We start from the raw sequence: 144,179 nt of genomic DNA, 5'->3' as shown, positions 1-144,179 counted from the left end.
TACTCCATTTCCCTTTCCTAAGTGTTTCCCCGAGTGCCTTACTTGGTACCTATCCTCTGTGGTTCTCTAGACTGTACCTTGGTTACCATTGACTTAATAGCTAATATCCACATGTAAGTGAGTGCATACCTTATTTGTATTTCTAGGCCTGGGATATCTCATTCAGGATACTCTTTTTCTAGTTCCATCCATTTGCAAATTTTATAATGTCATTTTTAAAATGGCTGGGTAATACTCCATTGTATAAATGTATGGCATTTTCTTCATCTATTGTTCCATTGGGGGACATCTAGGTTGTTCCAAATTTCTGGCTATAACTAATAGAGCATCAATAACTATGGTTGAGCAAATATCATTGTGGTTGGATGGAGTATTCCTTGGGTATATGCCCAAGAGTGGTATAGCTGGATCTTGAGGTAGAGTCATTCTCATCTTCCTGAGGAAGCACCACACTGATTTCTACAGTGGCTACACAAGTTTTCATTCCCGTCAGCAATGGAAGAGTATTCCACTTTTTCCACATCTTCACAAGAATGAGATGTCATTTTGTTGTTGATCTCAGCTGTTCTGACAGGCTTGTCAGAAATCTTAAAGTAGCCTTGATTTGCATTTCCCTGTTGGCTAAGGATGTTGAACATTTTTTAAGCGCTTCTCATCCGCTTGAGTTTCCTCTACTGAGAATTCTGTTTAGATTTGTATCTCAAGTTTTAACTGTTTTTTTTTATTTCTTCACATCTAGTTTGTAGAACTTTTAAAATATATTTTGGATGTTATTTCTCTATTGAATGTGAAGTTGGTAAAAATATTTTCTGTTTACTAGGCTGCCTTTTTGTCCAAATGACAGTCTCCTTTTCCAAGCTTCTCAGTTTCATGAGGTCCCACTAATTGTTGGTCTTAGTAGTGCCTATGCTAATGGTATTTTATTCAGAAAGTCTTCTCTTGTGCCAATGAGTTCAAGGCTATTCCTCAGTTTCTCTTCTATCAGCTTCAGTGTATCTGGTTCTATTTTGTGGTCTTGATCTGTTGAAAGTATTTCTCACCTGTTGTAGTTCCCCAGTGGAATTTTTAGGGTTACTTCTGTATATTTTCATATCATCTTCATATAAAGATACTTTGCTTCTTCCTTTCCAATTTGTATCCTTTTGATCTCTTCCAGTTGTCTGTCTTATTACTCTTGTCTAAGACGTCAAGTATTATATTGAAATAGGTATGGGAAGAGTGGCCAACCTCGTCTTGTTCTTGACATTATTGGAATTGCTTTGAGTTTCCCCTCAGTTTAAGTTGATGTTGGCTATGGGTTTGCTGTAAACTGTCTTTATTATATTGAACTATGACCCTGTATTCCTCATATCTCTAGGACTTTTATCGTGAAGGGGTGTTGGATTTTGTCAAAGGCCTTTTCTACATCTAGTGAGATGATCACATAGTTTGTGTCTTTTAGTTTGTTAATATTGTGGATTATGTTATTGATTTATGTATGTTGAACCATCCCTGCATCTCTCAGATAAAGTCTATTTGACCATGGTAGATGATATTTTTGATATGTTCTTGGATTTGGTTGGTAAGTATTTTATTACTTTTGCATCCATGTTCATAATTGAAATTGGTTTATAATTCATTCTCTTTGTTGAGTTTTTAATGTGCTTTGAGTACAAGGAAAACCATGGCCTCATGAAATGAATTGGGCAAGGTTTCTTCTGTTTCTATTCTGTGGAATACCTTGAGGACTATTGGCATTATCTCTTCTTTTAATGTCTGGTAGGATTATGTGGTAAAACAATATGGCTCTAGACTTTTTGTTTGGGAGACTTTTAATGACTGCCTCTATTTTGCTGGGTGTTTTAGATCTATCTAAACTCCTATCTGATCTGGATTTAACTTTGGTTTGTGGTATGTATCAAGAAAATTATCCATTTCTTTTAGATTTTCTAATTTGGTGGAGCACATGTTTTAAAGTATTTCTTATGATTTTTGTGGATTTCCTCAGTAAGTCTTGTTATATATTTTCATTTCTTATTTTGTTAATTTGGATATTCTCTCTGACTTTTAGTTAGTCTACCTAAGGGTTTGTCAATCTTATTAATATTCTCCAAGAACCAACTCACTGTTTCATTGATTCTTTGTACTTTTTTTGTTTCTATTTTATTGATTTTAGCCCTGAGTTTGGTTATTTACTGCCATTTATTCCTTTTAGGTGTGATTACGTTTTTTATTCTAGAGCTTTCAGGTATACTGTTAAGTGGCTAGTATGAAAAGTGTATATTTTTTTAAAATGTAGGTACTTAGTGCTATAAACTTGCCTCTCAGAACAGACTTCATTGTGTCCCATAAGTTTGTATATGTTGTGTATTCACTTTAATTTACTTCTAGAAAGTCTTTCATTTCTTTAATTCATTTTTTTCATTCCTTTTATTGGATATTTTCTTTATTTGCATTTCAAATTTTATCCCTTTTCCCAGTTTCTCCTCTGGAAACCCCCTATCGGATCCCCACTCCTCTTGGTTCTATGAGGGCACGTGCGAACACGCGCGTGAAAACACACACACACACATACACACACACACACACACACACACACTTGCTCCCACCTTCTCACTCTGGCATTCCCCTACACTGGGGCATCAAACCTTCACAGGACTAAGGGCCTCTCCTCCCATTAATGTCCTACAAGGCCATCCTCTGCTAAATATACAGCTGGAGCCATGGGTCACTCCATGTGTACTCTTTGGTTGGTGGTTTAGTTCCTAGAAGCTCTGGGGGGATCTGGTTGGTTAATATTGTTGTTCTTCCTATGGGGTTGCAAACTCCTTCAGCTCCTTCAGACCTTTCTCTAACTCCTCCACTGGGGACCCTGTTCTCAGTCCAATGGTTGGCTGTGAGCATCCACCTCTATATTTGTCAGGCTCTGACAGAGCCTCTCAGAAGACAGCAATATCAGGCTCCTGTCAGCATGTACTTCTTGGCATCAGCAATATTGTCTGGGTTGGTAGCTGTATAGGGGAAGGCTCCCCAGGTGGAGCAGTCCGGCTTTTCCTTCAGTCTCTGCTCCACACTTTGTCTCAGTATGTATTTCCTCCTGTGAGTATTATGTTCCCCTTCTAAGAAGGACTATCAAATGGCTAAGAAGAACCTAAAGAAATGTTCAACATCCTTAGTCATCAGGGAAATGCAAATCAAAACAACCCTGAGATACCACCTCATAAAAGTCAGAATGGCTAAGATCAAAAACTCAGGTGACAGCAGATGCTGGTGAGGATGTGGAGAAAGAGGACCACTCCTCCATTGTTGGTGGAATTGAAAACTGGTATAACCACTCTGGAAATCAGTCTGGAGGCTCCTCAGAAAATCAAACATAGCACTACCTGAGGACCCAGCTATACTACTCCTGGTTATATATACCCAAAAGAACATATAACAACATATAACATATATGTCCAACATATAACAAGGACACATGCTCCACTATGTTCATAGGAGCCAGAACCTGGAAAGAAACCAGATGTCCTTCAACATAGGAGTGGATACAGAAAATGTGGTACATATACACAATGGAGTACTACTCAGCTATTAAAATCAATGACTTCATGAAATTCATAGGCAAATGGATGGGACTAGAAAATACCATCCTGAGTGAGGCAACCAATCACAGAAACACACACATGGTATGCACTCACTGATAAGTGGATATTAGCCCCAAAACTCAGAATATCCAAGATACAATCCACAGATCACATGAAGCTTTCATTTCTTTCTCCATTTCTGCTTTCACCCATTTTCTTTTATGTAGTAGAGAGTTGCTTAGTTTCCATGAGTTCGTAAGCTTCCTTTAGTTTCTCTTGTTTTTGATATCCAGCTTTAGTCTGTGGTGGTCTGATAGAACTCAAGGAGCTATTTCAATTTCCTTGTATCTGTTGAGTCTTGCTTGGTGTTTAAGCATGTAGTCAGTTTTAGAGAAAATTCCATGACTTGTAGTGTTTGGGTGAAATGTTCTATAAATATTATGTCCATTTTGCTGAATATGTCAGTTAGCTTCATCTTTTTTCTGTTTACTTTTTGTCTGGATGATCTGTCCATTGGTGCGAGTGAGATATTGAAGTCTCAATTAGTGAATGAGGGTCAATATGTGATTTAAGCTGTAGTAGTGTTTATTTTGTAAACTTTTGTGCCCTTGTGTTTGAGGCATGGGTATTAAGAATTGTAATGTCCTCTTGGTGGATTTTTTTCCGTTGATGAGTATTCAGTGTCCTTCTCTTTCTCTTCAGATTAGTTTTCATTTGAATTTTATTTTGAGAGAGAGTAAAATGGCTATGCCAGCTTGTTTCTTAGGTTCTTTGCTTGGAATATCTTTTTCTAACCCTTTACTGTGAAGGGATGTCTATCCTTGGATGTTAATGTGTGTTTCTTGCGTGCAGCAGAAGGATGGATCCTATTTTCACATTCATCCTATTAGTGTCTTTTTATTGTGGAATTGAAACCTTTGATGATGAGAGATATCAATGACCAATATTTGTTGATGATTCCTGTTATCGTGTTGTTTTGTCTCTCTCCTTCCCCCTCCCCCCTCTCTCTGTATTTTCCTTTTTTTGTTTTACTTTCCTGGTCTGTAATTATTTGTTCCATGTAATTAACCTATTTAGGCTGGAGTTTTCCTTCTAGCACCATCTATAGGGCTAGATTTGTAGATAGATATTCCTTAAAATTGTTTCTTTTATCATGGGATGTCTTATTTTCTCAATCTATGGTGACTGAAAATTTTACTGATATAGTAGTCTGGGCTGGCATTTATTCTCTCTTAGAGTCTCTATTGAGAAATTAGGTATAACTTCTTATTTATGTCGTTATATGTTGCTTGGGTTTTTTCCTTGTAGCTTTTAATATTCCTTCTTTGTACATTTATTATTTTGATTATTATGTGCTGAAAGAACTTTCTTTTTTGGCCCAGTTTGTTTGATGTAATCTTCTTATATTATATATTCTGTATGCTTCTTGTATCTTAGTAGTCATATCCTTCTTTAGGTTAGGAATTTTTTCTATGATTTTGTTGAAAATATTTTCCTGTGCATTTGACCTATGTTTCTTCTTCTTCCTCCTCCATTCCTGTTATTTTTAGGTTTGGTCTTTTCATAGTGTCCCAGATTTTCTGGATGTTTTGTGCTAGGAGTCTTTTAAGTTTATTTTTCTTTGACTGATGTATTTATTTCTTCAGTTGTGTCTTCAATGCCTGAAATTCTCTCTTCTGTCTCTTATATTTTATTGGTAAAGTTGCCTTTGTGGTTTCTCTTCAAGTTCCTAATGTTTTTATTTCCAGATTTCCCTCAGTTTGGGTTTCTTAATTGATTCTATTTCCACTTTCAGGTCTTGAACTATTTTATTAATTTCTTCCCACTCTTTGTATTTTCATAGATTTCTTTAAAGGATTTATTCATCTCCCTCCATCCCTCCAACTCCAATCCCCCAGTGTCATCCCCAGCTCTTTAGCAGACCTTAGCTGTGGCCTCTCCTCGCTCTCTGAATCCATTCCCAGAATCTAACTAAGCAGATTTTGGTGGAACACCCTGCTTTCCTCCCTCTTACAAAGCCACTTTCCAATACTCCATCATATTAATAAAGGCTGTCTTAAGGTCTCGTTCTTGTGATTCAGTTCTGTTGGAATATTCAGAGGCTGCTGTGCTAGATTCTAATGAAGACATATTGTTCTGGCTATTGGTTATGTTTTTACACTGATTTCCAGACATCTGGGGTTGGGAAGATTGTAATTCTTTTTGCTGGTATTTGGTCTTTGGTGGGTGGGTGTTTTGTTCCTTGGTTTCTGTTTTTTCTGTGGTTCTTAAGAGAGTATGGTGGCTGTGTATTGCCTGGTAGGAGAACCTACTAAGGTCCTGATAAGTGTGGGGATGAGCTGTTGTAGGTAGAATGTGTTTCTAGGTATTAAAACCTGATATTTTAGGAATGGAGGTGTGCTGAGTGTGGTGGAGTGGTTTCATAAGAGGGAGGAAAACAGCGTGTTCTACCAGGATCTGCTTAGTTAGTTCCTGAGAACTGGTTAGAGAGTGAGGAGAGGCCACAGCCAAGTTCTGCTAGAGAGCTGGGGATAATACTGGGAGATTGGACTTGGAGGAGGGAGATGTGAAGATCTGCAGAGCCTATTTGCTTCCCTGGTCAGAGTTGCCTGTGGGTTTCCAGGGAGTGCCTGCTTGAGTTGGAATGTGGGATAAAACAATGAGTAGGTAGTAGAAGGAAGTTTGGAGAAGATCTGTGTAGGTGACTTGAGATGAGTTTGGGGAAAGGGAGACTGCAGCAGCTGTTCTGTTGCAGAGCTGAGCATGAGATTGGAAGATTTGATTTGGAGGAGCGCAAGAAGAGGTGACACTCTACAGTTAGTCTTCCTGCCTTCCTTCCAGGAATGGAGTGCCTTGACCAGTAGAGTATTTATAAACTGCTCCTCTACTGCCATTGCAGACAGAATCCAGTATTTATTGTGCTTTCTATTTATATGTGAAGTGGTTACCACTGAATTATTATAATTTTACCTCTTCACAGTCTCAACTAATGGCGGTTGTTAAAACTTCACAGAGAATGTGAGGAAAGGTCTGAGGGGAGTCCTGTTCCCACCACTTGTAGAGCCACTGGTAACAGAATCTGATGATAGTTTTTATCTTGAGTTACTCCATCAGTTTCCCACATTAGCCAATGTCTCCATTCAGCTATTTTGCAATGAGCTATGGGAAAGGGTATTTCCTGCACAGTTAATGGAGGCCCTAGACTCTCATTTGAAAGCTTCAGAAGTCTGGATGGGAGTTCCAAAAGTCTTGTGTGCCTGTTGGTGTAGTTTGTTCTTAATCTCTGTCTGTGTTGTGACTGTACCAACAATGTGGCAAATCTAAACACGGAGTCACACTAGCTTGGTTATGTGTGCCGTAAAACTGATTTTTGTCAGCCTAGATCAGGTAACTGGATGACTCATAATTAAACCTTGTAGGTTTTTCTTAACTATTATGAACAAGACCTCCTTTCTTGTGGGTTACTTGTGTACCTGAATGTGTGAGAGAATGCCATCCAGACTTCCTTCAGCTAGGATTTCAGATCTATTTTTTCAGTACTAAGATTGGGCTCATCTCTGACAGCTCGGTTGCATCAAGCTATGCAAGGAATAAAAAACTCACCATCTCTCAGGAAAATTCCCAGCTGGAAGATGTAGGTGGGAGAAAGAGGAGGGGCTGTGTCTTAGTTATGTTTTCCATTGTGAAGAGACACCATAACCAAGGCAACTTGTATAAAGTTAAACATTTCATTGGGGCAGGCTTATACTTTCAGAGATTCAGTCCATTATCATCATGGAGGGAAACATGGCAGTGTACAGGCAGACATGGTGCCAGAGAAGGAGCTGAGAGTTCTACATGATCAGAAGGCCACCAGGAAAGATTATCTTCCAAGCAGCTAGGAGGAAGATCTAAAAGCCCACCCCTACAGTGACACACTTCGTTTAACAAGGCTGCACCTATTCCAACAAGGCCACACCTCCTAATGGTGCCATTTATACCCTGGACCAAGCATATTCGAATCACCACAAGTAGCAATGAAAGAAGCCTGAGTTTGGGTATGAGCTACAGGTTGGTGGTAGCCAGAGGACTGGGTAGCTGCCTGCCCTACAGTCTCTCCCCCTTTGTTTTCTTGGGGCCACTGAGTTTCTGTACCTCCCCTTGGCTGTTGCTTTTCCAGGATGAGTTGCAGGTCTGGTTACCATTGGTGGGCCTAACATCATGCAATTTTCTCAGCTCCTGCTTATGAGCTCATGTATAGTTAACAATCTGAGACACACACAGGATAGGACAAAGATTGGAAAGGTACAGAGAGCAAAGGAGAAAGTTCCAAGAGATGCCCACAGGACTGAGGAGCTTCTGATGCTTCTCTCTTTCACCCTGATCCCAAGTTCCCAGACCCTGCTTTCTTTTGTACTAAACAACTCTCTAATACTGTCCCCAGACTTCAGTGACCCTGGATAGCTGCTGTGGCACAGAGGGGTCAATTTGCTCATTGATTAGAAGGTCAGTTCCTGCCAGTACTAACTTGGTCATTGGCCATAGCCCTCAGAAGAACTAAATGTCTGACCTGGCCTTTGCTCCTCTGTTTGCTGGCCTCTGAAGACCTGCCCTGTTATGCTGTGGATGTGAAGCCAGTCTTGCTTTTGTTTCTTACATTCCCCTGATTTATTGTACTCACCTTTGATGTACAGCTACACGTACCACCTGAGTCAACCAGCTGAGCCTCGGTAGGGTAGTATTAAGCTTGCAGACAAACCCCGACTGCTAGAGGGTGGCAGAAAATAAACCAGAACCAGAAAGTCAGAACCGAGAACTAGTGAGCTGCAATGCACAGAAGACCATAGTGCCCTGAAAGGGCAGAGGGACGGAGGGACAGAAATGGCATGATCTATTCCCACCCTGCCCCCACCTGCTGGGGCTGGTCACTCTCTGCTCCCTCCCAGGAGAAAACTACCAAGAAAGCTCCTAAAGAGAAGCCTTTTAAAGACATCTCCCTACTTCTGGGCTAATGTTTGTTGTTTTCTCAGAAACAGCAAGCCTGGATTCATTTTTTCACTAATAAGTAGATTTCTTGTTTATGACCATGGGACAAATGTACTTGTAGATTTGTTCTGTCTGTCTGTCTATCTATCTATCTATCTATCTATCTATCTATCTATCTATCTATCTGTCATCTACTCACCCAAGGTAAATAACCACATCTAACCACAGATTGAACTGTCCTTCAGAATACATAGAATAAAGCTTACTTTTATCCAGTTCTCATCCATTCTGGGAACAGCGCCAATGTTTTATATGGGGAAATTGCGTTTAAACTACCTGACATTTCAGAAGGACGTAGACATAGAGCAAAACATCCCATGGAGGTTAGAGATTCAGGGCTGAGGTCAGATTTCCATTGTGTCGTACTTATCCCTTAACCCTTCAATGCCCTTAAACCATTCTCTTTAGAACAAGGGATTTGGAAGAAGATGGGGAAAAAAAGCCAGGATGGGTGATCTCACTTGGCTCATGGGTTCCTTTCAGGTTCCAAGAGAAAGGAAAGTGAGTTTTGTCTTTGAGGAAGGAAAATTAGACTGGTTGTTCACCTTCCATTAGACACTAGAAAGAAAGAACTAAGACCAAAGTCTTGGGTTTAGCTACAAGTGAAGGAAAACTTGTCAGGTACTCATAAATTAAGCTCACAGATAAATTAGGATTCAGTCTTTTCCATACTTATATACACATCACACGTATGTACATTTTCAACCACATATGTAAGTCCATATAAGGGGAATAAGTGTAATTATCACTGAGCAGGGAGCAGGGCACAGATATAAGAAAATAACTGTACTCTCTCACAGGATTTATTTCTGTCAATGCTACCTTCACGGAGGATCAGCTACAGGCTGGAATAGCTAAGGGCACTCTCCTTTGTAAGAACTAACATGAGGATGAATTGATGACTCAGTCGGGAAAGCCCTTGCCACATGAGCACTCACATAACAAGCTGGGCACAGAGGTAAGCAATGAAAGCTGTGGTCAAACACGGGTAGGAGACTGAGAGCCTGGTGGCAGAGACACAAGATTTCCAGTGTTCACATAACATTTCCCTCAAAGCACAAAGCATTCCTGAAGACAGCCCTGACAGTTTATTATTTGGGTACAGAATTATTGGCACCTTCTGAGTAGAAAATTGGAAATAGGGCTGTAGACAGCCGATGACCCTCAGGCGACTACATGTTTAGCAGTGTGACTAAGCTGTCGCCTAGTGACCAGCACTGGAACTGTAACTCCACACTCCTCATAGCAGCTGAACTGATTCATGGCGAGATCTGTGGCTTTGTGGACACAGATGCCTTGTATATACATAACCACAAACAAGTTATTCAGAATCTCTGACACCCAGATTCCCAGTCCCCTGACATTAGTTTCAACTACACACTTGATGTGGTTTGAGGGTTCTATTCTTCTCTGGTTGGCCTTGCTTCATTGGTAGTAGTATTTTACTTCCTATAAGTAGTAGGAATTCTTTCTATGAGCTAGCCATCTTTTATAAAGACATTTTCATGTGGAAGAACTAAAGAGTCCATATTTCCCAGGCTTAGCCATATGCTGAGTTAGCCTTACTTTCTGGACCATGTTTTACCTTGTCCAGTAGTATACAGAAAAATACATGCTTACTTACCTTTGATCAAAGAAAATGTGTTGGGAGGGGAAGACATTCTGAGTGGTTACATGTTATTGACATGGACATAGCCATGTTAAGAACCCTAGTGTCTCAGACCCATAGAGATGGTGAAGCCTTCTTTCTAGTCCAAGTATGAATTTGACAAGTGATTAACCTTTGACTAAAACTAGTTGTCTTAGTTAAGGTTTTACTGCTGTGAGCAGACACCATGACCAAGACAACTCTTATAAGGACAACATCTAATTGTGGCTAACTTATAGGTTCAGAGGTTCAAATTCTATTATCATCAAGGTGGGAGCATGGCAGCATCTAGGCAGGCATGGTGCAGGCAGAGCTGAGAGTTCTACATCTTCACCTGAAGGGAGCTAGTGGAAGACTGACTTCCAAGTAGCTAGAATGAGAAACTTACAACCTACACCCACAGTGACACACCTACTCTAACAGGGCCACAGACCTCCTAATAGTGCCACTCCCTGGACCAAGCGTATACAAACCATCACACTAGTGTAGACAGAAATGAAGAACCACGGCTTCTTTCTCCAGGATGACTGCAACTTGAAACTGCTTCCCTACAGAGGCCTCCTGTTAGCCAATCCTCTCCTCATCCTTCAGCTGTATACAATAAACCCATGTCCTCTTCAGCAGTATTAATAAGTGTGCAGAGTTTCTGGGCTGCTGATCATCAGAGCATACAGGGCACCGGAACCCAGTGTTTTCGTCCGTGTGTCTGTCCATTCTTCCTTTCTTCATTACTCCTGCCAGGCCAAGTCCAAAGCTGTGTAGGTCTTAAGCAAAACAATTCGTAAGTTCTTTTTTAGGGTGGTTTACTATGCTCTCGCCATTACTACTATTCTATAAAATGTCAGTATTTGCGGAAAGAAACTTCTTGATTTCAAATATCAGCAGACCAAGTCTAGCAGAAATCAGATTCATAATGAGGGATGGGTGGTTTATTCCGTCACTAAAAGAACTATGGAGAGAATTGTGGGTAAATGGAAGCAGGAGCCTTGAGAGCCTGTTGGCAGAGACAATTTGATCAGCACATTGCTGTCAACAACGCATTTTAATACACCATTTCTACCTTTCCATATTGGTCACTGTCGGACCATTGGACCCTGCAGACCAGCTGTGAACATGGAAACATGTCACCCCTCCCCAGCCCGAGGAGCCATTCTCAATTGTCCCTACAGAAGCTTTCAGCCAGCAGAACCTACGATGAACCCCTAGCCCCTGAACGAAAAGGATGATCCAGCCCCCTTCTCACTCTGGTTCTTGGGCAGTAGACTACAAAGGGTGATCCTGCAACCTGGGGTGATGGCATAACTCTGTGCAGCTGTTTGGGTGTGTTAGGGACTCTGCTCTGGGTGCTGTTTCCTTGACCATCTGCCTGTAGATGTCTGCAGAGAAGGTTCATGCATGTCCAGACATGACATCTTCTAGACAAAGATCAGACCCATGGGTTCTCACTATGGAGCAGAAGGCTCTCCCAGCTCATGCCATTCCAGATGTGATGTCCACTTAGTACATCTGGTGCTTTGCTCTGCCAGAGATGACCCAGTCCTCCTTCTTTGACCCAGAACTTACCAAGGAAAGTAAATGGCTGGTAGCTAGTTTGCAGGTGAGTGGGAGAAGAGACCTGAGCACCCTCTCTGGTGGACTCTGACAATATCCACAGAGCTCCAAACACCCATTAGTCCTCTCTGTCGATAAGACTGTGGGCTTTGTCTTCCGTGATTTTCTGAACTACAAGCATAACATTTTAAAAAGTTCATGAAAAGTGGAACTAGGGCCACACGTGGAAAGAATAGTGGTACTCTGCAAAGTATCCCCTTCAGTAACTCTGCCACTCTTCAGGCAGAGTTTACTTTTCTTCTTTAAATCTACTGTTAACAGACACAATGGTAGTAGAACAGAGCTGAAAAACACTGGCGAGCCATAGCTTTCTTTATTTTTCTCTGTTTGGACCTCTGAGAGCAAGGTGTGAACTGATTGTGAGCTTGCCCATGGGGGAAGTGATGTGGAATCCAAGAGAGCCACCCAGGGCTCACTTACCAGCACAAGAGAGACACCTTTGACCAGCTATCCCATCGGTCTGAGTCTCTGTACAGCTTTGAGAATGAATGGTCTGGCTGGAGACCACAGGAGCCACCAGCTGTGTCCAACCCAGATGGACCACAGAATTATGAACAATAAAGCAATTTTTTTGTTTGCTTGCTCTGGTGTGATGTGTTTGCAGCAATGTGTAACCAATGCACACTGGGATACACATTTCAATAGGTTAAGATGCACATTTGCACACCAGACTCACACATTTCAATAGGCTAAGATGCACATTTGAGCATCTTTATCCTTTTCTACTCAGGACACGTTTGAGGATGGCAAGGCTTACCGTAGTTCAGATAGCTATGATTTGCTATAATTTGTTCTCTTGGGAGGCACACAGAGCAGACAATCTTTTCAGTAACTGGTATCTTAGGTTGCACAGATTTCTTCAGGAATCTACAATGTATCTTTTCCAGGGAGACTCTGCTTTGCCTGTTACTATTTTTAAAGTTTCTTGATGGCTGGGGAGATGGCTCAGAAGGTAAAAGGTCCTTGCCACAGGGCCTTATGCCTTGAGTTTGGTCCCCAGAGGTGGAAGGAAAGCCCTTACTCTGTGTTATCCTCTGACTACCACACATGTCCCTTGGCATACGAACACCCCCAACCCCAGCACACACAATCCTGACAAAACGTTAAAAATAAAAATTTAAAAACCTTCAAGGATGCTTTCCCTGGAGATTTGAATTGTAACAAAATTCATGTTCTGTGAATGCCAAGGGCATTTGCATTTAAACTCTACTGTATTTAAAACACACACTTCTGAAACACACATGTTCTTCACGTTCAAGGACAGCACTATCTTTAGATGTTTGTTTTGCTAGTGTGAAGACATTGTCTGTGGTAGTTAACACGAGGTAGTCAATTTCGCAGGGTCTAGAATCACCAAAGAGGCCAGCCTCTGGGTGTTTCTATGAAGGATTTTCCAGACTAGGTTAATTGAGCAGGAAAGGCACACCCTAACTGAGAAACAATAAAAAGAAATGGAGCTGAGCAGATCACTCAACTCTCTCTGCTTCTTGACTGAGTACAATGTAACTAGCTGCCTCTAGGTCCTGTTGCAGGACTTCTCACCCGAGTACCCTCAAACCATGAGCCAAAACAAATCCTTGTTTAAGTTGCTTTACTCATCGTACAGCAGCACTAGCGAAAGTAACTAATACACCATGTGTGGGCAGATGTTGCTCTTTGCAGGTGAAGTGGCCCCCAGCCTTTCTGTCTGTCTTTTCTGAGGGCTCTCCCATTCTGCACTGTCTGAGGCACCGTTCTCAGTTTCTGATTTCTTACTAGGAAATAATAAAAGAGGTCTGGGAGTACCATAACCCCAGAAAATGTCAGGGGAGGAGATTACACTGACTGGTTAGGGAAAAAAATAGTTTACACAATGACATAGTTCCCCGGAGTGTCTGGTGCCATGAATGAAACTGATAACGTGGGAGTCATTAGCCAAGACACAGGTTTTCAGGGACAACTTGAACAGTAAACAGATTTACCAGGATAGAGTGGACAGTATTAGTTAGCAACTGTTTAATCAAAGCCGTTTGTTATAAAAGATGGCCATACCTTCAGCCAGTGCCTTTACTAGGCCTGGAAGCCCAGGGAGCATTTGCGTGTGTTTTTCTGTGGGCCTCAGCTGCACATAAAACACAGTGAAAATTTATTCCTTATGGTGGGTTAATGAAATAAGATATCTGGGCCACCAGCTGGATTCTGCTGGGTGATACAGATTGTCCATCACAGCTGACATATGGGCTCCCCTACTGGTCTGGGGCAGGATGGCACATACAGAGCCATATGTATGGTCGGTCCCATGAGTCTCTTGGCTGGCTCCAGGGGATTTTCTCACAGAGTGTGTGCTGTCTGTCTCTCTGTTCCTAAAACCTTCTCATCCCCTTAGTTATCACCACATACCTATGAAGATGAGAACAGCACCCATAGTTTTCAAATGGACCTGGTTTGAGGGGCCATCACTTAGCTTATAGATTTCTATCCCTATAATCAAGAGTCCTTTGTCTCTTTTCTTGGTTCGGTGCTTCCTTTCTGATATTTTTCTCTCCCAAACTTGCATTCTGAGGTTAGAGAACAGTTTCCCATAGATATTCAGGAGACTTTCCTAATAAACTTAGCTTCCCCCAGAAGAACCTGTAGTCTTCTCCAGGACTGGGTTTTTGCTCCGAGACATGATAGGTGAGCTGCTGTCTACTCATGAACCCTCTCTTAAGGAAGAGTGTCCCAGTCTTCTCTCATCTTGTCTCCAGTCCTTGTGAAGCCCCCTCCTCACACCCTTACCTGTCTCCACAGACATGTCTGAGTCTGCACTTCTCTCTGTAGAGAGTTTAATATTGCTCATGTTTCATAAACTCTCGCGAGAGTCCAGATTCTTAGGCCTGTTGCTCAGACTACACGAGCTGATCTTGACACACATCGTAGCTGTGGTTTCCATCTGTTCAGATGCCATGTATTTGTGATCCATTCACTCAACATTGAATACACTTTTGTACTTCTTTGATGAGCTATTAACTTCACAGGCCTAACCGACCCTCTGAAGGCCACAGTTCAGGTGGAACAACTCAGATGATCTGTCACTTTTGTGGGTGTTCTGTATGCAGTCAGTCTGGAATAGATTCCCACACAGCTTTCTTTGAAGCTGCTCAGAATGTCCTTTCTTTCTCTGTCATGTACCCTTCCTGTGTATGGGACTGGGGATTCTGGTGAGCTCCTGTAGCTTCTAGCAGATTATCTACTTCTGAGTTTACATTTATTTGTTCAATTTGGCACAAGAATTCTCCTGGGAGGCTTGCTGCCTCCCCAAACTTTAACTGGAAACCCATCTAGATCAGAAGAAAGTGACCTGAGAGACAGTGTTCCCTGGTGGAGACTGGGCTGTAACTAGGTTAGCCACATGAGGCATCTGCCCCCAGGGAAGGTCAGGGCTCCTTAGCAATGAAAATGCAAAGTCTCTAATGCCTTGCACTGTCCCTGGGGAGTCTACCCCCAGAAGATCCTTTAAGAGAGTTTAGCAGGCTACTGTTGTCAGTGGCCCCAGAGATCAAGTACTGGACACTCCTTGGCTAGTGACTCCATCTGGATTTTCAGTTTTGTTAGCTGCTTTTCTCATTGCTGTGGCAGATTTTCTGGGAAAACAACCTAGAGAGATGGTTTGTTTTGGCTCTCCGTTTGAGGGTAACATAAGGTGAAGTGGGGGTACAAAGGGTGAAGAGGTCGTGGCACACTGTGTCCCCAGTCAGGAAGCAGAGATGAATGTTGGCCCCTTTTATTTATTGTTTCATTCTGTTGGGAACTCCAACCCACAGAGTGGTGTTGCCCACATTAAGGGAATGTTTCTCACCTCAGTCAACCCCCTCTAGAAGCTACCTAATGGAGATGGCCAGAGGTTTGTCTCCTAGTTGATTCTGGATGAGTCTTTTTTATGACCTGCTTTCCATCTGAGGGTGGGCTGTGAGGGAGTGCGCTTCCTGCCAGCCATTTAAGAATCAGTGTAGTGAGTGATCTTTGATGTTTTGATTCTCCAACTTCACTTGGAGGGCAGAGCCAGCTGGCCCATGCTTTGGTATGCAACTTCCAGTTTGAAGCTCTTGGTTTGGAAGCTGTCTGAATGGTGTGCTCGCCATGTGTGTTTTCTTTCTGCATTCCCCTCAGGGATGTGTTATGGGCTCAGGAGCACACAGTTCAGAAGGGAACTGCTCAGGGATTTGTGCCTTTTCTCAAGCTTTTGGTTCTCCCAGGGATCACATTAAAGTTCGCCACGTTTCCTCCGCTCCTGCTCCTGCACCTTGTGGCTTCCAGGTCATCTCCAGTGCAGCAAATGTCTCTCTACCTCAGGGATCAATTACTATCCAACACTCTCTGCCAAGTCCCTCTTATGAAAATACTTTCAAGACATGGGCAACATTCAGTGTTTCCGTGACTACCAAGGGGTATTTATTACTCCACATATTTCTTAAACACTCATTAAAAATTTAAGTCTTAAAACTTTACTTTCTGTTAATAGCTAAAAGAACAAATTCCCTAGATATCTTAAGACATAGACAAGATTGCTTGCTTGCTAGCCTGAAGTACTTTCAAAACACATGCATGCAAAGGAAAGTATTTGTTGACCTAGATTCTAGGTCCTAGCATCTCAGTGCAGTTAAGCTAGCTGGCATTTTGATGCTCAGTGAAGCATGAGATGCCTGCATCTGTCCCCTCTGTCTCATAATTTGCATTATTCATGAATTCTCTTCTATGCCTTTCACTGTCTTGTATGCCTGGGAAATCTGGAGGCCTTAGGCAGAGCAGTGTGCTTTAGAAGTGTCTATAAATTGTTTCCACTTATTGTTGGGGAAAAGAAGGAGTTAAAGAATACCAAGAGTGAGTTTTTTTGAACCATACCACCTAGACATTCTACCCAAGTAACCCAAGAAACCACACTGGTACCCACATCCTGCGGCCTGTGCCATCACTGTAGAAGGGGATCTATAAGATCACTGTCAAATTTCTAACCAGCTACCCAAAACTGGCTTTCATTTTTAAAATTTTATGTATGTGACCAGTGTTTAATCAGGATATGTGTGCATGTGCACATACCTGATGCTTGAAGAGGCCAGAAGAGGGTGACAGAGTCCCTGGACTTGGAATCACAAGTGGTTGCGAGCCACCTGTTTGTGCTGGGAGTTGGACCCAGTCCTGCTGGGAGAGAAGCCTGTGCTCTTAACCACTGAGCCATCTCAGCGTCCAGAATTAGCTTTCATTTTTTTAATAGTCTCTTTTTCTTTAATTTTATTGTTCCATACATGTACAAGTGCACACACATATAAGTACAACCTACTGAGTCCACTTAGTTCCTTATATGCACATGGTTTCAAGACTGATCACTGGGACTGGATAAACTTTTAGGAGGTTGACACCTGGAGATGACTATTTCCCCCCTTTCTCTGAAGTCCTTAGTTTTCTGTAGTTCTCTGTCTAAGGGTGGAGCTCCATGAGATTTCTTCCTCCCATATTTGCTTGTCTGTTGGTGGTGTTATTGTCCCAGTCTTGTGTAGGTAGCCATATTGCTGAGGTAACACGGTAACAGGGTTTCCCTGTCATCTATAGAAGATACAACTTCATATCGGATGGATAAGAAGAAGGGGTATGTTTGGTGGAAGTGCAGTATGGTGTGAGAGGAAGGGGTGCCTCTGTGGGCCCATGCTGAGGCACCCTTCTCGCCCTGAGGCCACAGGACGATATAGTATAGACTAGAGTTTATTCAGGGCATGGGCATGGGGAGGGGAGGGGAGGGGAGAGGAGAGAGAGAGAGAGAGAGAGAGAGAGAGAGAGAGAGAGAGAGAGAGTCTGGCTATGAGCATGTAGAGAGATAGGGGAGGGAGAGAGAGGGGAAAAAGGGTAAGGGAGCAAGGGCAAGAGAGCAAGAGAGAGAGAGGAGGGGGCAAGCAGCCCCTTTTATAGAGTCAGGCACACCTGGCTGTTGCGAGGTAACTGTGGGGCAGAGCCTAGACTAAATGCCAACGGTGGACATTTAGTCCTCTGGATCTTACAACCCTCCCATCACTCCTTTCTGTGACTCTCCCACAGCTTTATGTGTTGAAGTTGGGTTATACATTTATCCACTGGGGCTTCCTAATCCACAATCAGTGGTTTTCTACATTTTGACCAGCTGTGTTTTCTTTATGGTCTCTGACCGCTGCCAAGAGAAACTTTGACGAAGAGTGAGAGCTATATATCTACCTGTGGGTAGAAGAATAAGTACTTAGAATACAGTTAGGAATTGTTGGCTTGGTAAAGTGGTGGTAGTAGGTTCTCCTTTAAGATCCATGAACTCACTATCCCTGGATATTTGGGTAGGTTTCCAGTACCAGGTGTTGTTTCCTTCCTCTTGAATGATCCTCAAATCTAATTAGAGAGCTGTTGGTTTCCTGCATGATATGAGCGCCACCTTTAGGGTCATCCTGCCATGTCATTCATGAACTTGGCTTTCTTAAATTATACCAGAACATCAGTAGTTTTATATGCCTCCTGAATATCGCTACCAACAAAATGGTTCAGATTCAGACCCTAGGCTGGTTTGGTGTTGCAGATTTCCTGTTACCTTGGGCGATATTTTACAAACCTCCTTTCCTTGCTTGATCACTCCAGAAATCACATTATCAAGTGACCCTCGGAGGAACAAAGCTCCCAGGAATGTTTCCTGCTGGTCCCCGATGTCATGTTTGAACTCTTGGTACTGATCCTTGATGCTGTGGGCAGTCATAGCTTCTACGTTTCACTCTTTATACGATCCGTTCCTTCATTTTCCAAATATATGTTGGTATGATAGACTCGCTTCATGGTAGACACTGAGCTTAGAGGCAGGAAGTGAGACTGCACTGCACGTGTCTACAGGGAGGAACGAACAGGACTCAGTTCTGGTGGCTGTCACTCTTCTAGTGACTTGTCTCCCAGGCTGATGAGAGGACTTTTGCTGTTGTGCAAGCATGGTGACCTGGATCTGATCCCAGGGGCCCATGTAAAGATGGAGGGAGAGAACTGACTCCACAGAGTTGTCACATGGCCTACACACGACATGTGTGTGCAAACTTGTACTTATCTCACACACACACACACACACACACACACACACACACCGCACGCACGCAAATTAGAAAATAATAAAGACTTGAAACTATTATGATGGCAAGATGACTCACTCGATAAAGACTCTTGCTGTATAAACTTGGCAATATGAGTTCAGTTCCTGGAACCCCCTGATGGAAAGAGAGAACTGAGTCCTGTACAATATCCTCTAAACTACACACACACTCTGTGGTACCCCACCACCACCCCGTGTGCCCCAGTATAAATAAGTACATTCAGAAAGAAAAAGAGTTCTGGAAAAACTCACTCCCACTACCTTCCCCTGAGACTGAGACAAAGACAATGTAGATGAACCCATGGCCCAGAAACTAGTCCTGTTTAGTGTAGATTTTCTCTACCTATCTATGCCCCTACATCATAGGTTGAAGCTGGATGATTTCAGACCTGTCATGGGGTTGTCTCACAAGGTCACTGCCTGGAGAGGTTTGCCATTGGGAAAGCGCCTTTCTGGCTTCTCATATTGTATTAAGACTGGATTCAGAATCAATTTAGCAGAGAGCCACTAAAATATTCTTTTTTTTAATTTTTCCTTTGAAAAGTTCCAAATAAATTGATAGGAAGGATGGAACCATGGCAAGTTAATGACCCACCTCATCCTCTGACGTGCTCAGAGAAGTAGAGGGACCATCTTCTTAAAAGTTATGACAACAAAGCTGTCCATTAGTCTTCCACACCACAAAGCAAAGAGAGCGTTGGTACTCCTGTGGCATGGACTCTTTTCAGGTTGGCAGTAAGTCTGTGTGCCCAACTTTGCTGCCTGCTGCCTGTGGTTTTAAGAAAATCCCTGAAACCCACAGGTTACTCCTGGTCTGTGTAGTGGAATGCCTTTACTGGCTGGGTTCTTTCCTGAGAGGTGAGGATGGCTGCTTTTGGGCACCCTGTCCGGATTCAGCACTCAATAAACACAGCTCCCTTTTTGGCACAGACTTTCTGGCATGCTCCTGATGAGACTGTGTATCTTATCATAGCCAAATAAGACACGTTCCCATTCTTTCCACACGACCTGCTTCATTTCTGAAAACACCGTGTTTCTGTTTTGGAACAGATATACTTTAGTAGGGGGAAATGAGCACTTTTATGATGTGTTCTGAGAGTTGGCCTCCCCAGCGATGGTCAGAGATGCCCGGAGAGCTGCTACATTCACTCACACAACTGTTTTCCCCCGAGGCCCTGCCAGTGCCTATCCCCTGTCACTCCACCGGTGTCTCCATGGTTACCCTCATCAAGCTTTCTGACTCCCTCGAGGATGTTGTCACAATGGCTTTATCTATGAAGTACCCTGTTCTTAGCGTTCGTTGACTTGTGGGTTTGACTGTCCAGTAGCAAATGGCTTTGTGGGTTTAGACTATTACATGTGTAAGCCTCCGAGGCCCCTTATTCCTCTATGTATGCGGAGGTGTATGATCTCATTGGGTGACCATGACTCAGAGCTTCTTTTCTACTATCTAGGGCAGGTTGGATGTTCAGAACCATAGCAGCTCAGTGCAGTTCAGACCTCTGAAGTAGAAAAACCTGCTGTCAGGGAAGCCTGCTTCTAGGAGCTTGTCATTTCCTTCACCCCATCACTCTGCGGGGAGTGAACAGAGGGTTGACAACTATGTTGTGTTTAACTGACATTTTCTAAGCTACAAGGTCCATGATGAAAGCACGCTGCCTGAACCTCTAAATATATATTACTGGATGGACAGACAACCACCAATGGGTGACGGGAAGCTTGGAAAGTATCTTAGTTAGGGTTTTTGTTGCTGTGAAGAGACACCATGACCATGGCAACTCTTGTAAAGGAAAATATTCAATTGGGGCTGGCTTACAGGTTTAGAGGTTTAGTCCATTTTCATCACGGCAGGGAGCATGGCAGTGTGCAAGCAGACACGGTGCTGGAGAAGGAGCCGAGAGTTCTACATCTCGATCAGCAGGCAGAAGGAAGAGGAAGAGAGACATTGGGTCTAGCTTGAGCACTTCTAAACCTCAAAGCCCACATTTGGGAGGCAGAGGCACCCAAACCTCTGTGAGTTCGAGCCCAGCCTGGTCTACAAAGCGAGTTCTAGAACAATCAGGGTGGTTATACAGAAAAACAATGTCTTGGAAAACAAAAACGAACCACCACCACTACCACCACCACCACCACTAAAAAACAAGACAAAAATAAAATCAATAAACAAAAAATCCTCAAAGCCCACCCCCTTTCTACTTTGGTAAGGCCATACATGCAGTCAAGGACCACCATTCCCTAATGACCAAACATTTGAATATGTGATTCTGTTCGGGCCATCCTTATTCAACCCACCATAGAAAACTATTTCAAAAACCACACATGGAAAGACTTCCTAGACACCTGCTTCTCTGGGCCGACCATACTCAGTTTCAGAGCCTATGCTGTCTGGTTTTGCTTGTCTTTTCCGTGAAAAAGACTTTCTTCATAAGGAGGCCCGTAATGGAGAAAGTGCTCCCACTTTGTCTGCTAGATTGTTTCTCTGCAGGTCCTGACTGACAACCTCCGCCTGGTAACTGTGTTATGTTTTCTATTCCTTTCTCTTCTTTCTAGAGAGGCTTTTAGTTTCCTCACCGAGCTTTCTGATTCTATCAGTGACTACAAATTTGGCTCCTGTCCCAATAATGTCTTGGCTGTCTCTGCGTGCTCTGCTCTGACGGTGTAAACAGTGTCACAGAATCAAGTGACATACTCAGAAGATTGAGCAGACCAAACCTGGCTGGGACACTGCGCTTCCTTTCCACTCTTCCTCTTGAGTCCGGGGTTCTGTTTTACTTCTTACAGAAAATTTCCCTCTTGCTGGTCCATTAAGTAACAAAGTTTCCTTTCAGGGTCAGCGAAGAGAAGCTCAGAGACAGTTTGCAGGTGAAAGACTCTACTGACTTCGTGATCCTCATGTGATTCCCTCTTCTCATCTTTAACCAGGAAATACCACTGCATAACACCCTTTCCTCTGGCTGGCTCTTACATTTATTCTGCTCCTTCTGTGCTGTGCCTTGAACTCTGGGGGGTGGGGTGGGGTGGGCAGACATATATCTGATTGTCCCAGTGGGCACAAAGCATGTGGAATGTTAGGACTGAAACCCGTAGGTTTATGTCTAGCAGAGCTGTAGATGACAATCTTCTTCCAACAGTCTGAGTGGTGCCTTCCAGCACTGAAAGCCAGGATACCAGGGAAAGGTCTAATAGCTGTCAATTAGGAATCAAGTTGTCCGTGTCCCCGCCCCCCCCATCTTAGCTTATTTAAAGAAAAATAAGGATGAAGAAGGGTGTTTACAGTAAAGACATCATTAACACTGGGATTTAAGGTGATTTATCAGTGATTTACAAGCCTTAGCTTCTGCCTCAGTGCCTCAGGGGGAAGTGAATCCTAAATCTCTCACATAGGAGAAACCTGCTGGGAGTGCTATTGAATTCAAGAAGTCACAGCCTGTGCCCCAAGCCAGGTTCAACCTAAGATCCTCAATGAGACAATTAAAAGAGTCACATTAATAGTGGAAAGTGGAAGAGATTTATTCAACATGGTCACACTGGGAAGAAGGACAGAGACCCACTGAACTCCTCAAATCTGTCTTCAGGGTCTGAAATGAGAGTAACGCTTCAATAGAGGACCTGGAGCTATGAACATCTAAGTAGGCCCAGTCAAGTTTGCCCCTCTCACCACTGACCCTCCATTGTCTGGGCTTCAGTCCCACCCAGTAAGGTTCTCTGACAAGTTGTTAGAACTGTGTGAAATCTCTTTCAGAGAGGCAGGTTCCCAAGGACTCTCCTTGTCCGTGAGTTGTGGGCATCTGGAATGAGTTGGTTCACTTGGGTGAGCATCCTGGACAGCTGTCCCTGTGCCTCCCCATGGTGAGCTGTGGATGGCAGAGTCTCGGCTGTTTGGATGGTGTTGAAATGAGCTCATTTTTTTTTTTTTTTTGGACTCTGTGTGTGTGTGTTTGTCTGTATGCCTGTGTGTGTGTTTGTGGTATTTGTGTGTACGTCTTTGTGTGTGTGTCTCTCTGTGTGTGTTTGTACGTGTGTATGTGTCTGTATAAATATCTGTGTGTTTGTGGTGTATGTGTGTGTCTTTGTGTGTGTCTCTGTGTGTGCTTATATGTATTTGTGTCTATGATGTATCTGTGTGCATGCGTGTGTGTATTTTTATGTTCTGTGTGTTTGTGCTGCATGTGTGTGTCTCTGTGTATGTGTGTGTCTGTGTTTTGTGTGTGTATGTTCGTGCTGTGTGTGTGTGTGTAGACAGAGTCTTACTCTGAAGTCCAGGCAGCTTGACGTCGTTACAACTCTCCTGCCTCAACCTCCTGGGAGTATTCTTGCACTACACATTCGTACCACACATATAAAACGCACACACACAACACACACACACCAAATAACCACCACCACCACCACCACCACCACCACCACCACCACCACCACTACCACCACCACCACCACCACCACTACCACCACCACCACCACCACCACTACCACCACCACCACCACCACTACCACCACCACCACCACCACCACCACCACCACCACCACTACCACCACCACCACCACCACCACCACCACCACCACCACTACCACCACCACCACCACCACTACCACCACCACCACCACCACCACCACCACCACCACCACTACCACCACCACCACCACCACCACCACCACCACCACCACCACTACCACCACCACCACCACCACCACCACCACCACTACCACCACCACCACCACCACCACCACCACCACTACCACCACCACCACCACCACCACCACCACCACCACTACCACCACCACCACCACCACCACCACCACCACCACCACTACCACCACCACCACCACCACTACCACCACCACCACCACCACCACCACCACCACCACCACTACCACCACCACCACCACCACCACCACCACTACCACCACCACCACCACTACCACCACCACCACCACCACCACCACCACCACCACCACAACAACAACAACAACAAAATGAAGGCAGGAAGGGAGTCCAGCAAACTGAGCCTCATAGAACCTTGACTAGCCAGTTCGCCGTGTTATCAATATAAGCAGGAATTATGAGAAGCAGGGAAAGCCTTCTGCTGGGCTAATTCCTGTTGTCAGGGCCCTGGAGCATCTGGAAAGACCCACAGTATTCTGCAGTTTTCATGGACTGAAGAACGTATATCTTTATCATTTCTTTCCTTAAGGTGGCACGAGGGTGGCAGAGGTCTGGCACCTCGCCAACTCTCTGGCTGCTGGCAAGTCCCATTACACAGCCTGTAGACATTCCTTGCACTTTTCTGCCAGCCACACTAACTCTTTTTTTTCTATGAATAGCAAGTTGTTCTTCCTTCCCCTTTAGCATGTTTGGTATGTTTGGGAGATCTGCCCTCTTTTCTGTGGGTCCCTGGTCAGTCAAGGCATCATGGAGAGGTGACAAGAATACCAGACTGGGGCCGGAGAAGCTGACTGACTGAAAATGCTTTATGTTTGTTGTTTGGTGGTGATAGTGTGTGTGTTTCTTATCTCAAAAGGCTACAATTTATAGGGAGAGCCCTTGTATCCTGAAGACTACCAAGCATCAACCTGTCTGGGCACAGGCGGTCAGGACTGGTACCTTTACAATTTCCCAGTTTTCCTGTTTGACCCATGCAGCACCTAAGACGTGAAGGTATTTTTAAATTTTTTATTTGAAATTATTTTGCATTTATAAAAGTGGCACAGAGTTTCCGGCTGTCACTCTGATGAATGAAGAATTGCCTTTCTGATTTAATTGTGGATGCCTTCCGTCTTTGAAAATCAAGGGGACGGTTCTGGCCCCATAGGGTATGAGATGGTGCTTTACCGCTGGCATAAAGAGAACCAAGGGGACCGGGAAGAGCTGCTATGGTGCTACCCCAACAGGGAGTGGGGAGACACCCAGGTTGCTTACAGCCTTGGAGGGAAGAAAGCACATTTTACATCTTTCTTTTATCTCCAGTAGTTTCAGAGCAGAACGACTGCCTGTTACCACCCTTCAGGTTTGGGTGTTTGTCTGAAGACTGGGTAATGGTGCTGGGGAATCATGGCCCTGACTGAACAGACCAGGGAAGCAGGTGTTGCAATAAGAAACATGTCCTTCAACAGAGGAATGGATACATCTACACAATGGAGTACGACTCAGCTATTAAAAACAATGACTTCATGAAATTCTTAGGCAAATGGATGAAACTAGAAAATATCATCCCGAGTGAGATAACCCAGTCTCTCTCTCTCTCTCTCTCTCTCTCTCTCTCTCTCTCTCTCTCACACACACACACACACACACACACACACACACACACACAATTCCCACATTGATATGTACTCATTGCTAAATGGATATTAGCCCCAAAACTCGGAATACCCAAGATACAATTCACAGACCACATGAAGCTCAAGAAGAAGGAAGAACAAAGTGTGGATGCTTCAGTCCTTCGTAGAAGGGGGAACAAAATACTCACAGAAGAAAATACAGAGAGTGGAGTAGAGACTGAAGGAAAGGCCATCCAGAGACTGCCCCACCTGGGGATCCATCCCATATACAGTCACCAAACCCAGACACTATTGCAGATGCCAAAAGTGCATGCTGACAGGAGCCTGATATACCTGTCTCCTGAGAGGCTCTGCCACAGCATGACAAATACAGAGGCAGATACTCGCAGCCAAACATTGGGCTGAGAACGGGGTCCCCAATGGAGGAGTTAGAGAAAGTATTGCAGGAGTTGAAGGGGTTTTCAACCCCATAGGAAGAACAACAATATCAACCAACCAGACCTCCAGAGCCCCCAGGGTCTAAACCACCAACCAAAGAGTACACATGGAGGAACCCATGGCTCCAACCACATATGTAGCAGAGGATGGCCTTATTGGGCATCAATGAGAGGAGAGGCCCTTGCTCCTGTGAAGGCTTGATGCTCCAGTGTAGGGGAACGCCAGGGCTGGGAGGCAGGAGTGAGTGAGTGGGTGGATGGGGGAGCACCCTCATAGAAGCAGGGGGAGGGGAAATAGAATAGGGGGTTTCCAGAGGGGAAACTGGAAAAGGGGATAACATTTGAAATGAAAATAAAGAAAATACCCAGTAAAAGAAAAGAAAAAAGAAAAAATATACAAACCTGCTCACATTAAAAAAAAAAAAGGAAAGGAAGAAAAGAAAAGAAACATATGTGCCAGCCGGGAACACGGCAGTGTCCACACTGTTGCCTGCTGTCCTCTACAACTGAAGCCTCTGACTTCCAAAGCTGGGTTTTTATTACAGAGGGATTCCCAAGTCTGCTGTGACGCAGGTGACTGTAGTCCCTTCCTAAGTACAGCATGTCACCCTCCACTCTCCTTCTCTGAATTCCTGACAATCAGTATTTTGTGAAACTCACAGCTGTCTGATAGTGAGATTTTATCAGCATGCCCTCCAGATTCAAACTCTGGGTCAATGCCCAGATTTTTCTGGAGTTCTGTACAGTGTTGGAGAGACACACTGCTCTCTGGGTGCATGTTGTTGTTGAAAAGATGTCATGAGAGATGTCTTCCTGGGTCTCAGAGTGTAGGAAGATACCTGCTTGGGAGGGGTTGTTGATACCAATGCCAGGACCAGAGGCCGATGTTTGCCTAGCATCCAGCTATCAAGGGAAATCAGGACAGCTTGGCAAATCACATACCACAAAACTTGTGAGCTTATTGATTGTTCAATAAATTCTGACATTGTCAAAAGACACATAACATGTTTAGGACAGCAGAGTTCCATAAATCTTCTTTTCTTATGGTCAAACCCTCCAGGTAGAGCAAACACTGAATCGTTGTGGTCCAGGAGAAGTGGTGATGTATTAAAGACAAGAAGGGTTATTGCTTCAATAGGAAAAATGGCAAGTTTAAATTCCCTACAGATTGTGTGGCTGGATTTTGTCCATACTCTTCCTTGATATTCCCTCATGGTTCCCCAAACCTTTACAAGTCTCTGTCACACAGGAAAGGTCACACACACACACACACACACACACACACACACACACACACACACACACACACACACAGCTCCCCACTTACTGAGAATGTCTGTCCTCTGTGGCCAGTCAAGTACTCAAGTGTAAGAAAACAGTGCAAACAGCAGGTGGAAGGAAGAGTTCGGGTTGGAGTGTAGTGGGTGAGAGGGTCTTGTAAAGAAAGAAGTAGGCTTATACCCAAGTATGAGGAACTGGTATATTGAAGAGGAGAAATGTAGACCCGGCCCACAGAAGTGTTCTCCTCTGAGTGCAAATGTCCCCATACAGTATTATAAAGGTGTTTTCATGGAGACCACCTTGATCCTGCCCAGCTCTGTAAGGATGCATTCTTTGACTTTGTGAAGAATTCAAGCTCCCTTCAGATAGAAACACAAGCTCTGAAGCATTGAAATTGCTTCACATCCTTTCTCCCTTCTCATTTAAGAGGGCTGCTCTTTATATAAGGACTTGTTGCAATTTTGTATAATAAGACTTTGGTGTCTGTGTCTTCTGGCATGGGACGCTCATTCTTAGGCATCTGGCTGCTGTTAGGGAAGTGGGAGACTCTTCACATGGAAAGCAGAGCTTAGGGGAAGATCTATGTGTGCTAGACATTGATACCAGATTATGTATGTAGTGTTATTGTTGAAAAAAAGGGTCTCACTATGAACCCTGGGATTCTATAAGTAGACTGTGGTGGTCTTGAGCTAGTAGAGATCTGCCTGCCTCTGCCTCCAGAGTGCTGAGATCAAAGGTGTGCACCACCGTGCTCTACTTTTGGTAGCAAATATGTAAAGAAAGCCCTTGACACGTGAACTAGCCAAGCATATCAGTGAAGATGTGATGTTGAGGAAGTAAATAAACAGATGGGGATGTTACAGGGACAAAAAGTCCCACAGGGAACCCATAGAGACTGGAAAGGGCTCCAGGGGAAAAATGAAAGCACAACCTACAAAGTGAAAAATTCAGTATTCAATTGGGAATAACACTAGGAAACACCTTGAAGAGCAGAACTAAATGACAAAGTGTTTTAAAATATTTGTCATTCCCAATCCTGACTTTTGGGAACCAGGGGAAACAAAGAGAGACAATGGTGGAAGTTACTGAAGACTTGTAAAAAAAAATCCCAGAATTAGAGGTTGCCAAAGTCTCCAAATCCATCACACTCACTAAATGCCCAAGAAATGAAAGAAAAGGTCCAGGAAAGGGCATAGAACACCAGGATCAAAGACACCATCTTTAATGTCTGGGGGAGATAGAGGGAAATAAGAGAAATTATAGGTTATAAAGATGCAACTACAGCTTAAAGTTCTTTTAGGTCTCAGGAGGATGGCTCAGTTGGTAAAGTGTTTGCTATGCAACTGTGAGGACCTGAGTTTGATTCCCAGAACCCATGTATAAAAGCCAGGTGTGATGGTACCGGCTTGCAGTCCCACTGTTTCCTGGCCAGCCAGTCACCCTGCCTAGCTGAGTTGGTAAGCTCCAGTCAATTGACAGACCCCACCTCAGCAAAATAAAGAGGATTGTTCCTAAGGAATGATACTCAAGGTTGACCTTTGCTTCCATACACATATGTACAACTAACCCCACTGTGTACCCCCTCACATGAAACATATATACATGTTCACACACACAAGTCATTTTTATGTATTTGTAATCTCGTGTAACTTTTTCTCTGAGGAACTCTGCTGTTTTAAAAGTTGCTTGAGGAAGTACCCAAGAAAAACAAGAGTATAAATCAAAGAGGGAGAAGTGTGGGTTTGGGAATGATGTCACACATTATATTTCTGGACAAAGGCAGGGCGGTGTTCTGAGTGAGTGCCAGAACAAACTGGGGACACAGGTGCTCCTGGGAGAAAGAAAAGGGCCCTCAAAGCATTTGAAGTATTGCTATGATAGGGTTGAGTGGAAAGGCTAATATCTATACACAATGGTGCTTGAAGTTTATTGTGGGCAACAACAAAGGCCTATCCTGTGGGGCTGGGTCACCAAGGAGAGTCTTTTCTGTGTATGATTCTTCCCATCAGTAGGTGCTTTAACGAGGGACATATTTCGTGTTCTGTATGAGCTCCCTTCAAGAGCCATAGGCCATTGAACAAAACCCCCAATACCAGGCAGAAGAATTCTTCTTTGGGGTTGTTGGTATGGGCTGTCCAAGAGACTCCCAAACATTGTAGGGTATTGCTATTGCCCTAGGTTGTCTTCCAGAGTTGGAAGGTAAGTCTCTACTGCAGAAGAACACTGTGCACACTTCAGATACATTGTCCACAGGCCCCTGAGCTAACACTTACCTGAAAACTTCCTCCTCGAGGACTATCTTTTAGGGACCAGAAGATGCTATACCAGGTTCCAAAGCAGGGAAACAAGCAGCAGTCCTACCTAGCCATGATGCCTATGAACAACAACAATGACCAGCATGGCATGATAGTCCTAAGGGTGATACATACTTTGTTGGTAGCCGACACCTCTCTAATTAGAGGAAAGACTCACACAACACAATCATGCCTGGGACAGGAAACCTGGGCAACTACCCAGGACTGGTGAAGTTATAGATCTTGGAGGAAAACCCATCCTGGCCACTTTATTGCACTAGCATAATCTCTATTTACATTATAAATACTTGTCCTTGTACTCATAGGTAAGTGTAGTCTTTACCCCTCAATAAGAAAACTTCTCCTTGAAACAGATAGAGACTTATGTAAAACCATAGTCAATCAAAATGTAGAATTGTGGAGCTTAGTTAAAAAAAAAAGACACATGTATAATACAACTCTTGAGCCTAAAGGGCAGAGATCATTGTGGAAGAAGAGGAAGAAAGATTATGAGAGTCAGAGACACAGGAAGTTTGTTGTGAGATTGTGTTGTCTAGGAATGTCAGAAGCTACATCCATATACAGTCTTCCCAACATGATTGCCCTAACACGAGATGAACAAGAGGTAACAAGAGGTGATGCTAAGGTGAATGGGGGAAATCTCCTGAGGGCTGAATCCTTACCTGAAGAACTGTGGGCAACCAGGAAATGCTGGAAGCAGGAGAAACAGTTTTCCCCAGGGAATTGCATGCTGATTGGTTATCTAATACCAAATGGTCAGCCTTAAAAGCATGTATGTGTAAAATTATACAGACTGAGCAGATTATAGTTAGATACTTAGTACACACACAGACACACAGACACACACACACACACACACACACACACACACACACTTAGCAATGATTAGTGAAAAAAGAAGTCATGAATTTTAAAGGAGAGTTACATAAGGGGGTTGAAGGGGAAGGGAAAATAATGTAATTATATTATAATCTTGTAAAATTAAAACAAAAGACCACAGTGAAGGGGTCACATTTAGCTAATAGACAGTCATGACTACCTGGCAGGACTGGGGCGAGGACCTTTCTACTATGGCGTCTTGCTGTGACCTAAATAAGTTATGGGCTCTCATTAAAGGAGAAATTGGGTGTTAGCAATGCCATGTTTCCCAGGTTTGATGGATGGCCTCCTTACATTTTCTCTTGGTCTTGGTCTTTTCAAGCTGCACTCTGGTTTGTAGTAAAAAACATAAACAAAGGAGATCCAAATGGGAGTGTTTGGATGGATCAAGATTGAAACAAGTATGCTAACACCAAATAGCTCAGATCATCGCTGAGAACGAGGATGCCTTGCTGAAGCCTCAGTGGGTTCAGGTTTCCCACAGGCTTTCTCTGGTAGGAAAGAGTATGCAGAAATGGGACATTGAGCTCTCTCAGGCTCCAAACCATGACTTGTGAGAGCAAAGCTGCAGAATGGAGTTAATTTTTGGTCTGCATGTGTCATAGTGACGGTTGGTTTGCTTTGGGGCCACATGACCAGCGAGAGTATAGTTTCGTCCCTCAAAGCCTCATCCAGATGCTGTTATGAAGACATTTGTGGATTTGATATGTTCTCCAACAGGCTGACTTTAGTAAACTTAGTGTCAGCAAGCAGCCCATGGAGAGAGCCTAAAAGAACACACTTGAGATTTCCATGAAGAAGCAATTGTTGCTGTCTGGAACATAAACACCACCCACTGGCCTGGCCTGCTGGCCAGTCGAAGGATGGCAACTGCAGAAGCCAGTTAGCTCATCTGTGGCCAATCCTGAATCTGTCTCTGTAGCTGATCGATCCACAGTGGACTGTGGAAATCAATGAATATGAAATTATCTCTTACATGGCGGGTAAATAAGTGGGAAAGGTCATGCATGCTTGCTGGCTTGAATTCTGCAGCTGACACCGAAGGATTGCACACATTGTGTTGCTCTGTCCTGTTTTACACAGCCAACATTCAGAGATCTCCATAAATTTTTGAGGCCTGTACCCATGGAGCAGCTGTTTTTTTGGGATCCAAAATCTGTGTTCAGGGCTAGGTTGCTTGCTGCTCAGCGTGGGACCAACTTTGTCAACTTCCGACTTGGCGCAGGTCTGGAGGTATTCTGAGATACACCTCAGATAACCTAGGCTGTGGGAGTGAGCCAGCTTCATCATCTTGGCACACATGAACTGCGGACACAAAGGAGGCAGCTGTGAAAGGGGCACACTTCTCATCAGCTGCTCCTCTGGCGTCGGCTCTATGGAGACGCCTCTCTTGAGTGATTTTTCAGCTGTTAATGCAGGCTGAGTTCCACTTTAGTAAATTATTTTATAAACAGCTTATGTATGTTTAAAAGTGATTTACAATCCTCGAAATAGGACACACTAATCCAAAAATCCACACACACCATGAAACTCTGGCAATGCACCCAAATAATATCTGAACAGAGTAGAAAACATTTGCTTCGAGGGTCAAGATGAAGGCCATGTGATGAAAAAAGTGGGCTGTGCTAGGATGGATTGGGACCCCCTTCTCCCATTAGCACCCGTTCCTGTTATTCCCCCTGTTGCATGGCTTCCAGAATGTTCACTCGTAGTGACTGTAATGTCCTTGGGCGGTTTCTGCGTTTGAGGTGAACATCCCAAGAAGCTTAACCTCAGCTATCGCTCGTGTGTGGCAACTGAACTCGTTGATGCTAATGAATTTCTCCCTTGGTAAAATGAGGGTTGGGTAGATGTGCCTCAGGACCTGTCTTTACAAGGTCAAGACAAATTCTTTTGTATTCTCTGCTCCTAGGATGTTGAGTTTCTCAGCATGGCTGCTAATGGTATGATAGATCAGAGTAAGTCGATAAACTGTGAGCCTAGAGATTATAAATGAAGAGCTAGGCTAGAGAAGGAGACTTTGGATAATGAATTAGAAGGCTGTTCTCTACAGGTCCGGCGAAATACTAACACTCTGCATGAATGTACAGTGTTCTATGTGAACAGTGAGTCTGGGTCTGGCAGCTGATCCTGTTGGCTATGCCACAGTAGCCGAGGACTCTGCAAGACTCCTGCCTAGAGCCAGATTAACCTTCCTATGCCCTTTTGCCTTCTTCTTACCAGCCAGTGTCTTAGGGGACTGCAAGCAGAGCTGCAGGATGCCTAGTATAGTGTCTGCAGGGCCAAAGGCAGAAGGCATATCAGGGGTTTCTTGATGTCTACTTGTCTACAGACCCGTTGGGGCAAGAATCTCCTTCATTAAGTAGATTGGTTCAGGGAATCAATGATCTCCTTTAGGCCTAGTTTTCTGGATTGCACTTGTGTGTCTGTTCTGGAGTCCGGGCACAGAAGACAAATCCAGTGGCTTACACTCTTTAGTGTTATAGAAAATGTCATTACCTTTTACTTTAGAGAGATCACCCTCAGGGGTTGGGGATTTAGCTCAGTGGTAGAGCGCTTGCCTAGCAAGCGCAAGGCCCTGGGTTCAGTCCCCAGCTCCGAAAAAAAAAAAAATAAAAAGAGAGATCACCCTCAAGTACTTTCTCACCAGGAGTAAAGAACACTTTCAAAACAAGCCACAGCTGGTTTTTACTTTCACTCAAATATTCACACGCCTCTTTTCTCTTCGTGTTTTAGATCCTTAAATAAATAGTCAAACAAATACCAGGATGGGGGAGGGGGTGTTTATCATCTTCCAGGCACTCATAAAAATAGGAATGTGAGCAGAAGTGGGGTCTCTCAGTGGTCAACCCTGAGCTCTCAAGATTGTCCGAACTTCTGAGAGTCCAGCTCTCTCCCCAGTGGGATTTGGGACAGAGAGCTGTGGGACTGAGACAGCTCCAGGCTAAGGCAGAAACCGAAAGGGTCCTGTCCCAGACTGTTCCTGGGTTTGTGTGTCCTGAGGGCTCCAGGCGGGTCCCTAGGAGCAGAAGAGGTGGTTTTACCTCTGCTCTCAGGTGTGGCAGAGCTCCTGGAGACTACAATAAAAGAACTTCTGGGGGACTCACCATCCTTGACTTCAAGCAATATTACAGAGCAATAGTGATAAAAACTGTATGGTATTGGTATAGAGAAAGGCAGGTAGATCAATGGAATAGAAGTGAAGACCCAGAAATGAACCCACACACCTATGGTCACTTGCTCTTTGACAAAGGAGCTAAAACCATGCAGTGGAAAGAAGATAGCATTTTCAGCAAATGGTGCTGGTTCAACTGGAGGTCAGCATGTAGAAGAATGCAGATCGATCTATGCTTATCACCCTGTACAAAGCTTAAGTCCAAGTGGATCAAGGACCTCCACATCAAACCAGACACACTCAAACTAATAGAAGAAAAAGTGGAGAAGAGCCTTGAACACATGGGCACTGGGGAAAATTTCCTGAACAGAACACCAATGGCTTATGCTCTAATATCAAGAATCAATAAATGGAACCTCATAAAACTGCAAAGCTTCTGTAAGACAAAGGACATTCTCAATAGGACAAAACAGCAACCAACAGTTTGGGAAAAGATCTTTACCAATCCTACATCTGATTGAGGGCTAATAGCCAAAATATATGAAAGAACTCAAGAAGTTAGACTCCAGAGAACCAAATAGCCCTATTAAAAATGGAGTACAGAGCTAAAGAACTCTCAGCTGAGGAATATCAAATGGCTGAGAAGTACCTAATGAAATGTTCAATATCAGGGAAGTGCAAATCAAAACAACCCTGAGATTCCATCTCACACTAGTCAGAATGACTAAGATTAAAAACTCAGGTGACAATAGATGCTAGCAAAGAGGTGGAGAAAGAGGAACACTCCTCCATTGTTGGTGGGACTGCAAACTGGTACAAACACTATGGAAATCAGTCTGGAAGTTCCTCAGAAAATTGGACATTGTACTACCTGTGGACCTTGCTATACCACTCCTGGGCATATACCCAAAGGAAACTCCAACATACAACAAGGACACATGCTCCACTATATTCATAGCAGTCTTATTTATAATAGTCAGAAGCTGGAAAGAACCCAGATGTCCTTCAACAGAGGAATGGATACAGAAAATGTGGTACATCTACACAATGGAGTACTATACAGCCATCAAAAACAATGACTTCATGAAATTCATAGGCGAGTGGATGGAACTAGAAACTATCCTGAGTGAGGTAACCCAATCACAAAAACCCACATATAATATGCACTCACTGATAAGTGGATATTAACCCAAAAGCTTGAATTACCCAAGATGCAAATCACAGACTCATGAAGCTCAAGAAGAAGGATGACCAAAGTGTGGATGCTTCACTCCTTGAAAGGGGGAACAAAAATATTCATAGGAGGGATATGGAGGCAAAGTTTGGAGCAGAGACTGAAGGAACAGCCATCCAGAGCCTGCCCCACATGTTGCATACACACACACACACACACACACACACACACACACACACACAGCCACCAAAATGCTGACAGGAGCCGATACAGCTGTCTCCTGAGAGGCACAGTCACAGCATGTCAAATACAGAGGCGAAGGCTAGCAGCAAACCATTGAATAGAGAACAGGGTCCCCGTTGGAGGAATTAGAGAAAGGACTGAAAGAGCTTGAAGGGGTTTGCAACCCCACAAAAACAACAATGCCAACCAACCAGGGCTCCCAGGGACTAAACCACTACTGAAAGAGTATACATGGACTGACCCATGGCTCCAGCTACATATGTTGCAGAGGATGGCCTTGTTGGGCATCAATGGAAGGAGAAGCCCTTGGTCCTGCCAGGCTGGACCCCCCCCCCATCCCCTGGTAGGGGAATGTCAGGGCGGGGAGGCGGGAAGGGGGGAAGGGGTGAAGGGGTGGGTGGTTGGGTGGAGGAATACCCTCATAGAAGATGGGGGATGGGGGATGGGATAGGAGGTTTATGGATGGGAAACCGGGACAGGGGATGACATTTGAAATGTAAATAAAAAATACAATAAAAAAAACAAAACAAAGCAGGAGAACCATAGTCTAGTTCTCACAGGACTCACACTGTCACCAGCACAGGTAGGCCTTACAGTTTCCACCTTCATTGAGTAGTGTAATGAAAACTGTGTTTGAAGAAAATGGGTGAACATTCTATGGTGCTCATTGCTCAAGTCAAGACTGGGTGAGACACACACACACACACACACACACACAGAGAGAGAGAAAGAGAGAGAGAGAGAGAGAGAGAGAGAGAGAGAGAGAGAGAGAGAGAGAGAGAGTCTTGCCTTACAAGTTACAAGTCTTAACCTCACCCAAACTCAACCTGTACATAGGACCAGGACTGCGCTGTGAGTTCCCCTGGGACAGGCCCTTTGTGTTGGGCTGTACCTGGTATTAGGGGAGTCAAACAGGATATATTTGCTGGACACCAAGTCCTAGAGAGAGTTCTAAGACATGCACCCTCTGAGTCTCCCTCTGGTACTGTGAGGCAAAGAGATTGAGTCAGGCAGATTCTCTACCCTGCACCGCATGACCTGGATCTTTGGAGGATAACTCTTCTCATTCTTGGGCCTTTTGCTGAAACATAAATCCCAGCTGGGATAACTAATAAAAACTGTAGTAAGACCCAAAGCTGTGTACAGTGATTAGCGCGAACAGATGCTAGTGCATGAGAGCTGTTTTTCCGCAGCCCTGACCTACTTCAGTGCAAAAGCACTGCCAACCCCCACAGACTGGTGACTGCAAATCACGTCTCAGCGGAGCCTTGATTAATTGGTACTTTGTTTTTCTACTTAAGCATCTAATGAATTATTAATCTTTGTTGGGAATATATAAATTCCAACTTGTCTCACAGCTGGAGGAGCAAGGACTTTGTGTCAAGGTGAGAGCAGTGAGCTGCTGGAGCCATTCGTCAGTCATCACTAGGGGGATGTCTTCCCCCTGGGGCAGTTCCAAGTGTCTCTGAGGAGGCACAGAGAAACACAGCACACACTAGTGGGCTGAGCAGTGTGAGTTAAAGACACAGCATTCAGGTATAACCTGAGTGTCAGATGGGTGAATTATAGTGAACACCAGTATGGGATTGCTCTGGCAGGGGACAGGGAAGTCAATGGCTTTGCAGTTCCTGTAGGAGCTGTAGGTTCCCTTCCTTGGAATGTTCCTTCTGTGTGTCCTCCCCAAAGACCTGTCAAACAAGACAAGCCTTTTTTCAGAATGTAGCACCCTTTGGATGGTTCCAGAAAAGAGAACCGAAGTAAGTCATCCTTTCTTAGTTGGGGTTTTACTGCTGTGAACAGACACCATGACTTAGGCAAGTCTTACAACAGACAACATTTAATTGGGACTGGCTTACAGGTTCAGAGGTTCACTCAGTCCATCATCATAAAGGCGGGAGCAGGGCAGCATCTAGGTAGATATAATGCAGGCAGAGCTGAGAGATCTACATCTTCATCTGAAGGCTGCTAGTGGAAGACTGACTTCCAGGCAGCTAGGATGAGGGTCTTATGCCCACACCCACAGTGACACATCCTCTCCAACAAGGCCTCACCTCCTATAGTGTCACTCCCTGAGTTAAGTTTATATAAACCATCACAAGGACTAAGACCTCATACATCAGAAAGCCGGTGCCCTTAAGGTCTGAGAAAAGTCCCATATGGCACAGATACCACAGGTTGGTGGAGTATAAAGCTAGGTAGTGGGTACAGATTCCTTTACACGATCAATGGATGTCTCTCCCAAGTCTGAGTTGATAGAGTGTAAGCCAGACGAAGAAGAAGGATAAGAAAAGAGAAACGTCGAGAAAGGAAAAGTTCAGTTACTTTCAAGCCACTCTGCTCCTGATGGTATGATGAGGCTAATTCCCCAAACCAGAAAACTCCTCCATTCAGACATCACTTTGAGACGAGGGGTTAGAAGACAGATCAGCCCAGCCACAACATCCCAAGACCTATGGCCGTTAAAATCTCGTGGTTCCCAAACCTGAAATAGTTACTATCTGCCTATTTACACGAGTTTGCTGACCCCTGGAGACCTGGTTTGTTCTAATGTGTGATGTGACAACTGCAGCAGGTGTCTGGGAGCAAATGTCCTGCCTCCACATTTCCAAGACACAGTTGAACACAGGGATCTTCTGACTTGTTTCTGTTTTTCACAGAACCTGCTGGCTACAGTTTCAATCCCTCCCATTCCTCTTTATGAATCTCTCCTTGGTAGTGTGGCTGGGTCCATTCTTGCCAGCTCTCTGATTACTACACCCTCTAACCCAGTCCCAGATGCTTCAGTCAAGGCCTCACTTGCCTACATAGACTCTGCGTAGGGCAGGGACACCTGAGCACAGGATAACCAGTAGGCTGAGGCAAAAAGGCTGGAAAGAGTCGGTACTTTTTTGGCTTCATATGATCATAGATTCTCCTTGAGGGCACTGCTTAAAGACACAAATGACCAGTGCATACTCTTTGGTTGGTGGTTTAGTCCTTGGGAGCTCTGGGTGGTCCAGTTAGTTGATATTGTTCCTCGTATGGGGTTGTAATCCCCTTCAGCTCCTTCAGTCCTTCCCTTAGCTCTTCCATTGGGGTCCCTGGGCTCAATCCCATGGCTGGCTGTGAGCATCTGCATCTGTATTGGTCAGGTGCTGGTAGAAACTCTCAGGAGACAATCATACCAGGCTCCTGTTGGCAAGCTAGATGGAAGGAGTCATGGCTCCAGATATATATGTGGCAGAGGATGGCCTTATCTGACATCAATGGGAGGGGAGGCCCTTGGTCCTGTGGAGGCTTGATGCCCTAGCGTAGGGGGATGTTAGAGCAATGAGTCAGAGTGACTCCACAAACAATAAGGACTATGGTTGTAGCCTTTGGTTGCCTTGCATAGGTAAAGCCCTATTTCTGAAGACACTGTATACTTTAGCAGAAAGGGCTTCAATTATTCCTGCTGGGTTTAACCTGAAAGCCTTCTTTCTGTGGTGTAGCTTCCACGGTGCCAGAAAATGCTATGAAAGATGTGAAGGGAGAGAAGCAATTAATAGTCCAGCCCAACCGTGACATCTAAGACCACAAAAATCACCATCAGGTCATTGGTGGATTTGAAGGCTACTCAAGAGGAGGCTACAAGTCCCTGGTAACCAGAGTCCCAACCGACTTCCTGGGCTTAGTGAGGTCATGGATCTTAGAAAAGAATCTACTACTTCATTCTTTTTGATATTTTCCTTTTGCATTTATCAAGTAGTTCTTGAAAATATCATTTGTAAATATGACCTTTGCAATGGATGCAAACCCTCCTTCTTTGTCAAATGAAATGTTTTAAGATTTTTATTTTAATCTGATACGACGACGAAATTCTTAAATTATGGGAATGTTCTAGTGTCATTCTTTAGGTGTGACTTCTAAAAACTGGCATAGTTTCATATTAGATGCAATCTAAAAATGTGCCTTTTAACAGAGAAAATAACCTACTGGTCACTTAAAAATTTTATTCGAAAAAGCAAATTATTTTAAAAAATCAGTAGTTGTTTTAAATATGTATGAATTTTATCTACTCTGTCATCAAAAGTTACAAGTTTATATAATAGACTTTTTTTTTTAATCCATGCTCCAACTTAGGTCTGTTTATAGGATGCTTGCTTTAGGTCTAAAGACACAAATGGGACCAAAAGAAAAAGGGTGGAAATGCGCGGTATATAAACAGGCAGCCAAGGACAATATGTGAATGGGGCGTGATAGACTTTAAGTCAGAACAATATACAGAGGCAAAATATCAACTCATTAAAGGCCCAGTATGTAAAATATAAACCAATTATAAAATGTATGACACAGTGGGACACCATAAAGTAAGGGGAGGGGCTCTTCACAGAACCAAAGACACAGGGAGCTGTGTGATACTGACTGAAGATCTCAATACCTGACTTCCAAATTCATTCGTTCTAAAACTCCTAAGGTGCTCTAATGAGACAGAGCAGTTGAGGAAGAAAGAAGCTGAACTTCAAACCTATCACAAGAATCAGTAATCAACAGTGAAATTCTGACATATGGATAGACAGATGGACCAGTGCCAGAACCAAACACTGCATACAGGGCCAGTGGCCAGGTACTCCTCAGACATCCAAGACCATACAATGAGAAAGAAGAGCCTCTTCAGCTTGGCGTGTGTGTGTGTGTGTGTGTGTGTGTGTGTGTGTGTGTGTGTGTGTAACTGGTGTCCATAAGCGAAACAATGATGCTGGACCCTAATGAGCTTGTTATGACTCAGTGACTTCTGTAAGATCTCTCTCTAGACATAGCCTCATTCTGAATCCATTCTGAACGGGCAAGGACTCACTGTGCAAGCTCTTGCCACACAAGATGGCCAACGCAACTGTTGGGTCTTAGTTTAAATGCAGTTTCAGAAAGATCTGAAAGTGTAGAAATTTATTTTTGGAAGTAGACAAAGAGCATGCCCCTTCCAAACCACTGTTCCCTGATTGTGTGGCGCCCTTGATGCTAAGGAAACCCACGTGTTACAAGGAGGAAAGTGAGTGGTCAGACAGACCGCTGTGTGTCTGTGTATTGAAGTTCCATGCACACACACACACACACACACACACACACACACTCACTTAGCATCGCGTTTCTTGGTGAACTGGCTCTTTGTCTCTATGAAGAGATGCCAGTGGCAAGATGGCGTCTGTACTGCGAAGAGACACCACGCTGGTTAGCGCGATGGTCTACTCGCACAAAGATCGCGACTCTGCCTGTGGAATGAGCCAAGCCCTCCCCGTTTTGCCGTTCATCCGATCAAAAGTGGCTGTCCTTCACTTCGTTACATAATATCATTGCTAGGTGAGTAACTAGATCATGTAATTTGTGCTGCATTACTCATGGTTTGCTTGACAGAGTTAATTACTGTGAAGAATGCAGTGGTGGGAGTCTCAGGCTTCAGGCTGGGCAAGCAGCTTTCATGCCGCTAGATGCTCCCAGGTGACACAGGCTAGCGAGCTGGTGCTTCTGTGCATGGATGGCTCTGCCCATGGTCCTGACCTCATTTTTTTCAAAAAGAGCCATAAACACTCCTGAAGGCACATGGTTGTCAGAAGCGGCACACAGCACTCAGTCCTTGGAATCACCTTCAAGTGGGCTGCAAAGAGTCTCTATTCTATAGTCTCAATAACTGTGTAGTCATTCTTTAATGATGGAACACTAGATTATTTTAGTTTTTTTTTTTTGAAAATATCATTGCTATGACTGTGTTTAACTTGGAGTATTAAATTAGGAAAGAGCTCCAGAAATAAAATTACCGGGTTAAGTGTAATATAGTTTATTTTTGGGATTTAGAGCAAATAGGTTACTTATTTATTCATTTATTCTTACTTTATAACCATTGTTGTTGTTTTGGTGGAGCTAGCTGAGGTGGCACAGGTGAAAGGCAGGAAGGGAAGGCCTGACAAGCAGGAGAATCGGTGGGCTAGGTACCCAATCCACAACGATGGGCCTTTGCACCCTACTCTTTAAGCAACAAACCCAACCACCCAGCTAGTTAACCTGAGCAATCTGCTGTCAGCTCAATCTGCTGTCTGGCCAGCGCCTAACCTGCCGCCCCACCCCCACCCCCTGCAGAGGTGGGCGAGGAAGTCTCAGGATCCTGGCGGTTCCTTCCATTCTTGGATTTAAAGATGGCTGCATAGTCTGCGCCAAAAGTTGTGCTAAAAAGCACCACCAAAATGCCTACAAATGAGTGCTTTGCTGAAATGCTGAAGAACAAACAGCCAATAATAAACAGCCGGTAATAAACAACGGGCTTTGATGTGGCAGCAGCCTCCGATGCCGGTAATAAATGCTGCTGCTGCCGGTGCCAGAAACACAAGACTGGCCCAGAAGTCGGAGAATAGACCCTCTGTCCAGGCAGCATTAAAACTTAAGCAGAAAGAAGAGCTTAAGGCCTGAGTAAGAGTAACATCTAGCCATGTTTAGGCCGACCCACAGGTGCTCTTGCCAGGGGAGCAATTAGAGGCAGAGGCCTGCCTACCCATGCCTTAGGGGCTGAATGCGGCTTCGAGAGTGGAGGAGCTGTAGCTCCCCGAATGGGCTTAAGAACAGGTGGTGTTCATGGTCTTGGAGGTCCTGGGAGAGGGGAACCTAGGGTGTAGAGCTATGTACGGATCATATCAGAATCGGTGGGACAGCTCTGGGTGTGATAGGTCGGAGAAGAGGGGGCTTTGGTGGTAGAGTTCAAGGTCATGGAGGAGGGAGAGGTGCCCTTATTCACCCTGTATAACCAAGGAACAGCGGGACAAACAATTGGATGGATACATGTAGAAAACTAAAGGACACCTGGGTGCTGAATCGGATATCTACAGCCACAGACAGATCCTGAAAACAGTGATTGAAACCTGATTGCCTGCCTGCCCCTCTAGTTAAAGTCTCCACTTCTATAAAACTGCCTTGAGAAAACGAGAGAAGAAACCCGATTGATGGGGAAAGGACTTATCACAATAGGCTCTGGACTTAACTGCAACCAGCTGTGTGTTTTGTCGGTTCCGTCTACTTTTTGACAGTGTTATATGAAACCCCATTTCCCCCTGATTTGGTTGTTTATCAAGACTTCTGTTTGCACGGGAATACATTGGGTCCTGAGTAGGACAAGTTTCCAGCCCCTGCCTCACCTGTCGTATACTCTGACATGTAAAAAAGTATTTCCTCTGTTCATTTTTATGATCCCAGAAGGACCCAGTGTTCTCCTCACTAGTGGTCATCTCTGAAAGAGGTAGACTTCCACCTCTTTCTTAAAAGTTACTTGTTAACAGCTAGAGACAAAGGTGTGTCTGCTATGTAGATGTGTGAAGGCAGGAAATCGGAAATGTTGGTACTGCTACTGGGCCATGGAGTGGTTACACATGGTAGCAACTTTGATTTGGTCAAAGTTGGTGTTGCCTATATGGATGCTACATAAATGGTACCTGGCGTGCTGACTTAGGTATGTACAAGTTACATCCTAAAATAAGAGTTTTCAGCCCTATAGAATAGAAGTAGCAGCCATTCGGTGTGGCAGAAGAGACAAGGGTGAGAGACGGGTTGCAAACTGCTGGGAAGGGGTCATGTGCTGTTAATGTGGAAATGCTGTTACCTACGGTTATGCAGACCCAGTCTGGGTCTGATCCTCTTAACTGGTTGCCTTTGATCCTCTTGAGATGTAAGTTCAACCATATTTTGTCAGCTGCTGAGTTTCAGTGGAATCTTGTATTTCTGGTTCATTGTAACGAGTTGTTCTCTCAATTAAAAGGAAAAAAGAAAGTAGAGTGCATCAACTTGGGAATTGTTATGTTGCAGGGTACAGTGGATGCTATACTTTGATAATTCGTCGTATTAAAACCACCAAACGTTTTTCACCACGCTATGCGTGGCTCGAGCTTTCTGTTACTGTCATCTTTAGAGGCCACTAGGGCACCTCGCTTTAATTTACTTATTTGGAGTATGCATCACTTTCTGTGTTCTTCCTGCACTTTAAGTTTTTGGTAAAGAGGTTCTCAACCAGTCTATTCTAGCGCACATGGTGGCTCTGGAGCTACGAGGCAGTAGCTCCTACCAGTGTAGGGCACATTTGCGAGATGCCTGGGTGAAGGTCTCTCCTCTGTTCTGCAGCGTAAGTCATGTTGGCCTTTGGACGTGGTTATCAGAGACCCTGTAGGGAGGTCAGGGAATCACTGTCACCAGAGCACAGCTTGGTTCACTGGACCCAGAGTCTTGTGGAGTTCATGTCATTCCTGATGATGATCACTGATCCCAGTGACCTGCCCTAGCTGTGATACTGTCCTATACATGCTGCCCTGATCCACTGTGGCTCCCAGCAATGGAGCTGCTTCCACATTCAGGTGCGACTGTCCCAGGGGAGAGCAGGAATTGCCAGTCACTAGGGTCTCATTCTGAACCTGGGTGGAGAGCCCTGAGAAGCCAGGGCTGGTTTAGGATTGAACTCCTGGCACCTGCCCCCCTTCCCCATCCCCAACCTGTCTGTGCGTGGTACTGCTCTGTAGAGGTCTTGCTTTCGGCTTGAGACTGAGTTTGCCCCACTCTGTTATCTCCTTTGCCTTGGGCCCTGAAATGGTTTGAATATGCTTGGCCCACCAAGTGGCACTATTTGGAGGCATGGCCCTGTGGGAGTAGGTGTGTCACTGTGGGCTTTAAGACCTTCATCCTAGCTGCCTGGAAGTCAGTATTCTGCTAGCAGCCTTCAGATGAATATGGAGAATTCTCAGCTCCCCCTGTACCATGCCTGCCTGGATGCTGCCCTGTTTCTGCTTTGACGATAATGGACGGAACCTCTGAACCTGTAAGCCAGCCTCAATTAAACGTTGTCCTTATTAGAGTTGCCTTGGTCATGGTGTCTGTTCACAGCAGTAAAACCCTTACTAAGACAGGCCCTTAATCCCATGACTACCTGGATCTTAGGTTCTGTAATACTGTGCTCTGCTGGCAATGCCTCTTAGCCCTCTGGGTCACTCACTATTGCAGCTTTCCCACAACCCCACGTGGCCGTCACCTCTAACCACTGAGCCTCACCTGGACTGCTGTTCTCTGACCCTGCCCAATTCCGCTGCTTTCACTCCCTCCCAGGAGAAGGGTTCTTACTGTCACAACTCATCTCCCTGACAAAAGAGCCCTGGAGAGAGGGAAGAGGCAGGTGCAGGGAGTGAGGGCCAAGGGGTAATGAATTGGAGGCTCTGGGATGAGCAGGCCTCACCAGAAGTCAAGTACTGGAGTTCCAAATACAAACCCCTAACTCACATACACTGGGCCTAGATGAATCCTCAGTGCCACCAGCAGAGTCAAGAATACTTTCTCTGGTATCACCCAAGTGGAAGGAGAACAGGTAAAGGCCTGTATTGCAATAGGAAAGTCAGCACATCAGCAGCAAGATGTTGGGGGCACGGGGAGTTATTGTGCTGTGTCTTTAAATTTGAAAGAAGGGTAATCATTTATTTTTTGATTAAAAAATTCAGTTTACATTTTGTGTTTGCAACTACATTATTTGAACCACAATAGCTAGGGTTTTGAAAGGGCATTGAATTTCTGTGCCTTTTGGGGGGGGGGCGTTTACATAAAACTTCACACGTGAGGATATAAAAGCCCTGACTTTTAAAAGGAGAGCAGTCTGTCTCTGCTTTGTAATTACCCTTCAGTGTTATCTTCGGCTCCAGCTGTTCAATAGGAGCAGCTTTTGTAAAGGTCCTAAGCAGCCTTGGGGAGCAAGTGTCCTTCCTGCAGGTCCAGAAGAGGCGCAGTCTTCAGCGTCCAGGTGACCACCTGCTGACATGGCCGCTGGCTCCACTTCCCCTGTTAATTCTTCAGAGAACACAAAGGAAGGGAGGGTCCCTTTTCTCTCCATCTAAAAGGAACGCTTTTCTATATAAAACATGCCCCAAATCCTTTGTAAGGTCCAAGTCCCCATAGCACACGCTGAGGCTCCCGCTGACAGTGATGATGACAGCCTGAAGGAAGAGGGGTGACTTCCACTGGGTCTTTGCTCCTATTTCCCAACAATAAAGGAGTAGAACAGAGGGAGGCTGCCCACTCATCCAGGCCAACGTTCTGCTTTAAACCAGAGGAAAGCTGCTCGGTGTCTCTGCATTAGAGATGCGAATGCCCTCGTGAACATCGTCCAAGCAGTCATGGGAAGAAATGAAAGAAAGAATCAACAGGGCTGGGTTTACCAAGGGCATGGCACCTCTAAGTGTGGCAAGGGGCAGTCTTCTGCCATCCCAGGCCCCAGTCCTCAGGCTAGCCCAGAGATGAGTGCCCTCAATTTTACTCAAGGCACTATCAGGCAATGGCTGAAAATATTGTAGCTCTGAGTTAGGCTGTGGGGGACACAACTCTGATCTCAGATACTCTGGGGGCTGAAGTGGGAGACTGGGGACTTAAAACCGAGCCTGGGCCTTGTTCTGAAAAAACAAACAAACAAACGTCCCTATGTTTATAAGGGAAAGACCTCCACTCTGGCTTGCATGAACAAAGCTGGCTAAAAACCTGTATGCAGCTTGACCTAATTTCCACGAGTAAAAAGAGAGAATAAGGGGAAGGAATTGTCTGTGTGACAAAAAAGGCCTGGGACCTGCATCCAGCTCACAATGACTCTCTCTGGGGTTGGAGGCTGAGCTCAGAACATTCCACGTTCTGCTGCCACAAATCTGAGACTTCCCATCTCTTAAAGTTCCCATAACATGAAGCAGCCGATTTACAAAGGCTGGCATTTGATGAGAAAGAAAAGCAGGCATCATGTATTCATACAGACGGAGCTGGTTTTCAGTGTCGTTCTCAGCTGTTCCAGCAGGCTGACTCCCCTGGGCCCATCTGCAGAGCTGTCCTGTTTCGAACACCTCATTCCAAGCGTCCCTAATCAGACAGGACAACTGTGATCCTAGAGGGCCCCGCAGAGCCCTCTTCTCCCATCCTGCTGCTTTCTCTGAGGAAATTCCCCAGAAGCTGTCTGGATGACTTCTATGTTCATGCTCTTAAGAATTTGATACCAGTGTACAGGGTTCCTGACTACCCAGCAGCAGTGTGCTGTGTGGAGCAGAGACAGATTTTATCTGTCTAGTGTCTAAGGGTCAGTATACACAAGCACCCACACCCACACACACACACACACACACACACACACACACACACACACACAGAGAGAGACTTATACCCGAGCGCCTCCACATGCACACGCACACAGACGTGAACCTCACATAAATTCATGAACAACCATCTACAAATGAGCACGTGCACTTACATGTACAACACGTCTTAAGCACATCATAGATGTGTGTGCACATCTACTACAGACAGACATACATTTTAGCTTGCTCATGAACTACAAATGAGCACACACACTTGCATGTGTACTTAAGCACACTAAGCACACATATGCACATAGGCATGTGCACATCTAACACACACACACACACACACACACACACACACACACACTTCAGTTTGCTCTGCTGACAAGGCTCAAGGCTGAGGTTCTGTAGAGCCGAAGGAACAGACTATGGCTGCAGGGTAGGAATATCCAGGTATGTTGGGCACATCCACATGGCTGCCACTTCTACTTCTTGGGTACCTCAGACCCAACTTGTATGAGGAATTGTAGGCAGGACGGTTCAGAGTGAGGGTGCTCAAAGGTATAGCAGCAGGCATCTGTGTCCTGGGGCCCCAGCATCATTCATAGCAGACTCTCACACAGAATGAAATCAGGTTTATTGCAGTATATACACAACTCAGTTCCACTCCGCGGTGTGTTTGTAGATATTCCACATACAACACGTAAGATCACGCGCTGGCCATATGGTTACTACACCTCTGCTACTGGTGAGTTCCAGCAGCGACCACTTTGTGATCAGCCGATCTCTTTCCCAGGACGAGGACCCAGCTATAGTTAGCATTAGCACATGCTGGGCTGAGGGAATGGTGTTCTGAATGTTCCGTGTGTACTCAGTGGCTGCTTGTGTTCACAGGATCTACATGTCTCTTCAGGGTCATGGCAGGGTCACGCCTAGTGGTTGATAGGACAACTTTCAGATATGGGAGGGCTGTGTGTCCGCCGAGCTGCTGGAGTAAGCAGTGAGCTCTGTATAAAGACAGGCAAGGCTGACACCAGGGCTTGTAGCACCCACCTTTTGTCACTGCCAACAGCTCTTTTAAGTGTTTCTGACCTAGGCCATTTGTTCCCCACAACCTGTTCTCTAGCCTGGTAGCCCTGCAAGGCAGCAGGTTAGTGGTGTTTTCTAGATCATCTGAGGTGTCTATCCTGTGCAGTTGCAGACAAACTGGAGGCCTTTCAAGAGTGGATAGAGGCAAAAGTGCAGGAGGGGTTCTGTGGACAGACATTCAGGACAGATGTCTGGCCCCCGGGCCTCAGCTAGTTTCTAGATACTTCTCTGCTGTACTAAAGCCCCCATGTACCAGAAGTGGAGCCCCTACTTTTGTGATTTTTCTGACCCCAAAACCTCTGGCTCTGGTACAATTGCTGAGATCATTGGTATTCATGCTGGCCGTGGCCTACATGCCTCAGAAAGCACAGGAAAACATTTTGCAGCTTTTATCCTGTGTGTGTGTGTGTGTGTGTGTGTTGGGGTGTAAGTTACATAGACTATGCCTGAACACTAGGTCCAGAACCTACAGCCCTTGCACTGGGCCATGACATGGTCTCCCAGGGTCTTTGGACACCGCAAGGAAAGGCACTCTCTGTCTGCAGCTGCTTTTCAATCACAGCAAGCATTCCCTCAGGTCTGCCTGCCCACAGTTGCAAATAACACTGGAAAAATAAGGATTGTTACTGGCAAATGTTGGATAGGAAAACTTGATGCCTCTTCATACTTTGATAAAATAAATCTCTTTAAGCAATTTTAAGATGGTGGTTTTCTTTAAAATAAAAATCGAAGTTTTCTACCAGCTAGAGAACAACCTTGGGCTGAATGGACAAGTCATGAATGAGGGCCTTCATGCCAGCAGCCGGCCTGGGATCCAGGGCTGCTCACCACTTGTAGGAAGCAGCAGATGCTAAGTGCCCTGGGAGGAGATGAGTTCCTGGCTTGGCCGCTGAACCATGAATATCCTCCCTGACTTATCTTTGGTCACTACCAGATGGTCCAGGGAATGGCAAGGGTGTGGCTGTCCAGATGTAGTCCACAGGACAGAACTCAAGGCCGGGGGCACCAGGAAGCTTGTAGGATGAGAAGGTTGCTTTCATCCACTTTCCCTGGTATGCCATAGATTGAGAGGAATGTCAGAGACAACCATAGGCATGCGCTGGGCCACAGGGTGGTGATGCTCAGCTGGTTCTGGACGTGGTTCTCCCTGACAGGAGGCAGTGGAGAAACTGGAATCTTCCTCCTTGTTTTTTTTCGGACGTTCTAGAACCCAGTTTTGATGTTCAGGGCCACCTGGTTTCCTTGCTCTCTTTGAAAGTAGAATATGGCTGTGCCATATTATGAAGAGGATGGCTTAAACGCTAGAGTCTGTCAACAATAACTGGTGTTTCAATCAAGTTACAATCGAGTTAAGGACCAGGGCTGACCCAATAAGGCACCAGACACTGGGGCAAGCAGAGGAAGCTGGCAAACACATATGTCAAACCCAGCAGCACTGTCAGCTCTGTATGAGGGACACAGCTAAATGACTGAGGTCTCTGACTGCAGGAAGGACTGGGTACGGGAGCCACGGTGTATCTGTAGGGCGCTTTCTGAGCCATTCCGGGACATGGACCAGCTGTGCAGCCGGTAGTCCCGGCTCCCAGGCTGGGTCAGGCACAGGCCTCTCCACCTTCTTTTCAGTTCACACTGTACCTGAGGGGGGGGTGAGGGTGTTAGTGAAGGGTCAGCTTGGAATGTAGGAACTTATGAATCCTCCAAAGACGCATACAGCATGGATGCAACCACTAGGTAGCAAACAGCTGGTATGGTTTTATAGCTCTTCTCTAGTAGACACAGGATGAGTGGTCTGGCCCACCCCCTGTTCCTGGTTCCTGGAGAGAAGTAACCCTCAGGCTCCAGAAGGGTATTGGGTGAGTGAGCAGGGAAAGGCAGAACAGAGAGCTGGAGGAGATGGTCGGCCTTTTTGCATATGAATGCCAGACATCAGCAGGGTACACTAAGGGGCTGGACATGGGAGTGGGGCACAGAAAAGGTACAGACTTATGAGTGAGCCTCATTGGTGAGTCTGACCAGTATGGAATGTGTCTTGCCTTGGCCCAGCTCCTTGGATCCTGTAGGACCTTCATCAATGTCTTCCCCCTTTAAAGACTCTTGAGTGAAGAAAGTGTTGGGAAGGGACAGGGATGTTGGCTCTGTCAAAGCCTTCCCTAGTGATAGAAAAGGGGCTGACTCTCAGGTCACAGTCATATAGAGACAATATGTAGGTTGGGTAGATTCTGAGGATTGGAGGTGCATGGAAGGAGTGGTCACATAAGAAGAACCAGGCTCTCATGCCATCTTGGGACAGTGATGTATCTCTCAATGAGGCCCAGCCCCTCCCACCAACGCCACATCTTCAGGGACCCAGTTCTGGGTTGAAGAGTAAGATGCTGACCCTGGGGGCTGGAGAGATGGCTCAGCGGTTAAGAGCACTGCCTGCTCTTCCAGAGGTCCTGAGTTCAATTCCCAGCAACCACTTGGTGGCTCACAGCCATCTCTACTGAGCTCTGATGCCTTCTTCTGGCATGCAAGTGTACATGCAGATAGGACACTCACATACAATTAACAAACAAAAACAAACAAACAAACAAGCTGACCATGATGGGGACATTGTGTGGAGGACAGAGGCTCAATTTGCTGGAAGGACTGGCAGTCTTGCTCAGAGGGGCTTTGGGAACCCAAGTTTGGCCTTGGTTGCATGGGGGCATAGTTGGCCAGAGGTTGTTGATGGGGCCAACTCCTGACCCAACGTCAGTGCCCAGTTCCAGCAGACAAAGGACTTACCTCACTGTTCAGAAAGCAATATAGAACTGCGACCACCAGGCCCTGAAAAGAGACAGAGTGTCAGAGCTGCCCACAGTCGGTGGCACCCGCGGTACCTCCCACACTTACCTGGAAGGAACCAACACATAACTCAAACAGGATCTGGTACGTGGAGGAGATGCCAATGGGGAAGGCAGCAAACACCATGTAGTGGACGCCAAACAGTGGGATTAGCAGCAGTGTGGACTTGGCGAGCCTCCTAGTAGAAGGAGAAGGACAAGATGCCTTGTGTTTCTCCCTTCACCCGCCTGAGGTCATGAGAGATTTCAGAGGCTAAAGCAGTCAGGGAGCACACAAACACTTACTCTTCTTGTGCCAATGAACCCTCTTCTCACGCTTGGGCAGAATTTTCATATGTGGACATGTGAGGCTGCTCATGAAGAGGAGATTCTTACAGGGTGTATCGTGTGGCTCACCAGCTCTCAGGGGATTTACTGTCCTTTGTCACGAGTGCCCACTGCTGGACCACACTACTCTTGGACAGATAATTCTGCTGGGGCTGGGTTATTCAAGGACAAAACCTACTAGGAGTGGGACCCTGGATTCCATTCTGAGAACTGGGTGGAGAGACTGCACGTAGCATCCCCAAAACACAGAGGGGAGGGTCTTCCATTACTGATACAGGGACCTGTCAATACAGATCATTTTTTTTCTGGAATCTGAGTTATCTCAGTTGAAGCTTCCTAGACTTCTACTGAGTTGTAACCACAGCTCAGATTCCAGGCCTTATCAGAATTCTGGAAGAGTTGGGCAATAGCTCAAGAATCTACATTTCTGTCCAGTTCCTAGTGACCTCTGCTGTCCTCATCCTGTTCTATGAGCCCTGCACTAGGGACCAGGTATCGAGCTTACCATCCCCAGGTGCCTCCAACTGCTCAGGACTGGGTGCTCATCTGAGGGGAAGCCTTCTCTTGGCTTCTTACTATCACTAAGCACACAGCCCATCTCCTCTAGATTCAGCTAGGGAAGGCAGGAGGCTTCTCCTGGTTCCTGTTCCTCTTTTTTCCTTTCGTTACCTCCAAACACAGGAGAAAATAAAACAACTTTCTCTCACTTATTTTAAAGGTTTCCTCTTCAAGTCCACACAAGCTAGAGTTATCTGAAAGGAGGGAACCTCAATTGAAGAACCGCCTTCAAAAGATCAAGCTGTGCGGCATTTTCTAAATTAGTGATCAGTGTGGGAGGGGCCAGGGGAGGCTACCCGTGGGCTGGTAGTCCCCAGTTCTATAAGAAAGCAGGCTGAGCAAGCCATGAGGAGTAAGCCAGTAACGAGCACCCTCCATGGCTTCTGCATCCAGGATCCTGCCCTGTTTGTGTTCCTGTCCTGACTTCTTTCAATAATGAACAGTGCCTTGGTTTTTGGTCATGGTGTTTCATCACAGAAATAGAAAACCTAAGTAAGACACAGGGTGTGCAAGTTCCAGAGATGTGTGTGTGTGGCTTCCTCCACACGTTAGGTCCTATGGGGTGGGGGATTAAGGGCAGGACTTTTCCTATCTGACAATCTGCACAGAAGCCTGGTCCTTTCTGAGATAGCCATGGTGCACGTGTTAGGTATCTCTACCAACAGAATATTTCTGCAGCTGCCGCCTTGCCAGTGCACACCCTTGAGGTTCTGTGCCTAGCAGGATGGGCCACCAGGCTCCTGAGTGCAATTCCTTTAGTTGAGGTTATAAGGAAGCTGCCAGGTCCTGACATTTGCATGACCTATCTACACATCTGTCCCCAGGACAGCCTGTGGGAGAGGAGGTCTTTAGTCCTTCTTTGTTACAATCCAAGGGGTGAAACATAGCCCTCTGCCCTTCTCATCACCCTGGAAGAGCATAGACAGCATTACCCTATGTAATTGATTCAAAAATAAAAGCATCCATCCCAAGAGCTTCTTAACGAACACTGCCCAGGAGCCCAGAGAAAAGGTCAGAGCAGACACTAAACAGGATTTGCCGAAAATCCAAATTCAATTGAAAGGCGACTAAGAATGGCCGCCCAGCTTTCCAGGGCTGCAGAGGGGGATGCATGAGAACCATTATCTCCCGTCAGGCACCACGGGGCAGCTTATACCTTGTTATGTGTTAGCCCGACAGGTTTCTTCCACTAGGAGAGACTCATTTCTCATATTTGGTGCGCAGCATGACACAACTAAGGCTTAAATGTCCACCAGGCCCTTTCTCTAGTCCTCTGTGCCAGGCACCAAATGTCTTTCGGTTGTTTCTCAAACCCAACAGGCCATTCTATTTTACAGATAAGGAGACAGCACACAGGGAAGGACCCTTTCTGCTTGGCCATACTGCTGCCTCAGCACCCACGTTGTGTTACATTTTTTTCCTCATGAAAAGCAGCGTGAGTGCGGGTGGCAACTTCCAACTGGCTCGGAGCTGATGACCTGCCAGGGTAATGCCGCTCTTAACCAGCATGGCATCATCTGAGCCCAGGCTCTTGTCCTGTACCAAATATAGCGTCACCGAACCAAGTCCAGGCTCCTGAGCTGTACCAAATACAACATCAACCGAATTCATGCTCACATCACACCTGAGTTGGGAATCTATGTTTTTCTTTGTGAATTATGGGTAACCTATTGCTTCCTTAGATAATCATAAATTAACTGGTGACACTCATGACCTCAAGTCCTGTGCCCTTCTAAGTGACACACAGCTTGTTAGATTATTGCTAAAGGCAGGTCTAGGCACAAAGTGCCAGCTGTGCTTGCATGGCCCAGCCCCAAGGTGTGGTGGGGAGGGCAGATGATATGGAGAACAATGCATGGTCAAAGGGAGATGTCAAACTGGGATATCATAGAAAGGACACATTTAAGGGACACTCTCACATCATGACTCTATGCTCGATGGCAAACATGAGAGAATGTTCTTACTTTTACCACCATCATCCCATCAGTGTGGTTTCTTGACCTCTCTGAGTGCTGGGCCAGCAGACTCCAGTGTCAGTGCATGTTGAGCATTAAGGGACACCTAGGCACCCTGAGGACCTTCTATGGGCTGGCATTGGGCTCTACTCTCCATGAGCTTCTCTGTACATTCCTCATGTTGGACAAGCAGATACTCACTTGTACTGTGACTGGTCATTGCCACCAACATCTGGAGAAGTTAGCTTCTGAAGTAAGATCCTTACAATGCTGATGAAGAGGGCAAAGTTGACCTGCACAGAGACAACAAAGGACTACGTGATCTGTGAGCACCTTTAGATCTTATCCCTCATCACCCATCTATAGGATTTAGCCACCATCTACCCCAGGCACTAGCTCTGCCCACTGCACCAAAGAGGACCTCGTGTGGGCATTGTGGGTACTACTGCATAAGGTTGTGGGTATCTGGCCATCTCTGTGGAGATGGGCAACAGATTATTTTAATCTCCTCCAAGCCTAGAATTCTTCTGATCTTTTCGCCTTGGAGTCCACTCTTCCCTGGGTATTGCCCTGGAGGAGATGGGGCCCTGCAGGAAGGTGGTAGCCGTTTGCATACGGTGGCTACCCTCTGCATGGTATGGGTGCACACAAGGAAGGCAGGGCATAGCCTCTCCACAGGCAGCTACTTACTACAATAGAAATTAGAATGGGCATCCGAATGACCCACCAGGGGATGCTGTGGTCGTTCGTGTCCCAGCAACTGTCAGAGAGAAAGAAACTGATGTCAACTCTGACTTCACATACAAACTAGGTTCAGGGTAGGACGGTTTGGGTGATGGCTGACTCTCACACGAAGAAGCTTGCAGAACCAACCTCCTCCCTTCTTGGGTCTTATACCCAATGTGCCAACCAGACTAAGATTGCATAGTTGCCTCCAACTAGATATAATTGCCCCACATGTAGAGTGAAGAGGCTTTCCTGGGTGAGTCAACCTGACAGTCTGCTAGTGGAGAGGTAGCATGGAGTGCAGTTCCAGGGTTGGTTGTCTCAAAGCTACGATGTTAATTCAAGGCACGTGCTCTCATTTGCTCTTGATATCATGAAGGCCCTTTGCTTCCTTCGGAAAACACATTCCCCCAAATCATATCTCTGTTTTGAAGAATTAAAAATGTGCCTTGAGAGTGACTGAGGTGGTCTTAACTCTCCATAAGGTTTATCTCCAGCAAAAGTGTGGTTATGCAAGGCTTCAGCTCACAGTGGATGCTGACTGTTCCAGCAAGGGCAGAGTCTCATGGCCTAGGGCCCCAGCCGGTTTGGCAATGTGACATGCATGGGCAGTTGAGCTGGCTCTGAGACCTCCAAACCACAGAGCGAAGAGTGCCTTCCAGCTGACACTACCTCAGTTGTCAGTCCTGCTTAACCAAGGGTGACTGGGCCAGTGAACCCAGCTGAGGAACAACTGCTGTGGTAAGTGGATGGGGATTCGTTTTTGTTGTCAGTATAGAGTCACAGACTAAAGAAAAGGATTAGCTTAGACCAACCACTCAGAGTGATGTACTCTCCAGTGGACACTTGATACCCTGGGGTCTTTTGTGAGATACATATAGGCTAGGGATGCCTGTTACTACCCCTGGACTCAGAAGTTCTCAGAGAAGGAGCTCACAGAGGCCATCCAGGCAGCCATATGGCCTGATCTCAATGCATTTCCCCCCCTGCTCCCCAGTAAACCTGCTTGTTTCTGCTTAGCTGTCTTGGGAACACCAAAGAGTCATGCAGAGTATCACTCATTTCGCCTGGCTTTCCCCATTTTAGCTAAATAAGGTGTGGTTTAACTTTCACCTCTCCTTTGGGCCATCTCCTAAATACTGAAATGCATAGTGAGTCTTGCCCATGACCATGCACGTGTCTTCAAATCACGGGGTGCTAAATGTTGCCTAGAAATATCTTGACTGGCTGCAAGTCTTTTGTCTCTAAGGGTACAAGCTTCCTTAACTCTCAGATATTCAACCAGCACCAGCAGGTCTTGTTTCACAGGCGTGAATGCATACACAATACTTACCCTGTGTCTTCTAAAGAAAGGCGAGTTGCTATCCATGCACCTATACACACACTGGGGATACCTGCGGAGAGACCCCATCAGATTGGCTCCTGCTCATTAATGAGAAGCAACACTGTACACCTGGCACTCAGGAATCAGAACGTGTAAAGAGTAATTTTCAACCAAAGGACCACATGGAAGCTCTCACTTAATGTCTTCGCCAATGTGTGAAGGTTTGCACTTATACCTCATTAAGCAGGAAGGACAAATGTGTCTGAAAGCTGAGAATCTGAACAGAGCTGAAGGCTGTCAAAGACAGGGAGGCCAAGTAAGAGGGAGACATGCTCACTGGGTCCATGTTGTCTGAGGGGCTGGGTGTTTTACTCCCTAAGCCATGCAAACTTTCGTCCCTTCCTGCTCTGGAAAGGGCTGGCTCCGGGCAGCAGGTAGACGTGCCATCTGCCTGCTCCTCTGACTTTTCATTGCTGATATGAGCTGACTGGGAAAAGGGAAAGGAACAATTATTCTGCTACTCATTTGAGGTAAAGGGGGTGTGAACGGAAGTCGAATTCTAAAGGATTTTAAAACCAGCTCCTTGGTTGACATCGACGGAACCCTCCAACGCACCCAAGGTGACCAGTGAGTATGGCCCTGGAGTAGGGTTTTGAGCAGAAACCTACATATTTTGGTGAAATGAGATGGCAATCAAGATGGAGATATGAAGGCCCTTACCCCATCCAATAAGAAGGTAGGCCAGGAAACACCTGCTGGGAGGAAGGATGGCTACCAGGAGGGTGTGCAGGTAGAGACCCTCCACCAGAAGCCAGTAGAAGTTCGCCATGATACAGTACTGGAAGAATACCAGGCTGAGCTTGCAGCCAACCTGGAACCAGAGACAGCGAGAGAACGTGCCAGTTGGTAAAAATAGTTATGGTAGGCAGGGCAGCTCTCTGTTTGGATAAGTTGTAAAGCAAAGCCAGTGCGCTGACTTGGACGGACATTGTTAATATCTTGGCCCAGCAGAGGCCAAAAATGTGTTATACTGAGGCACAGTCCTTTGTATATACAATGCCAGGGACCATCTGCAGGAAGCCTCTGATCCTTGAAGCGAGAAGTGTAGGCAGGGAGTTCCTGGGAGCCAGTTGTTGGCCACCTTCCTGAACCCAGGCTCAGACATTCCTCCTCCTCCTCCTCCTCCTCCTCCTCCTCCTCCTCCTCCTCCTCCTCCTCCTCCTCCTCCTCCTCCTCCTCCTCTTTCTCCCTCTCCCTCAATCCTCCTTTCTTCTGTGTTACTCCTGGCCCCTCTGCCATGTCTTTACCTCAGTATTTTCTCCACTGCCCACCCAAGGGGCTCCCTCTCTCCAGAACATGCAGTAGAAGAGAGCACGTGCTGCTAAAGTGACAACAGGATACCTGTTTTAGGGCTTCTATGGCTGTGATGAAACACCATGACCAAAAGCAGTTTAAGGAGGAAAGGGTTTATTTTATCTTATGACTCTCAAGTCACACTTCCTCACTGGGGGAAGTCAAGGCTGGAACCTGGTTCTAGGAACCAAAGCAGAAGCCACAAGAAGTGCTGCTTAATGGCTTGCTCCTCATGGTTTCCTCAGCCAGGGAGCCAGACCCTTTCACAACAGTCATCAATCAAGAAAATGCTGGCAGGCCAATCTGGTATTTCCTAACTGAGGTTTTCCTCAACTGAGGTTTTCACTTGCCCAATGAGTCTAGGTTATGTCGAGTTGGCATAAAAGTAGCCAGAACAATGTGATGGACACTGAGGTACTTGCAGGGGCATTGCCCAGGATACCTGGGAGGCTGTCAGTGTCTGGATGCTGGGGGAAGTGAAGGCTCTGCCCAGTGAACCTGCAGTTCCCTGGTGTCAACCCCTGTGTCTGAACAAAGGATTAACATTGGAGAAGGTTGGCAGACCATGATCATTTCCTTAAGAGATGGTAGAGGTTTGGGGAGAAAAAACAATGGGCCAAAGTTAGATTCCTAGACTTGAAAATAAAAATGACAGCTTTTAATTTAATATGTTGTTTTCCCTTCCTTGAAGATCATTTTAAAACTCCTAGGAAAAACAGTTCATTTGCTATATTTCTCTTGTTTTACACTTTGTTTCCAACTCTGATTTCTTAAAATTTAAATACCTACTCTTACAATCTTTATCATGTATGTCCATGCATTGTACCCACCTCACATACAGATACAACTTGGTACTCACCCATAGCACATGTGTAAATATATATCACACATATATGAACGTATGTATGACAAATTCACATATATGAATATTTTGCATGTATTGAATATATATCCATCCTATGTATAAAGCATATCCATCCCACATATGGTATCTCATCTTGTATCCATAACACAAGGCTCTCCACACATGTATATTTACTCCATGTAACTGTAGGTGTGCATATTCACAGACAGGTAAATGAGAATGGAGTTGAAAGTGATCTTCTTTTTTTCCTATAGAAACAGCAATTTCCCAACTACGCACAGAGTTGAAATCCTGACTTATTAAATACTTGGTCATATAAAAGGAGACTAAAGGTTTAAATATCCTGATTACATATTTTGCATCACACACAGGAAACGTGGAAAGCTTTCCAGAGGACCTACGTGTCTTTGAGGGGCTTGACCTCGACATGCTGAACTCTACCCATTCCCAGCCTCTTGCACATAGCTATAGTCTTAAGCTTTGGTGCCTCCTTTTTCTCCAAATGAAAGTAAGGCACAGAATGATTCCTGTTTCCAGGAACAGTCAGACACCAGAGACTTCCTACTAGTGTAGTCTCCTCCATCAGTGAGGATTCCCACAGCTTCTGATCTTAGCATGGGACCCTGCCTGTAAATGCCCCAGCAATGCAGCCCTGAAGATGAGCAAACGACGATCTACAATTTTGCAACTTGTTATCACTCATCGGGGTAGAGAGGGAAACAACTCACAAATTCCCCTGAGAGATGAATCTGGTAGGGGATAACCTGTTTAAACATATCCCGCCTTTTCGACACTCGATAAAGACTGTCCTACGTTAGAACACAAAATGAGTAAATTACAAGTGCATTAAAGGCATAAATTAACAAAACTGAGGACAAACATCTCTTAATAAAAACAGGAAATCTGAAACCCAAACAAATGCAATGCCAAAAGGCTAGGAGACAATTTTGAGCATACAAAAATGCTGAAAAATTCTATGAAGTAGAAGACCACCAAGATGCAACTGACAAGTGGTGAATCTGGAAACATATTTGCAGCAGAAATATAAAAGGATCCTTTCAGTAGACAACAATACAGACAGACTTGTCAAGGAAAGATAAGACCATGTTTTGGGAGGCAGAGAAATCCCAGAAGGATGGCTGCTCTTGGCAGTATCTTTGATAGGGATACTGGGCACCAAGAAGAGAGCTTTATGTCATAGTCCTTCCGGTGCCACTCAAAAAGCAATCAATTAATTTGCTTACAGTTTAAAAATACATCTTCCCTTTGCATGGCACTAGCCCCAGGCTATGGTATGAGGAGGTGTTCTGATGGGTGATGAGGTCATAAGGTGGAGCTAGGAGATGAGGATGTGGTTGAGAAGTGGGTTGTTTCTGACATGCATGAGATGCCAAAATGGCAGTGCTTTGGTCCTGGACCTTTGGCTTCCAGAAGAGTAAGAAGTGATGTCTGAGCTGTTATGTCTGCTCAGGTTGTTGAGATGCTTTGAGTTGATCACTCAACCTGTGAGTTCCACCTTATAGGAACAGCAACACATCCGTGTGTGGAAGAGGAAACCAGGAGATATAACAGCAATGGGCAAAACCAAGATGGTGCTCGTGCTGGGGAACTAGTCAGATGAATCATGCTGCACCATGTGGTGGTCATGACGTGACGAGGATGACAGTCAATAGGGTATGGCTGACTTGAGGGCATCTATTATAGAAGAAGGTGCAGAAGGATGCTTGTGAGAATCCCATGTCCTTGTCAAATGGCACGAGAAATGCTGCTTCTCATTTCTGTCCCTTAGTTCATTGGTAACAAGTGTGACCTGTGAAGATCAGAGTCCTGAGCAACATGGAATCCTCTTCTGACCTCTCCTTCCACAACATTGTTCATGAAACCACATAAGACTGGTGTCCTGTGTGTGTGTGTGTGTGTGTGTGTGTGTGTGTGTAGGGTGGTCTACTTTTGCCCTATTAGGTTGGTGCAAGGACACCAGGGAAGGATTAACAGGCCCAGGCAGATTATTAGCAGAATCCTGAGAGACCAAAGCTCTGTCTGGGAGTCTCTGTTTGAGTATATACACATGTGCATATTCATGTACTTGTGTGCACTTGCATATGTGCACAAGACATACTTGGGATGTATATACACATGTGTCTGAACAATGTCTTGCATAGGTGCATTTTGTAAATGTGTAAAAAAATCTGTTCACACACACAGGTTTTTATGTATGCTCTGCACATGTATGTGGGCAAAGTCATTCACTGTTTCTCCTTTTTTTCTTCTTCCATTCTGACATTAGCTGTGTGGGATGACGACCCCTAGCCAAACTTCCAGACTGGACTTTTGGCCTGCTATCCCCTAGTTTCCCCTAGACACTCAGTAGTCAAATGGAGCCTGGTTCTGTCTAGGTGACTGTCTGGGACTTGATGTAGTGTTTGGGACTGTGGCTTATCCACTGCCCTCATCCAGACAGATGGAACTCAGGATTCTTAGAATCTGCAGACCTCTAGAGAAATCTGTTCAGATCTCCAGTGATAAACTGCTCTGCTGCATTCACGCTGCCCAGAAGTTGAGGAACCTGTGTAGCCTCTGGCCACATGGAAGAGTTGTTTTGCCAGCCTTCCCTGGCCAGAAAGAGGCCTCTTCATGTGTGGAATCATTCTGCTGCCTGGAAAAAGCAATTTGTCACATCGTGGGGAGCATTTCTGGTGGGTTGCGAGTAATGTTGGTTTAGCAAAATACATCCAGGAATAAAATGGAAAAAATGGAGTTGGAAGGAGAAAGGTTTCCCGTTACTCATTCTGCAGTCTGACTCTATTTTGCTAATGTGCTCATAACTTTATCATTCTCCAGACAGCACTGTCTTTTTCATCCTCTCTCCCCTCCATGCTGGGCTCTGGCTTCTTCTTTGGCTCTGTCTTTGCACCTTGTCCCTCCTGACTGCCTTCTCTGTGTTGGAATCCCAGGGCCTTCAGGTACTGGGGCACAGCTGGATCCTCTATTCCCCCAGAGAAGCTTGGGAAACAGGGGGAACCTGTCCATATTTTCAGCTCTCACCCCCAGCCCTTGGCACTAGCCTGGGTATGCTGGCTGGTGTCTGACCTTTGGGGAGTAACACGAACTTAGGGTGGATCTTCAGCACCTTGGAAAAACTGCAGGATTTCCTCAGCCCAGTCTCACCATTTGTGATGCAGGCTAAATCCTAGTTCAGCAAACACTCACAGCAGTGCTAGAAGGAATTCAACACTGTAGTATTAGGTGGGGATTCCCCTGTAGGTTCTGACAACATGGAGAGGGTGGGGAGGGTGGTGCCACTGCTCTACCCTTTTCTACTTCAAGGCTGCCTTCTCTCTGCTCCTCCACATGAAGGGTTCAGGTTTTTGGGGTCTCATTGATGTAGAATTAAGCAGGGATGCTTCAGATAGAGGTGGGTAATGGGTGTCTCTGAGGATCAGTTTCTTTAAGAAGAAGCTAAGGAATCAAAACCACAAAGGGCAGCTCTGGGCACTGATCTGCAACACCTCACTGTTCACCTCTGATAATCACATACTAATACCCTCATCTCAGGACAAAAGCTTCAGAGACAGCAAGGTATGCCCAGGGGCAGACTTTTCCAGGTGGTGGATCCTGTTTTCAACTTTGCTATTGTAACAGGTGTTTTTTAAAGCCCACCTCTATATCATGAGTCTGGAGAATGCGCTTACCTGTAGGTGGACGGTGAGGGCTAGACACAGCTGACATGCTATACAGCTACAAGGCACTATGCCGTGTCAAAACTAAACTAACTAAACTCTCTTCAGGCCAAACTGGATGTTAGCAGATAAACCTACTCACATGCAGCAGGGGGTAGGGAGGGTGGGGGGCAGTTCAGTGTCCAGTTACTGAGACCCCAGATCAGGAACTACACCGAGTTCCCAAAGGTGGAGCAGTATATGCTAGTGGAGAAAACCCTGGGAAGACTTACATGTAGAAGGCTCTCAAATACCTGTCCAATTGACTTGAGTAGTAGTACATCACCACTCTTATCCCTGCAAGCAGAGCCAAGGCAGAAGGGCTAGGCACACGAGAGAACCCATGCTGCACTGCAAAAACTAATCATCGCCTTGTGTGTTCTTGCATCAAAGTTATACCGAGTGCACTTCCCACTGCCATCGCCTGCGGTTTATATAACCATGGGAGTTGATCATCTCTAGGAAATGGGTAGAGGGACTCCTTGGAATCTGGAAGATTTAGATTAACATGTATGCTCATCTACAAAAGGATTTCTTACCTGCTGCTGCTGCATTCATTTCAGCATTGGTCACCAGGGCCTAGTGCCTCTCAATTTCCCAACCCCACCCAGTGGCTAGACACCAGTCAGCCTTCTTGTGGACCCCCTGGTCTTGCCTGCAGACACAGGCCTGAACCCATGCAGCCTCTTTCCATTGCTCAGGCATGAGAAGGACTATGATCCTGCTTCTTGCCCCTTTGAGAGTGGGGAGGTTGGTAGGTACTAGGGTCTCCCCCATGCACTGTGATTTTGCCCTCAGGACAGTCTTACCCAGGAGCCCGGCTGGTCGTGGCAGCGCAGTGTACCTGAGCTGGAGTAGAGCACACTGTCCTTGACCAGCACAGAGATGGCTCTCAGCATGAAGGAGAGGAACAGATTCAGGTGGATGTAGTTCCTTGTGCAGTGCAGCTTCCTGAAGGGGGAGAGTCAGAAATTGATGTTTAATTATCACTTATGCTGTTTCTTCTCATGAAATTTACCATTTATCTTACTTCAGTTATCACAGTATTGTTTTTTGTTTGTTTCCATCTCTTGGCAAATGGATTCTTCTTTTATTTCAGATTACTTCCTTAGGTTGGAGCTCTATATAATGCAAAAGCCACACAAAAGCTGTCTTGAGCCTGCAACCAACTGTGTCTGTTCCCCCATGTTTCAGGACACAGGCTGTGTAATTGAATGTGGGTGTCCCATTATTTCTTGTCTTCTGTTGTAGCCTGTGGTCTTCATTCTCAGTTGCTTCTACTCTGAGACAGAGCCACAGCCATGACCTTACCCACTTCTCAGCTGAAACTTGGCCTCAAAGGCTTCGACTCTGATGTATAACTTTCTGAATTAGGTAGGAAACTGCCTTCTGTACAAGTTAACTTTCTCCTCTTTATATTGACACCAAGGGTACAGTTTGATGCCTTCCACTGATCCCCTTTCCTGGCCACATAAGCATTGACTTGCTCTTTGACTCTCTCATGGTCCTGGACCTGGGTGAGCCAATCATTGGCTGTGAGCTATGTGAACAAATGAGACTGAAATATGGCCAAATGTGGGTTGATTTAAAATTTTATGTATTTTAATTAATCTAAAGTTAAAAGCAAGAGCAGCATGGACTACTTTTCTTTTGTACATTATATTCTTGTCTTGAATTAATATATTCAGTATATGTATTGTGTGTACGTTATGTGCGCTATGGCAATGTCAGGTATATGTATTGTGTTTGTGTTTTAATGTGTACTATGGCAGTGTCATAGTGCAATACCGCAATACCCCTTAGTATTACACACAAATGAGATGCTGATAGAGGTTAATAGATTAATTCAATTACAATTATTTTATTTTCTGTACACAAACAGAACATATGTTAATATGTCAATATTTTTGGAGACTGAATGAGTTCTAGTGAAACTTGCAAAAAATCATATTCAATTATTTATGGAAATAAGCTATTTTAGTTGTGTTTTTTACTTTACAAAGTAAGTGTAGGTGAGGCTTAGAACTTAAAGTGAAGGCACACTACTGACACAGCAGCACCTGTGTGGATATGGTTAGATGAGGATATGTCATGAACAGCAGATGCCGTTTTCTGCGGTGGAGGAGAGATTCTGTTGAATTTGACAAGAACGTCCAAAAGGTAGTCACCTGAAATTAGAATTAGAATCCCAACAAAGGAGCCAGTGAAAACAGTGGAATGGGGCCCTTGTCCAGCACTTCCAAGAAACCCTGAAACCTGGCAAAACTACTCAAACTAATCCTGTTGAAACTCTGGAAAATAGTCGAGTTGATAGCTATGCGGTCCCTGATCCCAGGTTAGCACACTTTAGGTCAGCCTTGCCTTGTCCAAGGGTACATGCCCAGCTTAGCACTGTCCTGGACTACAGCTCATGTTTGCTGTGTGGTCTCAGGAATTACCTACAAATACAAGACAATTTTTCTTAAACCTCCAATTTCATTAAACGGGTACGACCTTCCAGAACATACTCAGATTGAGCAGCAGCTGTGATGAAAGCCACATAGTTTTTGGATGCTGCCTAAGGCCAACATTAACAGTTCAGTCAAATGACAGACATTCTGGAGCCTGAGAAGAAAGGCTGAGGAGAGGCTCTCCGGGAAAGCAGGATTCTGAAAAGCTCTCATATATACAGAGGAACTTAGAAAACTGCATACATGCTGTAGGCAGGTTATAGGCTCCAAAAGAGCTTTTACTGTTCTTTGGCATGAGCAAAATGAAGTTAAGGCAGAGTGGTAAACAGCTTGTCTAAGCCTTGGAGGAGTACTTCTAACACAGCCAGACTCCCCATATAGAAAATATATGTTTTCTTTTCTTCCTGTGTTTCTCCTCTGACTGCAGATGTCTAAGGAAATCTCTATCAGTAAGAAATTTACTGCTAGCTAACAGTGTATAGGCTTTGGAGACCAACAGGGGCAATACAATTTCTACAAAATAGAAAGTTTAGAAAAGTTACTAAATAAGTGATTACAAGCTAGGCCTAGTAGCACAGAGCTGTCATACCAGATACTCAGAGGTATGAAACATGAAGGTTGTAAATTCAGGATTTGCCTGGGACCAAGAGGGATTTCAGGGCTAACCTGGGTATTTCAGAGAGACCCTGCCTCACAATAAAAGTAAAGTAAAGGGTTGGGTTGTACCTCAGTGGTAGACTGCTTGTCTAGCATTTGTAAGGTCCTGAGTTCACTCAAGTACCACAAAAATAACAAAATAGAATAAATAATATAGAAACAGCTACAATTCATAACAAAAGACAACAAAACTGAGAGACAAAATTTGACTTCCAGAGTTATCACCTCATATTATAAAAAAAACCGTCCAATTTCAACAAAAAGATAATGATGCATTAAAAGAAGCAAGAGAGCTGGATCTCTAATAGGAAAAAGAAAGAAATAAAGCATTCTCTTTAAAAATCATACAAAGCTAAAAAAAAAAACCCACTTGAAGTAGCCTTATTAGAGGCCTGAGGCCAAATGCTTTGAACATGTTCAAAGAACAGAATGAAATAGAGCAATCCTTCGACAAACATAGAATTTCAATGAATAAATGAAATTTGAAGAAGTAACTAAATAAAAATGCTGGATTTAAAATGTGCAACTGGCTTTAGAAATTCCCTAGAGATGTCCAAGGAAAATCTAGGCAGGCAAAAGAGAGATTCAGTAGATTTAAAGATCAAAGAAAATTACCCAGCCTCAGAAGCTGTTATGTAGTAATTTAGAAATGGAAACATTTCCTCTTGCAGTGAAGTCATTAAGACCATGCAAGTAAACAAAAAACAAAACTTACCAGACCTAGAAAATAAGCATCTCACAAGTCTTAGGAAGTTCCTGAAACTTAGGATATTGATTGACAAGGAACCTTCTCAAATAATAACAGCTTCTATGTAGAGGAGAATCACCAACCTGTTTAGCTGCATGCAGGTTGAAAAAGGGAACTAGGAGATTCAGCTTTTGTGAATTATCATTTGTGCTTGAGTGGGCTTTCCAGTGATGCAATTGCTTTTGAGTCATCCATGTCTCCATAAGTAACCTGTAGTAATTAGCCCCAGTAAACTCACTGGTTCAGTAATTTAGACTTAAGTGGATTTTGGTCAGATGTAGGTTCCTACTTATTTATTTCCATCTATTTATGTGCTAAATGCATGTTTCTTCATGTCTCTACAGAAAAATTCAGATGTCAGAGCAGAAAATAAATAGATGAAGAAAAACAAAGAAAACCCAGAAGACATGGAATGTTACCCATCACTTGCATAATGGAGGCCCTAGATTTGCATCTAAAAGTAACATGGGATTGCAAAGGATCTTGAAAGACAGAACAATTTTTAAAAGAACAAAGTAGAACGTCTCTCTCTGGATTCCAAATTTTCCAGAGACTATGGTGATCCAGCTGTATGGTTCTGCAAATGGCCTAGTGCATCAGACTGAGGATCTTAAAACATTCACATTTATGGCCAGTTGCCTTCTGATGAAGCCAAGAACATTTAGTAGTCTTTTAAACTGTTGGTGTTGAACCACTGGGTAGGAATTGTGAGAGAATAAGGCTAGACTCTTCCGTTTTGTAGCATATGAAAAACTAACTGAAATGAATCAGTGACCAAAACACAAGAGCCAGAAGGATAAAACTATTTTGGGTTGAAAAAATGTGACCTTGGATATGATAAAAAGTCTTTTAAATGGTATACCAAAACCACAGGCAACATAATGAAAAAATAGGCAAAGTGGATTCCATCAAAATTTAAACTTCAACATATTAAGTACACATCACCAAGCTTAACAGAAACCTAGCCAATGGCAGAAAACATTTGTAACTGGACTTATGAGAAAAACTAGTGTCTGCAATATTTACAAAGAATTTAAAAAATGTCACAGGAAACCAAACAATTGAAACTGCGCAAACATGGGACTAGAGAAGATATAAAGATGTTCCAAAAGCATATGGGGAGGCAGGAATGATGGGTTAGTTGGTGAAGTGTTTGCTGCAGTCAGTGTTAGAACCTAAGTTAGATCCTCTGGACACACGTGAAAAAGTCGAGTGCAACCCCAGGGAGGACGAGACTAGAGGATCCTTGGGACTTGGGGCTTGCTGACTAGCCAGTGTAACCAGATCAGTAAGCTCAATGTTCTGTAAGAAACCATCTCAAAATACAGTGAAGAATGATTGAGAGAAACACCAGACATTGACCTCTGCCCTCCACATGCACGCACATGAATAAATACACATACATACACATACCATGCACACAAAGCACATGCGTCTACCAGATACCACTTCACTCTACAGTCACTTACTACCTGCACTTTGAATATTTGTGATTCTTTGTATTAACACAACATTTACTGCAGAAAGAAGCCTCTGTGGTAAGGGCTAACGACTCTGGTAATCTATGTGTATAAAGATAAGTATTTAGAACAAAATGTTCATTTTGCAAAATAATAGTTTACCCCTGTAAGCTCTGCAACCATAAGTTCTTGGCCAGGTTTAAAAATACCAGGCATGAGTTTCATCCTGTGCAATGGATCTTAAATCCAATCAGAAAGCAATTGGCTACCCCCTGCTCTAGTTTGAGTTAGATTACTGTGATAAAATATCATGACCAAAGGCAACGTGGGGCTTATTAAATCTTGTGCTTCCAGGTAATAATCTATCACTGAAGGAATTCAGGGAAGGAACCTGGAGTAGAAACCATAGAGGAGGGCTGGTTATAGACTCACTTTCTCTAGCTTTCTCACCTAGCTTTCTCATATAGCCCAGGCTCACCTACCAAGAGATGGGCTAGGACCTCCCGCAGCAAACAACAGTTAAGACAATTCCTCACAGATATGACCATTGACCAATTTGATCTGAACAATCTAATAGAGACTTTCTCTTCACAAATGACTCTTAATTGTGTCAAATTAACAATGAAACCTAGCTAACACACCCTCATTTAAGAAAAAAGGCAAAGGGCATGAATTTAAGAGGGTGTGTGGTAGAGAATCCAAGAGGAGTCAGAGGTGGGAAGGGTATTGGATATAATCAAAATGCACTTTATCTATACATGAAGTTTCAAAGAAAACATTAAAATCATCTTTAAAGGGAAAACAACCTGAAATCTCTGCTCCTACAACTCTCTCTGATCTCAAGAATGAAAGAGATGTCCAAGAGTTGATCAAATGCTGTAAATGACAGTGCCATGAACTGGGTTTGTAGAACATACTGGCTGGTTCTGTGTGTCAACTTGACACAATCTGGAGTTATCACAGAGAAAGGAGCCTCCCTTAAGGAAATGACTCCATGAGATCCAGCTGTAAGGCATTTTCTCAATTAGTGATCAAGGATGGGAGGGCCAATTTCGAGTGGTACCATCCCTGGGCTGGTGGTCCTGGGTTCTATAAGAAAGCAAGCTGAGCAAGCCAGGGGAGGCAAGCCAGTAAACAGCACCCTCCATGGCCTCTGCATCAGCTCCTGCTTCCTGACCTGCTTGAGTTTCAGGCTTGACTTCCTTTGGTGATAAACAGCAATGTGGAAGTGTAAGCTGAATAAATCCTCCCCCACCCCCTCAACTTGCTTCTTGGTTGTGATGTTTGTTCAGGAATAGAAACCCTGACTAAGACATAGAACATACCAAATTAAACTGGAGAGACATGGAGTAACGAGATGGAAGCATGGTAAGAAAATATATGAGAACAGGCCAGAACACGGGACACACTGAGGATGCTGATCCAGGAGAAGAGAATGATGGGAGGCAATATTTCAGGAGGCACTAGCCAAGGACTTCTGAAACTGATCAAAGGGAGTAACAGGTCGGACATTTCACAACCATAAGAAAGATACAAATGTAATGAAACCAAGCCCGTGAACTTCAGCTTCAGAAAGTTAATAAAAACTAGCTTATTTCAACAGAGGGACAGACATTTGAAAGTGGAAAAGACTTTAGGAACAAAGTTGAGCCACAGGCAACTAACTCTTCAGGAGCCACAATCTTATTATCCTCGGTACTCAGGAATATCCTTTTAAGAACCAAGGCAAAAGGATCTGTTTTAGGCAAGCTAAAAGGCTGAAAATTCACTGCCATTACAGTGTGATCAGAGGTGCTTAGGGAGGCTCATGAGAAGCAAAGCGATGACCCCAGCAGGGAGGAAAGTGTCAGAAAAATGAAAGGCAACATGTAGGCGTGCTAACTAAATACCAATGTCGGTGAGGTCTCAATATAGAATGAAAACATACAAAACAAACAAACAAACAAGCATCAACAGTACATGGAGTCAAGATGTGATGCTCTTGAATTGGCTGGTAAAGTCGTAAAGAGCACATTAGAGGTTATGTCTCTGGTGGTGGTTGCGCATGCCTTTGATTCCAGAACTTGGGAGGCAGAGGCAGGAGGATATCTAAATTTGAGGCCAACCTGATCTACAAGGTAAATTCCAGGACAGACAGACAGACAGACAGACAGACACACACACACACACCACACACGAGAGAGAGAGAGAGAGAGAGAGAGAGAGAGAGAGAGAGAGAGAGAGAGAGAGTGCAAGGAGAGAGAAGGAGATCAAGAGCATTGAACTGAAGGGCAGCATTACCTGTTTACATAAGAAATGTAAAATATTTAGTGTCAACATGCTACCTTTCTTCATGAGTGCTTTATTTTTATTTATTTACTCATCTGTGTGCCTCTCTAACTACCTATCTAGTGTGTGCACGGGTAACTGACTGAGTTTATGTGTACCATGTGTGTGGGAGCCCACAAAGGCCAGAAGAAAGTAAGGGATTTCCTGCGACTGGACTTATAGATGGCCATGTGACATAATATGGGTGCTGGAAATTGAATCCTAGCATTGCCCAACAGCAAGTGCTTTTAAATGCTGATCTATCTCTCTAGCCCCAAGGATTCTCTATAGCTTGGTACACAGAGGGATTCCAGGTCTAAACTCAGAGTCTAAACCTGTGAGTTACCAAACAACCTATAGGAAAGTCTGCTCTTCTCATAATCTTTGCAGAATTGCTCATTTTTTTTGTTCCTTACCTGAAGAGGCAGATAATTATGCTTCCTGTTGTAAGAGACATCAGAGAAACACTGTAGCCCAAGGTATAAATGGCCTTCACCAGAATATAAAACGTGATCTACAAAGAAATAAAAAAAAAAAAACACATACACATCTGTAAGTTGCTAGCCAAATGCATGGGGCACAGGAGATTTTGAGACCTAGGTCACAAAGAATTCCCTCTTTCTCTTGTATATAAAGTGCTGGAAGACAAGATACGGGGTCATTTTATAATTCTAGCCCAGAAGGACCTTCACTATTTAAACACCTATCTTCTCTTACAAGCCATTATAAGTGAGTAGACGACTTCTGTTAAAAAGTTTATCCAAAGGAACTATATTGGCTACCATTAGGGCCAAGACAAAGGAAGGCTGAGATGAATGGAACTGATGGGGTCCCTGATGGATTAGGAATGGGACCATCTTCTGGAAATGCATTTCCAGATAAGACCAGGTGATACACACATTTGAGCTCATGGAAAAGGACATAGCATCAAAGGTACAGGGCCAGTTACTCAGAGGTCTCTCCTCATAGAGGGACTATATCTTGGAATTTTTATTTCTCATACTTTTTTGGTTCTTCATCTTCATGGCTGGAATCTAACATCCATGCAATCATTGGGTATGGGATAGAAAGCCTGTAGTTACTTCTGTAGGGTACTACACAAACAAGAACACCCCCCCTCTCTCTCTCTCTCTGTGTGTGTGTGTGTGTGTGTGTGTGTGTGTGTGTGTGTGTGTGCATCAAACCAGGCAATCACAGGACACCTGAATGGGCTGCACCATCCTAGTTTCTCAGAGGCTATGCCTGATCTGCACTATCTAGTAAAACTAAGTGTGATGGTTTGCATATGCTTGACCCAGGCAGTGGCATTATTAGAAGGTGTGGCCTTGTAGGAGGAAGTGTGTCACTGTGGGGGTGGGTTTAGAGACCCTCCTCCTAGCTGCCTGGGGATGCTCAGTCTGTTCCTGGCTTCCTTCAGGTGAAAATGTAGAACTCAGCTCCTCCTGCACCATGCCTGCTGGAATGCTGCCATGCTCCTGCCTTGATGATAATGGACTGAACCTCTGAACCTGTAGACCAGCCCCAATTAAATGTTGTCCCTTATAAAACTTGCATTGATCATGGTGCCTGTTCACAGAAATAAGACACTAATTATTGTATGAAAATGAGGATATGCCTACTGATATAGGATGATTAGTTCTTTTTGTAAAAAAGTCCTAAAATAGACATACCTACTGCTACTAACTTTCATGGATGATGAAGAGCTCTGTCAGGTATGGTGGCACATGTCTGCAATCCCAGGAGCCTTCGATGCACAGAGATTCTGAAGAAGGCTTCATCTATGTGGGGCCCTGATTAAAGGTGTTTACAGTAAAACATAAAAAACTTGGCATCTTGCTACAATACCAATCTGCTAGGCAAGTTGTACCCAATAATGAAATAGCAGCATGATCATTATGGGCAAACCAACTATTTTCTGAGTGGATTTGAGGTGGTCTCCACAGGAAGAATTCCATTTCTATTATCATGAGTATGGTCTTCCTATGACTGGGAAGACCATAAGCCACAGTGAGGAACCCACTGGTGTTTCACTCAATGGTCCTGTTGTCAAACTGTCTTCTAAATATCTGTGCTTGTTGCCATAGATTCGTGATACTCTTATGCTTGGTCAAGAAGCGTCTTTTTCAACGGGTAGTGTGGTTAAAGTATGGAGAATAAGTACATGTGGGTGTTTAGCTGTAGACAGGTCATCTATACCTATTTCCATCCATGCAAGGCTCCAGGAACATGGGGAAGAGAGGAAGGAAAGAACATAATAGCCAGAGGATGAGCAGGAAAGTTGTGAAATACCGACTTCTGGATGTTATTATAGCTGCTGAACACATAAACTCGCAGCAGCTGTGGTTGCTTGCACATGACTTGCAAAAAATCAAGCTGGCCAAAATTTCAGCATGGACTGGAGCGTGTTCCCAAGGCCTCGCCCTAGCCTATTGGTAGCTTATGGCTGCTGACAGAGGAAGCAGAGGGAAAGTCATTTTTCTTTGGGCATGTAGCTGGATCCTGGTAAGCTGGTTGCTCATGCTCCAGTGCATGGCAACACACACATACACATGTGGCATGCATTAATTTGACTCAAGGGCTAATAATAATAATAACAAAAACAACAATAATAAATAATGAAAGCAAACATGAATTTGGAGGGAAGATTGGGCAGGGTGTCTTGAAGAGGTGAATAGGAATGGACATAATCAAATTAAATGTTCTAATGTATGAAGTTCTTAAATAAATAAAAAAAGCAGTATAAAAAGCTAGTCAGGGACCTATTAGGTTTGTTTATAATATGTCACATTCCAGTCATGTTTGGAAGTATCACCCTATTCCTTTTAAAACTCAGGAATCCTCCTCGTTGGTACTAGAGCAGTACCACAAAGGGCAGGTCACAGAAGAGAATACAGGGGTCCATCAAATCTTCCTCCATCTTGAGGCTGGTCATCCTTGCCTCATTTCTTCCTTCCTCCTACCCTGGTGCTTCATGTCCCCATTTCCACACCTTGTCCTTGCCCTTCCCTCCTCTTCCAAGTCATCCACAGAGGTCTTGTCACCTTATGCTCCTCTTCTCTCCCCCCATGCCCCATCTGATTCCCACCCTCATTCTCCATGATCTCCATCTCATCCCATTTTATTTACACCCGCATTACTGTCCTCATCTCCCCACACTGTCTCCTCACTCCCTGACCTCTCCTTCTCATCTCCCGTTGTCTTCTGTCTTAGTTCCTTTTCCACTGCTATGAAGAGACAGCATAACCAAAGCACTTTATAAAAGAAAACATTTCATCGAGGGCTTGCTTACAGTTTCAGGGGGTGACTCATGACTGCTGTGGTAGGGAACATGGTAGGCAAGCAGGCAGGCAGGCAAGCAAGTAGACAGACATAGTGTTGGAACAGTAGATGAGATTTTACATCTTTTCCATAAACAGTAGGCAGAGAGAGAGAGAGAGGATAAGACTGAGCCTGGTATGAGCTTTTGAAACCTCAGCACCCACCCCCAGTGACACATCTCCTACTCTTTCCTAAATATTTGATCAACCGAGAGACAAATGTTCAAATATATGAGCCTCTGGCAGCCATTCTCACTCAAACCACCACACCTTCCTTCATACTTCACCATCATTTCCCTGTGGCACCCTGTTTGGCCAGTGTCATAGCTACTTTTCTGTTGCTGTGACCAAGCATCATGACCAAGGTAACTTACAGGAGGAAGAATTTGTTTGGGTTTATGGTTTCAGAGGGATAAGAGTCCGTCCATGAAGGAGGACTTTGGAAACAAGCAGCAGGCATGAAGCTGGAGCAGAAGCTGAGGGCTTACGTCTTCAGTGGCAAGCATGAAGCAGAGAGAGTAAACTGGGAATGGCATGTGGCTTTTGAAATCTCAAAGCTTTCCCTCTTCTTCCAGTAAGTTCACACCTACTCAGCCTACCTGAATAGTGCCTCAAACTGGGGACAAATCACCACAGCCAGGCTTCCTTCCATGAATTCTTCTGGTGCTAACACACTTAATAAGTTTACCCAAGATTATATTTGGCCTCTTGTATTTTTCTAAGTGCACACGGCTCTTCTTGAGTTTTTAGTGTTTCTAGAAAAACCTTGTTATGACTAAGCCTCCCTTACCTCACCCTTACCTCCCTACCCTCACTTGGCCTGTGGGGTTGGCAAATCAGAACTCTGGAGTGCTGTTGTTATTGAGGCTTCTTGGCTCATCATGGTGTCCTGTCTGGGAGGTCTGGAGTGGCTGTCTGATTAGCTAAGTCTGGGCTTGAGAAAATTGAGCTTGGAGCCCTGTTAGCAAACACACTGACATTGGTGCTGGACAGCCTCACAAGCAGCTACCTGGGAACACATCAGTCTTCCCTATGGGGATGTGACAATGCACACATGACTTACTGACAGAAAGGACTCATGAAGTAGGAAAGACTCCAACTAGAGGAGGGAGTAATAACAAGGAAACCCAATGTGTAGCTGTCTTCTAATGAGCCAATAAAAATGTAACATATTTTGGTGAGGAGGGCATTTCAACATAGCTGCATGCAGTACAAATATCACAAACATAGTACGATTGCCAGAAATCCATGAATGTCATCACTTCTTTAGCTGAGCTTCCATGACTCCCATCCAAAGTAACAAATGAATGCTATCTGAACAGAGATGTACTAAAGTCATGCCATTCATTATGTGAAAGTGGAGTAACCCACACACTTGGCTAATCAACCATGGTTTTGAAGCAAAGGCATCCATTACTTTCATTCACCTAACACATATCATCAAGTGACCACTGGAGCCAGAGATGTCAGTGATGAAACGAGACAGGAATCTCAGAGACCCAGACCAACATCCAGGTTGGCTAGAAGAACCACATGGTATGTTATAGCTTATTACAGAAAGTAAGAATATAGAACAAGGTTCACACCAGCTGCACTAGCTGAGGTCAGTTGCAATCATGACATTGTGATTAGAGCCAGCCTTGGGAAAGAGGAGAGCAATCTGTTCAAAGGAATGGCCAGTGCAAAGACACTGTGGCTGAAAGAGGTGGCAGGGAGGTGCAGGAGCAGTGTGATCTCCTGGCACTTCAGTTGTTGGAGTGGGAGTAAGCCCTCTGTGTCCCATGCTCAGCAACACCAACATGATACACATGAGCATGGACTTACACATGCAATGCATGCACACATGCGTCAATGCCCTCACAGTATGGATGCATCAATGCATACACGCACACATGCACATAAGTATGCCCAAACAAAACAAAGCAAACAAGCAAAATAGCCCCACTTCAACACTATGAAAGAAATGGACAGCAGAGAAAGACTTCCTGATTATCTCAAGCCATCTTGCAGCTCCTGCATCTAGAAGCTATCTCTCTGCCAAGTCCCCAAGGCCCTCTGCGGGAGTCCCAGTTTCCCTGCTGGTCTACTTGGAACTCTTGGCTCTGGACACCCTAGTTTCTCTGGTGTCTCAGCCCACCTGTCATCCTCGTTGCAGCACACACTCCCTACAGAGTTCATAAGGCTCTAGGAGCCCAGTAGGCACCAGTTGATGGCGTTTAGCCAGTGAATGAAAGATGACCCACAGATCTGGGAGCTGTGAGGTTTGGACAATTAGTGCAGCAATCATTTGACCCAAGGAGCTGAGACGGAACAGCTTCAGGCTCTCTTTCAAAGCCTTGGCTTTTGCCTGGACTCAGGGCCTCCAGAAGCCATAGGAATGGTTAGCCTTGCCTGGTGGTGCCATAGACCCGGCTGACTTGCTTGTGTTTTGTTTACCTCACATCTTTCTCTAAGGCTCAACTGAGAACTTGCCTTCCAAAGGAAGCTCCTCATATCTTACACTTGGGATGGAGGTCAGTGCTGGGAAGATCACTGTGGTCACTGTTTTGTAAGAGAATCAAGTAGCTTGCATAACTCGGGTCAGGTGACCAAGGTGAACGTACACTTTGGTGTGTCAAATTAAGGAATTGGGTGAGGTGTTAGAAGAATCTTTATGTCTACCTTGTTATCTAATAGTAAACTGTGGTTCCTGTGGTAAGGAATATGCGGATGCTTTCTACCTACCTCTTGCTGGGTGAGCCTTTAAATTAAATTAATGAAGTTAATAAGGTTCAAATTGATTACTTGGTTACACTGGCTGCATTTCAGGGCTTCAAGCTCCAGTTGTCAGTGGCCTCAACTCCGGACCAACAGGGTTTTTCCCATTCTGGTAGGAAGGCCTGACACTGAGTGCTAGTTACCACCCTAAGTTGTTATCTGGTTCTCATGAACACCTCTACTGCACTTGCATCTGACCAGGCAGACATTTGCTCCCACCTGACCTTGCTGCCTTGTTTGTTTTCATGTTCCTTCCCAACCTGGAGGTTCTGGGAAGTTACACAAGTCGAAGAGCTCTCCCTGCTGAGGTACAGTCTCAAGGCCACAGGGTGCTGGTCTCATTACTTCAACCACAGCCTTTCAACCAGGCCGTTTGAGCCCAGTGTGAGTATCTACATCTGCAGAGAGGACAGGAACTTTGGAAAGGCTAGCTCTTTGTAGGAAGTATGGGAAGGGGCCACACAAGTCACTCACACGCATACAAGTGAGAGTAGTGGTGGGAACTAAAAAGGTTAATGGCTAACACATCAAGGCCTAGACACTGAGAAAAGCAAACAAGCGGACTTGTACTCAGCTGTAAGATAACCAAACTAGACAAGTATGAGAAGGGACAGGGTTCAGAAACAGTTCAGGCAGGCCCACTGCCCTCCTGCCCCAGCTCTTGAGGGACACATGAAAGTCATTATTGTTCCCTCTTACATCCTGGTTTCTGATGCAGCTAATTGTGACAGACTAAACTGTAAGCAAAGTTGGCGTCAAACAAGAAGCCTCTGTCTAGTTTAGGAAAGGTGACCCTGACCATCCGATAGACAAGGAGTTAGCTAAGGACAAAGGCAGCTACTTCTTGGTGTCTGTGAGAACACAGAGGGCCTGGTACAACTGAGGAGGTTTTAGACAGCTGCCAGGTTGGAAGTAGCAATACCAGCCAATGACTAACAGCTCGAAAGAGTTAAGGTCAACAGCTAATGAAGCACAATCAGACATGGACAAAGGAGTGTATACTACCCCTAACTGGGGTACATGAGTTGAGCATGATCATCTCCTGGTTGGGCCAAAGGGACCCAGTAGAGATTGCCTTAGTCTTTGTCCCATAAAACTCCATAAATTAAAAAAGATTGATGTCTTTCTTTTTCTTGGAACCCCCTCTCAGTCTTGGGAGTGTCTCTTAATTTTCCTTAATTTATCACTTTTCTTTCAGTTTTTATTGATAAAGTTTATAGCGGCCTCATACACTCCCAGCAGAGTCCACATTTTAAGTTTTCATTGGTGTGAGACCATAAACGCAGAGACACTGTATCTGGTTACCCTTTGGTAACTGTTGAGTGTCTGGTACCTGAGAGGCCTGGATCAGGCACAACTCACAGGGCTCGGAAAGGTTCCATTGTATTAAAAAAAAAAAAAAAACCCTTGCATCATGGCCAGTGCCCAGGGATCTGAAAATGTGTAATTTCCCACTAGAACCTCGGAGGAATGGTTCATAAGCAGCAGCTAAGTCTCTGCAGCAAATGCTGGCCTAGACTTTGCAAGGAAACATTTTCAAAGCTTTGAAGTTTGGTCTTTTTGTAGAGCTGGGGTCCTGCCACAGCAAACAGCAACAAAAGACAACCCCGAGAGTTTAATGTTATATTTGGCCTTTCTAAGAAAAGGCAAATTGTTCTGACAGTGTCACAAAGCAGCAGTTTTGGATAAGTACAGTGTTACCAAACACGGGGTAAGAAAGTGGCTTCCTCTTTCAGAGGTTGACCCAGAAGACCCAGGGTGAAGCTTTCCACAGAAGCGATCATCCCTGGGCTCTCAAGCAAGCATGTCTGTGATAGACCACACATCTAGAAAGTATTAAGTATGTTTGCATCAGACTCAAGGATGTATCATGATCCCATCCATAATTGCAGTCAGTGTTCAGTATGCCAGCTACAGTGGCTGAAGTGAAGGTTGAATCTTGGCTCTATAAAAGCCAGTCACTGTCTTTCCACATGACTGTTCATCCTCTAGGGAACTAGATCTGGTTAAAAAACGTTCAGGTCTGTGTTGACAGAGCCATTAGCCTGAGCCCAAAATTCTTTTTTTTGAGATCTCCGGCCATCTCAAATGGTGGACTTCTGATCAGTGTAAATCATGATCTTCAGGAAGAGAGCCTCTCTGTGGCATCTAGGCCTGAATGTGTGGCTGGCAGCTGGTGTTTGTCTCATGGGAATCCTTCTAGGAATGACAAGACATTGACAGCCAGAAGAAGGAAGCAATGATGACATCACAGGAATGGGAGGACCAGAAGGGTGGCTTTTTTTTTTCTGGAAGCTACACTAGCAGACTTTTCATTTATTAATATGTAGAAACACCCAGAGCAGAGCTGGTTCACACCAATAATCAACAGATGTTCCTAAAGGTGAAAAGGCCAGAAAGCAGTTGTACTTGTAAGAAGTATACAAGGGCATAGGTTTGGTATAGGGCCACACAGTATTTATGAAGCACTAACAATAAAACAATGAGAAATCAATATCCAACGTGACTTGCTCATATTAATACATTTTAGTTAAAGAACACGTAATATATAGCTCCGTGTTAACAATACCAAGTCTTCAAAGAACCTAGCAACATTTTGTAATGCTATAGACATTACCAGGTTAGACTTGAATGAAGATCCAAATACCAACAACTTTAGTTTATCTAAAAGTTGGTTGCTTGCAAGAAATTGTGTTTTTTTTTTAAGCAACAGCAGAAAGAATAAAACCATCAGCCACACATGTGGCAAAATACCTATAAGTAAAAATCCCCATAGTATAAGGAACTGAACACAAGATCGGAATCACACAGTATGAGGACTCCACTGTAGGACAATGGTTACTACTCTTCATCCCAGGTAAGATTCCTATTACAACCACCATGTCCCATTTTCAGGCAAGACATTTGGGTTTTCTAGGGAATGAACGCGAAGACAGTGGAAGGCGGGACTCAGCTGTGATTGCCTAGAGTGAGGATGAGCTTCTAGACTCCAGGGTTGGCCTCCACGGGACGGGAAGAGCAGGAAAATTGATATGATTCTGGGAGAATGATGGATTTCTTGGTGAGAAATTATATCTGATTTATCAGAGTTCCCGCAAACACATTTCAAGTATACTAACTAGCTGGTGTGAAGAGTCATGAGAGACAAGATGGCTGGGCACGAGCTTGTGAATAGCCAAAGCATAAAGGGAAGGAAGAGCCCACCAAGTAAAAGGCAAGTGGATTGTGATTTGGACTACTAAACTTACGTTACATAGTCTATGGTGACCAGTTTGGGGAAATATGTTGGGGAGAAAAGAGACAAAGTTCTTAGTGGATGAAGTGTTGAGTCAATAAGGAGGGGAAAATGCCCTCAGGAAAACTGGAAAGGGAAAGAAGCAAATAAGAAAGCAAATTAAAAATAAACAAGGACATCTTCCAGCCACATCAGTGATCAGAAAAGTGTAATCTCACTTGATAAATATATACCATTTTACTTACAAATGTTTTAAGATTGAAAATAAATAAAATTCTGCATTTGTCGGTACTGTGGCCTCAGTATTTGTGTCCTCACCTCAAATCCATGTATTGAATCTTTAACAGTAAGGAGACAGAGTCTTGCTAGGTCCTGGGGGATGAGCTCATGAGTGGGGGATGGGTCCTTCCTCAGAGCAACTCCAAAGGGATCTACCAGCTTATCACACCTAATACCAGTAGCTGTCTGAAGGAAGTCTCATTAGACCCAGTATCAGCCCGTGCCCTGACCTTGGACTTCAGCTTTTATCCCAGGGAGAAATCAATCTCTGCTGTTGATAAGTCACTCCAGCTGCAATATTTTGTTATCATAACGTGGACCAAAACAAAGTCCTCCTAACTCGTTCTTGTGGCCAGAATCATACAGAAATGCCTTATTCAAACCAACAAAAAGATCAAAAGAGAAAGGGAAACCTCCAAGTTTCACCTGTTTTTAAATCATTTATGGTGACTATTGTTGCAGAGGCACTGGAAGGTAGGTAAAGAGCACAGCACAAAGCTAGCTCCAGGGATGCACTAACCAGCTAATGCCTGGTAGCTTGGATTTTGCAGCAAGGTGGGCTATAACCCAACACAGGCCACACTTACAAATAGCTTCCCTCATGTCAGCCTGATCTCTGCTTTCTACACATGGCCTTGGCAGGTCCTTATTAGAGTTTAGGAACTACTGTTTGCCAGTTACCTACCAGTGAAACTGGGGTCAAATGGACATGGTCCCTGAACCAACAGCCCAAAGGAAGTGGAAAAAGTAATTCCTTGTGCTTTTGGTATATCAGGCAATGATGGGTCTCTCTTGTCCCTGAGCCTACAATACAACAGAGTCTTGTGCTTTTTTGGAAAAATGAGTAAATTCTAAAGGGATAACCCAGACCTGTCAAGACTCTGAGGAACCATCAGCTTAGCCAAGATGTCTGCTACTGGGAAGGCTCAAAAGAGCATCTGAGTGTCTTGGGGATAGTGCTCCTACCGATAAAGTCACTCTGAAGGGATTACTATGATGCAGAAATGAAAAATCTGTGGTTCAGAGTGCTGGGCATTGGAATGATTAGTCTATTTCAGCTTCCAGAAGCACGGCCTTGACCCAGCTACTCAGGACAAATCACTGGATACTTTATTATACCACTGACACATGCCTGATATTTCAGATGGAAAGTTATGAGATCTCTGTTTCTGTCTATCTGTCTGTATACAAGATATGTCTTTAACCCTGGGTAAAAATTCACCCAGGGTAAAATCAATTTGCAAAAGGTTCTGTTTAGTTAGTTTAAAGGAAAGCGAGCACTTATTTATGTAAGTGTTCCCCAAAGTGGAAATCAGAAATGAAAAAATCAAATTAGCTCAGAAATCTACAAGTCTCTACGATTTGGATAATCTCCAGTGAATAAGGATACTGGCTTTTAGTTTAAAAAGTCTCTTATTTACAGAAGACAGTGTCACATGTTGCAGACACATGACTTTTGTTTTCTAACCCGTCAAACAGTCTGTGTGTTACAAAGTTTCTCAACAATAAAAGTTTTTTTTTTTAAAAAAAAAACCAAATGGATTAAATCAGTGTAATTTCCAATAAGAAAAATTAACTTCCCAGCTCATGTTTACCTCAGTTTTTGACAGATAACTGAAAAGAATTAGTTGTTAGTCAATGGTCCTATGCCACACCACAAGCAAAAGACAAAACAAACAAACGAACAAACAAGAATTGCTTACAGGCCAGCCAATCTACAGAGGGTTTGCATGACAATCAGGACATATGGAAAGCTAGAGGGAGAGACAGAGAAGAGTAGACGGAAAAGGGGAGAGAGGACCCTCTGTGGCAAGGCTACCTACTAGCAATTTAAACATAGCACTATTATAAAATAATGCACAATAAGACTCTGTAGTGGAAATGTAAGAAGGTGAATGTAAGATAAGAATTTTTTTAACTTTTTATTTTTTTAAAAAATGATATATTTCTGTATTTTCTTTAAATGTAGGAGTGCTCCATCTGCATGCCAGAAGAGGGCATCACATTCCTTTACGGATAGTCGTGAGCCACCATGTGGGTTGCTGGGAATTGAACTCGGGACTTCTGGAGAGCAGTCAGTGTTCTTAACTGCTAAGACAGCTCACAGCCCAAGAATCTGTTTTTTTTCTTTCTTTTTAAAGGTATAATGCTGATCAAACTTCCCCTCTTTCCCTGTCTCTCTTCCTGTTCTCTGAGTTTGTTGAAATAGTATCTACCGGCATAGCCCAAGATGGCCTTGAACTGGACCCTTCTACTGGTCTAGTTCTGGCTTTACTAGTGTGCACCACCACTCTTGACCTTAGTCATTTCTGTGTTCAGTGTTGATGGAATCCATGATCTTGAGCTTGTCAGCATATATAGGTAGTCCTCTATCAGTGATGTGCAAGCCCAGGGGGAAATGCTCAGCTCTTGAGAGGAGATTCTAAAGGATTTTATTTGCCTTTTGAATAATTTGATTAGGAAAGATTCTTTTTCATTAAAATAATTTCCTATGGTTCACTATTAAAACGTTACATTTTCTGTCTTTTAAATAACTGTAACTTTCTGTATTTGGCTTTGAAATCTGTCACTGTTTTAAAGAGACAACTGCCTTTGATCCTATTTAAACAATGTTTTTACATTTTTTGATGTTTTTGACAAACTTCTGCAAATTGAATCCTAAATGAAGCCTTTTGATTTCAAACTAACTTGAGTCTTTCCAGAGGGCTCCTAGCAAGCTCAAAGGAATTTGTTCTTTCTGTTTATAAACACAGAGAGATTGAATTAATTAGGCTTTTCACAGTAGATGATGGTTAACGTCCCTTACCTTATATCTGTGTGGATAGATGCCATCAGCTTAGGCCTGCCAGAAAGTGTATGAGACTCTTGGACACCCAGTGTGTCCCGAGACCATGCGGTCAGGCCAGTTTCTAGTAACAAACACACTGTTTATAGTGAGCCCGCATCAGTCTTTACCACAGCCCTTTGACAGCTGTTCCCTTAATCTGATGCGTTTCCAAAGGTTCTGCAAGGGAACCACGGGACTGCAAGAGGAACCATGGGAAGATGGGCAAGCACAGCATTTGGACAGCTTCAAGGTTGTGAATTCAGTTGGACGGCAATATTCAGAATAACCAAGCTGACAGATTCAGGAAATAACTTTTTGGATTTCCTGATGTTCTGTTTCCTAGAATCAGAGAACCCATATTCTCTCTGCACTGGAGCTTTCTGAAACTTTGGCAAAGTATGCTTTTGTAAACAAAATGAACGAGAAGCTTTCTCTGCATAGTCTAACTTTTGTGGAATGTTGTGATTTGTGTAAATTCATGGTGACTCTGTCCTCCACTAACAAGACACAGCGGTGGGTCCTTGGCTAAAAAAAGTCTAATTGGAGATTCCTTGTTTCCAGAAAGTTCTAATGGGCTATGGTTGACCTTCCAGGTCCAGTAAGCCTCCTTGGATATCACTGGTGCTAACTTGAAGGTCTTTTGTGGGACTGGGCAAATACTTTGGCTGTATGACCCATCAGCCCAAGTTTAATGAGACTAGATTTACTCTGCTTAGTCATCCGTGATTGCCTTTGGCAGGAGTAGGCGATCTCAGGAAGAAATCTGGTTAGCAGAGAACACCAATGCCCTCAGTGATGGCTCTAGCACTGTCTAGTGCCTTCAACTCTTGTTTTATTTCTAAATTATTTTCCTTTCAGCATCTTCCTCTGACTGTTAAAGCTAACGTTTCTACTTTTATTCCATTCTTCTGATTTGCCACACTGGAAACTGGAACTGCCCCTTCCTTCACGGCCTGAAGACTGGATCTAGAAAAGCTACTGCAAGCTTTAGAGAAATCACCACTCCCACATTTGCTGCCAGTTGCCAGGCTGTGCTGCGTAGCCGCTGTTCTGGGACACCTGACAACACCACCAAGGATATTCAAGCTGGAACTACAACTATTGGCTGACACTGCCCCTCCACCCCACACAACTTAGAGGTGCTGGGAGCTGGGAGCTGGGAGCTCTTTTCAGCGATGTTCTCAGCATGCATTTGTTCTGACTTTTAACCTTTGTCTTTTGTTTCCATAGAAACATGTGTTAAACCTCTATGTGCACTATCCAGACAGCTACTTGGGTGGAAACCCTGTAGTGCTGTCTCCTGAATGGACACCTGAATCAAGTGAACGCGGCTTCCTCAACGAAAGCAATTGTTCACAGACTATGTCTAACTGGTGTCAATGTTTTTGAGAGGTAAGCAGTGTCCCCCAGGTCTCAGAACTTACTGGGGAGGATGTCAACAAGAGGAGGATGCATTTGTGCATTGTTGGGAAGAGGCCTTCTCCACAGCAGCACAGCTGTGGCTTTTCCAGCCAGATCTGTACGACACCACAGGCTGCCCGCTGGATAAAGGAGAGGTAGTGTTTTCCACCCCAGTGGCAGTCTGGAGAAATCTGAAACCTAGCTAAACTTTATCTAAGAAAGGGAAAACTGGCGGAAAAGCATGTGCTGGTTCATCGGTCTTTCTTTTCATTAAGTGTAGGTGCCCAGACCTGAGCTGCAGTCCTGTGATGGTTCCTTTTTAATTCCCGGAATCTCTGCTGTCACTGATTTCCATGAAAACCAGGCAGCCAAAACCACATGACCACAGCCACTCTAAGAATCTACAGGAATTCTGGTTTCTGACATCATGTACATAGGAAAGGAATGTGATGTGAACATCAGTAATACCCAACAGCTGGGGACAGTCTCAACCAACACAGAGAATGGCCAAAGGAGAGTGATGATTATTAAATGAAAATAAAATTAACCAGGGAGGCCAGGACTGACCTATGACTGAGTTGGCAGCTGCAACGGCAGAGAAGCTTACAGAGCTGTCTTCCTAGCAGCTGTGGCAGCTCTAGCCTCAAGTCGTGGATAACAGTAACACCAGCTAGGTAGCTATCCACCCTACCCAGTGAGAAAAGCATCTCTGTCAGTGTGCCTAGCATACCTCAGAATCCTACTGGTCACTCTTGTGAGGCTGTGCTTGGCCTTGCCTCCTCGTTCAGCAACAGATGGTTTCCCACTCAACAAAATTTTCATGTCAAGAATATCTCTCTGGATTTCTTTTGACATGGCTGGCCTATTTCCTGCATTACTGTTGTGGGCTAGTTTTGTTTTCTCCCAAAGCCTGTGTCATTTTTCTACTGTTCCTGATAGAAAGCTGACATTTTACAACCCTATAACCACCATCCCCCAATGTGCTGGTTAGTTTTGTTAATTTGACACAAACTTGAGTCATCTAGAGAAAGAGAACCTCAACTGAGGAATTACCTCTATTAGACTGGCCTTTGGGCAATACTCATTTTTGATTGATGTAAGAAGGCCTAGCCCGCTGGGTGCAATGCCATTTTCTGGGCAGGTGAGCAAGTCGGTAGGCTGCATTCTTCAGTGGTCTTTGCTTCAGTTCTTGTCTCTAAGCTTCTGCCTTGAGCTCCTGCCCTGGCCTTCCTTGATTATTGACTAAAGCATATAAGGTTTAATAGCCCTCTTTAAGTTGACGTTGGTTATGTCTTATCCCAGTAAGGAAAAACAAAGAAGAAGAATTGATACCAGAGAGTGGAATTTCGCCGTGATAGAGCTGCCTATGTTTTCAGGGAGGATCGTAGCTGAATTTGGAAATTTGGGTTGGAAAAGTCATTGAGGTTTTGGAGCTTAACGAGCTTTAGAGGGAACTTGGAAGATAATGCCAAGAGAAATGAATATGGGAGAGGTTTGGCTCTTGTGAAGTTTCAGGGGATAACAACAATTCTACTAGGCTCCTTCAAGTGGTTTTGAATTAAGAATCATTTTAAAGAGTGTTTTATTTATTCTTCTCTCATACAACATATCCTGACCACAGATTTCCCTCTCTCCACCCATCCTCTCCCCGTCTCCTAGATACAGTCCACACTTGTCTCCCCCACTAGAAAAGAGCAGGCCTGTCAGGGACATCAACCAAACATGGCACTGAACGAGGCAATAAGACCAGGCACAAACTCTCACATCAAGGCTGGGAATCTCACCCCGTCAGAGGAAAAGGGTCACAAGAACGGGCAAAAGAGTCAGAGACAGCTCCACTCCCACTTTCAGGATTCCTCCCCAAAAGAAATGAAATCTTTGCTTCGATGGGGGCAATCAATGTTGCTTAGATAGAACTGAAGAATCAGTTATGATTAACAAGAGGCCAGCTTCATTTGGGTGATACCCTGGGAAGTATTTCCTCAGGATTAGCACAGTGGAGCTGTGGTCCAGAGGGAGCCAAGACTGCTTCTCAAGCTGGCAGCTGAAGTTGGTAACATGTGTCTTCCGTGTGATGCTGGCTTCAATGGTATGAAAGCTGCAGGTTTGAAGGAGCCATTGAAAGAAGCTGATGCTTTGCACTGTGAGAAGTCAGGAGAAGTCATTGATGTAGTGGAAATATCAGCATGGAATGGGTTCTGGAGAGAAGCCAAGGCAAGGCACTAGGTTGCAGGATAGTGAACTGGCCCCTGAAGAGGCCAAGAAAAACCATTGCTGAAGATGTAGGTTCAGCAGAAGCCAAGGCCTCAGCATATCTGAGATTCCAGGTTTGTGGGTTAATCACCCAGGTGAACAGTGGAGCTGGCCTGAGTCTAGTAGATAAGCTGTGTATGTTGTGGATGGCAGAGCTAGAGAAAAGGTTCTGCCTACAACTCTTTGGAACTCAGAAGATGGTGTGTTCTAGACTGTGTACTGAACTATTTATATTGTTGGAGTTTTCATTTGCTTGTTCTTATATTTTTGGTTGTGAGCCTAGCCTTTAACGGCTCAGCCATCTCTCCAGCCCTCATTTGCTTGTTCTTATTTCTATTTCCTGGATATTCTTTTTTGGAGTAAGAAATTATTTAAACTTGGTTTTGATTTATAGGAACCTACAGTTAAGAGAATTTGGGTATTTTAAAGAGAATTTAATCTTTCAAAGTGTTTGAGAATTTTAAAGACTAAAAGTAACACTGTTTTATATTATGATAGTAACATTAGATATTAGGGGATAAATAAAAAAGGAAAGGTTGTGGTTTAATAGTGATATGCTTGAATGTTATAATGATAATGGGTCAGTTATGCTTGTTGTTACATTGACACAAATTAGAATGACATAGAAAAATGGAAATTGAAGAATTGGCTCCATTAGATAGGCTTTTGGCATGTCTATGGGGGTGTTTTCTTGAATAATTATTGATGTGGAAGAGACGTCCCTGGGCTGGTTATATACAACACGATTGTATAAGAAAGGAAACTGATCGTCTAGTTATCTCACTCAACACAATCCTTCTAGTCCCATCTATTGGTCTGTAAATTTCATTTTTATTTATTGCTGAATAGTATTCTATTCTATCTGTCTCTGTCTGTCTATCCATCCCACATTTCCATTACCCAGTCATCTGCTGAGGGACATCTAGGCTGTTTGTTTCCTGGCTGTTGTGAGTAGAGGAGCGATGAGCATGGCTGAGTAACTATTGTTTAGTAGGATGTTCGTTCCTTTGGGCATACACCAACAAATGACATTGTTGGGCCATACAGACATTTTTAAAATTTTTAAATTTTTGAGAATTCTTCATACCAATTTCAGAGTTGCTATACCAATTTGCATCCCCACCAACAGGGAATGAGTGTTCAACTTTCTCCACAGCCTCACCAGCATTTGTTGACAGTTATTTTGTGGATCTTAGTCATTTTTACTGAAGTAAGAGGAACTCTTGATGTCATTTTATTTTGTATTTTCCTAATTGCTATGAATAATGAATAAATAATTTGAAGTACTTATTAGCCATTTTTTTAAAAATTTATTTAATACTTAATAATAATTTTTTGGTTTCCGGGCAAACTTCCCCCCCTCCCCTTCCTTATGGGTATTCCCCTCCCAACCCTCCCCCCATTGCCGCCCTCCCCCCAACAGTCTAGTTCACTGGGGGTTCAGTCTTAGCAGGACCCAGGGCTTCCCCTTCCACTGGTGCTCTTACTAGGATATTCATTGCTACCTATGAGGTTGGAGCCCAGGGTCAGTCCATGTATAGTCTTTAGGTAGTGGCTTAGTCCCTGGAAGCTCTGGTTGCTTGGCATTGTTGTACATATGGGGTCTCGAGCCCCTTCAAGCTCTTCCAGTTCTTTCTCTGATTCCTTCAACGGGGGTCCTATTCTCAGTTCAGTGGTTTGCTGCTGGCATTCGCCTCTGTATTTGCTGTATTCTGGCTGTGTCTCTCAGGAGAGATCTACATCCGGCTCCTGTCGGTCTGCACTTCTTTGCTTCATCCATCTTGTCTAATTGGGTGGCTGTATATGTATGGGCCACATGTGGGGCAGGCTCTGAATGGGTGTTCCTTCTGTCTCTGTTTTAATCTTTGCCTCTCCCTTCCCTGCCAAGGGTATTCTTGTTCCCCTTTTAGAGAAGGAATGAAGCATTCACATTTTGATCATCCGTCTTGAGTTTCATTTGTTCTAGGCATCTAGGGTAATTCAAGCATTTGGGCTAATAGCCACTTATCAGTGAGTGCATACCATGTATGTCTTTCTGTGATTGGGTTACCTCACTCAGGATGATATTTTCCAGTTCCAACCATTTGCCTACGAATTTCATAAGGCCGTTGTTTTTGATAGCTGAGTAATATTCCATTGTGTAGATGTACCACATTTTCTGTATCCATTCCTCTGTTGAAGGGCATCTGGGTTCTTTCCATTTTCTGGCTATTATAAATAAGGCTGCGATGAACATAGTGGAGCACGTGTCTTTTTTATATGTTGGGGCATCTTTTGGGTATATGCCCAAGAGAGGTATAGCTGGATCCTCAGGCAGTTCAATGTCCAATTTTCTGAGGAACCTCCAGACTGATTTCCAGAATGGTTGTACCAGTCTGCAATCCCACCAACAATGGAGGAGTGTTCCTCTTTCTCCGCATCCTCGCCAGCATCTGCTGTCACCTGAGTTTTTGATCTTAGCCATTCTCACTGGTGTGAGGTGAAATCTCAGGGTTTTTTGATTTGCATTTCCCTTATGACTAAAGATGTTGAACATTTCTTTAGGTGTTTCTCAGCCATTCGGCATTCCTCAGCTGTGAATTCTTTGTTTAGCTCTGAACCCCATTTTTTAATAGGGTTATTTGTCTCCCTGCGGTCTAACTTCTTGAGTTCTCTGTATATTTTGGATATAAGTCCTCTATCTGTTGTAGGATTGGTAAAGATCTTTTCCCATTCTGTTGGTTGCCGATTTGTCCTAACCACAGTGTCCTTTGCCTTACAGAAGCTTTGCAGTTTTATGAGATCCCATTTGTCGATTCTTGATCTTAGAGCATAAGTCATTGGTGTTTTGTTCAGGAAATTTTTTCCAGTGCCCATGTGTTCCAGATGCTTCCCTAGTTTTTCTTCTATTAGTTTGAGTGTGTCAGGTTTGATGTGGAGGTCCTTGATCCACTTGGACTTAAGCTTTGTACAGGGTGATAAGCATGGGTCAATCTGCATTTTTCTACATGTTGCCCTCCAGTTGAACCAGCACCATTTGCTGAAAATGCTATCCTTTTTCCATTTGATGGTTTTGGCTCCTTTGTCAAAAATCAAGTGACCATAGGTGTGTGGGTTCATTTCTGGGTCTTCAATTCTATTCCATTGGTCTATCTGTCTGTCTCTGTACCAATACCATGCAGTTTTTATCACTATTGCTCTGTAATACTGCTTGAGTTCAGGGATAGTGATTCCCCCTGAAGTCCTTTTATTGTTGAGGATAGTTTTAGCTATCCTGGGTTTTTTGTTATTCCAGATGAATTTGCAAATTGTTCTGTCTTATTAGCCATTTTTATTTCTTTTGAGAACTTATTGTTTGGATCCCTAGTCCATTTTGTATATCCTGGATTATTAATTCTCTGTAAGGTGTATATCTGGCAAAGATTCTCTTCCATTCTGTGGGTTCCTTCTTCACTCAATTAATCATTTCCTTGGCTGTACAGAAGTTTTTTTAGTTTTATGAGGTCCTAGGTGTCAATTGCTTGTCTTAGCTCCTTGGTAAATGGAATCCTGTTTGGAAAGTCCTTTCCTACACCTATATATTAGAGGGTGCTGCCTATATGCTCTAGCAGAACCAGTTCTTCAGGTTTCAAAGTGAGGTCTTTGATTCACTTGGACCTAACTTTTGGGCAGGGTAATAGATATAGGTCTAATTTCATTTTTCTGTATATGGAAATACAATTTTTCTGACACCATTTGTTGAAGATGCCATCTTTTCTCCAGTGTATAAATTTTTGTCTCTTTGTCATGTATCAGGTAGCTATAGGTATAAGTACTCATGTTTGGGTCTTCTATTTTATTACATTGGCCCACATATCCGTCTTATGCCAATACCATATTGTCTTTATTACAATAATTATATAATATATCTTGAAGTCTAAAATAGCAATTCCTCCAGTATATTTTTTTTTTGCTGAGATTTATTTGGCCATCAATGTCTTTCCTGGTTCCATGTGAATTTTAGATTGTTTCTGGTTTTGTGAAAAATGTTTTTGATATTTTTATTGGCATGATATTGAATCTGTAAATTGCTTTTGGTAGGATAGTCATGTAGCCCTTGTGCGTCTCTCAAGAGTTGAGGCTTGGCTCTTATTATCGAAGACACTAACCACACACTTGGGGCAGACATAAGACTTGGATGACTCAAGCTGGATCTGACCTGAAAGCCTCTTTCCTGTGGTCCTGCTTCCACACTTTCAAAAATACTATACAAACTTCTAAGGGAGGGAAGCAATTAAACTGTCCTCAGCTATAAAACCTATGAACCACAGAAATGACCAGCATGGAAAGATATGCATAAAGGTGTAAAAAGTAGCATTCTTATGTTGCTGGCAACCAATAGCTGTCTAATTGAACTTATGGCCCATTCAACAGGAGGGAAATCATGCCTGGTATTGGAATCCTAGCCAGGGTTAGTCATGGTACCTATTTCTGCAAGCATGGTGCTGGGGAGGTGGATTTTCAGAGGCAGTAGCAAGAAGGCATGCATTTCCCCTGAGTTAAGTGTATCCTGTGTTTGTGTTATTGGTTGTTATTCTTCTGTTCTTGACCATGTCTATATCCCAACGAACTACAGAGGAGAGCTTACAGTCACAGCAACACCCATGCTCCCAGATCCTTCTTATGCCCCTCCCCAGGTAATCCCTTGCTCCCATCAAGGCCCCCTATCAGTCACAACATCTTCCCGTGGAGCATGCTATATCCTCAAGAACACAGTCTCAGAAGGGGTACAGAAAGCAGCCTGCTAACAGTGCATCAGAAGCGAGGTGTAGGGTCCCAATTACACTTTGAAGAAGTGAGTAGTTTATTTGCTGACTTCATTTTATAGATGGGGAAACAAACAATTGCCTACTTATCTCAGATTTCTGCACTGACAAACATGTATCTATCTACATGTAGGACACATTAGCCATCAGTCAGTGTAACAGCCCTTCTCAGGGCTTATTCTGCTGCTTTATATCTTACGTTGGTGGTTCAAATCCTCAGTTACTGAGGAGTATGTGGCTTATGCAACTGTTTTCAACTGTTTCCCCACACAATAAAATGGAAGTGAGAATGCTTCTTGTCAGCTCAGGCTTGAAGATGGGCAGCAGGTAGAACTGGCCATGGTGCTGATGCTTGGAGCCACGAGGATGAGGCCTACCACTAGGTTCATCTTAGCCACTGTTCCAAGTTTGGTGAAGTTTGTAGGCATAATGCTTTTGTGCACTGTGTAAAGGTTGTCCTTGTATTATTCAAATGCTGACTTCTCTGCCCTCATTTCTCGTTTCAATCTGGACACGGCATTGTAATGCTTAGGTCAATAATCCCCCCCTCCCGTCTCATTTGTGCAAACAATTCTTGCCATTTATTCTCTGTTTTGTCAATAAATTCTGATCGCTGAACAGATGGGCAGAAGAGAGAATAGGGCAGAACTTCTGTCATACAGGGGAAGGAGAGAGGGTGGGGCAGGTTTGGATTGGCCATGAGGAGGATAGGGTCCAAGAAGACACCATGTGAAGAAACCATCTGAAGTAGAGAGAGCTAGAACATTTTAATTTGCAAGTATCATGGGGATGGGGCTAAGAGGTAGCTAGATTAGTGTAGGGCATGTTAAGGTAAGTCATATAACTGCCCAAGTATTGAGGTACCTCTTGAAATAAATCTTGGTTCCTCTGTGTGGTTATTGGGGACTAGTCACTGGATTAATAAACTGTTTACACTTGCATTAGGATAATTCATTTTACAGAAGCTTCTGAGGTTCTGGTGGTCAGGAAGACTTTCTATCTCACAGTCCCTGGGACTATAGGAAAAGGTGATTAGCCACACAATGATTTTTCACAATCATTGACCTGGAGAAATAGGCTCTGTATCGTCCATTAGAACACATGGGGACAACTTCCAGGATCTCAAGACATTAAAAATTAGAGATCTCAAGTACTTTGCATACATGTTGTAGTATCTGCTTATAACCTGTGCATCCTTTGATATGCTTACGTCATCCACATGGCTATGCTAACTAGCAAGATGTAAGCTCCATGCAATAGCTGTTTTGAGGTATTGTTTAGGGGAAGATGAACATCTGTTCATGTTCAGTATAGGCACCATGATTGTGCAGCACAAGAACCATAGGACACTGCTTTGCATCCCAGTCTAGCTGAATGCAAGGGCAAATAACCCATGGGTACTAGGACAGAATATGTACCCAGGGTGATTAAATCATCCACAAATTAAGGATACCCTTTAGCATTCTCAGGAAAATTTATTTTCCACAACAGTTATCACTTCTCTCAGCTGAAGCCTCAGCCAACAGGTTTTCTAGTGTTGTGTAGCTCCAGACACAGAATCCTGAGTCGGAAATGAAGTTTTATTCCTCCCGTAGATTGCAGGAGACCCCAAGCTAGTCTTCTTGGAAGGGTGGAGTGTCACATCAGTATATTCACTGGCTTCTTGCAACAGAGTCCTGGTGTCAACTCTGTAACTTCTCTTTCTGAGGTCATGATTAAATCTGGTTGGGTGTCTTAGGGTAAGGGGAGGGGTCCTGAGCTTGGGCTCCTACCTGTCAATGGAAGATAATTGCAAAATCTTGGGAGATTTCTCTGTCATTTAAGAGGCCATAATAGGTAAGATGTAGAGCATGTGTCCCTAGTCTTTCTTGGACGAGGCTCTTCCCTGCATGGTATCTTCTGATCAGGGATGAATTCACATCCCTTGTTCTCAGAGTATCAGTGGCTTCTCCTTTGACTTCAGTGCAAGAATGCTCATAAGGTGTTTACCCTCCAATCACTTGCCTCTTCATCAGAGGAAGTGGAGCTGCTGGATCCTTTTGGGACAGGCTCCAAGCTACAGTGGGGTGATGAAGGTCAGTGGTCACTTAGATATTTGAGAGAAGACATAAATGTTTAGCTGCTGCTGCTGATTAGAGGTTACTAGGTTACCAGCTCAGCTGCAGCAGAAACTAAGTCTCTCACAAAGAGTCTAAGTTCTCATGGGGATATGGTGTTTTCTCATGAGGTCATAGTCATCCCTTAGAACTTAGCTTTTCTTGAAGACATGGCCTTTCCTGAGGACACAGACCCTCCTGGGTATACACATCCCCCTGAGGATATAATTTTTCTTGAGGTCTGTGTGGCCACAGTTCCCTCATGGAGATTATGAGCCCAGTTCAAGGGTGATTGCAGAACGAACTTAAGCCTGTGTACCTCTAGGGTGATTTTGGGCATGCTCAGGAGCTATTGGGAAGGCAGCCCACAATCAGTGTGACAGGCTTTCTCCTATTCACACACTTTATTTTAAATACAACTGAGTGTTTCTTTCTAGTGGTGAGATAAATAGGGAGAGAAATTTATTTTAAAACCTCCAAATGTAGAATTTCTGAGGTAAGACAATACTCAGAGATATTTGGTAGCTTATCCCACTGAGCATTTTATACATATGCAGAGTTTATGATTTTAAAACAAAAAGGCAGCTGACCTAGAAGTGACAGTCTTTGCTTTACTATCAAATATTCTGACATTTGATTTCAAATTTGTGCCTGGCAGACCACCCAGATCTAATTGCTAGGAGTCCCTACAAAATCCAACACAAATGGGGTATTTGGTGTCTCCAGACACTGGTGTGCTGACAGGAAAACAGATGGTTTTCCAGGATTTGAACCTGAGGCTGCTTGACCTGGCATGACCTAGGGTCTCTTCTTTAGATGCCTTCTACACTCTAGGGAGGTGAAGAAGAGCTGGGAATTTAGCACACCGGAAGCATGGGGCTTTTTAAATCTCTCTTTGGAGGATCTGCACCCACCACAGAGAGATGACTCGGGTAGGAGAGGACCAAGAAGCTCATTGAATGCTGTCATCTAGAAAATTATGTCTACTCTGCGTGGGGCTCTTATTCTATTTTGTCAAGTAATTTACCTCAAGATAAGTTTTTACCTTTAAAGAAGAAATTACTTTGACTTATGATCCCAGAGGGAATCAAGACAGGCTCTTAAAAAGGAGAGAGGGGGACACTGTAGACTGAGGCATATAGATGACTTTGGCTTATACTTTCTGTGGGTGGCCATCTTCATAGACTGCTCCTCAGACCTTTCACTTTCTGGTTTGCATCAACTTCCAGCTTTCGGGTAGTATTTCTCAATGGAGGGGCTTGAAGAATCTGGAGAACCACAGCATGTTCCTGGTCAGCCTTTCCCTGTCTTGTTTATCCTTTGGCCTTGAAGAGAATTACTGGATTACTGCAAGGCATTAAGCCTGTGTGAAGCTTCTGTTAAAGCAGGAGTCAGCAGGACAGATAACTCAATCTGTCTTCACAAGGCAACTTCTTGATGACACTTGTGTGAGTCCAAGGTCAGTCACAGGCCCCTGTGTGTAACTGTGATTCCAGTTCTTTGCCACACCATCTCTGGGGCATAGCTCCCTGCCTCATCTTTTCAAGTTGCCAAGACCATCTTGTCCACAGCTGACCTCACTCTGCCGTCCCTGAGCCTTTCCTCCTCACTACATCTGGCACTAAGCCCAGCACACAATGTGCCTTACACTACGAAACACAAGCCTTCTGATGCAAGGTAAAACAGAGACACCACAACATAGAATGAATAAAACCTAAATGGAAATGAGCAGATGCCTATGTTCCTGAGAGCTCCTGCTGGAATCTGTCACCTGTGAGCACAGGAACTGGCGTCCAGAAACTCTCATCCTGACACATCCCTGTAGATGGGATTCTGGATTCTCAGAGAGGCTCCCCGTGAATTCCTCCTTCCACTCCCAGGACTCCCAGCCTATTAGGCTGTTAGGGGTCAAGTGTCTTCATGGCGCCAGCGGGTTGGTGGTGTGGTTTGTACCATCAACCATGATAAGTGTGAGGAGAGTATAAGTATTTTTAGGAATATCAAGTAATACGGAAGAAATGTGTCTACTTGACACAAGTGCCAAAAGCTCTTTTCTAAATTTAGTCCAAGTGATCCTTTATTTGAGAGCCAGGTGGGAAGACATAACAGAGGTGGTTCCTTGTTCTCAAGTGAGTTGGACATATAGGCAGCTCAGCTCAGGGTACTATGTCGAAACCCCAAGGACCCTAACATCTCTCCTCCAAGAGATTTCTGACACTTTAATTTGATCTTATTATTCTTCCATGTGTAGCTGAGCCTATGGTTTTTGTTACGTGTATTTATTTCTCCTAATGTATTTTGAAACCAATGGCCGTCCACACAGCTTTCATGGGACAATAGGACTACACGTGAGTGGGATACCCTCGAAACACAAATCTGAGGAGAAAATGCAATGCTGAAGCAAAGCTCAAGCTGTTTTAGACAAGAAGACCTGGGCTTTCCCCAGGTCTAGGGCAAGTCTAGACTCAGGCTCTTGGCCACCAGAGCAGTAGCAGGCATGGGTGCCATCTTGTGTAGTGGGTCCTAAATCCAATTAGAGAATGACGAACTCAGGGGTGGTTTTGTAGGGTTTTTGTTTCCTATTGTTTTGTTGGGAGATTTTCTATTTTACTGATCTTTTACATGTATGTACATTTTGCTGTCCAATTTTGTGCTTTTGTGGATTCTTTGTCTGCCTGCCTGTCTGTCTGTCTGTCTGTCTTCATGTGTTTTCTGTGTCTTTTCACTGCTTTTTTTAAAAATGTAGTTTCTTTGCCTTTTGAATTTGCCTTTTTTAAAATAGAGTTGGATCTGGGAGGAGATGAGAGAGGGAAACCACCACCAGAATATACAAGAAAGAGGGGGGGAACTGGTCTTCTACATATAGTCATCTCTCAGATGCTTCTGTAGTCCTTGACAAGGGGCCTCAGCATGGGCCGTGTGTGTGTGTGTGTGTGTGTGTGTGTGTGTGTGTGTGTGTGTGTGTGTGTCCAGAGCCCAGATACAGTCTGTCCTGTGCTCAGGGCATCTGTGATGGCACTGTATTTGCCATGGTTTTATATTTCAAAGAGTCTGAGAAGCAACCTAGTATCTGAAGTATTTAAATTGTGTAAGCTGCACTTTGGAAGCATTACTCATTTTGACTGTGGTCCACCATTTCTATTGCCTTTTGCATTAAAATATTTTGACTTTTTAATCCATTATTATAAATTTATGCTATTTGAAGAATCTCTGAAATGTTTAATTAAGAACAAAAATAGTTCTAAAAACAGACAGACTGCACGAGGGATCAGAAGCCATGCCTCACACAGGCAGGGTTTAATTATAGCCCCCTCAGAAGCACCGAATGGGCCTCGGGAGTTTTCCAGTGTCTCAGGAAATATTCCCCGAGTGTGACCTAGGAGAAATCAAGGGAAAGAGAAGTCTTGTTCTGCAAGGACGCACTGGAGCTTCTCACATCCTGTCACTCTTGGTAACCGGAGAGAGCTCAGAGTGCAGGCCAGAGATCTTTGTACACAGGAGAGGTAAGGCATGTGTGGGGGCATGTCTGGTCCAGGCCTCTCTGAAGGACCTGCACATGGGGCTAGGAAGAGAGTGTTGAAGCAGCTTCAGGACACTGATCAGCACTTGCTATGTTCAGATATGAATCAAAGCCCACTTGCAGACTCACAGGGCAGTCAATCCCACCTAGAAATGGGAATCTTCCCAACTGTGCTCCCTCACAGAAGACCCGAGACTCATGCCTGCTTGATCTGTCTCCATGGCCCCTAACCAGGTGATCTTGTCCCACCTGACCAGCTTCAGGGATGGAGTTGAACCCATGACCATCATCCCTGCTCTGGATCAGAACTCAGGTTACTCAGAAGAGGACTTAATAACCATCCCTGTAGACTCAGAACCTGAGCTGAGGTGAGGCTCACTCCCAGAAGGCCAGTGGGCAGCTTCCTAGAGACAACTCATCAAAATGCTTTAGGGCAACTTAACATGCACTCATGTCTTCTGTAAAAACATGTTTCAAATCTTATTCCACATGGATAGAGCCTTGAGTTGTCAAATGGGTTTTTGTCTATCTGTGTCCCCTTTTTGACTACCAAGAATGCAATCCTCAAAGCTGCATGCCAGAGTGCCCAGAATTTGCTTTTTGTTCTCCTATCAAAGGCCCTTGTGGGATTTGTCTCCATATTTGTGGGGGTCCAGTATTATAAAAGGGTGAAACAATGAGCATCATTTGGCATCAAGGTGATGCAGAGGATGGTGCCATTAACTGATGGGACAGAAACAGCCATTTCAGGAATTGGATAAATGAGGAAGAAGAGAGAAGTCTGAGAATTTGGGCCTCTAGTCACGCATGCAGGATGCAGGTGACCTAGGGTGGGGACATTTCTGCTTCAGTAGTCTCTCTGCACCTTGACTTCAGCTGCATTCTAAGTAGCTGCCTTTCGTCTGCCTTCCCCAGGCTTGTGAGCCTGACTCAGTTTAGTGAACCTCTTGGGGTTGGTCTCCAGGATATGTGGGTGGGGTTCAGCGACATGAAATCCAGCACACTCTGTAATCACCAAGTCCAGATCACACAATTGTCCTGTGTGCTCAGCAGCCATTCTAGGGGGATGGGTACCACCCACGGCTTCACCAATAATCATAGCCACAGAGAACACGGGATACACTTGTCACGGAGAAACTAAAGGCAGTGATTACACACAACAGAACAGGCAGGCAGCACCACACTGTCACAGGCCAGAAAAGAAACCTGTTTTCCTGGGGAGTTCATCAAGTGAGACCAAACAACAGAATCGGGTCATCAGAGTGCAGCACAAGGGACAGAGAGGACACAGGTTCCCTGTTCCTACATCTGACCAGGGGTTTATGTATGGGCTCCTGGGTTGGGTAGTGGTCAGAAGTGAGCTGGCATCCATTCAAATGCAAGGATTTTGTGGTCTTCAACAGTGGCTCATCTCTCAGGTTTGTTTTGCTGTGCAGGATGCAGTGTAGAACCCTGTCCTTGGTGTTCTGAGTGTGCTAGAGGGTTGGAATCCCAGCCAACACCCCAGGCCAGTGATCCAGCTGAAGAGGCTGAGAGTCCAGAGTTTCCCTATCTCGTGACAAAGCATGCATGGGAGCAATTTGGAAGGTTGTAAAGTCAGACAGATGAAGGCCAGCGCATCACAGTCTTTTTCCAAGCTCGAGTACCTGTCTGTGGAATTGGTGCCATCAAACCTGAGTGCCTGGCTCACAGGACACAGACAACTCTGTGGCTGCTACACTGCTATTGTCCAGGAAGGCTACTCTCAACTGGTGGGGAGCATTCACAACAACGTGGTGTTTTCTTTCCTTGAGTTTCACAATCTTCTGGTTTTGGATTATAAATCTTAATGAAGAAAGGAAAGCAATTAGTCTGGGTCAAGGGGCAAGTGGGTCAACTCCCGGAAGCAGCATTGCTGCCAGGAGGCAGGAGGCGACCTGAGGCACGGAATGGCTATGTGGAAGAATGTGCGTTTGGCTATCTACAGAGTGTCTGTAGAGGCTCCCTTTCCTTCAGTACCTCACTGAGCAGTCAGCATGTCTTTATGTGACTGGGTTTGTAAGGAGCTCAAGTCATCCTTGCAGTGAGAAGATGCCCCAGGCTGAGGAGGAGGAGACAGTGGTCAAACAGAAAGGAAGGTGCTACAGGGATACACGGGGCTGCCAGGGTGGAGATGGAGCCAGGATTGAGTTAGGAATGTCCAGATCACCAACAATTACATTCCTACGGGAAGATCTACTCCTGGATGTGGTACTCTGTCTTAAAAATGGTTGGGTGAGTGCTGTAGCTATGGCCAGAGAGACTCTTGACAGTTGACCTGAGTAGCCTGAGATAAGACACCAGCAGCTATGAACAGACCCAGCTTCAGAACTTACGAAGATGTCTGGCATTGGACTTGTGTACTGTGGGATCGGATCTGCTTCCCAGGAATCCAGAGAATGGCAGAACTATAAATGGGATGAAGGGATACAGATGGCACGAAGGGTGTGTTGGTCAGGGGACCCCCAGAAGAGTTAGTCTGTAGCAGGTATAACCCACTTACAGGTCTCTCCCATCCAGACATGCTGACAGGTAAGGAAAGCCTTCCTGGGCCTCCAAAATAACGCAGAATCAGCAAATCCCCAAAGCCACAGCATATCAGAGACCAAGTGTGGATCAAGAAGCTGTATTGCTACAAAGGTAAGAAGACCCATGAAGAATGTTGTCTGTTTCCATTGTCCATGAGTGGGGCTTGTGTGGTGGTCGGGCACCTACCTTACTCTCATCCTCGGGGTCGTTGTAGCCACACGCATCTATGAAATCCGGAAATGTCTCCGACCACCCATCACTAGTGCAGTTTTTGCTTATGTTTCCTGGAAAGTAAATTTCAGATGTTTGGTCCTTGAAAGCTAGCCTCAAGGTCAAGGTTGATATGACAAGCTGAAGCCCTAGTCAGCAAGTGACTGAGGCTGCCTAGAAGTCCTTCCTTAGTTTCCCTGCATAGCTTCCCTCCTGAGACTTGACTGCCAGGGCTTGGTAGTGGACACACTGTATCACGGAATGGTAAAAGCAGGACGAGAACTGATTGCAACTGGGAAAGCCCCAGAGAGGATATTCTGAAGCTGAATGACAACCCTAGCATATTCTGAGGTCTGTATCTTTCAGAGTGCTGGTGGCCAGGCCCCGCACCCTGGAGCTACCTCTCCTCTTCTCTGATTTTCAATCCTTGTCCCTTCTCCATTTGACCTGTCCCTCACCCTTCGATGCTTAAGAAGCAGCGTAGGACAGTTTCCATCGGCTATCGGTTGGAGGAAAACTTGCGGTTGAGATTTAAATATTAAGAAATATAGCAGTTTTGTGATTTAAAAAACCCCACCACTTATTCCTAAATAATCTCAAATTTATCCAGAAATGAAGCATTCACTATATTTACAAAGAATGTGGCAGGTGACCACACAGAGTAGAAAGAGAATGGAGCTCTGGACAGACCTGGTAGGGAAGGGACAGACAAGAGCATTCGTGATTTCAACTGACCAGGCTCGATTTCTATTCAAGGTGCCCAGGGTACAACACATGTCCTCATCCTCTGTGGAGCTTCTGTCCCTTGCCCAGGCTACTTGTGGGACCCACAGGGTATAGGACATTACAGTTTTGCAAAGGACTTCGGTGACGTACATCTTTATTTTCAGAGTGGACTTGAGAGGCAGGTGTGGTTTACATTGCTGTTCTCATTCTAAAGGTGGGCCAATGGGGTCCTGCAGGCTGGGTAACTTTTGAGCTTGAGCAAGAGATAGGCTTTCTGACCCAAAGGCCCTGCAATATTTTCTGTTGGGTGATGGCCACCTGTTCACTGGTAATGAGCAGTCCCTGGGCACTGAGAGCTCATCTTCTATCTGGTAATGTACATTAGTAGCCTCTGCCAGATTGGTGATTCTGAAACCAGCACTGTTGGGCAGATGCAACTCCAAAGTCTTTGAAGGACTCTAGGTCCCAGGCTCCATTCGTCTTCCCTGGGGACCTACTGGTATCCCTCTGGAGGCCTCCGACTCAGGCCACAACTGACCCGTTGACATTGGAGGGGACTGCCTCTTTGCACTCATGGCCAAGCTCCTGAGGGAGATGTTGGTGATTGGATTACATAAGAGCTTTTGGAGGTCAGCATGTTGAGAATGGTTGAGATTCTCTAACATGGTCGTGAATGACTAATGAGGTAGGTTAGGGGTTCAGGTTCCCAGTCAGGACCAAGTCCCTAATAACATTACCATCCCTCAGGGCTTCCCCATCAGTATCTGTGCAGATAAAACCATTTTCCAGTTCTCCAAAGCACTGCACTTTCCTCGTTCTAGTTGTGTCTTCTGATCTCTATTTTTCTAGACATATTCCTCTGTGTTATGAAAACCTGGATCCTGAGTCAGGCAGAGGAGCAGATGGCACCAAACCCTCTACAAACGCTAGGCAACAGCAAACTAGTCAGCAAGGGCATGTTTTGTGCAGTGTCCCAGATTCTTTCCGAAACCTTACAACCTTGCGGTAAACGCTCTTGGGCTCACAGTAACCTTCCCTCCCTCTCCCCCTCATCTCCAGTGTCATGCACGTACACTTTTCCTGCTTCTCCACTTGAGAGTTTATCATCCAGTCTTTCCCTCTGTATTTGCCTTGATTGCCTAGATAGGCTCCCGAGGTTGAAGTATTCCTGCTTCCTTAAAGGAGAACTCACTCAACATAGGCCAGATCTTCTCTGGCTCCCTTAGGAGCTCAGCTTTCTTCTTTGGGGAAAAACTGACACCCCCCCCCAAGAAAAAACACTGATGAGCCCAGGGATCAGTGCAAATACCTGGTCTGCTGTAGAAATTGCTGAACACTTTGGGGCAGGGCACTGTGACAGTTTCCCCAATGTCTGCAGGGCGCCAGCATGTGATGTTGTCCCAGACACCGCTGCAAGCTAGAAGGGGAGGCAAAGAGTTAGGTGCAAATCATGGCCCAGGAGAGCTCACTGCTTAGAAGTGTGGCAGAAGAATGATCGAATCTCTCTAATGAGTCCACAAGAAGAATACTGCTAATTAGCCTCCTGCCCAAGGGCTTTTCCCTGAGATACACAATGCTGTTGAGGTAGGAGCGGCTTGTGTGTTCACTTTGTACTTTTGAAGAAAGAAACAGATCTGTGGTTGAAAGTGTGTGAATGATTCAATGTACACTGTGTAGTTTTAAAAAGGTCCTATTTATTTTTAAACTGATGACTGATAATTACATATATATATGTGGTAGATAAGATGTTTGATACAATGTATACATTTAAGGATGAATGAATTAGTGTATCTATCGCCTCAAATGTAATTTCTTTGTGGTAAGAGCATTTAAAAGGAATTATTTTAGCATTCTAGTTTACATTAATTATAGTCAACCCTCTTTGCAACAAGTCATTAGAACATGTTTTTATTGCCCCACTGAAACTTCATGCCATTGAAACGGCATCCGAAACTGGCCTTTGGTCACACCATTCTACATTTTGTTGTATGAAACAGACTTAAGAGTCCACATAAGTAAGTTCTGTGGTGCCTGGCTTTCTGCACCTGACTTATTCTTAACATAATGTGTCCTTTGGGCACATTACGTTTAGGCAAATGACAAGGTTCCTCTTTTGTGATGCCGAACAGGATTCCCATTGTGTCTCCACACCACATTTTAACATAAAAGAGAGCCTTACATTTCTCTTGCTGATTTGCACCTTCAGTGTGGCAAACTGTCTCCTCATGATATTAAGTCTGGAGGAGACCTGAGTCTGGGAATACTCAGGGAAGAATCAGTAGTCTGGTGGGCTGAGCCCGGTTAAGATAGGGGTCATCCTTTGCATACCTTAAACATTTCCAGACACTTAGGATATTGACCCAGTTAGGGTTTCTATTGATGCAGTAGAACACTATGACCAGCAAAGCTAGTTGAGCAGAAAAGGGTTTATTCAGCTTACACTTGTACGTTGCTGTTCATTATTCAAGGAAGTCAGGACAGGAACTCAAACAGGGCAGGATCCTGGGGGCAGGAGCTGATGCAGAGACCATGTCTGGGTGCTGCTTACTGACTTCTTCCTCATGGTTTGCTTAGCCAGCTTTCATATAGAACCCAGAACCACCAGCCCAGGGATGGAACCACCTATAATGGGCTGGGCCCTCCTCCATTGATCATTGATTGAGAAAATGCCTGGATCTCATGGAGACATTTCAACGGAGGATCCTTCTCTGCTGATGACTCCAGCTGGTGTCATGTTGACACGAAACCAGTCAATACCGAAACTTTCCTTTGGGTTTGAGCTGGCTGCTGGGTTTGGTGATTTGGTCCTTCCTGAGTGATAGGTGTTCTGCTATTCATGAACGCGAAGGGGCTGCAAACTGAAGGTAGCATGTCATTACGGTCTTCTGCAGTTTTAATTTTGCTGTGTTCGCTTCCTCTCAAAGGGCTTATATCAGTTTTACACAGATTCAACGTCCCTTTCGTCTACTTTCCTGCTCAGTAACCTTAGGGGCAGGGTCTTCAAACCTAACAGGTGACTGTGGGTTCCAGTCATGGCAACCTGGTCTTGCTCACACACATGCGGGGCTTTGGGGATGGTCCGATGTCCTTGGGTATTAACAGCTCGAGAGTGGATTGTCCTGGAAGGGCTGATCTCCCTAGTGTGAAGGAACCCAAGGATGTCATGTGAGAACAGTATGGTGGCTTCTTGGGCCTTCCCTCCTTGGTTGTATGCAGTATGTGCAGCCAAGGAAGACAGGAGCCAGTGGAAGCAGGACCAGCATCGTGGAAGAACAGCTTCCGTTCCACATCCAAAAGGCTGAAGTTTAAATCACAGAGGCAAAAGCTCTCAAAGGAATCAGGCAAGGAAGCTGGCCCAGACAGTGCTCTAGGATGACGTCATTATGCAGCAAGGCAGGTCCAGGATAAGGCAAAGCCTATCATCATCCTATCGTCACCGGATGAGAAGGAAGGGTAGGCAGGGAAAAGTCTAGAAAGGGGGGAGGAGGAAGAGTATCGAGGAAAGTCAAGATGGAGACCACAGAGCAGGATGATCCAGATCCAGGTGGACTGGGTCGGGCTTGTCTTGTCTAGGTGGGCAGTTTAAGTCTTTAATAATTGGCAGTGAATTTGTTGTGTGGTTGAATTGTGGATTTGGAATTTAACATGTAAATCTAATTAATAAATTACAAGTTTCTGGAACTTTGATTTTACCGGGCTAAAGAGGACAGTGTGTGAAAGAAATGGCTGAGAGGCAGTTGGAGCATGTGGTTCTGGTTCTGTTGCCTGCACGGAGTGAGAACAAGCAGAGCGACTGAGATCTCTCTCTCTCTCTCTCTCTCTCTCTCTCTCTCTCTCTCTCTCTCTCTCTCTCTCTGTGTGTGTGTGTGTGCGTGTGTGTGCGTGTGTGTGTGTGTGTGCGCGCGCGCGCGCACGTGAACTACCACCTAGTGGACCACGTGCGGAGGGGGCGGCTAAAAGGAAGACAGCCGGGAGAGGGTGGCTTGTGGACCGCGTGGTAGAGTAGCAGCTGAGTGGATCCAGCCCGAGAAACTGATAGAAAACGGTCCTTTCTAATTATTACCGTAACACATGGCAGGCTCAAGTTGTGCGGCCTTGTCAGTCTCTCGATATCTCACAACAGATGCAGGGATAAGGAGTGGGTGCTCCTCCTCTGAGCAGCCACTGGGATAGGGTACTTAAATGCCTTACAGTTTCTAGGGTCTTTTCTTTCCAGTCCCCTTTGCTGTCCATGCTTTGAGGCAGCTCCATCCAGGGAACTTCTGAGCAGACAATGCTGGACCACAGCGCAGAGTAGCCACTGTACAGCCATGCCATACATAAAGTGGGAGCGCCTTCGATGGCTTATGTGGAGGTATGGGCCTGAAGGACTTATCAGGTACTCTCTCAAGAGGATCTGCTCTGCTCCTGGTCTCCTCTTTGGACCATGTCCTAGGAAGCTTGGCACATCCATAGGATCCGAGAGGAACTCTAATTCTGTGTCCTGCCAGATGGCAGTTCTGGCCACAGCAAATTCTATGCAAGGAATGGCCATGGTACAAGAAGTACTTTGTCTGGTTCCTCCTGAGGTAAGGGGAAGAAAAAACCACTTTCTATAATAAACACTTGACCTTATCTTGTGTCTCCTCTTGAGCCAGTTGAGCTGAGCCGTCACAACTAAGGCCCTGAGCGCTTTAATTCCTATTATTACGTTTCAGGGACTTTCTTCTTTCTCTCTTCTGTATCCTTCCCATCTCCTCACATTAGAGCACTCTTGCACTCATAAACCTACTGCTCAGTTGAAATGGATGCCCGAAGGGGAATGCTGAGGTAAGGTTTGTAGGGTCCCCTCTGTCTGCTACACCAGAAGTTTCCCTGCCCTGTACTAACCACCAGAGGAAGAAGGACATGGAATTCCACAGGTACTAACTAGTCATTAGCTGCTGAGGCAGGTGCAGAGGGAAATCTCAGACCAACCACTAAGTCCTGCTCCAGGATCTGTCCTCACCTCCTGCTTCCACGGTCTCAGGCACACTACGTGGAGAGGTGTCATAGTACTTCTTTTTATGAGGAACATTATCTACTATCACCCCATGTAGCCAGTCTCTCACATTTTTCATGTTATGTGTATACAATATGGTTATTTTAATTGGCAGCATAATATTCCAAAGTCAGAATTTAACAGTTAAATCCTCATTTCACAACCTCAGCATCCACCATGTTTGTGAAATGATTGATAGGAAACCCAGTGACTAAGTATAGAACAGGGATAAAAAAGAATGCATAGGCTTGCCTTTTTAAAAAGAATTGGCATTCTTTCCCAGTTGAAGAATACTTTTCTAAGAACGCTGGTTGATGAATATGTACAGAATGGTCGGTTAGAGAGCCAAAATATTTCTCCTACAGTCAATCCAGGTACAAATCATTAATAGATAGTAAAACAGATGGTGCTAAGTGCTTCTGAGGCCCCGCTGTTAGGACAACCAGGAGCAGAGTTTATTCTAACACACCAAGTATTCCTTAGGTCTGCTGACCTGTGCAGGGTATATCTTCTTAGGGCTACTTGTGCACGGTATACCTTTTCTAGGGTTCTCCTTCTGGGAGCTCAACTGTGTGCAGTACACTGATTTAAAAGGGCTCATCTGTGCAGGGAGAACTTACCCAGAGCTATCCTGTGCAAGGCACCCCTGCCCAGGGGCTCACCTTCTTGGGGTGTCACTTGTGCACAATATTTACTTCGAGTCTCTTGTGCAGGCACAGCTGTCCAGGGATCAACTGTGTTAGGCTCACCTGTGCTAGGAGCGCCTTCCTGGCACTCACATGTGCAGGCCGCACTGGAGCAGTCCTTTGTTATTTCTCTGCTTGGGTGACTGTTGAGCAAGAAGGTTTTTGTGATTTCTCTAAGTGCTACAGTTTTAAAAAACCTAATCATCAAATCCACTGATTCTCTCTGCCTGTCACCAACCTCATAGACAGAGCTGGATGGAGTTGGAAATTGAATTGGGAAAGGTAATTTTTACAAGTGGTTTGTCCTCCTCTGAACTGTGTTCATCTATTCCGACCTGAATTCTCTCAGGCTGCTGGCCCCACAGAGATGCCACATTATCTTGGTAAAGGAGGGTGCTGGCTTCTCTGCATTGTGAACACAAGAAGTAAATCTGCAGTGGCCTTCTGAAGGAGCCCTGGGTAAGAGGATGTAGGGCAGTTTCAGGATGGCCGCCTCCTCATCTGGCTGCTTACATCCGAAGACCATAGGGTTGGCCTAGGTTAGCTTGGCCCTCGGGACACTCACAGTCTAGAGGCCAAGTCAGACCTGTGAGTTGTTACCCTTAGCCTAGTTGTGCGTCCTGGAGCCTTGCAGGAGCAACTGAGGCCCACTGAAATGTAGCATGTTTCCATTATTGACTTACTTGGCTTACAGCTCAGAAATCTCAACGAATACCCCTTTTGGACACATAGTATTAGGTGGGGCACTCAGGCCCTCCACCTGAGTTGACCATGCAGAGAAAATACGTGTGTTGTGTTTGCACGGTAAAGATGTGGGTGTTCTCTGAACAGCTGCTCCACGAGCTGCCGAACTGTTGTGTAGTAACTTTCTGCAAATTCAAACACTCTTCTTTCTTGTGCGAAGGAGAGAGACCACAGGTGCTGGAAACTCACGAAAATGAAAAGACTTAAGAAGTCTTTCGGCCAAATGATACAAAAAGTAAATGGTTTCTGGGGACGGGAGAAGAGAAGACGCTTCATTGTTGCTACCCGGAAACCGTACAGTGGACAGGGAATGACTTTGTCGCTACCACAAGTAACCCAATAAACACGGCAGCTTATCAGGCTGGCCTTGGGTGCAGTGGCTTCCTGTTTTTGCCTGTTGTCGGTGCCCCATCCAGTGTAAATATGTATGTTCACATCTGCCCCATAAAAGTCCAGAATGCACTCGGACAGCTTACAACCAGGACTTTTCTTGTCTTAATGTTCACTGTGCACACGGCTCCAACACAATGGATAGATCTACACAGGAAGCAGGATGTGGACCACCCGGGTCTGAATGTCACAGCCCCTAGGAATGTGAATGCACTGTGCTGGCTTCCTGTGGATGGCTGTGGACGCCGACTACTCAAGTAGCTAACCGTCACGACGGTGGCTATTCTGTGGGCTTTGGAGTCCCAGTTAGTTGCTCTGAGGGTAGCGAGAGGTTACAGGAACTCTGTCCAGAGGATCCATGCTTTTCTTTTGTTCTAAGGATGCTTCGCTTGTTCTTAAAATATTGCCAGTGAGATCAGAACCCCATCTATGCATTAGCTCATCTAGGTAAGTTGCCAAATGCCATTTTAGGAAAGCTGCAATTAGGAGTAATGACAGTAACTGAACTGGGAGAGGCACAGCAAAGTAAATCTCTTGAGGGAAATACCCAAAGCGATGGCCTGTGAGAACTAATGAATGAAGCACCCAAGGAAGGCAGGCCCCTCTCAGGAGATGGTTAGTGTGGGCACAGATGGCTACACACTGGGGCAATAAGACATTCCAAAGATTACTAATGGGGCAGGCTTAGGGTCCATCAGGACCTGACCGTCAGTGCAGACAGAAGCTAGCCAGGACAGTGCTCCATCCTATTGGTCCTGCAGCTTTAAAAGGGTTGTGGTCATGCTGCTTGTGTGCTGGGAAGTATGAGGCTTTGGAAAAGGGTTTCTAAACACCTACTATGCTTGGTGTGGATGGAGTAGCACTGTCTCTTGACAAAGAGTCCTTCCTACAAGGAAGGGTAGTAGAAGCGTAGCCTGGGCTATGCTGATGAAGGAGACCACTCCCAGGATTAGAGAAACAGTGGTGAATCAGGTCAGTCAAAGCCCTTCAAAGCCAGGACTCCATGTATTTGGACACTGTACAGGATCCAGGTAAAATGCTCATACCCCAACTAGGGTGTGGGTAGAATTTCATCCTCAGTTTCCAGGGTGAAGTCTTAGCTACCAGCTAAGGCCCAGAAGCATCGTTTGCAGGGAACTGCTGCTGGATGGCACTGGGGAGTTGCTCACATCTGGCTTTTGAGTCTAAAGCACCAGGTTTACTCTGTGGTTAAGGCGGGGGTCCCAGAGTTTGAAACCAGATTCTGGAACCTCAGCTAAGTTTGCATCACGATCCAGACCCGGAAGGACACACGGTCTGCTAAATGAACAAATGGGTTTTATAAAGTAATATGCAGATCTGGACAGAGCCTACATTTTTGGTGGGGGAACTCTGCCAAATCCAATAAAACCCCAATATAAGTATATTCCTGCGGGAGTCACTGTAATCCATGTGGAGAGACCTGCTTAGTCACTGCCACTTAAAAATTGAGTGCAGAATCTAGTCCTTAAGATAGGACCGTTTCCTGGGACTCTCTTGTGATGCCATGTGGCCAGTGGGTAGTGAGGTGACACAATGTGGGTACCTAACCAATGTGGGCACTGAAAATTTGCGAAGTGTTGACCCTCCGGCTCATTAAGATGTTTACAATGCTTGTGTTCATGGTATAGTTTCCTACCATTTGAAATTCTCCAGAAGCTTTTCTCCAGAGTCTACTGTGACCCAGGGTCTGGCTGTTACCTCAGGAAGTTCAAGGCTGGGCAGAACCAGGTAACGTTTTACATAGCAGCAGATCCTATCTGGAGAGTACATCACTGGCATAAGACAACTGCCAAAGGATCTCAAGATGATCTCCCTCAGGTTCATGATCAGGACTTAGTGACTTCCCACGACCACCCCAGTATAGCTACTAGCAGGCTCTGACATATCTAGGCAGGAACTGACTCAGGCAAGGAGACCAAAGTACTGGCTACTCCAGAGACTTGTAAGTCCAGCCCTTCATGGAAGTTAATGCCAAGCTACCATTCAGCTGTAACCAGGACAGAACTGTGTAAGTGTAGAACCAGAGGACTATGTTTTCCAGGGTGTGTAGGCCCTGGGAGGCTGGCAGTCAGTGCCTTGGGTTAGGAGTCAGTGATGTCATCCCATCTTCTTGGGAGTAGACCCTGTCCCTCAACCCTTCAAGGCCAGTTCTGAGACTTAAGTACTTCTTCCTGCTCTGGCCTCTGTTGTGAAAGACTGACATGCTCCTGAGACGGCAGGGCCCCTGCCGCTGGAACACTCACTTTCCAGTTAACTTTGACTCTTCCTTCTGTACAAGGCAGAGTCTGAGCACCATCTGTCACTTCTTGCTGGGCAGAGCCCCTGCTAGGTCTCTTTCTTCACCATGCTCCTGCATGGGAACAGGTTTAGCCATCCCCACAGAAGATGGTTTCCCTGAACTCTGAGCAGCTTTCTTCTGTGGAACACCATAGGGTGGCACTGCACATTGTAGCCTCCAGGCCTTTCTGCCCTTCTCTTCTTGTAGTTCAGTCTCTTGCTCCCTGGAACGGCTTCTGGGAATTGCTTTCCCCCACCAGTTTCCACAAAAAAAAAAAAAAAAAAAAAAAAAACTTCATTTCTCCTCTGGAATACTATTTGGTTGTCGTGTTTCTTCATTTCCAAGGATGCCCTGACTTTCCTGAAGCATAGCTCACACTGAGACACCGCCTCTCCAGGGCCCTCAGGGTATTTGCACCCTTGGGGCTACACATATCTGTTCTGCTCTCTTTCCTCGTCTGTGCTTATGTTCCTAGCCTGTCATTGCCACAACCCCCTCTTACTTCCTACATCTGAGATCAGCCTGGTGCAAGTCTCTCGTGCCACTACCCAAGTCCCAGGTGGAAATTCCCTCTCTCCTTCCTTGCAATTCCCAGTACGTTTTGGCGCAACCACGTGTGGGTGGGCTTATGTCCCCAGAGTGCTCTAAATTACAGATTAACCCCATGGAGGGTGCCCATGAAGTACATCACAGCTTCATGGTAGGCATGTATTTCATTCTAATCCATAACTTGCGACCTACTGTCACACTCAAGTCTTCTCAGGGCAGCTCAGGAGAGGTTAGGCAACAAATACCTCATTTCATAATTTGAGCAGCCCAGACTCTGGGGTTATCTGTGCCACCTAATGTGGTGTCTGTCCAGTGGGTTGTCTCTCTAGAAGAGACACAGCAGCTCCAAGAAGCCTTGACTTATATCCAGAAAAGATGGAAAGAGGTTTATGTTAAGGTTATAATGTGGAAAGCAACACGGAAGAACAGCCAGATCTAGACCTCAGAGAGAAGAGCACAGGGCGATGTCTAAGACCCTCACAGGCCAACACAGGTCCAAGGAAAGAAAACACTCAGGTTACCAGGTGGTTGGTGATCTGATAGAAATCCTCATCTGACAGGCAGCTTTGGCTGATAATGAAGGAACCAAATGGCACTTGGAATCTGTGTCTCAGCACCTAAGTGGCACTCCTACCTCTGAGCAGACACTGAAGAATAAGGCAACGTCCTTCTAGAAAATTCTGCCCTGTTTCTAACAAGCAGTAGACACTGAGCCCACAGGTGTAGAGGGTCCAGGGCCTAGAAAGCCCTCCTGTTTGAACTCAGTGTCCTTACTCTGAGGTCTTGGGCTTCTGGTAGCAAGTCCAGGACCCCCTCACTCTTACCAAACAGAGAGAGCCTGCGGCACCACAAGCGTTTGCATCTTCCTGTGTACTGAACACCCTGCAGTGCCTACTCACTGGGATAGGCCTGCGTCAGGCACATGACCCGCCATTCCTGGACCTCAGCACCTGGTGGGAGTACACAGCCTGGTTTTCCTCTTGCTTTAAGCTTTCTCCTCAGTGTCCAATCATCACTGACCAAGAAGAACTGCGTCACACAGACCTCGCTAGTTACTGGTTCACGAGAAGCTGACTTAATTTCTTTTTTTTTTTTTTTTTTTGGTTCTTTTTTTCGGAGCTGGGGACCGAACCCAGGGCCTTGCGCTTCCTAGGTAAGCGCTCTACCACTGAGCTAAATCCCCAGCCCCCCTGACTTAATTTCTTGATTAGCAACTTGAAATTCATCAGGTGCTGGTGGGACATTTTATTCCTAAGAACATTAGGACAGCATTTTTAATAGGAAAATACTGTCACCCATTTGAAAGTTCAATAGCTGAAAGGAACCAAAGGAATGTAGTAGATGTTACATAAATTTGAAGGAGCATGTAGAGCAGACACAGTCTCCAAACTAAAGGAGGGAAGGGAGATCAAGACCCAGAACAAACACATGGATGGTTTTCAAGGGCACTGTGCACAGGCACTGTCAGCCTCACAGGGCAAGGGGGGAGAGGCATGGGCATGCTTCTCACTATGATACTTTTTCTGTGTTCATAGTCACGAATCTCTAACACTAATTTTCATCACAAAAATGTTCATTAGTTCCTCCAGTAAAAACTAGTTCAAATATTTTTAAAGGCACAGCATAAGATCTGTGAGATCTGTAATGGGAACCAAACATGTTCTTTCTGTCTCTCCCAAGAACAACAGGGTAGAAGGACTAGTGGCCAGTGTGTGTGGTCACTGGTGACCACACGCCATTCCTGGATAATAGTAAGAAGCTGTCTCAGTCTGTTAAATGCTCTCCAGTGTGGACTCCCAAGTCCCTCCATGGGCCGCTTCTAAGAAGACTCTAACCGTCTACATCTGCTTCTCTTCTGAGGATGTCACATGCCAGCAGCCTTGGGCAACAGAGACTGTGTTCCTGTAGGCAGTCTGGCAATTAAAGCACCCCTCCTTTGGATCCTCAATTTGCTGTCAGGATTCTAACAACGTGCTTCGGATGCTGAGGGTTTCCTAGGGTGGAACTATGACCCAGATGCGTGGGCCTTGGACCTGAGAACCTTCAAAGATGTATCCCTTGGTGCATGTGAAGCTCACGCTATGCACTGCAGGGTCTGTCTCTGGTCTGGCATTTCCCATCTTCTGCTATTATCACGAACCTGTGGCTGGCTACTGTCAGTCCAGTTTGCCAGCAGGGAATAACAAGGCCCTCACAGTTCCTCCAAGGAATCCAACCTTCTGTGTTTTTGTTTTTGTTTTTTTGTTTTTTGTTTTTTAAAGAAAGGCCACCGTTTAGCATCTTCCTCTACCTGGTTCTAAGCTGACTGTAGCGAAATACTTCCTTTGGCAAACACCACCTAGTTTTTCAGGGAGGGGTACACAAGTCTAACTTTTGTTCTGCCAAGCTCTGGAGTGGCAGGCATGAGGTGATAGGAAGCCACAGGAAAGTTCCTATACTGACTTCCCAGAGAATATTCCTCCACCCTCAACCATCTGTGATGTTAGGTTCCTCATCCACACACTGTCAAGATTAAATTTGTCTTAGCAATGAATCAAAATTAAGCTACAGGACTCCAAATACCTCCACAGCTTTCTGAGTCCGTTTTAGAATTGAAGTTGGTTTCTTATGAATTTACTACATCTTTTGGTTTTGTTTTCTTGATTCATCATAAAGCAAAGCAGAAGAAGTCCTTATTAGGGCTGTGGAAGTTACTTTGCCAACATCGAAGATACTTTGTTTCCAATTTCCACCATCGAAGATACTTTGTTTCCAATTTCTGCCATCGAAGATACTTTGTTTCCAATTTCCGAAGTCCTTCTAGACCAATCACACACTGCCACAGACTATGAAAGCAGCTCTCACAGATGTTAAGAACTCCGCGACAGTATTGTCGCTTGTGACTGCATGAGGATATGTCCTGTGCCCTTGTGCGGCCGGAAGTGCTCCCTTAGCTCTGACTCTGCACAGCCCCTGGCTCCATCGCCTGCAGCATCTTCATCCTGGTAACCTATTGCTATTTATATTCTTGGCATTGGAACTCTGCATATTTCAGAGAGCAGACGAGAACTGGGGGGTCACAGGCTGTCTCTTCTGGGAGCTGCACAGTGGCTGCCGATGGTCAGTTCTGCTCTCCTGAGGGTGGCTGGCTAATCACCAAGAAGTTCTTGCAAAATAGAAAGGTGGATGAATCAGATATACACATATTTTCTTCTGTACACTAACACTGAAAATAGGAGCCCGCCACACAAAATGTCCAAGTAGGCAGCCATCTTGCAAGAAAAAACAGTGAGGTCTGTTTCTATGCCAAACATAGGAGAAGTCCTACAGACTTGATCCACCTGGCCATGCCAGACGGGCACCAAGGACACCCGAGCAATTTTCATAGACTCCAACTAGGCTGTTGATACAAGTTGTCCTCTGGGAACCCAGGAAGCTTGTCTCAGGATGCTGTCTTTGAGAGGGCTGCTCAGCAGGAGTCCCCAGCACTAGGAGTTCAGCCACCAGCAGTTGTAGCCATCACCGGCCACAGAGGTCTTCCCAGCCCCCATGTTAATGTCATTTTTTTTAAAAAAAAGGATTTATTTCTATTTTATGTATATGAATGTTCGCTTGGAAGCTCACATGCATACTGCATGCATGCAGAAGCCTATGGAGTTCTGAAGAGGGCACTGAATTTCTCAGAATCATAGTTGTAAATGTGATGCTATGGGCTTTGGGAACCCAGCAAATGCTCCTAGCTACAATGTCATCCATCAGCCTCCTGCCTAAATTCACCTTCTCTTCTTCATCTTGTTATTGTTCTCATTGTTGTTGCTGCTGCTTGGTGCGTGTGTGTGTGTGTGTGTGCGTGTGTATGTCTGTGTGTGTGTGTGTGCCTGTGTGTGTGTGCCTGTGTGTGTGTGTATGTCTCTGTGTGTTTTTGTGTCTGTGTGTGTGTGTCTGTGTGTGTGTATGTGTATATCTATGTGTGTGTTTTTGTGTCTGTGTGTGTGTGTCTGTGTATGCGTGTGTGTGTCTGTGTATGTGTGTGTGTCTGTGTGTGTGTATATGTGTATGTCTGTGTGTGTGTTTGTGTGTGTGTGTGTGTGTGTGTGTGTCTGTGCCTTTGCCACAGGACTGATTTTCCTGAACTCTGAATTTTTACTGAACAGCGACAGCGTTGGTGACCACAGTACTGACCCACATCTCTCACTTGTTGCCAGGTCTTCAGTGCTAGCCCTTCGTGGGGGCAGTGGGACTGACTAACTGTATTTGTGTCGATAGATGGAAGTCAACCATTCCATTTGGGCATTGTAGCCTTCAGAACCACGTGCGTGCTGTAAAACCGCAGGTCATTAAAGAAAGCTTTGAGCTGGAACCTTCACTTTCAGCTGAGGAAGCAGGGCTCTAACACAGGTAGGAAAAAGGGCACCTATTTCAAGCCTTTTTGCCTAGTGTGGGAGTCACTGGCCGATCTGTGATACTGGAAGCTTTAAAAGTGTCCCAAAAGGTGAGGCCCTAATAACATTCTTTAAAAGTGTACTACGTTATAAGACTTGACACAAAGGAAGAGTGTAGAAACAATAATTTCTTGTTGTTTATAAGCCAAAACGATAATTAGGCCAATAATCTGGGTTAATATAAAATACATTATTGAGCTAATCTCACACATTTTAAACTTGTTTTAATGTGGCTCCTAGAAATTTCACATTAGTGATGTAGCTTTAACTCTTTTGGGAGGCAAGAGATTCAGAGAGGAGTGCCGGACCTGAGTCTTGCTAACGAACACAGGCTATTGACTTTAATTTCCTTCTTGAAAAGGTTGTGTGCACACGACGATTGAGCAGACAGATCCTAGACAGAAGGTCGTATTGCTGATAGGTCGGCTGGTACCTAGGGGCCTTTGGGGCTGTGAACATGGAGGAGGCATAAATCAAGGGCCTGGTGTCTCAGAAAGCTTCCTATTCTACTCGGAGGACAAACTATAACAGGTATGTCTTCAGAAAACTGAAGCCCCATTTCCCTGCTTCTATCATTCTTAGGTGGACCAACGTCAAGGATAGCTAGTATTTTAGATCCTATTTATTATTATTATTATTATTATTATTATTATTATTATTATTATTATTATTTTGCTATTATTCCCTGGGAACCAGAGTGCCTTTGCAGAGTGTGACAGAGCCACAACATAACCTTAGGAGCAGGTGCCTTATCAAGCCACAGAGATGGTTGGTGTTAAGGACTGAGGTTTTCTTTTAAACTGTGCCGAAATCCCCACTGTCACAAGGCTACATTAGTTTTGTGGCCACTGCCACAGTGGCAAATGGCCCCATTTTTTAAGGTATAGGTGACCTCCAATCCCTCAATCAGAGAAAGGGCTGATGAGTGTAGGCACCTAGATCCCCCGCCCCAAGACTTGATCCCCAAACCCACCTCTGTGATTCTCCATTTGGCTGCTTAGCAGCTCTGCGCATTTTGTCTCCTCTTCCTGTATTTCCAGATGAAACCGGCATTCTGGGTGGATGCTGCTCACCTGTTCAAGGTTAGAGAAATAGAAGTAACTAAAAATTACACAAGCTTCACGCTTCTAAGTCTCTTTGAAGCTGAAATTCATTTTGAAGTCGCTATTTCGCTTTCTTCATGTGGTTATAAAAAAAGAGAGAAACTTTACTATTTGTTTTGCGAAACAAGCATACAATCCAGTAGAATACTTTTCCAGAACAAGAAAGTAAACTGGCATTTTATGTTGCTATTACTAACTTAAGAGCAATGGGGCTGTGAGAAATGTGCATCTCTCAGAAGTGAAGAGCTCCCACTTCACAGCCTGTGGTCTGCTTAAGTAAAGCAAATTAACTCTTAGTGGCTGTGGGCTGTGCACAGACACTCTGTGCCCAAGGACCCTCTCTGTGATCACACTAGAGTCAGAATAGCCTACGTGGACGTTCACAAGTTTCAAGACACATTCAAAATGTGACCCGACCAGTACTGATAATCTTGTCATTGTGTGGCTTGGTGTGAAGCACCTTTTAAAAATGAGAGGGATTAGACGGAAGAGACAGAGCCGAGAGAAACGGATCTGATCCAAAGAGCCATGGGAGGTTTCTGTAAAGCTTTCACAGGGTCCTTAGACACCGAGGCTGAGAGCCAGCCAGAGTAAAGAGAGCATCTGAGCTCACTGTCCAGGAAGACAGCATTTTCTGATCACTGTTCTTATAAAAACCCAGTCCCCTCCCAGGCTGGGGATGGGGGGGGTTATGGAACACTTACTCTCATTACTTGTCTGTCTGTCTGTCTGTCTGTCTGTCTGCCTGTCTGTCTCAGTTTCTCCCTGTCTTAACAAAAATTTGCCTTTATAAGACAGTAGTGGAAAGGAATCCTGCTCAGTGAGGTATAGCTATAACCGTGTTTAGTTGTTCTACAGTTGATATAGGCCAGCTAACATCCAACAAGGAATACAGTCTCCTAATGGAATCAAAGGACAAAACTCTAGGTTGGATTTTCTGCCACGTTCACTTCATTTAAAGACCACCCGAGACGCCTTGGATTTACCAGTTACACAATCACCAAAATGCAGAGATCAAGCAACAGCAACTCACTGGTCTAAATTTCAGAACTGATGGGATCATAACTTAAGGTGCTAAAGGCCTGCGATCTCTGACATTCCTGGAACATGGGGAACAATGAAATCTGGGGACATCTGAAAGGTTAAAGTGAATGGAATCCCGAGGCTTCACCAGCATCGTTGTGAAGCTTCCCTCAGCTGCCCGTGGGGGCGGAGAAGATATGCTCCAGAAAACTGAAATTTCATCAACAATGATGGATTTCCTTAAACAACGCCTCCCCTCTTGCTGCACACGCTTAGCTTGGTTGGCTCCCTCAGCCGGAGGCCTAGATGTGTGTGGAGACCTTGAGCTCCACAGGGATGCAGTTCTCAGAGCAGAGAAGGAAACGTAAGAAGTAAGGCTAAACCCTTCTTTTCTTTCCTAAAAAAGGTTTTCAAATAAAGAATAGAGCTCCCGAGAACCACATAAAACCAGTGCAACCCATGTAGCAAACTTCTGTTCAGGGGTTCCTTTGGCTTTCTTAGAAGAAAAAACCGAGTATTTCCAAAAGGAAACTTTCTTAGTCACAGCATTTTCCCCTCTGTCACATACTAAACAAACACACCGACCGGGAGATGGAAAGAGAAATATTTAACCACAGAGTAACAGCAGTTTCCCTCGGAAGCAAAGCCAGAGCAGGTGGCCCAGACAGCGGCCACTCTTTTTTGCAGGGTTCTAGGGATGTCCCCAACTCCAGGGACACTGCCAGACCAGGACCCAGGTCGTCCCGGGAGCCGGGGTCGAGGAGAACCTGGACCCCACTTCTGGCGAACCCGGGACGGCGGTGAGACTAGGAAAAGTGCCAGTGAGTCCAGCAGTCCAGGGATCGGTAAGGCTTCAGTAGGACGCATTCTGCTCTGGACTGTCTCCGCTGGCCCCACGCTCTGCCCGCTCCTGCTGGACTCCGGAGGTGAGCCCAGCGGTCCACTGCAGGATGCGCCTCCTCGGGAAGGGGGCGCGGGTTCACTCACCCGCACCAGCAACCAGCAGTAGCAGGTCAGCACCACCGACGCCCTCATCCTGGGCTCAGCGTGCCGCCTCGGTCCTTGGCGCCCTCAGCAGCACCGGCCCCAGCTCGGGGCCTCCCAGCGCGGATTTCCTCAGTCTCGCGCCTATCGCCCTCTCTGCCTTCCAGTTAGCAAGTCCCGGCCCCGCCCCTCGGCCCAGTCCCCGCCTCGCGTCCCTTCTCCTTTTTGCAGAGCCTCTCCCTGGCACTTAGTCCACCAGATCTCTGTCCAAGCATCCCTCCCTCCACCCCTGCTTCTCCCAGTAGTGCAAGGACCTGGGCCTCACTCCGACCCCCTCCTGGCTTGGGTACTTCCCTTGTCAGCCCTGCTCTCTCGCGCTCCTTCCTCCCGGGCTCCCTTGCTAACTGAGCTGGACTGCCTCTCTCCTGTGCGACCCCACTGTGGGCTGCCATGCCTTTGGAGAGTTGGAGGTTCAAGTAAGGAGATGTTTACCTATGAAGGGTGTCGCTCAGTCCCAGGTAAAGAAACTTGAACGCTGAGGAGACATCTGGCACTAACTTCCTGTGCAGAGCCTGTTATGCAGCTCAAGGAAGAACTGGGTGTGAGCAGAGAGAAAAGAGAAAGCTCTTGTAAGATTTCCCCTGAAGAGCTCAAGGCCAAGTTGAACAGAAAGCAGAAACTACATCAAGGCAAAAGTGGGTCTGCCCATTGGCACCCCAAACCCTCAGGTGTCACGTGTGTGGCCCACTGTACACTTGACTTGCAGGGACGCTGCCACTGCTCCGCTGTGGTTTGCCCCTCGACAGACTAGTCTAGGGAAGAGCAGAAAGCTACCCAGCAGACAATAGCACTAGATTAAGTAAGGCAGGCAAGTTTTAAACTTCTTATTCTGATATAATTTCAAAGTCAGAAATCTAAAGCAGTACAGTACGTATCCTTTACACTTTGGGGTGTCTACCTGCCTGTTAGCTTTCTCCCCATTGAGTTCATCATGTGCTCCATGACATCATGGTCCTATGTAACCGAGGACCTAGGTTTCTGTCTGTTGCCTGTCATCCTTCCATCATCTGTGCATCTGTCTGTGTCTGTCCATCAGACATTATGGAGGAGAAGGTCTGGGCACTAGGTTTGCAGCTTGGGGCCAGGAAGCCTGGGCTCTGGCTCTGTCCACGACTCCTCTTCCAGCCAGTGAACCCAATCCACCTGCACATTTGTAAGTCACGACAGTGACCCCCGCCCTTCCATCCCAGAGGGTTACAATTAGAATTAGGAGAGCTGATACACATGAATAGCTGTGAGGGATACATTCTAAAATCCCTGTTGGATGTTATAGGTCAAACCTGGGTGAGATGCCAGGGCTCCACCCACAGCAATGGCATATGCGGTGAGATGGAGTGATAGTTCTGACAAGGATGAGATACAGACAAAGGGAGATGAGAGGGGCTTGTTCTTCCTGGAGTATCCCAGGGGAGCAAAGGACCCAACGAGGTTGGTCACCAGCGGAGGTGAAGGTTCCCCAGATAAGACGTTAGGAAGATGACATCCACATCATCGCTGTGGCAGCTCAGGAAGTGAGAACAGATGCCCTGACATGCAGAGAGCGGGGCCAATGCTGTCCACAGCAGTTGACTCACGCTCGGAAAGAACACCCACAGAGGTCCCCTAGCTTGCTATTCTGGTTTGTTTGAAGTCCCATTGCTAGTGAAAGACGGGGCTGGATTTGCCAGTGAGTTTACTTGTCTTTCAGGGTCTCTCCATTCTTCCTTCCAAGCTACCTGACTCGGAGTAAGGAGAGAGGGAGAGGGAGAGAGAGAGATGAGAGGGAGAGGGAGAGGGAGAGATGAGAGGGAGAGGGAGAGGGAGAGGAGGAGGGAGAGGGAGAGGGAGAGGGAGAGTCCCTTGTGTCTGTGGGTGACTGCTTGGGCCAATGATGGGACTTTACATTGTTCATAGCCTGGATCTGGACCTGAGTTCAGCTTTGTGCGGTGCCCTCCAGCATCCTCCAGACTTGCTCTCAGTCCCCCTTTCATTGCCACCTACATGTCTTGGCACCCTATCCCTTCCACACTGACATCCACCTGGGCAGATCCTGGCGCCTCCCATTGAGTGGCTGCTCTGGTTTCCAGACTCGGGGGTTTCAGATCTGGTTATCGCGGAGGCTTCTCATACTCATAGCAGAATTTGGGACAGTGATCTTCACATGCCGTTTTAGTTAACTCTCTGCTTTCTTAGGGTGTGGTCAACAGTCCTTCTGCTTTTGTGCCAGTGAAGTTTTGGCTCAGCAATGATGGCCAAACAGCTAGCACTCTCCACATGGGGCTGATTTGGTGAGGCTTATCGGAAACATTAGAAGCCTATGTGAATGCCTAAAAAGAGGATCCTCGGGAACTAATAGACAACACCCACTAACATCCGCTGATTCTCCCTCAGAAGGTGCCACTGCCTCCTTATCTATAAGGGCTTCGTGTTCAACATAAAATCTTCAACAACAGCAAAGAATGAAAGCGATTGTTTCATCTCTATTTGTCTTCCTTTAACGAAATGGCATTCTTTCCCAGTGCTTCTTTCTGACACCGCCCTGTAATGAGGGGAGCAATTTCAGGGGCGTACATGAACTGAATCCATTTGCTATGCCTGGAGGGGATGGTTATGAAAGACACATGGCCCATTAGGGGGTACAGCCACAGTCATCTCCAGGCTTCTGCACCTCTCATGTGCACAGAAGGAAAGCAACACGAGACTGACGTAAAGGGCAGATCTCCCCATTTGCAAAATGTGTCTGATGAAGGGTTGGTGGCTCATCCTGACTCCTGTTCACACCCTGCCAAGTAAACTCGATTCCTGTTTCAAATGGAAGGTGTGTGTGCGTTTCAAATTGTTATGAGTCTTTAAAATGGAAATGGGTTTTAACTAATATTCTGTCAAAGCTGGTAAAGCCTTGTGATTTGTTTTATTGCACGAATTCAAAAGGCAAGCATAATCTCTCTCTCTCTCTCTCTCTCTCTCTCTCTCTCTCTCTCTCTTTCACAGAAGAAGTCAGTGAGTAGAGTCAGTTTTCATGGTAGTCTCACCTTGCTATCAGGTCTGACCCAAACATACCTCAGACTCAATTTTTCTAGAAGAGGAACAGCTCATAATTTCTGGAAAAATATAATTTCTTTCATTTTAACTTTTTCTTATAATTTACTTTTATTTTGAGCTGAATGGTAACCTAGTAATACATGTGTGTTGAGCACAAACACCTTTTCGGATTCCAAGCCTGGTCCACCCTGCATGGTCGGGGTTCTCCAGGGCAGGCAGAACCAAGAAGAGAGAAAAGAAGGGTGTCCAGAGCTCTGTCTTACCTGAGTACGGAGGCTGAGAAGCCCCATAGCAAGCTGCCTACAGGCTGCAGAAGCAGGGAAGCTGCCTTCATGGCTCCAGCTGGGTCTGAAGGCCTTGGATCCAACGAAGCAGATGATGCAATTCTTAGAGCAGGCAAAGGCTCAAGAACTTCTGATTTCCAGAGTTCCAGAAATTCTCAGCCTGGAGTTCTGATGCCTAAGGCAGATCCTGCACTCTCTTCCCAAATCAATAGAGGGGAAGACAGCTTGAACTCCAAGAATCAGGGGAGGGTAGGTCAGGGGTGGAGGTGGGCCACGGCTGCATCCCTCTTCAGCCACCTTCTTTCCCGGATCTGAGCCCATGTGCTCTGGTTCAGGTTCAGCTCAATTGTGTAATTGCACTGAGAAGAATGGCTTTGCTCTTCAAATTCTGGAGTTGAAGCCCAAGTTATGCAGAATAAATAGCGCAGTACTTAGTGCTAAGTTTTTCCTACATACGTGCCAGAGAAGGGATGCTCTATATGAAGATTCAGTGAATTCCAGAATTCAGGGGTTCCGTCTCCATCTCTGAGCCATCACGTGACCCCTTCCATACAGCCATGGGCTATTTGGTTATTGTTGTGCTGTATTTGTTTTTAAGGTGGTCTCATGAAGCCTGGTTGGCCTCAGACTCCATTCGTTAGCTAAGGCCGACCATGAAATTTTTTTATCTTCCTCAGTCTCCTCAGCAGTGGGAGGGTAAATGTGTGCCACTATGCCTAACCACAAGGCTCTGTTTTTACACTTGAGAATCACTGCACCTGAGCAGATCAAGAAGCCAGCCTGAGTGAAGCCAGCAGAGAGCTGTGGCATTTTTGCCTCTGCTGTTTGGCATGGGCTGATATGCACAGAGCTCTTGCACTGTTTCAGGGTCACAGGCCACCAGGACATTGCAAACTCACGGAAAGCCTGTGATATATCTTTATTTCCCTGTCAGTGAGCTGTCTGAGTAGAGCTTGGGTGTGGGTGGTGTTAGCGGCTGGAGTGTTACCTATTCCTATTGTCTTTGATCCCTGGTCTGTTGCTAGACAATCATTCAGAAAGCCAGAAAGTCCTATTGATCATCCAATCGAAAGCAAACATTTATGCAGCACCAAATGTGCTCTGGGTGCTGTGTTTGGCCATGCAAAGAGAATCTATGCTTGTTATTATGGGAATGTGCTGTCTGCTGAGGAGACCAGTATCCACACAAGAGTCACAGGTCAAACAAACATGCTGTCTTGTGGTTTTGCCTTAATATGCTAAACTGACCCAAACAGTTAAATGGACAGATATCAAATAAAATAACATTGCACATTTAATACAAAGCCTTCTGAGTGTAGGTTACAGCTGATGGTTCCATTTGATGCTCTGTAAGTGAAGAGTTGGAAGAGTAGCTAGCCTATGGTACTGCCCACATTTCTGCTGGGAAGTCCCCTTTACTCTACCAGAAGACTCCTGGCTGAGTCCTTTGACCCGTCTCTATCCCCACAGGAGTCACATTCTGCCATTTGTCTCTACACAGTGGTGTTTCCTTTTGGGCAAGCATGGTTAAGGAAGAATGAGAGAAAACTAGAAGACTCAGATGCTACAATCCAATTACTTTTCTTCCTCCTCCTTCTTTTCCTCCTCTTCCTCTTCCTCTTCCTCTTCCTCCTCCTCCTCCTCCTCCTCCTCCTCCTCCTCCTCCTCCTCCTCCTCCTCCTCCTCCTCCTCCTCCTGCCCCCTTCTCCTCTCTCCTTCCCCTCTTCTTCTATCTTGTCTATAGGTGTCAGGGAGTTTATCAGAAAGGCAATTTGTTTTGCCATGTAAGAGAAGGTATGTATGATAGTCATTGATCTGAGTTTGTCTGATTTCATCATGTGTTTCTCATCCAGGGCTTATGGGTGACTTTATAATGGCCTCAGGATCCTCATAGTGTCATCGAATTTAGAGTGCATGGATACCATGAGATTTCTGAGTGTCCCTAAGCATGAACAAAGTGCTTCCTAAAGAGTGCTTGGGGATCTGTGAGAGCAGCAACAGATTCCTGCTTTTTTCCAAAGGATGCATCTTGTTCTTCTGGTCTAAATACCCTACTTCACTTGTTTGAGGATTCCCCAAACAAGTGAAGTGAGCAGATAGCCTTTGTTACAGTGTAGTGACTGCCTCCTGCTGGCTGATGTCTTTTTCTTCTTCAAAGAATAATGATTTAAATTTGGAATAAGAGTCCAAAGATGCTAAGTTCTCTCTGCTCCAGGACAAATGAGAACACCAGGGCTAGCTAGTGCAGCAGAGGTGGCCCTTAGGGGGCCTCCGAGCACATCAGCCTGTACCTTGTCCACAGATACTGCCCACCCTGTTTTTCTAGTGGAAGAAAAAGATCTCGTTTTAGTCATACTTTATCTAATTATGAAAGTGTGAAACATCAAAGGATGAATTAGTTTGGTGCAAATGTCCAATTTCAGGAAACAATCGGAGTTCGGTAAGTGAAAATAAAGAGATCTGAGGCCAACATTGCCTTAGTTTTGTGATGTTGTGTTACATTCTCTTTGAATAAGAAAATATTCAGGTCTGGGAGTCAATGTTGAGTTGACTGTCTGATGTTCCTGAAGCCTTCGGTTCCATCCATGATGCTGCAAAACAGGAGGAAAAATAATACCTTCATTTTCTTACACTTCCTGTCATGAAATACTCTTTTAAAAGTAACATTTTAATTAAATTCTTAAGGAAATGAAATGTAAAAATGGAGTCTTGTGAGTCGGCAGCTAGAGGGAGCATTAGGTGAGAGGGAGGTTTTGGGATGCTGTTCAGGACATGATTCTCACTCAACGGCACTGAGAAATGATAGCCATGCTGCACAGTAGGTATGTCACCCCCAACCCCTGGTCCTGGCAAAGTCATTCCTAGTGACTTGACATTGTTCCTAGCTTAAAATGTATGGGGAGATGACTCTCAGCCACTCATGCTCCACCCCTGCATTGAAAGTACTCATGCTGGGGTCCCTGAGCAGTAACACTCTTGTGTACCTGGGTAGCACCTATACATATGCACGTCCTTGTGCACCATATATTTACAATCGGAACTGTGTAGGACCATATAATCTCAATCAGAACCCTGTAGGTGTGTCTTGCCCTTCACCTACCCAGCTTCCTCCATGCAATGCCCTGCCGTGTTGTGTGAAATCCTGCCATCTAGTCTTTCTCATAAGTGCTTCCTGAGGCTGTAGTGTTCTGGCTAGGGAAGCACTGCCCCTCAGTGGACAATGTCTGCCTCACACTATCTTCTGAGACAGCAGGAGATTTCCAGGGTAGAGGTGAAACAAGAGGCCTCAGAGAGTAGACCATGGTGTAGGGCACATAAGGCATTGCCTGCCTGACCACAGGGCTAAAGGAACATCTGAGCTGAGAGGCCAGGACCTGTACTTGCTATTGTTAGAAATTGCCTTCCCCCCCAGCAACAGAACAGCATGTTATGTGTGAAACCAAGCATGAGGGGCAGGGTTTTGAGCTGTCTCTTGTAAATTCTAGGCAACATTTTCTGGGAAAGATGTCCACCAAAAGTAAAGAAAGGCAATGTAGAGACCTAGCTTCATTGAAAGTTGGCTTTATATCTTGGAGTTGTAACATCTTAGAGGGGATGCTCCACTGTTCTCCTTACCCCCCCCCCCCAGAAGGTGCTACACCAAGAACAGTGATCATTCACAGATTCTAAGTAGCAGTGAGAGTCTTAAACACAGCAGATCAAAATAGTTGAGATTGACACATACCCTAAACAGTCAAGTTCTCAGGATAGGGAAGCTGTTATTTACTTGTGATTATTTGGGCACAAGTGTATGTAGCTGATGTGTGTATGGTAATGTGTGCATGAATATACGTATGCATGTGTAGGTAGTATGGTGGTGTATCTGGATGTAGTGTGGCATGTGTAAGTTGGTGTGTGTGTGTGTGTGTGTGTGTGTGTGTGTGTGTGTGTGTGCAGTTGATGTGGTACATATGTCCCTGCATATGTGTTTGTGGATTTTTTTATGTGTAGCTGGTGTGGTGGGGTGCATTTGTATGGCTGACATAGAATGTATGTAGGTATTTTCAGCTGGTGTGGTATATGTGTCTGTGTGTGATATGGTATGGATATAAGCATGTAGCTTGTATGCCTGCATGTGTTGTGGTATGTGTATGTGTGTGTATGTGCACACTATGGTGTGCTTCTGTGTGCTGTGGTGTGTGTATCTGTATTCTATGGTGTGCCTGTGTGTGTTGTGGTGTGTGTACTATGGTGTGCTTCTGTGTGTTGTAGTGTGTGTGTGTATGTGTATGCTGTGGTGTGCCTGTGTGTGTTGTGGTGTGTCTGTCTGAATGCTGTGGTATGTGTATGTTGTGGTGAGTGTGTTTGTATGTTGTGGTGTGTGTGTGTGGGGTTGTGGTGAGTGTGTCTGTATGCTGTGGTGTGTGTGTATGTGTGTTGTGGTATGTGTGTTTGTATATTATGGTGTGTGTGGGGGGGTTGTGGTGAGTGTGTCTGTATGCTGTGGTGTGCCTGTATGTGTTGTTGTATAGCTGGAGTTGTGTGTACCTACTCACCTCATGGTCATTATTTCTCAGCACTTTCAAGCCTGCCATCTTTGTGTTGGAGGGAAATAGCTTCATGAGGGAGCAGATGGTATGCAGGGAAGCCTGGTCCCTTTGCAAGAATGTCATTGCCCCTAGGACTTCATGGTTGGAATTCTTTTCAGTAGACTTGGGGATTTTCAGACATTCACATGAGTTCAAGGACAGTAAATGCTACTGCATAACTGAAAGTCAATGAAATATTGCTTAGCTCACCACACAGACCAGGGGAGGCAAGATGTTAGATGTCATCTCTCTCTTCTTCTTCCTTTCCCTCATCCTTCCTCTTCTTCTCCTTCTTACCCCCCTCTCTCACTCCTCTTTCTTTTCTTCTGTCACTGAGCCAAGCTGTCTTTTAGATAACCTGCAGCATAGCTGTCATCTCAAATTAGTGTTTCAAAATAAAATGAAATTAAAATAATCACTATGGTATTTCAGACAAAATATACTCCTTTTGTGTATATTTTGTGCATGTTGTATATATGTTCTTGTATGTGAGTGTGGATACATATGTGGAGGTCACAGAGCAACTTCAGGTGTCCACAACTTTGTTTGAAACCAAGTCCCTTGTTAGCTGCTGCATGCCTATTGACAGAGGATAAAGAAATGGTATAAATATACAGTGGAATACTAATCAGCATTTTAAAGTAGGAAATATTGTTATTTCCCACAATATAGATCCAGAGGATTTATGGTAAGAGGAGTAAGACAGGAAGATAAGTATGACTTCACGTGGGTGAGTGTAACTCACTGTTCTGGGGCCAAAAGCTGATGACTTGGCAATTTCACAGCGAATGAAAAGGAAGTCAGGCGCGCGCGCGTACACAGACACACACACACACAGACACACACACAGACACACACACACAGTGGTTGGGCCTGACCACCTGTCTAATCAATTTCACAAGTGCACATGCATATACATATATATATACATATATATACATACATACATACATATATATGTGTGTGTATGCATGAGAGACAGAAATATATACATATTATACATTCATATAGACATACATACATATATACACACACACATTTGGTGGATGGAGCAGAAGTAGAGCCCCAACTGCCACACTTTATTTCTTCTCTCAGCCATTTTATATCTTCTTACACAAAGTTTTTTTATAAAATTACCTCATAGATAAAATGTTAAACAAAAGGGGAGTTACGGAAGGATGTTCACAGTAAGTTCAAAGCAGGTTTTATTCTGTCAGCTTATTATAAGTTCAAAGCAACAGTCTCACATGGCCTTGCTTTATCACAGTGCACACCTGTGGCTCCATCCTCGGACCTGACCTAGAACAAGTGATTTCCCTTGATCATGAATCTGTTCCAAGCCTGTTTCTCTTCTTAGTGTGATTTATGAAAGTTCATTGTATTCCTTATTATGCAGTTCTTGCTTACTATATTATGAGCGGGGGCACATCTATTCTAGACTCTAACTTTATCACATCTTTTTGGGAAAACAACTAAAATCTCTCATTAAACATAATTCCTAAAATTATTTTAATCAAATCAGGAATTCTATAAAGTCATTAAATTATCTAAATAGCATTAATTTATGAAAGCTTGTCTTCATGTTAATCTGTAGGAAATTTACCCAATAGGGTGGGCTGATGCCCAGGAATTGATAGGCTATGTACTCTTGGCAGGAAAGGCATGTCAGCAGCGAGAAACAATCCTGGGATGGTCTCTGGGCTGTGCCTTTCCAGAGTGCACCCATCACAGCCACGCCAAATGATGGCTACATCCAGGAAACTCACTTGCTTGCCATAGCCTTCCCTAGATGGCTTCTGTCACATACCTAAAACATACACTTGAACATATACAAGTATAGATATACACACATATGCCCACAAACATGAAAATAAAATACACACATACACACATAAATATACACAAGTGTACACATAAAAATACATCAACATATACATGCACATACATATACAGGTATACACACATAAATATGTAGACATAAATACATACATACACACATAAATATACAATGTACATACACATATACATGTACACATGCATTAATAAACAGATATATAGACACATCACTACATACATGTACATGCATAAACATACACGTGTACATACAACTATAGATGTGCATATATATACACAAAACAGGTATGCACATAAATGTAAACATATACACATACACACAAATACATACAAATAAATATATGTGTGCACATCCATACACATTTATACATTTGTACAATCACATAAACCCTAACATTAAACCCTAACCCTAACAATAACCCTAACACTCTAATTCTACCTTAGCCCCTAACCCATTAAACCTAATTCCAACCTTCACTTTCACACTTTCAAGGTTTGGCCTGTCAGGGAATTCATGAAGTAATTTCTCTTCCACGTCCCTGTTCTTAGTGGCCTCACAGAGGATGATTCTACAACATTTTTATGTCTGTATCTTTCATACCTCTAAAGCTAGGGCTTTTGAGTGAAGCCTATTCCCTTTCACTGAATAAGCCTTTTTTTTTTTTTTCCCGGAGCTGGGGACCGAACCCAGGGCCTTGTGCTTGCTAGGCAAGCGCTCTACCACTGAGCTAAATCCCCAACCCACTAAGCCTTCTTTTGATGTTGCTTTTTATGAGTGAAAAATTCCCAGGTCCTCCTACTTATCAAATAAAAGCTAAGTTGGGTGGACCTTGCCCTGTGGGGATCCTTTGCTTTACTGTATTTCACATCAGACCTCCCCTTATTTTTTTTTTTTCAGCACAAGCCTTGCTTCAAGCATTTAATTTTCTGTTGTTCTTTTACATTTCAAACTGTACATTTTGTATCTCTTTGCTTGCTCTTTTTCATTGTAGACCTGCACAATCATGATTACTAGTAACCACAGAACAGAATCAACATTAGGTTTTCTTGAAATCTTCTCTTCAAAGAAAATTAAATCAACACTTTTCAACTTAACAGTTTCTAAGGAGCACAAAGCAGCCACAGGCTTTGACAAAATAGCACACGAATCGCTGCTCTATCCCAGTTGCTAACAATGTTTGCAGAGGACATGAGTGCTTAGATAAGCAGTAGAGAAATCAGAGTTGTTACACAGGCAGGGCTTTTTCTTCAATAGAAGAAACTGACACTTGGTTTCCAACCAGAAGGCAGAAGGTGTTAATGCCTAGTAATCTTTGCTATTCTGTAACACTAGCCCTCATTAAAACCCTCCAGAATCCAGAGCCTTGTTTCTTAGTCAGCAGAACTGATCCTCAAGAAAGAGGCTCCATGTACTTTGTTGTTATGCTTAGTACAAACCCTTCCTCCCTAGGATGAGACTCCTGAGCACTGCTTTTCAGTCATTAGAACTCATTGTTGTATAAAGGTCACGGGTGCTTTGCTAAAGAAATGAACTTTGCAAAGTAGTTTCAATGAAGTCGCTCCTAAAGCTTTGTGGTAATAACTGTCACACAGAAATGTTTTTCCAAAGTTTTGCTGTTGCTTCAATTTGTAAAGAAAAGAAAAGAAAGCAAACTATTTGGCACCAGAGTCTAGACACTTTGACAAGCAGCGCCTAAGCTGTGCTGACTTGCATTTCATTCTTTTATTTTTTTCATACAAAACTATGTTTTATTTTTTAGAAGTTTATTAGAGACAAAAATCTAAGGCTTCATTGTCATCACAGCATTGAAGGGGGATGTCGCACTGTCAATGTACTGTTGGGTTGAATTTCATTCTTACCTCACCTGGATTGTTTTGGTGTTGGTCATGATTCTTGTAGGGAGCAATTGTTTCCCTCTGAAGTTTCTTGTGAGCCTCCATAATCCACCTTGCCATCAGCACAGGTGTCTTCAAAGTTCCTACTAGAAGGTTCCATTAAGCTGTGATTAAACTGTTCCCTGGCAGAAAGTCTCAAAGTCTACCACATTCCTCCAAAAGCTGTTATGGCCAGGCCTGTCATAGCTGCTTTTCTATTACTGCGATTAAACACCTTAATAAAGGCAACTGACAGAAGAAAGTTTATTTGAAGTTTCAGAGGTTTGGGGTTCATGCCCCTCATGGCAGGGGGAACATGTCAGCAGTGGAGTAGGTGTGATGCTGGGACAGTAGCAGCAAGCTCACATAAGACACAACTACAGGCAGAGAGAGGTACCTGGGAATAGCATGAGCTTTTACAACTTCAAAGCCTGCCTCAGTGACACACTTCCTACAACAAGGCCACATCTCCCAATCCTTCCCAAAGAGTTCTACAAAACATATGAGCCTATAGGCTCATATTTCCTCATGCAAACCACCATAGTGGCTTTATAAAATCCTGTACTCCTACTTGTTGATACCTTCACCTATCTTCTTTTGTGTGTGTGATAATTAACATTGCACTTGGACACCAAATATTTTTACAAGGAAGCTCTTTGGATTTAGTTGAAATAAACATGTGTTTTCTATTTTAATGTATCCCCCCTTTTTTTGATAAAATATAGAAAGGGGCTTTCCACAGTAAAGAAGGTGAGGCAAGACAATATGACAAGAATGGTCATGCGGTTTCAGATATAAATGACTGATGGGTTCATTGTATGTTCATGTGTTTTCCATATGCACATCCATCGATGCCCATTGTAGTTTGGTTTGTGTTGCTGTGAGAAACACCATGAACAGAACTTCTGGCAGAAAGAGTTTAATTTTAACCTAGTCCACGTTTGAGGGATGTTAAGGAGGGACTCAAGGGAGGCTAGAGGTGATACCCATAAAGCAGCACTTTCACTGGTGCCTGCTCACAGCTCAGATCAGAGAACTCTCTCATACAGCTTAGGACCACCTGCCCAGGAATGGCATTGCTCACAGTAGGCTTACCAACCAATAATCAAGGCACTTTCTTGAAAACATAGCCACAGACAAATACAATATAGGCAATTCAACTAAGGTTCTCTCTTCTTAGCTGTGTCACTTGCATCAAATTGACAATTAAAAACTCATAGGACAATATCTGAATCTGTTTTAAGCAGATACCGAACTAGGTGGCATTTTCCAAGACTGTTCTAAAGCCCAGAGATTTTCTTTTCTTTTTTTTTAAGCCCAGAGATTTTCAGTCTTGGATACCTATCTATGCTTACAACAGGCCTGGAGACCTGTATGGCCTAACTCTCTCCCATTTGGAACTCTGCAAGCGTTCGACTCCTTGTTCATGCAGGTTCCGTGCCTGCCTTCAGTCTGAGCTCAGCCAAACAGACCATTCAGGAAACATGGTTGTCTTCACTGAGTTCATGTTTTCCTCTATGAAGTGGTGAGGAGAGGCCTCTAATCCCACTCTGGGATCATGTTAGTCCAGTGCTTATTTTCCTGGATAAAAACTATTTCTACCTCACAACCGCAATCATTGTTTGAATATCCTCAACCGTAAAGCAGCATAACTTATTTTCCTCCCAAACTGATGGTGATGCCTCATGTTTTAAGACTAACGATAAACATTCTAATAATTCATTGGTATAGCTATTTCCTTAGATTCGGTCAGGATCTGCTCTTTGGCTGTGTTGTATAAAACGTAGTGGGAGAGTGTGTGCTACACTTTCATAAAGCCATTGCTTTGATCCAAAGCACAACAGGAAAAACAAAAATGCTGTTGTTTAAGCAGTGATTACACTATGGAGACTTGAACTAGAATGCCTCATTTCACCCAGTATTGATTAGCACCCACTGGAATTAAATGACTGGCTACTGCCCTGTTATTCTCTTATAGGATCCCTGGGCTTCCAGTTAGTAAAGAGTGTTATTTTCTGACAGCCTTAGTGCTTTAAGATAACTTGAGGAATTTAGGAGGGTAACCTACCTCTGAACTGCAAATGAAGCTGATATTATTGTCTTGGCTTCCTAGACTCAAATGCTTTTAAAAGTTTAAACTAGAATTTTTTTTTTTAAATTCAAGCAAAACTAAACAAACAAAAATTCCAACCCTCCATGGACCACCAATATGGCTGAATGCTACAGTATTATCCCTAAGTTTAGTACCCAGCATTACAGAAACTTGCATTTTAAAATCCCACATGATCAATTGTTATAACTGCTCTATTAAGGCATAGGAATTTAAATGAAAACATTCCTCCATGTCCTCCTGTATTTGCACACTGGTTTCCCAGTTGATAGCACTGTTTGGGAAGGTTTCAGAGGTGCAGCCTTGATGGAGAAAGTATTTCACTGGGAACAGGATTTCAGATCCAAAACTCACCACATCCAATTTGCTGTCTCTGCCTTGTGCTTGCAATTAAAGATGTGAATTTCCAGCTTCTTGTCCCCCAAATCATACTATCCTCACCATATGGGCTCCACATCTGTGGAACAAGAAGCCAATCAAGACCATCAAGACCAAAAGGACAAAGACCAACAAAACACCATCTCTTCTGTACGTTGTCTTGGCCATAGCGTTTTATCACAACAAAAGTAACAAATATAGAAGTGGGTACCAGAGAGTGGGCTGCTGTTGTGAAGAACCTGTCCATGTAGGTTTTTAAAGGAATGTGGAAGACTTTGGACCTTTGGATGAGAAAGGAAGTTGAATGCTGTAAACTGTAGAGTTTCAATAGACATTTTAGTGGGAACCTGAAGGACAGTAAGTTCTTAGAGCAGTGCTGACTTTAGAGGCTTATCAAAAGGTTTCAGAGGGAGCAAATTATTTTAAAAACTTGCCAGAGGCCACTTTTATGATTGTTTTGGCGAAGAATCTAGCGGCTCTTTGTCCTTCTCCTAAGGACTTAGGGTAAATTAAAAAGTAATGGGCAATTTCCTTGGTGGATGCAATTTTCAGGTGGCATACTATTGAACCTGAGGCATGGTTACTATGAATGACTGACAGACAGGTCTACAATGAAGAGGAAGCAGCACTCAAATAAGAAAATACATCTTGAAAATAAAAAGAGCACCAGAAACTTAATCTTGCAGGCAAAGCACATGCCTGTTGCCTGTGTCCTGGACAGCTCTCTACCAGACCCTACCTGCTCTTGGGCTTTGGGGGCAAGTTGGTGCAGTCAACGACAGAGAGTGCAGGAGCAGGAGCAGGAGCATGCTGCAGCAAACTCGTCTGAGCACTGCTGCAAGCTCCTTTAATACCCTCCACCTGTGCCCGCATTGGTCCCAAGAAAGCATCTCTTCTAAACACCAGTTCCTGATTGGCTGGCATTATTTGCACTAGCAATCTTTGGTTTCTTAGGCAGTCCTCAATTAGGTCCTTCTGCAGGAATATTGGTGTCACAGGCAGTTCTTAATAAGGTCCTCCTGCAGGAGATGCTTTTGCAGTTGCACGGTCCTGTGTTTGTAGAGGCAGCCCTGATGTTCCTGCTACATGTGTCTAAAAAGATTAGAACCTTTATGGAGTGCCATCTGCTCTACAGGTCCATATAGAGAAAGGTGCTCTCAGGTCAAGAGCCCACTTAGCCAAGCTTCTAATTTGTGAAAGGGAGCCTAAGGCAGATCTCAACCTGTGGGTTGTAACTCCTTTGAGAGTCAAACTACCTTCCATGGGGTTTACATACTATATTACAGTTGATAACAGTAGCACAATTATACTTATGAAGTAGCAACAAAATAATTTCATAGTTGGGGATTAGCACAACATGACAAACTGTATTAAAGGGGCACAGCATTAAGAAAGTTGAGAAACAGTGGGCTCAAGCATCTGCTTCTAAAAAGCAATTGAGTAAAACCAGTTCTGCTAATGTGATTCAAGAAAGGCAAGATTCCTCCCAAGCTGTCATGAAAGATGCAGAAGTGAAGGATTCATGGATTCTTCCTCCATGATTTCAGAGCCACTAAAGCTAGGCAAAGGGGAGTCTGTGTTAAGTCCTGGAGTCTTCAAGAGGCAGAGATGCCGTTGCATAAAGCAGTGTAAGTGAAGTCGGGGTTGTACTGGAGACCCTAGGACATAAAAGATGGCAGAACCATGAGATATCTGTCAAGAGCTCAAGAGAGAGATGTATGTTGCAGGCGGTGATGCTGGAGGGTTGGAGTTACCTAAAGCTCTTCAAAATTAAGTCCCAAATATGGAGCTATAGGATTTAGTGTTTGGTCTGCTCGGTTTCAATCTTGCTTTGGCCCATTATTTCTTCACTACGTCCTAATTCTTCCCATTTGGAATGGTAACATATATTCTGTATTATTATATATCCGAAGTATGTAACTTGTGAGGTTTTTGTTTGACAGTTTATGTTTACAATTAAGTAAAATCTTGAGTCTCAGAAGAGACTTTGGACTTTTAAAGTGTTGGATCTCAAAGAATATGGGGGATTTTTGGAGTTGGACTATAAGCATCATTTCATGTTAAGATACTGCCAGCAGCTCATGGGAGTCAGGGAGTAAATGTTTGAATAAAAATGTCCTCCAAAAGCTCCCATATACGAACATTTGGTCCCCAGTTGGTGGCTTGTTTGGTGGCGGTTTAGGAAGGTGCAGCTCCTTTGGGGCTGGCTTTTAGAGCTCAATCTTTCTGCTTTGTGCTTCTAGCTCAAGATGTGAGCTCTCAGCTTCACATACTTGCCACTTGCTGCTATGCTATCCCTGCCATTATAGATTTAAACCCTCTGCACCTATAAGCTCTAGTTAACTTTTATAAGTTGTGAGGTCAGTGTTTTAGCACAGCAACAGAAAAGTAACTAATACAGAAGTTACAGTTAAAGCATATTGTTCCAACAATTTAGTTTTACCCAGATTTGCTTATTATTTTAGATATTTTATCTTCATGTGGATACTTTTTCGATATCAACTTTGCTGCCACTCTCCAAAAAACATTTTCAACTTTCTCCAACCACTCAGATTTGGTCTCATAAAAACAAATTGTTAAATGCTAGAAAATAAAGCTAGACAAGCAACCCTAACTAAAAAGAAAGCATGTAGCAGTGTACCATGAAGGCCTCTGCCTATTCTAAATGGGAACTACCCAGAAAGCTCATTGGCATGTGAGATTCAAAGTTTACACAGAACCAGATTGCTGTCATTGGCTTTCACTTGAAATACTAGAACCCAAGTCTTGGAATGTTCTCAGCCAACAACCTACCAGTTTGTCAAACTGAACAAAATTAATTTTGCCTTTTTCTAGCTTCCAGAACAATATGATTTAATATAATACTTGGACCACAAAGAGGCCAACTTCTAATATCCTGCATTTGCAGTACCACAGCCATGAATCAGACTCCACTTCCCTAACTGTTCTTTTTCCAATGACAGCACACAACTCTTAGTTGATTGTTGCAGGTCCCAAGTACGGTGTAGTGAGATAACTCATCTTGACTGTTTTTCTCATTTGAGTTAGTTGAATGACTATACAATGTATGCATGTGTGGGGCTACCAATCTTTCTTCATTAATGTGTCCAATGATATATGTTAGTACAAAAAGCACAAATTCATGCATATTTTGCCCAAGTGAAAATAGCTTCTTGGGGCTGGGGATTTAGCTCAGTGGTAGTGCGCTTACCTAGGAAGCGCAAGGCCCTGGGTTCGGTCCCCAGCTCCGAAAAAAAGAACCAAAAAAAAAAAAAAATAGCTTCTATAATTCACCATTTTTCTCCCAATTTTACTTTTTTTCTGGATATTGGAACTTGAAATATCTGCTCAAATACAGTCTCATACAAAACACTGAGTTCTCACTTATTCAATTTCACATTTAACGTTTTCTTGTCTTGAAAAAGTAAATTTGTTGAATGTCAAGATGAGAATAAGGAACCCTCTTTCAGTAAACTGTGACCCCCAATAACATCACCAGGAACAAATCTACACACAACAGTTTATTAAAAAACATAGAAGCTGTGGAGACAGCTCAGTAGTTAAGAGCATTTGTTGCTCTTTCAGATTCCCAGCACTCACATAACACGATCTATAACTTCAGTTCCAATGTATGGAATAGTCCCTTTCAACTTCTGTGGGTACCACACACACAATGCATATACATGCCACACTCATACATCACATACACATGTGTACACACACACACACACACACCCAAAAACCCAACACAATGGCCAACCTCCACAGCTTAAACAAGCTTTCACTCTTTTCACAACCACTACTCCAGCCCGATTTCCTACATTGCTTTGTTTCTCAGGCCAGAGAAAGCAAAAGAAAGTATCTACCAAGCACACATGCTCATACCTATTAGAACCGAGGCTAACAGTTTCACTTATTAGTTTCAGCTAAATTCTAATTAAGTTATCAAGAGGCAGAGGACTTTACCCACCCTGTAAACCCATGCAAGGAAATTTCTCAAGCAAGCTTTGCAACTTTAAAGGGTTGAGCCCATCTGCACTTTTATTTATCATGAATGTTATTCATATTTATGGATAATGAAAACTTTATTAAAAGGGCAAATGTCTTTGAACTAATTGTTCTGGATGCTTGAACTGAGGACCCTATTAGTTTGCGTTGCTGTGATACAATTCTAAGATAAAAACAACTTAAGAGAGATTCTTTTTTGGCTCATAATTTCAAAGGTGCAGTTTGCTTTGTCAGGGAAGTAGCAACAATAGGAGCATGAAGCTGGCTCAACACTCAGGAAGCATGGGTCGGGGCAGGCCAGAAGTGCTCTAAGTTACAAAACTTCAAAGCCCGGAGGACTCTTGCTACTTACTTCCCAACTAAGGTCCCTTCCCATGTTACATCTAACTAATCTCTTTGGCCAAGCAGATCCTACAAACTCTTCATCAGGGCAAGCCTGGCTCACTTTGCCTAACCCTCTGTTTCAGGCACCCCACCTTCTACTGAGGTCTCATATCCAGTGCCCCAACATAGATTAAGCACCATTTGGGACTCCACAAACCATGAGTCTCAGGTCAGGATCCTTTTAACCTTATCCTAACATACAGACACATCTAATTCCACATCTAACCTCTTCACCTAGCCAGATCCTACATACCATTCACCATGGTTGAGTTAGAGGACTTTCTGATCCTCCTCTTCATGTACCCTTGTCTCCAGTCCTCCCTAGATGGAAAAACCAACAACTCTGATGCCTGCTGCATTGCTGTGAGGTCAGCTGAAGCTTCAAGCAGGTGGCTTTTTAAACTTCAGAACAAGTTCCTTTTACCGATGCAAAACTACCTGGGCTAAAGGAGTCAAATCTCAGATGCTTACATAGCCCTGGCATCCTTCCCTTTTGAACCCTGTAGAGTGTATGTGCACTCCTGGTTTCCTGATTTGGTAGTGACTCTTGAAGGTGGGATCAACCCAGAGCAGTCATATGCTATTTGGCAGTGGAGCCTGTGTTCTACCAGGCTGGTTGAATTCAGATGTTAGCAGTAGCAACAATTTTATATTGTGCTGCTGTGTTGGTACCACCCTTCAGCCTGTTACGAAACACCCAGCCCTCTGTGTTGCTCTCGTTCTTGGCATGTGGTGCTTATTGTGTCTAACAGGGACACAGTTTAGTAGGGGATACCTGTATTGGAGCTGGTCACAATTAGAGGCCGGCACTGCATGAGAACCTCAAGGGTATTTTCCTCTCTCCTATCCTGGGCAGGCAGCAGTCTCAGTTCACAAATACTCTGAAATCTCAGCCTGCCACATCATGCCCATTTAGGAAAAATCACTTGAAGATCTTAGGAGTGATTGATGAATAGAATCCCATCATTGCCCATGAATGCATTAGTAATATTTGTCATCTAGCACTTTCTCTTGGATTAGGAAACGCACTGTCTAGTCTTTGGAAAAACACTCTTTTCAAGCACTTGTTATAAATGAGTCTTGTTCTTCTTATAAATGTAAGAATGGTACTTTCTTATTTTCATGAGTGAGAATATTTAAAAACTTTATATATGTGATACAATCATAGATTTTGAGAGTTTTTGATAGTAGCCAATTTCTACCAGAACAACAGTGTAAATTTTAGGCAAAAAGCAAATGCTTTAGAAAACTTATACTTGTAGACTTCTATTATTATATTAAGAGCCTATATATTAACCAAGGCTGTATTACACTTATACCTGCATAAAACATAAATATTTTACTGTTTTTTGAGCTGTGCACTTGGGACAAAATTGAAATTTCTACTGTTTTCTGGTGTTAAAGAGCTTTATGCCTCGAATGTAAAGGCATTGAAATAGTTATTTCTGTAGTGTTTCATTCCAGTATAAACTCTGGTGCTAAGGTGCACAAAATGGTAAAAGTCTGTCACTTCTTCTGCACTTGTAGGTTTTGTCTTGGATGCAAATTTCTGTGTTTAGTGAAAGCTGAAGAGCTATAAAGAACTGTCCCATTCTGCACATTTGCCAGTCTTTGTCTCATGTGTGAATTCAAAGCTTAATAAGAGAAGACCAACAATTAAACTTTTTCCACATTAAAAAAGATCATTTCTAAAGTGAATTCTGTGGTGTCTGGTAAAGAGGTATAAACTTTAAGAATTTGCCATTTTTCAGATATGTAGGGTTTCTCCCCAGGAAGAATTAGTTCTCTGATAATGACTTGTAAATAACATTCAGACTTTGTTACATTCACTGCCTCTGTAGGACTCACCCCAATTTGAATTATAGGACATTACACAAGTTTTTGACTATGGATAAAAGATTTACTAAATTCTTTACATTTGTTAGTTTTACTCATGTATGAATTCTCTCATGTTTTCTAAGGTTGGAACACTGACTAAAGGATTTTCCACATTCATTACATTTGTATGGTTTCTCTCCTGTATGGATTCTCCGGTGTTGAGTAAGGTTTGTGCAGTGGATGAAAGCTTTGTCACAGTCTTTACATTTGTAAGGTTTCTCTCCTGTGTGAATTCTCTTGTGTTTAGTAAAAGATGAACGGCAGTTAAAGGCTCTGCCACATTCTTCACATTTGTAGGGTTTCTCTCCAGTGTGAATTCTCTGGTGTTTTCTAAGGCTTGAACATTGGGTAAAGGCCTTTCCACACTGTTCACATTTGTAAGGTTTTTCTCCAGTATGAATTCTCTGGTGTTGACTAAGGGTTGAGTTTTGCGTAAAGGATTTGCCACATTCTGCACATCTGAAGGGCTTCTCTCCAGTGTGGATTACTTGGTGTTTCTGAAGGCTTGAACATTGAGTAAAGGATTTCCCACACTGTTTACACTTGTAGGGTTTCTCTCCTGTATGAATCCTCTGGTGCTGACCAAGAATTGAGTAGTGGTTAAAGCTTCTGCCACATTCTTCACATTTGTAGGGTTTCTCTCCTGTGTGGATTCTCTGATGTTTTTTAAGGCTTGCACATTGGGTAAAGGATTTTCCACATACTTTACATTTGAAGGGTTTTTCTCCTGTGTGAATTATTCTGTGTTTTCTGTAACTTGAGCAATATTTAAAGGCTTTGCCACATTCATTACATTTGTAGGATTTCTGGGAATGCTGAATTTTATGTGTAATAACATTTAAAGTTTTATTAAACATTGTGTCACAATCGATACTCTTGTAACAATTATCTTGAACATATTGATGGATAGAAAGCTTTGAACATTGAGTAAAGAAATTATCACAATTGAAAGGCTTCTTTGGAAGAGTATACTGATATTTGTTGGGACTTGAGCAATGGTCAAAGTCGTTACATATTTTGTTATACTGACTAGATTTCTCTAAGATAATATCATTGCAGTTATTTAGTAAAGATTCACTACTAAAATCTTTGCTAGTTTCCTTATACATGAAAGGGCTTTCCCACACATCTGTATCGCCATTTGGGCTATGTGATAATGGATCAATAGCAGGCAATCCATAATCAATAGAATTGTGCTTTGGGTCATAGGAGATAGCTATTTGCTGACTGAAGAGTAAGGATCTTTCAGTATAGAAAGTCTCAATTTGATCACTTGTTGATATCAGTCCTCTGCTTCTTAATTCTTTATCTATGGAACTGTTTGGGTGAAACATTAACCCATCTATCAGATCTTCCAAACTTTCTTTCAAAGTTAAGTCATGCTGAAAACTTTCCTGTGGATATTTACAGTTATAGATACTTGGCTCATCCAAAGTATCTGGCCTCACAGGAGTTATTGTCAGAGCGGTTTTGTGTTCTTGATCTCTGCTGTCAATGACATCTTTGGTATTGCTTGTAATTAGACATTGCATATCTCTACCATGGTGGGCTTTACTCTCATCTATATATATACAATCTTCCCTTAAGTATAAACTCTTAAGGCCACAACTTCCATTAGTTCCTTTTGTGAAGGAATATTTTAGGATCTGTTCTGGTGAAAAGTTCTGGGTACAATGATGAGAAAGAGCTGAAATACATAAAAACAAGCAAATTAATTAAATAAATGCTAGTGACTACAGTTTATAAATACATGTGAAATTATACTTGAGTTCCATATTGGAAACAGCTGGAGAAATCATAGTAGCAAAAGATTGAAAGTTAACTTAAAAACAAAACAAAGAAACAAACAAAACAACCAGCAACAAACCCCCCCCCCCCAAATCAAATCAAACCAAACCATGATGAAACAAACAAACAAACAAAAAAACCAAAAAAAACAAAACCCCAAAACCCAATGAAAAACAAAAACAACAACAAAACACCTTAATGACAAAATTAAACTTGTACACCCTCCCATAACCAGGAAGGAGTCACAGTACCCCAAGTAAGCACAAAGCCAAGTAGTTTCACTGTATCAGGAAGTGAAGTTTGTTCCTTTTGTCAACCACAGGTCTTCTTTACTCTATATAGCATAGTTAATTAGGAAAATTCAAATCTCCATCTCTATCAGGGGGAAGAAAAGAGACAGAGGAATCTTTTTTTTTTAGGGCCTGTCTGAAACCTGGCTGTCTACAATGACAGATAGTGGGAGATACCAGGTATATTTTACCTGACAGTTTTGTAAACCTGAGACCAAAGGCAAATACTATTTTTGGTACCCCAAAGTGACACCAGGGACAGAGAGCCCATGCTAGCTAATGAAATTTGAATAAGGACACATAACTCCACATAACAGGTTTGTTTCCCAAGGACAGGTTTCGAAGTCCTCAATAATAAAAAAGCATGAATGAAGACATCCTGTACAGAAAACAAAAAAGTAACATTCTAAATATAAAACCAAATCACTTCGGTTTGTTTGATTTCATTGAAAAACAAACAATCTATTTATCATGATCATGTACAGTGTGCTATTTTGAAGTATATATTTATAGTGAGATGACTAAAACTGTTTAACACATTATCATTTAATTTTTGTACTTGAACAGTTACCATCAATTTCTTTAGTAATTCTCAAGAAATAGATATTAAATATACTCATGATCTATAAAATTCTGAATGTTCTCATGCCTATCTTGTTTTTTTCAATTAAGCCTAGACCTTTAATAAACATCAATTGTTTAGTAGCCTTCTGCTTATTTTAGTGATACTCATCTTTGACCAGTACTACCTCAATCCCAAGTTGACAGCCACCGGTCATCCACCCACCTGTACTCACTTTTCATTTCTGAGATTAACTTTTCAGACTGCACATTAGGATGCTCATTTCCTATATCTGACTGGCTTCATTTTAAGTCTTGCATTTTTATCCATGCTGCATAAAACTACATGATTTTGATTTTCCTTTTTATATTGCTGAATAATGATCCTCTGTGCATACAGGCCACACAATCTTTAAAATTTTTTATTTTTTAAAGTATTTCCAGAGGTGTGTGTGTGCGTGTGTTAGTATAGATGCCTGTGAATACCAGAGGCATCCTATCCTTCTGGAACTAGACTGACAGGCAGTTGTGAGCTGCTCAGTGTGGGAACTGGGAACCCACACTGGTCCTCAGCAAGAGAGGTTTAAATACTAAGCTCTCTTTTAAACCCCCGAAACATTTATGCATTTGTACTGACATTAACTTTTATTTTGGCTACTTTAAATCATGCTGCAATAAACACTCTATTGGCGGCCTTATCGACAGAGTGATTTACTATTGTTGGGCTTTGCTGGAACAAATGCATGTTCAGTTTTTAAGGTGCTGCCATGCATCACCTCCCACGCCTGTTATAATCTGTTGATTCTTTTTTAATGGGCAAATTTCACCGAATGCTAACACAATATACAGAGGTGACTCAGAGGGAAAAACATGAAAAATATTGCAAAGCCATCATTTTAAAACCAATTTATGAATTATACACACAGAAACAACCATCTGAAAGACAATGGATGATAAAATACTAAAATCAAGAAAATGAGAATATGGACAAAGAAATAAACAGTTATAAGCAAATAAAATAGGTGATGAATTTAGTAAGAAATAATGGTGGAAAACAAGAAATATGATGAAGAAAAACATCAGAATTTAAGCACCTTAATTAGTTGCTACATGCTGAGAGATAAGGAGTAAAAATGCCCCATGCATTAGACTCTGTTTCACAAGTCACAGAGGTAACCTTGAGAGCAGTAAATGTGATGTGGCCTCTCTACAATGCTCTAATGTGACCTCAGCGGAGCTCTTAAATAAAGCATTGCAATCCAGACATAAGATGAAGGACACAGTGAACGTGCTGAAGGAACAAAGTCTAAAACATACTATACCCAGCCAGCCCACTCTTCAAAGTCAAGGAAAAATACAGGCATATACACTGTAAATGACCATTACCACGAGACTTCCCCACAACCATGAGGCAACACAAATAATAAAACCATAAAGCTCTATGGAAAATCAAACGGAGTAATCAAGTTCCACGGACTTACGAGGATGCACAACACACTTTTAACTTCGGAATAGAATTTAAAAGACAAAAGCAAAAGCTTAACTATAAACCTGTTAATATACACTGACACAATCTAAACAAAGCAGCTGTGTTATCAATACTATTGCAGGAAAGAGAAATGTAAGTATAAAGAAAATGTGTATGAACTAGAGATTACTAGTGCATACATAAAAACAAAAGAAAATAATGCTGTAACATAGGAGACTCATTTAGATGTAAGGATTCAGGTATGCTAAACACCATGAAGTAATGGGCCAAAGTGAACTGACATGACCATAATTATGGTATAAAAAATTATACTTTCAGGAAAAGATATGTGAAAGTGAGATACAATTTAAGTTAGAAACTCTAACTCTAATGAAAAAAAAAAAATAACCACGCTGACAATTTCTTTTTGTTCTTTTTTGTCAACTAGACAGAAGCTAGAATCTTTAGAGAGGAGGGACCCTCAGTGAGAAACAGCTCTGTAAGACTGGCTTGTGAATAAACACAGGGGGCATCTTCATGCCTGATGACTGATATGGGAGCCCGGTCCAGTAGTGGTGGTCCTGGAGTGTGTATGAGAGCAGGCTGAACAGGCAGCGAGGAACAAGCCAGTAAGCTGGACACTGCACGGGCCTTTCCTGTCTCCTTGTCCCCGCTCTGTTTGAGTCCTTGCTCTGACTTCCCTCAGCGCCACACTGTAATGTGGAACTGTACACTGAAACCCTTCCCTCCCAAGCGGCTTTTGGTAATGGTGTCTTATCAAAGCCACAGAAATGATGACAAAGACAAACACAAACGGCCATTTTCTAGGAGAGTGTAATTGTAATAAATACATATAAAATACACTTCCTATTTCTTAGATATAAACACTGAGAATCAAAGCAAGATATCGAAAGTACCAAAATAATACTGATTTCATATTCCTATTTTCCATAATGTAAAACAAAACTAGGTAGAGTACTAACCAGGAAACAAATCCTGAAAAATAGCATAAACAATTAGATTTACAGACACAGTATCAACCTGGATTACCTGGTGGCACAAAACAAGTCCTGACAGACAGGAGATCACTGAAGTTCATCTCTGACTATAATGAAATAGACATCAGCCATGAAAGAGAGGTAAGCAACCTGTAATGGTGTCAACTGCAGCACTCGTCAGAACAGCACAGGGAGGGCAACCCACTGCCCTGACAACCACAGAGACACAATTTGGAATACACATGCAGTACAGTACTACACAACCTTGTATGTGCTCCTGGACCTACCTCCTTCTCACCTGTGTCCTCTGCTTCATTCATTCCTACCTACCCACCTGGGAACACTGTCTTTGGTCACTTTACGTCTCAGCACTCTTTTGTGTGTTTCTAGAGAGGGAACCAGGTATAACTTAGAGATTGCAAGCCTTGATTATCAATAAAGAGACCATGACCTATACCATGGTTGTACCTGTAACAATTGATCTGTGTCCTAGTAATGTGCTTAGCAGAAGAGATTCAGGAGAAAATCCAACCACATTGGTGCAAATGTGACTTCTCAAGGATACAGAAGATAACATTTTCAATTCACCAATGTTGAGCTCCAAACTACAGTCACATCAAAGTTGAGGAGAAGCTGGAGATCAGAGTGCTATGTGCCATACAATTGCTGCAATTACCACTAATCTAAAGGCAGGATGTATAGTGACTCCAGAAAGAGGAAAAGGAGAATGAAAGGATAAATGGGAACATCTTTTACGGATGCTATGGACCCCACAACTGTTCTTTAAAGCACACGTTTGTATTGCTTATCAAAAGCACAGGGTACAGCAGACATTTCTGAAAGGAAAGACATGAAATGGTGACAGTGTGCTGGGAGCTCTGCAGGGATGCTGTCCTCACCCACAGAGACCAGGTTTCTGTAGTTCTCTACCATCACGTCCCTGTACAGCCTCTGCTGAGGAGGGTCCAGGCATTCCCACTCATCCGGAGAGAAGTCAACAGCCACATCTCGGAAGGTCAACTGTTCCTGAAATCAAAATGAACACAAATAAATACCACACTGTCAGAGTTCTGGGTCAACCAGGATGATGGAGCTCTGTGTCACCCAAGAGAAGTGAGAGTTGGAATGGTGATAATTCAGGCAACTGAAATTGTTCAGCAAGGGGCTTTTTATATCATGCTAATATTCTATCACACCTTACCTGAGTAAATATGACACACTGCCTACCAAACCGGTGTAAATATTACAATTACATGACATTTAAAATTGCAGAGCATGACCATCAAACATGCTCTGTATAAACTAACAGACCACACTATCTGCCGTATAACAGAGGAAATGAGACGAGAAAGCCACATTCAGGTATTCTGGACCACAGTTGGAGTCTGAGGACACAGCTCAGTAGTAATGCTGACATCAGTGTCCAAGGGCTGTTCATTAGCAGCCGTGAGGTACAATTTGATTTTTAAAGTGATCATGCATTTTATTATAACAAGTACAGCAAGAACAATCTTTGTATGGGAATGATTTTATACGTTTTTTTCCCCTACATTATTTTGTCAAAAAAGGAAAAAAAAAAAAAAAGGCAAATGGTCAAACCTAGGTTAGGTTCTAACCAAATGTACCTGGTCCAGAAGTAAGAAGGAAACGTAAAGTTAAGAAACTAAAATAAACTTCAAACAGTTTTCACATGAGATTGGGAATGGAAGTGCATTAAAAAGACAGCAAAACAAAACTGGATCAAGAATATTTATACTTTATTTCTGAAAAAAAAAATAGTAGCTATAAATCCAAACAACACATTATGGCTGTGTATATGTCCCAGTGATAGACAGCATGTAAGGCCCCGGGTGCCTCCCGCAGATAGATTAAAACACACACACACACACACACACACACACACACACACACACACACTCTCTCTCTCACACGAGCGCAAGTACACAGAGATTGACCTCCCAGTACAGTTAATCCAGATGTGGGGCACACACTTAATCCCAGCAGGTGGTAGGTAGAGGTAGAAGGATGTAAATTCAAGGTTACCATAACTCCACAGAGGCCAACAGTGCCAATGGTACCTTTAAATATAATACCACTGAGAACATATTTAAGGATGTCAAACTACAATCAAAACTGAAGCTGTTTAGTAATTTACTAATTGTTTTATATTATAAAGTCTAATGTGAACATGCTTGGAAATAGATTTGTTTCTTTGGCTAAAATAAGAGTGGTAAAGAATTGTGTATATGTGATATTGAGCTGGGATGAAATGAAATCTATTGTGCAGTGTCTATTTCATATTAGAAGAGGAAGTAGCTTAAAATGACAACAAAGAAACAAAACCATACTAACCAGAATTAAGGTAGAGACACAAATGTTTGCAAGTTCTGAACATGGGGTCTCGCAGCTGCTAATCAGAGACACATTCTCCTCGCACTTGCTTTGTCTTTCATCCCTGAGATTCTTTAGCTTGAAGTCCTGAATGGCAGACTTTTGCTTCCTAGGTATATCCAGTTTTAAATGACCATATTCAGTGCGGAACAATTCACAAAATTCTCAGGTGTTTATAGCAATAAACCTTTGAAGCACTTACATTTCATTCCTCAAAATGAAAATTATGTTATCCTACTCTTTTCAGAGAATATAACATTTCTTTGTTATGTGATAACAAATAAATCAATAGACATTGAATATGGAAATGTATAGGATTTACACAGTCAACTTCCAGACAACTAGGAAGAAAACCAAGAATAGCCCTGTCAACGACGCCAACCGTCAGGTTTGTCTTAAATACCACTCTGAACAGCCTGTGTTATCAGGTGAGCTGAGAGAAACAGACGGAAAAGACCTGCACACGGTGTTACCATGAGCAAGCAGGGCCTTCCAGAAGCTGCCTGTGACGACACTTTGATACTTTTTGTGGCATCTGAGTGTGACCCATCCATGGACCACGTTTAGTGCCAGGATAGCTATGAATGTGGCCCAGTATAAAAGGTTTGCAGTTTAGGTAAACAATTTGAAAATATTTTTTTCTAATTTATTTAATAAATTGATTAGGCAGTTCTATAACATGAGCTGTATATATGACAATGTCCGTTAAGGTGAAGGTTGGACACATCTTAAACCGTCTTAGTTGACTTGTTTAAGAACTAAATGTGAAATACACCTGGAAAGTGACATAAAGTGACACGTTTAGTTCTAGGTTGTAGTGAGACTGTCCGACACGTTTAGTTCTAGGTGGTAGTGAGACTGTCCGACACGTTTAGTTCTAGGTGGTAGTGAGACTGTCCGACACGTTTAGTTCTAGGTTGGTAGTGAGACTGTCCGACACGTTTAGTTCTAGGTTGGTAGTGAGACTGCCCACTACTCTTAAATG

General features: G+C 44.1%; 2 protein-coding genes and 1 pseudogene across 22 annotated transcripts in view; 1 reads left to right on the top strand and 2 right to left on the bottom strand.

The window, feature by feature from the left end:
• The first annotated feature begins 40,812 nt into the window (after positions 1 to 40,812).
• Positions 40,813 to 41,526, top strand: Chtop-ps1 (chromatin target of PRMT1, pseudogene 1; annotated as a pseudogene).
• A 4,838-nt stretch (positions 41,527 to 46,364) lies between these two features.
• Positions 46,365 to 115,872, bottom strand: Vipr2 (vasoactive intestinal peptide receptor 2). Of its 15 annotated transcripts, none has more exons than XR_015621702.1 (13): positions 115,771 to 115,872; positions 113,142 to 113,241; positions 99,369 to 99,476; positions 97,310 to 97,407; positions 68,524 to 68,621; positions 61,330 to 61,436; positions 55,269 to 55,419; positions 54,558 to 54,618; positions 53,189 to 53,258; positions 52,700 to 52,791; positions 49,708 to 49,837; positions 49,600 to 49,641; positions 46,365 to 48,468 (listed from the first exon to the last, which is right to left on the bottom strand). XR_015621702.1 is itself a non-coding variant. In NM_017238.2 (13 exon segments), coding segments are annotated over 13 exon segments (1,314 nt in total). In that variant the 5' UTR covers positions 115,330 to 115,443; the 3' UTR covers positions 46,365 to 48,294.
• Positions 115,873 to 135,698: 19,826 nt separating this feature from the next.
• Positions 135,699 to 144,179, bottom strand: part of Zfp386 (zinc finger protein 386 (Kruppel-like)) — a 14,659-nt gene continuing 6,178 nt past the window's right edge. Inside the window, exons 2-4 of one of the 7 annotated variants that reach the window (XM_087552300.1) lie at positions 141,703 to 141,829; positions 138,082 to 138,155; positions 135,699 to 137,385 (exon numbers count right to left, since the gene is read on the bottom strand). In XM_087552300.1, the coding sequence (XP_087408426.1) occupies positions 137,338 to 137,385; positions 138,082 to 138,155; positions 141,703 to 141,829 (249 nt within the window). In that variant the 3' untranslated portion in view covers positions 135,699 to 137,337. Of the gene's footprint in view, positions 137,386 to 137,737; positions 137,862 to 138,081; positions 138,156 to 140,855; positions 141,830 to 144,179 lie in introns of those variants that run through there. The other 6 variants (NM_019620.3, XM_087552296.1, XM_087552302.1 and 3 more) reach the window with 6 other exon arrangements.

This window comes from Rattus norvegicus, chromosome 6, assembly GCF_021556685.1.
Source record: "Rattus norvegicus strain SHRSP/BbbUtx chromosome 6, alternate assembly SHRSP_T2T, whole genome shotgun sequence".
Lineage (NCBI taxonomy): Eukaryota > Metazoa > Chordata > Mammalia > Rodentia > Muridae > Rattus > Rattus norvegicus.
This window is presented reverse-complemented; position numbering and strand designations above follow the sequence as displayed.

Excerpts from the sequence above, each read along its gene's own strand:
- Vipr2 (XM_087552391.1), bottom strand. The coding sequence starts at position 115,329 with ATGAGGGCGTCGGTGGTGCTGACCTGCTACTGCTGGTTGCTGGTGCGG. Across the intron at positions 113,242-115,281 it reads ACTGCTGGTTGCTGGTGCGG|GTGAGCAGCATCCACCCAGA; the intron begins GTGAGTGAACCC and ends AACCTTGAACAG. Across the intron at positions 61,437-68,523 it reads ATAATTATCTGCCTCTTCAG|GAAGCTGCACTGCACAAGGA; the intron begins GTAAGGAACAAA and ends CTCCCCCTTCAG.